Raw genomic sequence first — 144,179 nt, forward strand, 5'->3', positions numbered from 1 at the left:
AATACCAAGAAGCATTCCAAGAAGAAAAGAGTAGTAGAAGTCCTGTCACTTAATCTCAAAGAAACAGCCTTTAAGAACTAAATTGCTGGTATGAATGATTTAAAAGGAATCCCCAAACTAAACACACAAAGTAAAAATTTCCATCCAAACTCTATCAGTATTACTTTTAGCTTCTGCAGAACTAGTGGCTGATGCCATTTCTTTCACTTTCGTAGGATTTTAATCCATTACAACTCTGGAGTCTTTTTAATATAAAAATGTAAATGACATTCTCTGAGGGGAATCAGTTATTTATTGCATTTTTGGAGCTTTGCAATTATCTATTAATTATTACCTATTATCTAATAGATAATGGTTGCGATTTATATATAATTGTTGCTCGCGTTAGTAATGGAACACTATTACTTTACTGCCTGCGCTTTTCTGTTTCGTGTGCACAAAGGTACCTGCATTTCGCTGCTACTTTACTTCTGTCTTTCCAGGGCTCGCCCTCTACCGCACTGTCTACTGCACCAGTCATGATGGGTTTGTTGTGATTCTATAATGAGCCTAGCTTTTGAATACACTTTTTCTGGGCGTCACTTTGTGATAGCAAGTTAATTTGTGAGGGCTTATCACTTATGACCTGCTGCTCAGTAGGTACACGCTTGGCCTCTGTTAAGCAGAGAGTCAATCACAGCTTAAGATTTTGTCCAAGATGCCATTCACGAAACTGAGTTTAACCTTTAAACCTGAAGCTTCGTTAAAGAATAAAGCAGCACCCAAGCCAGGAAATAGAAGTTAATCGTCACTTTACCCTGAAATGCACGTAAAGCCAGTGAGCTATTCTGTGCTGGCAGGATCGCTGCTGGGATGGCCGACGAGGCGGTGGGCACGGGGGGCCACAGGTCCTGCTCCCCGGGGCCACAGGTCCTGTCACAGGGGGCTGCCAGGGGTCTCCAGGCGCCGGGAACATCGGCAACAGCGGGGACAGAGGGGACACCAGCGACAGCAGCCGCCACCTCAGCCGAGGCCGTCTCCACAACTGCCACGACGGCCTCGGAACGCCGCCCAACTCGGAGCTCCAGCGTGACGCCTTTTTAACCTGGCCGCGGTGCTCACGGCTACAAGCAGAGCGTTTCCTCCGGCGTGTCTTTACTGTCGGTGCCGGATCGGCCCTCACCCCGAGCTCTCCCTGCCGGGAGGGCTTTGCGGTTGCGGTTTCCCTCCCGCCGCCGCGGGCAGGCCCCGCGCGCAAGGTGTCCGCGCTGGGGAGCAGCACGTCGCCCGCGGCGAGAGCCCGAGGGCGCGACACGAAAAAGCCCCGAAACGAAAAAGCCCCGACGTGCGGGCGAGGCGGCGGGGAGACGGCTCTGAGGGAGCCGCCGCTTCGCCCCGCCGTCCTCCTCCCCTCCCGGGCCGCCCCGCCGAGCCCCGTGCGCCTCAGGTGCTGCCCTGAGAGGGCGCTCGGGCACTGGGACAGCTGCCCAGGGCAGTGGTCATGGCACCGAGCCTGACAGGGGTCAAGAAGTGTTTGAACGATGCTCTCAGACGTAGGGTCTGCTTTTGGGGTGGTCCTGTGTGGAGCCAGGAGTTGGACTCGGGGATTATTGTGAGTCCTTTCCACCTTGGGATGTTCTCTGATTCTAGGTCAGCAATCCATTATCTGATGAGAAGTGTGGAGTCATTCAAAGGGAAGAGAGAACAAAACACTTCTAGTTTTCAGAAGCGGGTATTTGGTAACCAAAACGATGATTCCTTTTCTTCTAGAGCAAGTAGCAGCAGGGATCCGCTTTACAATATGCTGGCAACAAGGAAACGAAGAATTGCAAACAAGACATAGGACTTGATCAGCAGCTTGTATACATTCATCGACTTATAAATGAGCACACAGCTGAGCGATAATGCAAAAATTGGACAAACTAAGTGAAGACGTTAACTGTAAATTTTATAGGTATACACTTTACTATGACGTAAGAACTTGGCAAGACCTTTCAGGGAAAAGAGTTGTTGGCATGTAATTTGAAGTAAGCTTCAAATCCCAGAGGATGACTTTGTTGAAACTTTATTCAGCTGAAAACGTGGAAGCCTTGCTTCTGCTTGTGTTAGTTACAGCTCCAGTTTACTTTGGTTGGGAGGGAAGGCATTCCAGGCTAATGTGCTGTACCTGTTCCTTCAGCTCATTGTCCATAAACGGAGGAGCAAATGAAATTATTTGAATCTCCATTAAATGCAGCACTACAAAGTGGAGTAGAGGGTGATCTAGCACTTGATTTTTCTGTAAGCAGGAAACCCAACAGAATCTCAACAACAGTTTTCAAATCTTGTCCTGCAGTAAATGACCAGCTGAGCGAAGCTTGCATTTAGAGTATGTGCTCCTACGTTAGATGGAAATAGCTTTTCCTCTTCAGAAGTGCAACTGAGTGGTGGACTGGCAGCTACGTAGGGAACTAGTTGTGCCAAAGGGTTTGAGTTGAATGCACAGAAAAATATGCAGGTCCCAACAGGAAAGGATTGTCTGTAGGCATCACACTGAGTACAGATGTTGTCCGCGGGTTCGTGCCCAGTGCACCGCGCCAATAAGCACCCCGAGTCGGAATGCACACGAAGGTCTTTTAATTACATAATTAATTACAGAACTCTGCAGAGTCAGGTACTTGGCTATCTTTCGCAAAGCAAGCACACCTCTGACTCGAATCACCGTCATTCATACACAGGAAACTTGTGAAAACTGTCTCTTTGGCTCCTTTTGATTGGTTATTACAGCTCACCTAACTTATCTCTACTGAGCTTGCGCATTACAGAGGAACACCGGGGGGGGGGGAGGGGGTACAGGAGGAGGGGGCACACACCGAATCCCACATTAGCATAGATTAGCATTTTGACAGGTGTGATTTCTAATGTGTTAATGACCCTTAATGAGCAAAAGGTTACTATAGGTCAGTCTGGAGCTGGTTTTCTCCTTCTTGTTTTTTCCCTTTTATCCCTTCTCTTCCTTGCTTCTGCTAGCTCAAGGCTACCTGTCTCTCTCCTTCCTTATTTTCTCAGCTAAAAGACTACACAAGCTACAGGCCTCCCCATTTTCTTCAAGGTTTCCTTGTTTTTCTCCCAGCTTTGGGACTACACAGGTGTGCTTTGATATTTGCCAGTATAGCTAAAACTCATGCCAGTCTGCTCACGCACAATAAGCAGTAAGATTTAAGGACTGGTTTCATCTGCTTTTTACATAGTAACATCCTTCTTATGTTTTAGATATGCTGTAGTTAAAGCTTAAAGTAGTTCCAGTAGTTAAGTTACAGGAGTAAGGTTACTCCTTGTGGAGTAATTGCCTTAAGTGACTAGGCATTATAAGCACACCTCCATCCCAAAAGCTACCCGCCTCCAAGGTGCAACCACCCCTCACTGAGCACATCCTCTGAATTTCTCGGAGCCTGTACCTTTAAACGCAAGCGAGATAATTTCTACCAATCACAACCAAGATATGCATGACTGGAGTCACTCAAGCTCCACCTAAAAGATAGAAAATAATGTAAATTGGCTTAAGAGAAAGGGAATGTTGGGGAAGATACTGTCACGAAGGATACCTCCTGACATCAGTCGACAGCCTGAGCGTCTCACCCCCCTACCCCCCCCACCCATTGGGATGCTGTGAGGTAAGATCTGAACGCTTGGTTATACCAGGCGTCTGCACGGAAACTTAGAAATCTCTAGTGTCTTTATGCTTTTTAACATCTTAATACCTAGGCTGTGTACCTGTGCATTTCATGCATGCTAGCTTGCTTTTGCAGACAGTGAATTTATCACTGGCAATCCAAAGGACCTGTGTATCTGTTGCCGTAATAAACTGCACTTAACTGCATTGTTCCTGGCCGTGATAGTTCTCCTTGAACGCGACTAGAGCGAGGGCGTGCTGCGTTGTTGGTGAATCCGTGGCCGTGATAGTTCAGTACCCTGAAGCCGACCGGACCCGTAACGGTCAATCAGCTACACCCCTTAATGCGACACTACTAAAGGAAGAAGATGACAGGGCTTGCATGCGTTGCATTAGGCTTTGCATGTGAAAACACCCCCAAATAATTTCACATGCATTTAACGTTTTTAAAGGGAAAAAAACAGGAAGGTGTAGTCTTTCTGTAAGCTACAGCCCTAGATAGTTAAGGCATCAGCATTCATTCCTTTGCTTGACAACAAACTATGACCATACAGAAGAGTTAAATATTTTCATTGCATTCTTAAAGGCGATTTTTCAGACTTGTGCTTCAGTTGTTGGAGTTGAAGAAATCAGTAGACGCCCTTACTTTTACGTTAAGACCAAAATCTTTATCTAAGATTGTGTTAGCTAACACAACTAAACTCCCACCCCCACATGTTTTTTTGGAACTTCTGAAAGATCTTTCTGCAGTCCCACTCTGATGGTCTTTCAGTAACATACAAACTGCCGTGGCAGATTCTGTTACAGTGCTTTTCTATTGACAGTGTGCATAACACTCAAGGTAAAGCCCCTCATTTTGCAGTGGGGACATAAAGTGTTTCTTTGGACGCTGCTGCTTCTGTTAGTACTCATTTTTTCACAAACTTGTTGAACCTGAGCTGTGCCTCCTGCGCCAACGAATGCTTTCATGACACAGTATTTTGTCAAAGCAGTTTTGCTTCTTGGAGCTACAGAAGCTACATGATAGGGAATGTAACAAACTTGAGCTCCTGATTGGCTTCATGCTGAACTCTGTGCTGTTCTTGTCATAATCTTGGTCACTCAGTAGATAATATGGTTTAATTACGAATAGAATCATGTGATGAAGAAGATCTCACACTGCAACAAATTCAACATCTCAAATGAAATTTTACATTTTCCGTGATTTTCTTTCTGAGCAGAAGTGTGTAGTATTAAATATATATATATATATATATATATATCTGTGAGGAAGCCACGGTCGCAGTTACTCAGATATTTTAATAAGCACTTGCAGTAAGATAAATTGCTGCATCTTTTAGCATTATTTAATTGTAGGGTTAGAGACATGTTGATTCAACAGAGCTGTAAAGTTTCTAAGAGGTCACTTTGAAAAATACCAGCTAAATTACAGGCAAGACTGCACCCGTTCTTAAAAACAAACAACCCCCCCAATCATCTATTTTCCTCTTACAGATAACTGAAGTAATCCCCGAAGAACACAGTTCACTATCCAAAGGCAAGTTTTATTTTTAAACATTTTCTACATTTTATACCTAGCTGCAACTTAACAACCAGTTAACAGTCGGTGACAATCCTGTTCAGTGTTGAAAATGTCATTCTGGCATAGGAAACAAAGGACTTCATCTTCTTGCTTTTCTTCTTGGATCTTCACGTTCCAGATACGTGAGAGAAAGAGCAGCGTTAAAGCAGTTAAATTCCTGCATTCCTAAGTGCTCTCTCTAGCCAGTTTCTGAACGCTTCTGTTCTGTGGCTAGGATTTGGTCAGCTTGACCACAAGATCACTAAAAAAGCAGGTAGCTTTGTCCTAATATTCTGTACAGTTGACCAATTTTAGCATAGAACTGAAATGCAGTCAGTTGAATGGGAGGGCTTTGGAAGCTGCCTTCTCCAGTCAGTCCAGCCCTGTAGTCAGAGAGCAGATCAAGCCGGGTGCAGGGTTGTGACTTCTCTCTTTAGAAAGAAAACCACTGAGCCAGACAGCTCCATGTTGAGTATCACAACAGGAAATGACATTTCTTCCCTTTGTCTTTCAGATGCAGAGCTTACTGATGGAAGCCTTCAATACTCAGACTAAACCTACCATCAAAACCGACGACCTTTTTACCATCCAAACCAACCATTTTTCCATCAAACCCAACAACTTGGATTTTGAAATGAAACTGGTAAGCCACAAGCCTTTATTGAATCTATTTTGCAGTGAAAGGGTTTTCTCTGTAACCTGATCATTTAAACTGTTGTGCTTAAAAGAAGGTCACTTGCAAGAGCAGTTATAATCCATGCTATAAAATTGAATCATCCTCTAGAAAGAAAAAAAAAAGGAGCAATTATCTTGCATGTACTCTTGATAAAGGAGGAGCTACACAATGGTATATAGTTTCACACTTTATTTTTGAGAATGTCCAGGCTTAAGCAACAGCTCTTGATGATAAATGAAAAGATTAACACGCAGTGGATTTACACAGAACATTACATTTGTAACAATGATCGATACAGAGTATTTGTCATGCAAATCACCTGTGTGCACCGAGGAATACTTATTTCAATATATATCTGTACAGTATTTACATTTTATATTTAAACTCTAACTCGAAACATTTTCCAAGAAAATACAGAAATGAAACTGGTAAGCCACAAGTCTTAATCTGCAGCATTTGGTCTACAACAGACCTGGCTTTTCCAGCAAGCATATCTACATAGATATGTAACAAATCTTAAAAAATAGGCATTGTTTTTATCTATGAAGCATTATAAATGCTGCTTGGTTTATAAAGCTTCAGTTTTGTACCCATTTAAAACTGTTCAAAATGTTAAGTGATTTAGAGCTTACTTTGTCAGAATATTTTAAAATTTAAGTCAGTCCAGGGGAGTTTAACTGTTATATACAGTTCTCTCCTAGATTGCACTGGCAACGGGGCAGCAATTTAATGCTAGAAATAATATACTTCCTGCTACAATCTCCTCAGTTACATGTTACTCTAAATAATTATTTCTGCAGGGTATAAGAACTTCAAATACAGCAAACGAACTCTCAAGGCATTTCCTTTGTGCTTACAGGTAGACACCGTCGCCTGGCTAGATAAACAGATTTTCTTGAAGGTGTTATTTCAGCATATAAGAATTGATTAAAAAAAAAAAAAAAGTGCTTCATGGCTTATTGGTTTTGTAATCTCACAGTTCTCCAGGAATACTTGATTTGCTGCATTTCACCATTACGCTCGTCAGTAGCACTGATTCTGGTTTATCACTATTTGCATTACAAATCTCCTTGTCCAAAGCCTAAACTGATGTATGCACTGCTTGAAAACAAAACGTGAAGTTGCAGAGCAGAAGACTCAAGTCATTAGGTTAGCAGCTGCGTAACCATACTGCTTTCCAAACATAAGATGTAGAGCTTACTGAGTTTCTATGAAGAGTTTAAATGGCTCCCATTAAGCAAAGATGTCCCCACACTGATACTTCCTCTTAAGCAAGGATTCTACCTCCTTTGGCTGAGGCTTGCTCCCTTACTCACATTCGAACATTCATCCAAGTAGCCTGCAATTCCACATTCGTGGGGGAAAGTCTGTAGAATAGAAAAGGTTCCTCCAGTCTCTTCCTCTCAGCCTTTTTTTGAAGCATGCAATAAAGCAAAACATTCACAGGCTGACCTTCCATGCAAAACAAGGCAACTTAGTAAGACAGGAACCGCAAAACTGATTGTTCTTTAAAGTTAAAATGAGATTTGAAATAGATCAAGTTAGCAAGTGTTGTTAAGTCCGTAAGTAAGTCTCTTTTTGCCAATGCAGCACAGTTCCCTATCATGTAGCCAGAGCTGCTTCTGTAGCTCCAAGAAGCAAAACTGCTTTGACAAAATACTGTGTCATGAAAGCATTTGTTGGCGCAGGAGGCACAGCTCAGGTTCAACAAGTTTGTGAAAAAATGAGTACTAACAGAAGCAGCAGCGTCCAAAGAAACACTTTATGTCCCCACTGCAAAATGAGGGGCTTTACCTTGAGTGTTATGCACGCTGTCAATAGAAAAGCACTGTAACAGAATCTGCCACGGCAGTTTGTATGTTACTGAAAGACCATCAGAGTGGGACTGCAGAAAGATCTTTCAGAAGTTCCAAAAAAACATGTGTGGGGTGGGAGTTTAGTTGTGTTAGATAACACAATCTTAGATAAAAAGCATCTTCATTTTCGCCCCCAAAACAAACTCATTTTAATGTCTCACGCATGCTTATGCAATTTGAATAATATTTACTTGCATAATATGTTTGTTTTTTTCTTTTCATAAACCCATGCACTGCATGTCACGTTTGTTAATACAGAGAAGAAGGTAAGTTTTCCCAACAACTCAGAGCATAGCGGGAACAGGAATCTCTCACGAAAGCGTATTACCAGGGAGTTATAAAATATAAAAAAATATATTAAAAATGAGTTATATATAAGACTAATAACAGTTATCAGCAATGGAAAAAGTACTGTGCATGTGCAAGGCCTTTCCTTTTAAACTCACAAAAAGACAGAAAATTCTGGCTTTATGTGTGACTGAACCAATCGCACCTCAAAGAGCACTTTAAGGAAGGACCATGCAATTCAGATGTGAGGTGCTATTACAGTTCTTTCTCTTCCTCAGACATCAGTTATGAGAATCCTGAATACACTGCATGTTGCTTTCTAGGATCCGCAGGCTAAGACGAACCTGGGATTAAATTGCTTTAATAACCTATTGGACGCTCTTGATTCAACACCCTAATTTCCTTAGTTTCCAACAACAAGAAGTGGATACTGCATTTTTCATTTAGAGGGGTCAGGCATGAATCCTACAGAACTGAGCCGGGCACTCTGTGCTTTTCTGAGGGGATGTTTGACTAACAACTTGTTTTGCCAAACCATCTTAGACAAATGTTCAATTGTTTCACACAAACGTAGAAACATCTTACATATTGATCAGCATAGAGAGCGCCTGAACTCAACAGGCTTTCCCTGTGCACGGGTTAGGCTTAAGGGAGCTCATTTCAGACATTAGTCCACATTGACAGGTTTCACAGTTCAAGAGCTGTGCAAGACGCTGCTTAGTGAGCCAGCACAGGCTGCTAACATTAATTACCACAGAGCCAGCTCACATTCTCAACTCACAGGAACCTGCTGCTGCCTTCCACTCCAAATCATTCTCCATAGCTCCTTGCTTCAGCTCACCACTACTACAAAATGAAGCAACAACAACAACAACAACAAAGCTGCGTCTCCTTATTTCTAAATGAAGTTAAAAGATAACTTATGCTCTAAGTCACGCAATACATAAAACTAATATCTAGTATTAAGACATAATTAGTAATAATCTTACTCGCTACATTTGTAGCAATTCTCTCCATCCGGCTCTTCAGGTTTCACAAATAGTTCTAGAGCTCTGGTAACAGATGAAACCGCCTAGAGGAGCGAGAGAGAAGAGCGTAAAGTCACTGTAAATTCAAAATTCCAGAGACGCACTAGGAGTTTATAAGAGAATCTGACTAATACATACGTAAGCGATCTACTATGAGCACTGTGAAGAAGGAGGCAGGAAGAGCATGCTCAGCATTTACCTCACCTGGAAGTCATTTTACTTTGAAACAAATCATTTTCCAGTAACGCAGACAGCATCTATAGTGTGCTTTGTCATCAATACTGGGAACAAATCCAGCAGTCTAACAATTAGATGTATATTGAGGTAGAACAACAAAGAAGTATGACAGTATCATAATTTGTGCAGACATAAAATTCTTTCAGCTTAAACCCAATGCAAATTTGGAGACTCTTTACATGGCTTCCATCAGCGCATTCATCTATATTCTTAAACCTATAATAGCAGGGAAAAAAAGAAAAAGACAAAAAAAAACCACCAAAAAGTAGAAAAAAAGCTGGATTTTTACATATTACATATTTTTACATATTACATATTTTACATATCCCTCCGCATGCTGTTCTGAATAATAGCCAAAATATTCATAGCCACTGTATTTGTTCTCCCCACATAGCTGAAAAATCAACACTTGAAACATATTTTTCAAAACATATTTTAATATCCAGCAGACTGTTCAGTCATCAAGCATTTAAAGACTGTTTTAAATAATCTCTAGATTAATCTAAAAGGAATCCCATAAACATGCTGCAGCCGCTTACCTTTAATATACTCGCTGGATGCGATGGAGCTGTATTTCTTGCTTTCACCTGCACTGGAAGGCTTCCCTTCCTTGTGAGGTTGTTTACTGCCCTCACTTCTGCATTGCTCTCATAAAGAGCCATCTGGAGGATGGGATTCTTCCTTCTTCTCCCGGGTTTTCTTCTGGAAACGAGGATCTAAGTATTCCAAGAAGCCTTTCACTTTCCTGATGTTTCTCCTTTTTCCTCTTTTTGTTACGCTTGCGACTGGCATTGTCAAAGTGGAGCGCAGAGAAATACAAATCATCAAGTCTGAAAGAAACATGCAAGTTAAAAAGAGAAAAAAAGATGTGGCACTTGTTGCATATAGGAAACTTTATTTATTTTACCACAGGGGATGATTTGCCGCATGTCAGCTATTTTGTGGTACTTTGTGCACATGTAACTTCCTTTAGATGCAGCAAACTTAAGCCCTCAGATTGAAGGACCATAGGTCCTGGTTGGTACACAGATCATTAACAATGGTTAGCTCTGGAATATGTGCAAGTAAAAAAAAAAAATGTTTTAACCTAATCCAGAATGGTGTGCAGATGTGATTCGAACTACGTGGTCCAAAGCTAGTGCTCTGACACAATTCAGCAATATCTTTCCTGTCTTCACTGATCAACCTAATGATCCCCAGTCATGATCCCCAGCCAGATTATGCTATCTAAATAACTTAGAAACTATGAAAAAAACCCAAAACAAAACATGAGAAGCACCCAGAAAAGAATTAGGAAAAAAACTGCTGCGTATGCTGGAATCCCTGCTTACTTGGATTCCTTCTCTCCCTGTTTATCTTCAGACTTCTTTTTCTTCTAGAACTTCTTATATTTTTTCATGTTTTCACCACCTAAAAGCTCCTTTTCTACCTTTCTGCGTTTCCTTTCTATTTCACTTTCACTACCTTCTGCATGAGCATATTGTCTTTTTCTGTTTCCTTCTTTTGCCTTTTTCTGGCGACAGTTCTCCAAATGAGCTGACACAGGTGGAAGTGCATGTCTCTCACGCGAATGTTTTCCAGAATGTTGCTGAGCTACTGAGCAACGATGTGAGTCTGCTCTGGGTGTGCTAAAGTGATGTACATCTTCCTCTCTCAAGAGGGAACCGTGAGGCCATCTGCTTTTGTAATGATAATGCTTATGTGACCTGCTGGAGTAAGTCTGAGTCAATTTGTCAAAGTCTTTATCACCGTGAGAGAACTTTCTCTCTCTACTGTCTCCTGCTGCATGAGGTGAATAGCAATCCTTGTAATATCTACATTTTTCCCATTTCCGTGGTTCATCTTGATAGTATCTTTCTCTGCTCCAACTTCTTTCCCCTTTGGAATGGTAATATCTAGTGCTATCTTGTTCTGATCTTCCTCTGCTTCGAGATCTGTACTTTGAATATTTTACTGGTCTTCTGCCATTATCAGGGCTGTTCCTTTCACTATGGAAAGATCTGTACCTGCTTCCCTCCCAATACTCCTGCTTGTGACGCTTTTGCTTAACAACTTCCGCACTCCGAGAGCACCTTCTCTTGCTGGAATGACCATCTTTTTGACTCTCCTTCTCTTCAGTAGGAGAATGTTCCCTCTTTCTCTGGTAATGCTCTTTGTCAGTTTTTTTAGTCTCGTCCTTTGTATCTTGGCATCTACCTGTAATAGCTAAGGAGGAAAGGTTTTTAGAACTACATTCAGTGTCAGACTTTAGAGAGGAAGTTTGCCGCAATTTCTCACCAGTCTCAGAAGACTCTTTGATGTAGAAAACGTTTTCTTTTGAAATCAGTTCATGTTCTTCTGATCTTCTTGGTTTCTCCTTGTCTCCACGGTCATCACATTGGTACTGTTCAAGGTATTCATCATTCTCAGTAGATTTCGGAGGTCCCGGGACACTGCACAAAATAAAAACACGTTTCCGTCTCCCTCCATCTGCTGCTCTGAGAAAAAAGGGGTGGGGGCGATGGGGGAACAGCCAATGTTTCTCCAGATAATGGAGAAAAATGGAAAAACATTCTATGAAGAAACACAAGTTCTCCGTGAGGCACCAACCTGCATCAGAGTGATATGCACAGTGCTGATCATTAGTTCTGTTCGTAACACTGGCCATACAGTACGGAATTCTACTGATTTAAATCCTTCCATTAAATAGTATTAGTAGACAGATAAAACCACAATGAACTTCCATAAAATCTTGTCTTAATCAGACTGTGCTCATTTTACCTTATTTCCTCTGACAAGCTGTTTAACTGGCTGGCTGTGAGGGATTCCATGATGACTTCTCGAGGGACTGGAGGCACAGCTCCAGGCATCTGCAATTAAAACGCACAAGTCAGCAGACAGAAAAAATTCTGTTTATACTGAGGACTAGTCTTGTCAGAATTTCTACATTAAATGCTAAGCAAGACCGCTTTGGGTTGTATGCATTATCTACACTTCAAAGATAACCCCAACTCACCTCCCAAAATCTACTTTATGAAACTTAAGAATTTTGATCTCAGCTCAGCTTAAGCTGACAAGTTCTAATGTCAGCTCAGCTCTGCAAATTCTAATGGGATAATATCACAAAGTGTTACGATCAAATTTGTGCTGTGTTTTCTCAGCATTTCACCTGAATTAGGAACATGATAAACACTCCCGAATACATCATAGGTGAGAAATTCTCGATGGAGCAAACTACTATGTTTCAAGCAATCCATTTGTTTTAGAAAAGAACATCTCAGAAGGTTTAACAGGTTCAACTTGGCAAGTGGAATCATCAAGTTTCAGTCCGTTTTCTTCAGATTCATTAACTAAACTAATAGCACCGTTCAGTGGAACAGTTTTTGGCAGCTCATGCTGGGATCTTCCTTCATCAGCATTCTGACAGGAAGAATGGGAATTCTGCAATGTACGGACTACCTTTCCAACCAAAATTCCACATTGCATTGCAATTCCTTTTAAATAAGCCCTTTGACTCCTCCTCAGATTTTCCTGAAGATTCTGCACCGTAAGGGACTGTGTTATCAGAGCTGAGTTTAGGATTTCCATTCACTGTTGGCTCCACAAAAATTTCAGCAGAAACTCTTTTTTTTTTTTTTTTTTTTTTTTGTATTTGCTCCATTTGCTTTACCGACTTTGTGATTGTGGATGAAGGAACAGCCTTGTAGAGATCTTCATCCTCCACAGCACTGCTAAGACAGTCAGGCTGTGACACAGTCTGACGAGCAGGCAATTCATTGTGAATACTGATGGTGATCTTCTGGTTTTTTGACGTATCAGTAATTGAAGGCCTGGTAATCGCCTGTTTTTGAACACAGGCCATTGGTGGTGCTGAAGATGGCCTTTTTAGGGTGACACCAGTGGTATTTGCATCCTCTTTTATGGATCCATTTCCATTTAAACGACTTGAATTCTGTATTTAAAAAGAAGAAATTGCAAGATGGATTAATGCAAACACTGCATTTAACATTTTTAAACATGTCATTCTCCTACTAAGTATTTCTACAAATGGTCTTAACACCTAAAAAGCAAAAAACACTGCCCTTTAAAGATAAATGCAAGTCCCATAAGTGTATTTAATTCCTGCTTTTGGTTTACTGCATATTGATATCAAATTAACATCATTTTTGAAAACCATCCAAACAACTTAACATTACCTAAAGCTATTCCCAAATATATTGCTTTTCCCCTTTAAACATACCCCAAAAAGCCTGGAATAATTGTTCTGGTGCTCAGGAATAAGACAATTTGGTTTCCCTGTCTTAGCTAAAGTGACGTCGATAGGAAAAACAAGTCCTCTTTTAAATGATTCGAGGATTACTACACTCTACTTAAATTGTCAAAGAGTGTAGCTCTCTGTGCTTTACAAAGCTGTCTAGGAGGTATAAATAATGGAGTCGCATGGCTGCGCAATTTAGCAGTAACCACTGTTTGAATGACTCTGGCTGTAGCATGAGGGCTGTGAAGGAAGCTGCAGCGTGGGAAGGAAAACAAAACGAAGATGCCAAAAACCAAACAAAAAACCCCACACCAAACCCCAAACCCACTATCTGTTTGGTGCCATTATCTGCCCTCCCGCTTCCCTAAATTACCTTAATCATATGAGGAGGAAGTCGTGGTCCCAGAAATCCAGCCTGCTTACTGTTAGCCCCCCGCTGACCAGGGGGGAAGGAACAGGGATAAGATGGTGCTGCTAAGTGAAAAGCACGTTCTCCGAGCGTCAAATCATAGCGCCTTCAGAAAAGAGCAGTGATCTCAGTTTTGTTTTTCTTTCAGCCTACTCTTGGATTAAATCCCATCCTATAATTTTATAGGAGCAGTTCATACGATATGGAAGCCTTCTCTACAGAAGACTTAGCCAAGACTACAAACTGAAAAGTAGGTAACAGTCTTCCTACTATGACTATCACTTTCAGAGCGATAATTCATTCTTACACCACAGATGACCTTCATTTCTCTCCTTCTCTAAATTAGCCAGCTACAGATAACACATATACAGCAATTTACACAAGTGCTGCAGTTTAAGGCCAAGCAACAAAAGATAATAAATGACAGAGAATTTCAGGTTAGACAGAACTGAATTAGATAAACAATAATCTTTTCCTGGGAGAGAAAGAAAAACACTTGCAAAAAGAAAAGTATCAATAACAGGAGAGTAAATCTCTTCTGAACACATTTTAATATTTATTTCATATTTACCTGATATAAAAAAGTAAGTAAGCTTGCTGACCAAGAACTCTTTTAATGTCAGTACGGACTACTTTTGCATCATTCATCTGATACCAAAGTCCATTACCAGCCTGCAAATAAAGACAACGATATCTTTAGATGAATTGCATGTTTTCCAAATGAAATCACAGATAGGAATAAAATACACACGTGTCAAATAAATATATAATGAAATCTTTTTCCCTAGAAACAGTACTACTAGTAACACTTTAACTGGTTTGCCAGCACAACCTTTACCCTGTTAGAAATGATGTTGACTTCTACCTTCATGTATCATACATAGTGTCCTGAGCGACAGTTGATACCATGATGCACCAGCACCGCTTATAAGGTGTAGAGGAGTGGTTCTCCACTTGATTGAGACATGTAGGCTCGGAGGTCCAAATACTCAGGATATTTTACCTCCTAAAGAGAGACCAAGAAGACAGAAAAATTATATCAGAGTACTTCGTGGACTAGGCAGAGAAAAACACTTCCAAAAAACAGAGACTGGAATTATATGAATATATCTCTTGATTCACTAAAAATAAGTCTTCCCATAAGCAACGTTTAATACTAGAAGTTGCAGAGAACTGTTTTCTGACGAATTAGCCTTCTCAGAGGAAAGTATATGCTTCTTGTCAAGCAGGAACTTTACTGATATTAAGAGAAAGAATAAGCCACAGTCGTTGGTCTACAATTATTGTCTGAAAATATTAACAACTTTCAGCATTGGGGGATGTCCCATTACATGATGACAAAGTTGCGTTACAGCGGTAAATATACCTTGTTGATCTTTCCACCTGTGAAATCTGCAAATTCTTTTCAGTGATATTGTGAGAACGTTGGAAGAACGGTGTATGGTAAATCTCTTGGATGCAGGAACCATCTTTTTACACCTTAAAAACAAGCAGAGACAAGTGTTTGAAAGCATCTTCTTTTTTGCCCCCAAAACAAACTCGTTTTAATGTCTCACGCATGCTTATGCTATTTGAATAGCATGCTCAGCGTTTACCTCACCTGGAAGTCATTTTTCTTTGAAACAAATCATTTTCCAGTAATGCAGACAGCATCTATAGTGTGCTTTGTCATCAATACTGGGAACAAGTCCAGGAGTCTAACAATTAGATGTATATTGAGGTAGAACAACAAAAAAGTATGACAGTATCATAATTTGTGCAGAAATAAAATTCTTTCCCCTTAAACCCAATGCAAACGTGGAGACTATTTACAGGGGTTCCACAGAAGGACAAAGTCCAATCCACTTTCTAACCACCACCAAGCTCTTATATTTTAACATTGTATGTGGTTTGGTTTTTTAAGTTAAACAAGTTTAATTTAGAAAGTTATACATGTACTTAAACATCATGAATTATATTTACAAAACATCCTACCTTTATATCCAAAGTGATATCAAGTAATGCCTCATACGTATCCGAAACTGCTTTGCAATTCAAGCACTTCACTGGAAGCAAAATATAAATGCTTAACAATACGTGGAGGAGACTAACTGTCCAAATTCAAGTTGTCGATAGATACTACTTTAGACAAGCTGCAGACTGCTTTAATACTGACAAAAGACACAGATCAGTTCTAAGGACAGGAATATTTTTTAAAGTACCTCTTGATCTTAGAAATCCTCCAAATATTTGATGAATGATGGTGGTAGCTTGAGAAGATCTGTCCAATCTGGAAATAAATTATAATCAGACCTCAGAAGATTTAAGGCACACAGTAAACTCTTCAAAGAGTTTTATGAAAACCAAGGATGACGTAGACTTTCAGTTTTGATAGTAAATAAAGGACTACAAGGTGCTAGAGAACGTATAAAAGTGAATTTGTTTATGCTGACTTGACAACTCGACAACTTGAATTTGGACAGTTAGTCTCCTCCACGTATTGTTAAGCATTTATATTTATAACCTCAATATACATCTAATTGTTAGACTGCTGGATTTGTTCCCAGTATTGATGACAAAGCACACTATAGATGCTGTCTGCGTTACTGGAAAATGATTTGTTTCAAAGTAAAATGACTTCCAGGTGAGGTAAACGCTGAGCATGCTCTTCCTGCCTCCTTCTTCACAGTGCTCATAGTAGATCGCTTACGTATGTATTAGTCAGATTCTCTTATAAACTCCTAGTGCGTCTCTGGAATTTTGAATTTACAGTGACTTTACGCTCTTCTCTCTCGCTCCTCTAGGCGGTTTCATCTGTTACCAGAGCTCTAGAACTATTTGTGAAACCTGAAGAGCCGGATGGAGAGAATTGCTACAAATGTAGCGAGTAAGATTATTACTAATTATGTCTTAATACTAGATATTAGTTTTATGTATTGCGTGACTTAGAGCATAAGTTATCTTTTAACTTCATTTAGAAATAAGGAGACGCAGCTTTGTTGTTGTTGTTGTTGTTGCTTCATTTTGTAGTAGTGGTGAGCTGAAGCAAGGAGCTATGGAGAATGATTTGGAGTGGAAGGCAGCAGCAGGTTCCTGTGAGTTGAGAATGTGAGCTGGCTCTGTGGTAATTAATGTTAGCAGCCTGTGCTGGCTCACTAAGCAGCGTCTTGCACAGCTCTTGAACTGTGAAACCTGTCAATGTGGACTAATGTCTGAAATGAGCTCCCTTAAGCCTAACCCGTGCACAGGGAAAGCCTGTTGAGTTCAGGCGCTCTCTATGCTGATCAATATGTAAGATGTTTCTACGTATGTGAGAAACAATTGAACTTTTGTCTAAGATGGTTTGGCAAAACAAGTTGTTAGTCAAACATCCCCTCAGAAAAGCACAGAGTGCCCGGCTCAGTTCTGTAGGATTCATGCCTGACCCCTCTAAATGAAAAATGCAGTATCCACTTCTTGTTGTTGGAAACTAAGGAAATTAGTGTGTTGAATCAAGAGCGTCCAATAGGTTATTAAAGCAATTTAATCCCAGGTTCGTCTTAGCCTGCGGATCCTAGAAAGCAACATGCAGTGTATTCAGGATTCTCATAACTGATGTCTGAGGAAGAGAAAGAACTGTAATAGCACCTCACATCTGAATTGCATGGTCCTTCCTTAATGTGCTCTTTGAGGTGTGATCGGTTCAGTCACACATAAAGCCAGAATTTTCCGCCTTTTTGTGAGTTTAAAAGGAAAGGCCTTGCACATGTACAGTACTTTTTCCATTGCTGATAACTGTTATTAGTCTTATATAAAACTCATTTTTAATATATTTTTTTATATTTTATAACTCCCTGGTAATAGGCTTTCGTGAGAGATTCCTGTTCCCGCTGTGCTCTGAGTTGTTGGGAAAACTTCCCTTCTTCTCTGTATTAACAAACGTGACATGCAGTGCATGGGTTTATGAAAAGAAAAAAACAAACATATTATGCAAGTAAATATTATTCAAATAGCATAAGCATGCGTGAGACATTGAAACGAGTTTGTTTTGGGGGTGAAAAAGATGCTTTCAAACACTTGTCTCTGCTTGTTTTTAAGGTGTAAAAAGATGGTTCCTGCATCCAAGAGATTTACCATACACCGTTCTTCCAACGTTCTCACAATATCACTGAAAAGATTTGCAGATTTCACAGGTGGAAAGATCAACAAGGTATATTTACCGCTGTAACGCAACTTTGTCATCATGCAATGGGACATCCCCCAATGCTGAAAGTTGTTAATATTTTCAGACAATAATTGTAGACTAACGACTGTGGCTTATTCTTTCTCTTAATATCAGTAAAGTTCCTGCTTGACAAGAAGCATATACTTTCCTCTGAGAAGGCTAATTCGTCAGAAAACAGTTCTCTGCAACTTCTAGTATTAAACGTTGCTTATGGGAAGACTTATTTTTAGTGAATCAAGAGATATATTCATATAATTCCAGTCTCTGTTTTTTGAAAGTGTTTTTCTCTGCCTAGTCCACGAAGTACTCTGATATAATTTTTCTGTCTTCTTGGTCTCTCTTTAGGAGGTAAAATATCCTGAGTATTTGGACCTCCGAGACTACATGTCTCAATCAAGTGGTGAACCACTCCTCTACACCTTATAAGCGGTGCTGGTGCATCATGGTATCAACTGTCGCTCAGGACACTATGTATGCTACATGAAGGTAGAAGTCAACACCATTTCTAACAGGGTAAAGGTTGTGCTGGCAAACCAGTTAAAGTGTTACTAGTAGTACTGTTTCTAGGAAAAAAGACTTTCTGAAATAATCCCAAACTTGAAAATGGGATCTTGTATAAAATCTTAAGCTGTGATTGATTCTGCTTAAGAGAGGCCACACGTGTACCTACTGACAAGCTAGGTGATAAGTGTTTTTTGTACACTTATAAGTGGTCATTTTGTAAAGAGACTGCTGGAAAATCTGAACAGTGCTGCTGCAGAACTCTGAATGGGGGGATAGCAACTATCTTAACTGATCTGGAATCTTGAGTTTACTTTTCAGTGGACAGGAGGAGAGTCTCTCAAGGCAAACAGAGAGAGAAATAACACCCGATACTCATGTCAACATAAATTTATGCTCAGAGTGTAGGTGTAGGAACAGCATCGGTATGTATATGGAACATCGGGAGAGGAAACTATATCGGTATTTACAGCTTTTCTACTTCCTTGTCAGAGAGACGTTATCTCCAAATTAGAAATTGATGTATTTTGAATAAGAGGTGGTGGATCGGATTTATTCTTACTAGTGTTAATATTTGCTCTTGTATAGTACCTAATATCTGATAATGCATCAATCAATCGTCAAAAATAAACTTAAAAATGTGTAAGGCTTATCTCGTTGGTCGATACAAAGACCAAGGTCTTTTCTCCTTTCTCTTTCAAGTCTAAGTCTGAAAGGTCTTGCCAAGTTCTTACGTCATAGTAAAGTGTATACCTATAAAATTTACAGTTAACGTCTTCACTTAGTTTGTCCAATTTTTGCATTATCGCTCAGCTGTGTGCTCATTTATAAGTCGATGCATGTATACAAGCTGCTGATCAAGTCCTATGTCTTGTTTGCAATTCTTCGTTTCCTTGTTGCCAGCATATTGTAAAGCGGATCCCTGCTGCTACTTGCTCTAGAAGAAAAGGAATCATCGTTTTGGTTACCAAATACCCGCTTCTGAAAACTAGAAGTGTTTTGTTCTCTCTTCCCTTTCAATGACTCCACACCTCTCATCAGATAATGGATTGCTGACCTAGAATCAGAGAACATCCCAAGGTGGAAAGGACTCACAATAATCCCCGAGTCCAACTCCTGGCTCCACACAGGACCACCCCAAAAGCAGACCCTACGTCTGAGAGCATCGTTCAAACACTTCTTGACCCCCGTCAGGCTCGGTGCCATGACCACTGCCCTGGGCAGCTGTCCCAGTGCCCGAGCGCCCTCTCAGGGCAGCACCTGAGGCGCACGGGGCTCGGCGGGGCGGCCCGGGAGGGGAGGAGGACGGCGGGGCGAAGCGGCGGCTCCCTCAGAGCCGTCTCCCCGCCGCCTCGCCCGCACGTCGGGGCTTTTTCGTTTCGGGGCTTTTTCGTGTCGCGCCCTCGGGCTCTCGCCGCGGGCGACGTGCTGCTCCCCAGCGCGGACGCCTTGCGCGCGGGGCCTGCCCGCGGCGGCGGCGGGAGGGAAACCCCAACCGCAAAGCCCTCCCGGCAGGGAGATCTCGGGGTGAGGGCCGATCCGGCACCGACAGTAAAGACACGCCGGAAGAAACGCTCTGCTTGTAGCCGTGAGCACCGCGGCCAGGTTAAAAAGGCGTCACGCTGGAGCTCCGAGTTGGGCGGCGTTCCGAGGCCGTCGTGGCAGTTGTGGAGACGGCCTCGGCTGAGGTGGCGGCTGCTGTCGCTGCTGTCCCCTCTGTCCCCGCTGTTGCCGCTGTTCCCGGCGCCTGGAGACCCCCGGCAGCCCCCTGTGACCTTTGGCCCCGGGGAGCAGGACCTGTGGCCCCCCGTGCCCACCGCCTCGTCGGCCATCCCGGCAGCAATCCTGCCAGCACAGAATAGCTCACTGGCGTTACGTGCGTTTCAGGGTAAAGTGACGATTAACTTCTATTTCCTGGCTTGGGTGCTGCTTTATTCTTTAACGAAGCTTCAGGTTTAAAGGTTAAACTCAGTTATGTCAAGGTTAAACTCAGTTTCGTGAATGGCATCTTGGACAAAATCTTAAGCTGTGATTGACTCTCTGCTTAACAGAGGCCAAGCGTGTACCTACTGAGCAGCAGGTCATAAGTGATAAGCCCTCACAAATTAACTTGCTATCACAAAGTGACGCCCAGAAAAAGTGTATTCAAAAGCTAGGCTCATTATAGAATCACAACAAACCCATCATGACTGGTGCAGTAGACAGTGCGGTAGAGGGCGAGCCCTGGAAAGACAGAAGTAAAGTAGCAGCGAAATGCAGGTACCTTTGTGCACACGAAACAGAAAAGCGCAGGCAGTAAAGTAATAGTGTTCCATTACTAACGCGAGCAACAATTATATATAAATCACAACCATTATCTATTAGATAATAGGTAATAATTAATAGATAATTGCAAAGCTCCAAAAATGCAATAAATAACTGATTCCCCTCAGAGAATGTCATTTACATTTTTATATTAAAAAGACTCCAGAGTTGTAATGGATTAAAATCCTACGAAAGTGAAAGAAATGGCATCAGCCACTAGTTCTGCAGAAGCTAAAAGTAATACTGATAGAGTTTGGATGGAAATTTTTACTTTGTGTGTTTAGTTTGGGGATTCCTTTTAAATCATTCATACCAGCAATTTAGTTCTTAAAGGCTGTTTCTTTGAGATTAAGTGACAGGACTTCTACTACTCAAGTACTACGCAAGTAAGCGTGCGCTTTATCCTGCCTCCGTTTTCTTCAAAACAAAAGTAGAAAATGCAGTTCTTACTTGTTGCACTGATAGAGAACGGGACTACTGTGAATAAAGACTTCCAAAGCGATTCCCCTAAGGCAACTGAAGTGACTGACGTTACAGAAATTAATTTTGATACATTTACAGTCGACAGAGAAATATGGGGAGCATTTTGTAATGCACAGATTCATCCGTGTCTTTTCTGTTTTGCAAAGAAAAGTGTTTGATTGTTGCTATTCACAGCTTCCATTATTCACAGGTTTTTGAATGCTAACATTGCTCAGGAAAAGATCTGATATTTGTAGGGGTACCGTCATTCCTAGTTATTTGTTTTTACATTGTCCTTGCATTTATTACCATATAATTTCAAGTCTAAGTTTGTGGTTTAAGTTATAATAAGGAAAAAAGCAGTAGTTGAGGTAATCAGGTTAAAGATTATAGATGGAGAGGAACTTGGCGTTAGATACTAAAAACAGGATGGCAGTTAGCCTTGCCTTAGAAAAATTAAAATGGTTGACTAAACTTTTTTTTCCCAAAACGTTGTGTTGACCAGCCAATTTGAATTTGGCGGTATTAAAGCTGTCTGCAATAAGTTTTTCTGTTTTGGATTGTAGCTAGTTCCTCTAGGTGCTCCCGCAGAATAGTATTTTTACTATACCTATATATACTTTATATATTTACCTATATATACCTAATGCCTTTCTTAGAAACAAACAAAAAAAATCTCTTTTTAAATACAACTTTCTTGCAGTTGTTAATGATGGAATTGCTCCGCCACAAAGGATTCTTTTTCCACCTGAGAAGATACGTATGGATTGGCAAGAAACACAAAGTGTTGGAGTTGGCCTGTACACTCTTGGCAACACATGTTTTCTTAATGCTACTCTACAGTGTTTGACCTACACCCCCCCCCCCACTTGCCAATTACATGCTTTCTCTTGAGCACAGCCAGTCATGTGAGTACTTTCTAACAGTATTTTAAATCTGTTGGATAGCTCTGAAGGTGAAAGAACAGCAGTGATTCTGTGGGACAAAGTTACTTGCCTGATTTTACCTGTAGAAGCTGGCTTTGAGCATTGTATTAGCAGTGGGCTCAGAATAGCATATGGAGTGCGTTTAATGCACCATGTGTGTTTTTTGTTTGTTTTTTTAAAAGGATCTTTTCTTGATTCATGGGAATAATGAAGTGCATTGGACAGTAATGCATTTAATGAACATTTGGCATTTGGGCTATTTGGGCTTCCTGCTGCTCGAAAGGCGATAAAATTTAGGATGTTGGCATCATAGGTCTTTAGTCTTCACAGCCTAGGTTCCATAATGCACTACAATAAATGGTCTGTTCGTTGTTGAACCAATTAAAAAAACAAACAAACAAAAAAAAAAAACCTAGAAAGCAATATGAGCTGTTATGAACATGACTAGATTTTTTTGTGGGACTGTATTAAAATCTAGACTGATTTTGTTCTAAATAAAATGTTGTACTATAAACTAAATGTTGTACTAAACGTGTATGCTTTTTAGGCTGGTATCTTTGTATCGATACCTAGAAATTTAACTGTTTTCTTCCTGTATATAGAAATTGTTTCAGTTAAGAGTCCTGTTGAAAAAAGGAGGGCAGAAGTACTATTACATACATTACTTTAGTTTTTCCTTTCTCCCAAAGGACTCGTAGCTCTGTATCATGAAGCTCACCTGACAGCACTGTGCTGAAAATAACCCACATTCTCTTAATGCTGTATCATCAATGTCAAATATTCTTTCCTCATATATTTTGCAGCCTGTGGAGTTCACATTCCTGTCAGCCTTCACAAACGTGACTTTGCAGTAGTCTTTTAGATTTCTCATCACAAAATGCACTTGAACACAGGCTTAATGGATATTTTTATTCTATAAAGTTGTGTGAAATGAAATGTTACGAGACTGTTGGGACAAGGAGAGTGGATACTGTATCTATAGTTTAAATGTTACTTATATGTTTGTTTGTTGTTATGTCTGTTTCGCTAGACTGGGATGCTTTCTTCTTTCACTCTTCAGGTCGTGAACAAGATTTTTGCATGATGTGCACGATGGAGACTCCCATTAACCAGGCCCTGCGTTGCACTGTTGATGCCATCGAGCCTACGCGTGTTATCAATAACCTCAGTCGTAAGTGGCTTCAGATGTGTTTCTTTTTCAGTATCTTGTAATCTTCAAATAATTATTTGATGTGTATAAATGGTTTTAACACTATAAAGAAGAGAGATTTTAGAAATACGAGAATTATTTCATTTTTAAATGAGGTAAATACTATCATCTTCTTATTTAGGAATAGGACAACATTTCCGTTTTGGCAGTCAAGGAGACGCACACAAGTTCTTGCGCTATACTGTCGATGCTATGCAGGAAGCGTGCTTGAATGGAAGCACCAAGTCAGCATAAACAAATTCACTTTTATACGTTCTCTAGCACCTTGTAGTCCTTTATTTACTATCAAAACTGAAAGTCTACGTCATCCTTGGTTTTCATAAAACTCTTTGAAGAGTTAACCGTGTGCCTTAAATCTTCTGAGGTCTGATTATAATTTATTTCCAGATTGGACAGATCTTCTCAAGCTACCACCATCATTCATCAAATATTTGGAGGATTTCTAAGATCAAGAGGTACTTTTAAAAATATTCCTGTCCTTAGAACTGATCTGTGTCTTTTGTCGGTAGTAAAGCAGTCTGCAGCTTGTCTAAAGTAGTATCTATCAACAACTTGAATTTGGACAGTTAGTCTCCTCCACGTATTGTTAAGCATTTATATTTTGCTTCCAGTGAAGTGCTTGAATTGCAAAGCAGTTTCGGATACGTATGAGGCATTTCTTGATATCACTTTGGATATAAAGGTAGGATGCTTTGTAAATATAATTCATGATGTTTAAGTACATGTATAACTTTCTAAATTAAACTTGTTTAACTTAAAAAACCAAACCACATACAGTGTTAAAATATAAGAGCTTGGTGGTGGTTAGAAAGTGGATTGGACTTTGTCCTTCTGTGGAACCCCTGTAAATAGTCTCCACGTAAGGAGACAGCTCCACGTAAGGACACAGTTCAAGAGCTGTGCAAGACGCTGCTTAGTGAGCCAGCACAGGCTGCTAACATTAATTACCACAGAGCCAGCTCACATTCTCAACTCACAGGAACCTGCTGCTGCCTTCCACTCCAAATCATTCTCCATAGCTCCTTGCTTCAGCTCACCACTACTACAAAATGAAGCAACAACAACAACAACAACAACAACAACAAAGCTGCGTCTCCTTATTTCTAAATGAAGTTAAAAGATAACTTATGCTCTAAGTCATGCAATACATAAAACTAATATCTAGTATTAAGACATAATTAGTAATAATCTTACTCGCTACATTTGTAGCAATTCTCTCCATCCAGCTCTTCAGGTTTCACAAATAGTTCTAGAGCTCTGGTAACAGATGAAACCGCCTAGAGGAGCGAGAGAGAAGAGCGTAAAGTCACTGTAAATTCAAAATTCCAGAGATGCACTAGGAGTTTATAAGAGAATCTGACTAATACATACTTAAGCGATCTACTATGAGCACTGTGAAGAAGGAGGCAGGAAGAGCATGCTCAGCGTTTACCTCACCTGGACGTCATTTTACTTTGAAACAAATCATTTTCCAGTAACGCAGACAGCATCTATAGTGTGCTTTGTCATCAATACTGGGAACAAATCCAGCAGTCTAACAATTAGATGTATATTGAGGTAGAACAACAAAGAAGTATGACAGTATCATAATTTGTGCAGACATAAAATTCTTTCAGCTTAAACCCAATGCAAATTTGGAGACTCTTTACATGGCTTCCATCAGCGCATTCCTCTATATTCTTAAACCTATAATAACAGGGAAGAAAAGAAAAAGACAAAAAAAAAAAAAAACAAAAAGTAAAAAAAAAGCTGGATTTTTTTTTTGTAGGTCAAACACTGTAGAGTAGCATTAAGAAAACGTGTGTTGCCAAGATTGTACAGGCCAACTCCAACACTTTGTGTTTCTTGCCAATCCATACGTATCTTCTCAGGTGGAAAAAGAATCCTTTGTGGCGGAGCAATTCCATCATTAACAACTGCAAGAAAGTTGTATTTAAAAAGAGATTTTGTTTGTTTGTTTCTAAGAAAGGCATTAGGTATATATAGGTATAGTAAATATATAAAGTATATATAGGTATAGTAAAAATACTATTCTGCGGGAGCACCTAGAGGAACTAGCTACAATCCAAAACAGGGAGAGAAGGAATCCAAGTAAGCAGGGATTCCAGCATAATCAGCATTTTTTTCCTAATTCTTTTCTGGGTGCTTCTCATGTGTTTTTTTTTTTTTCATAGTTTCTAAGTTATTTAGATAGCATAATCTGGCTGGGGATCGTGACTGGGGATCATTAGGTTGATCAGTGAAGACAGGAAAGAAATTGCTGAATTGTGTCAGAACACTAGCTTTGGACCACGTAGTTTGAATCACATCTGCACACCATCAAGGTGTACTAGAAATCTGAAAACACTTTATGCTTTGTTCTCTCAGTCATTTTGGTATAACAAACTAGCTTATGGTTTAAACCCTCCATTAGGTTAGTGGTTTCCCTAAACGTAACATGTCCCTGTGTGCTACAGTAAGACAGTAACAAAAAATTAAGTATAGAAATTCATCCTGTCGTTATTCAGCTTCTGCCTATGGACACACAATTATGCTTATTTAAAGCGGTATCATCTTGAAACCTAATCAGCATGTTAGAAAGCACTTAGTATCAGTTATCGGCTTTTGTCCTGGAGGGCTAAGGTTTGTTTTGTTTTGTTGTACATTCAGCATTTCCTTTTCTAGCTTCCATTCCCCTGTCGTTTTGCATGAGGAAAACATGCAGCTTTACAAAGTAGAACGGAAAGAGATGCTTTTCAGTCTAACTTTTCAGTTTTTTGTAGGAGTTTTAAATGTGGTAGGTGCAAAACAGCATAAGTACTGCTGCCAAAGTTATATTCAAACAAGTATTTCTTGGAGAAGCAGAAGAAGCCCAGGGAGAAATAAATTTACAAACATGCTCTTCATGCTCTCCTTTCCCAAGATTTCTCTGAGATATATCCCATAGTCTGTGGGTTTTGAGGTATGTGGTTCCCAGGAGTGAAAAGGAGGGCCAAACATCTCTCCTCTCGCATCTCAACGTGCCAGGGCTTTAGTGTACTGCCACTTATGGCTCCGCTTTTCACCTGGAAAAAGCGACCTCATGCTGTAAACTGAGGAGCCCTGCTATTGTTCTACTTGTTGTTTTTTTTTTTTTTTCCCCTGCTCATACAGGCTTAGAAATGTGCTGATGAAACAATAAAAAAGCCAGCTTGGTACATCTCCTTACAAAAAAAAATAAATACAAGCTTGAGCTCCTGATTGGCTTCATGCTGAACTCTGTGCTGTTCTTGTCATAATCTTGGTCTCTCAGTAGATAATATGGTTTAATTACGAATAGAATCATGTGATGAAGAAGATCTCACACTGCAACAAATCCAACATCTCAAATGAAATTTTACATTTTCCGTGATTTTCTTTCTGAGCAGAAGTGTGTAGTATTAAATATATATATATATATCTGTGATGAAGCCACGGTCGCAGTTACTCAGATATTTTAATAAGCACTTGCAGTAAGATAAATTGCTGCATCTTTTAGCATTATTTAATTGTAGGGTTAGAGACATGTTGATTCAACAGAGCTGTAAAGTTTCTAAGAGGTCACTTTGAAAAATACCAGCTAAATTACAGGCAAGACTGCACCCGTTCTTAAAAACAAACAACCCCCCCAATCATCTATTTTCCTCTTACAGATAACTGAAGTAATCCCCGAAGAACACAGTTCACTATCCAAAGGCAAGTTTTATTTTTAAACATTTTCTACATTTTATACCTAGCTGCAACTTAACAACCAGTTAACAGTCGGTGACAATCCTGTTCAGTGTTGAAAATGTCATTATGGCATAGGAAACAAAGGACTTCATCTTCTTGCTTTTCTTCTTGGATCTTCACGTTCCAGATACGTGAGAGAAAGAGCAGCGTTAAAGCAGTTAAATTCCTGCATTCCTAAGTGCTCTCTCTAGCCAGTTTCTGAACGCTTCTGTTCTGTGGCTAGGATTTGGTCAGCTTGACCACAAGATCACTAAAAAAGCAGGTAGCTTTGTCCTAATATTCTGTACAGTTGACCAATTTTATCATAGAACTGAAATGCAGTCAGTTGAATGGGAGGGCTTTGGAAGCTGCCTTCTCCAGTCAGTCCAGCCCTGTAGTCAGAGAGCAGATCAAGCCGGGTGCAGGGTTGTGACTTCTCTCTTTAGAAAGAAAACCACTGAGCCAGACAGCTCCATGTTGAGTATCACAACAGGAAATGACATTTCTTCCCTTTGTCTTTCAGATGCAGAGCTTACTGATGGAAGCCTTCAATACTCAGACTAAACCTACCATCAAAACCGACGACCTTTTTACCATCCAAACCAACCATTTTTCCATCAAACCCAACAACTTGGGTTTTGAAATGAAACTGGTAAGCCACAAGCCTTTATTGAATCTATTTTGCAGTGAAAGGGTTTTCTCTGTAACCTGATCATTTAAACTGTTGTGCTTAAAAGAAGGTCACTTGCAAGAGCAGTTATAATCCATGCTATAAAATTGAATCATCCTCTAGAAAGAAAAAAAAAAGGAGCAATTATCTTGCATGTACTCCTGATAAAGGAGGAGCTACACAATGGTATATAGTTTCACACTTAATTTTTGAGAATGTCCAGGCTTAAGTAACAGCTCTTGATGATAAATGAAAAGATTAACACGCAGTGGATTTACACAGAACATTACATTTGTAACAATGATCGATACAGAGTATTTGTCATGCAAATCACCTGTGTGCACCGAGGAATACTTATTTCAATATATATCTGTACAGTATTTACATTTTATATTTAAACTCTAACTCGAAACATTTTCCAAGAAAATACAGAAATGAAACTGGTAAGCCACAAGTCTTAATCTGCAGCATTTGGTCTACAACAGACCTGGCTTTTCCAGCAAGCATATCTACATAGATATGTAACAAATCTTAAAAAATAGGCATTGTTTTTATCTATGAAGCATTATAAATGCTGCTTGGTTTATAAAGCTTCAGTTTTGTACCCGTTTAAAACTGTTCAAAATGTTAAGTGATTTAGAGCTTACTTTGTCAGAATATTTTAAAATTTAAGTCAGTCCAGGGGAGTTTAACTGTTATATACAGTTCTCTCCTAGATTGCACTGGCAACGGGGCAGCAATTTAATGCTAGAAATAATATACTTCCTGCTACAATCTCCTCAGTTACATGTTACTCTAAATAATTATTTCTGCAGGGTATAAGAACTTCAAATACAGCAAACGAACTCTCAAGGCATTTCCTTTGTGCTTACCGGTAGACACCGTCGCCTGGCTAGATAAACAGATTTTCTTGAAGGTGTTATTTCAGCATATAAGAATTGATTAAAAAAAAAAAAAGTGCTTCATGGCTTATTGGTTTTGTAATCTCACAGTTCTCCAGGAATACTTGATTTGCTGCATTTAACCATTACGCTCGTCAGTAGCACTGATTCTGGTTTATCACTATTTGCATTACAAATCTCCTTGTCCAAAGCCTAAACTGATGTATGCACTGCTTGAAAACAAAACGTGAAGTTGCAGAGCAGAAGACTCAAGTCATTAGGTTAGCAGCTGCGTAACCATACTGCTTTCCAAACATAAGATGTAGAGCTTACTGAGTTTCTATGAAGAGTTTAAATGGCTCCCATTAAGCAAAGATGTCCCCACACTGATACTTCCTCTTAAGCAAGGATTCTACCTCCTTTGGCTGAGGCTTGCTCCCTTACTCACATTCGAACATTCATCCAAGTAGCCTGCAATTCCACATTCGTGGGGGAAAGTCTGTAGAATAGAAAAGGTTCCTCCAGTCTCTTCCTCTCAGCCTTTTTTTGAAGCATGCAATAAAGCAAAACTTTCACAGGCTGACCTTCCATGCAAAACAAGGCAACTTAGTAAGACAGGAACCGCAAAACTGATTGTTCTTTAAAGTTAAAATGAGATTTGAAATAGATCAAGTTAGCAAGTGTTGTTAAGTCCGTAAGTAAGTCTCTTTTTGCCAATGCAGCACAGTTCCCTATCATGTAGCCAGAGCTGCTTCTGTAGCTCCAAGAAGCAAAACTGCTTTGACAAAATACTGTGTCATGAAAGCATTCGTTGGCGCAGGAGGCACAGCTCAGGTTCAACAAGTTTGTGAAAAAATGAGTACTAACAGAAGCAGCAGCGTCCAAAGAAACACTTTATGTCCCCACTGCAAAATGAGGGGCTTTACCTTGAGTGTTATGCACGCTGTCAATAGAAAAGCACTGTAACAGAATCTGCCACGGCAGTTTGTATGTTACTGAAAGACCATCAGAGTGGGACTGCAGAAAGATCTTTCAGAAGTTCCAAAAAAACATGTGGGGGTGGGAGTTTAGTTGTGTTAGATAACACAATCTTAGATAAAGATTTTGGTCTTAATGTAAAAGTAAGGGCGTCTACTGATTTCTTCAACTCCAACAACTGAAGCACAAGTCTGAAAAATCGCCTTTAAGAATGCAATGAAAATATTTAACTCTTCTGTATGGTCATAGTTTGTTGTCAAGCAAAGGAATGAATGCTGATGCCTTAACTATCTAGGGCTGTAGCTTACAGAAAGACTACACCTTCCTGTTTTTTTCCCTTTAAAAACGTTAAATGCATGTGAAATTATTTGGGGGTGTTTTCACATGCAAAGCCTAATGCAACGCGTGCAAGCCCTGTCATCTTCTTCCTTTAGTAGTGTCGCATTAAGGGGTGTAGCTGATTGACCGTTACGGGTCCGGTCGGCTTCAGGGTACTGAACTATCACGGCCACGGATTCACCAACAACGCAGCACGCCCTCGCTCTAGTCGCGTTCAAGGAGAACTATCACGGCCAGGAACAATGCAGTTAAGTGCAGTTTATTACGGCAACAGATACACAGGTCCTTTGGATTGCCAGTGATAAATTCACTGTCTGCAAAAGCAAGCTAGCATGCATGAAATGCACAGGTACAAAGCCTAGGTATTAAGACGTTAAAAAGCATAAAGACACCAGAGATTTCTAAGTTTCCGTGGAGACGCCTGGTATAACCAAGCGTTCAGATCTTACCTCACAGCATCCCAATGGGCCATGGGGGGGGTGGGGGGGTGAGAGGCTCAGCCTGTCGACTGATGTCAGAAGGTATCCTTCGTGACAGTATCTTCCCCGACATTCCCTTTCTCTTAAGCCAATTTACATTATTTTCTATCTTTTAGGTGGAGCTTGAGTGACTCCAGTCATGCATATCTTGGTTGTGATTGGTAGAAATTATCTCGCTTGCGTTTAAAGGTACAGGCTCCGAGAAATTCAGAGGATGTGCTCAGTGAGGGGTGGTTGCACCTTGGAGGCGGGTAGCTTTTGGGATGGAGGTGTGCTTATAATGCCTAGTCACTTAAGGCAATTACTCCACAAGGAGTAACCTTACTCCTGTAACTTAACTACTGGAACTACTTTAAGCTTTAACTACAGCATATCTAAAACATAAGAAGGATGTTACTATGTAAAAAGCAGATGAAACCAGTCCTTAAATCTTACTGCTTATTGTGCGTGAGCAGACTGGCATGAGTTTTAGCTATACTGGCAAATATCAAAGCACACCCGTGTAGTCCCAAAGCTGGGAGAAAAACAAGGAAACCTTGAAGAAAATGGGGAGGCCTGTAGCTTGTGTAGTCTTTTAGCTGAGAAAATAAGGAAGGAGAGAGACAGGTAGCCTTGAGCTAGCAGAAGCAAGGAAGAGAAGGGATAAAAGGGAAAAAACAAGAAGGAGAAAACCAGCTCCAGACTGACCTATAGTAACCTTTTGCTCATTAAGGGTCATTAACACATTAGAAATCACACCTGTCAAAATGCTAATCTATGCTAATGTGGGATTCGGTGTGTGTCCCCCTCCTCCTGTACCCCCTCCCCCCCGGTGTTCCTCTGTAATGCGCAAGCTCAGTAGAGATAAGTTAGGTGAGCTGTAATAACCAGTCAAAAGGAGCCAAAGAGACAGTTTTCACAAGTTTCCTGTGTATGAATGACGGTGATTCGAGTCAGAGGTGTGCTTGCTTTGCGAAAGATAGCCAAGTACCTGACTCTGCAGAGTTCTGTAATTAATTATGTAATTAAAAGACCTTCGTGTGCATTCCGACTCGGGGTGCTTATTGGCGCGGTGCACTGGGCACGAACCCGCGGACAACATCTGTACTCAGTGTGATGCCTACAGACAATCCTTTCCTGTTGGGACCTGCATATTTTTCTGTGCATTCAACACAAACCCTTTGGCACAACTAGTTCCCTACGTAGCTGCCAGTCCACCACTCAGTTGCACTTCTGAAGAGGAAAAGCTATTTCCATCTAACGTAGGAGCACATACTCTAAATGCAAGCTTCACTCAGCTGGTCATTTACTGCAGGACAAGATTTGAAAACTGTTGTTGAGATTCTGTTGGGTTTTCTGCTTACAGAAAAATCAAGTGCTAGATCGCCCTCTACTCCACTTTGTAGTGCTGCATTTAATGGAGATTCAAATAATTTCATTTGCTCCTCCGTTTATGGACAATGAGCTGAAGGAACAGGTACAGCACATTAGTCTGGAATGCCTTCCCTCCCAACCAAAGTAAACTGGAGCTGTAACTAACACAAGCAGAAACAAGGCTTCCACGTTTTCAGCTGAATAAAGTTCCAACAAAGTCATCCTCTGGGATTTGAAGCTTACTTCAAACTATAAAATTTACAGTTAACGTCTTCACTTAGTTTGTCCAATTTTTGCATTATCGCTCAGCTGTGTGCTCATTTATAAGTCGATGAATGTATACAAGCTGCTGATCAAGTCCTATGTCTTGTTTGCAATTCTTCGTTTCCTTGTTGCCAGCATATTGTAAAGCGGATCCCTGCTGCTACTTGCTCTAGAAGAAAAGGATTCATCGTTTTGGTTACCAAATACCCGCTTCTGAAAACTAGAAGTGTTTTGTTCTCTCTTCCCTTTGAATGACTCCACACCTCTCATCAGATAATGGATTGCTGACCTAGAATCAGAGAACATCCCAAGGTGGAAAGGACTCACAATAATCCCCGAGTCCAACTCCTGGCTCCACACAGGACCACCCCAAAAGCAGACCCTACGTCTGAGAGCATCGTTCAAACACTTCTTGACCCCCGTCAGGCTCGGTGCCATGACCACTGCCCTGGGCAGCTGTCCCAGTGCCCGAGCGCCCTCTCAGGGCAGCACCTGAGGCGCACGGGGCTCGGCGGGGCGGCCCGGGAGGGGAGGAGGACGGCGGGGCGAAGCGGCGGCTCCCTCAGAGCCGTCTCCCCGCCGCCTCGTCCGCACGTCGGGGCTTTTTCGTGTCGCGCCCTCGGGCTCTCGCCGCGGGCGACGTGCTGCTCCCCAGCGCGGACACCTTGCGCGCGGGGCCTGCCCGCGGCGGCGGCGGGAGGGAAACCCCAACCGCAAAGCCCTCCCAGCAGGGAGAGCTCGGGGTGAGGGCCGATCCGGCACCGACAGTAAAGACACGCCGGAGGAAACGCTCTGCTTGTAGCCGTGAGCACCGCGGCCAGGTTAAAAAGGCGTCACGCTGGAGCTCCGAGTTGGGCGGCGTTCCGAGGCCGTCGTGGCAGTTGTGGAGACGGCCTCGGCTGAGGTGGCGGCTGCTGTCGCTGCTGTCCCCTCTGTCCCCGCTGTTGCCGCTGTTCCCGGCGCCGGGAGACCCCCGGCAGCCCCCTGTGACAGGACCTGTGGCCCCGGGGAGCAGGACCTGTGGCCCCCTGTGCCCACCGCCTCGTCGGCCATCCCGGCAGCAATCCTGCCAGCACAGAATAGCTCACTGGCGTTACGTGCGTTTCAGGGTAAAGTGACGATTAACTTCTATTTCCTGGCTTGGGTGCTGCTTTATTCTTTAACGAAGCTTCAGGTTTAAAGGTTAAACTCAGTTATGTCAAGGTTAAACTCAGTTTCGTGAATGGCATCTTGGACAAAATCTTAAGCTGTGATTGACTCTCTGCTTAACAGAGGCCAAGCGTGTACCTACTGAGCAGCAGGTCATAAGTGATAAGCCCTCACAAATTAACTTGCTATCACAAAGTGACGCCCAGAAAAAGTGTATTCAAAAGCTAGGCTCATTATAGAATCACAACAAACCCATCATGACTGGTGCAGTAGACAGTGCGGTAGAGGGCGAGCCCTGGAAAGACAGAAGTAAAGTAGCAGCGAAATGCAGGTACCTTTGTGCACACGAAACAGAAAAGCGCAGGCAGTAAAGTAATAGTGTTCCATTACTAACGCGAGCAACAATTATATATAAATCACAACCATTATCTATTAGATAATAGGTAATAATTAATAGATAATTGCAAAGCTCCAAAAATGCAATAAATAACTGATTCCCCTCAGAGAATGTCATTTACATTTTTATATTAAAAAGACTCCAGAGTTGTAATGGATTAAAATCCTACGAAAGTGAAAGAAATGGCATCAGCCACTAGTTCTGCAGAAGCTAAAAGTAATACTGATAGAGTTTGGATGGAAATTTTTACTTTGTGTGTTTAGTTTGGGGATTCCTTTTAAATCATTCATACCAGCAATTTAGTTCTTAAAGGCTGTTTCTTTGAGATTAAGTGACAGGACTTCTACTACTCAAGTACTACGCAAGTAAGCGTGCGCTTTATCCTGCCTCCATTTTCTTCAAAACAAAAGTAGAAAATGCAGTTCTTACTTGTTGCACTGATAGAGAACGGGACTACTGTGAATAAAGACTTCCAAAGCGATTCCCCTAAGGCAACTGAAGTGACTGACGTTACAGAAATTAATTTTGATACATTTACAGTCGACAGAGAAATATGGGGAGCATTTTGTAATGCACAGATTCATCCGTGTCTTTTCTGTTTTGCAAAGAAAAGTGTTTGATTGTTGCTATTCACAGCTTCCATTATTCACAGGTTTTTGAATGCTAACATTGCTCAGGAAAAGATCTGATATTTGTAGGGGTACCGTCATTCCTAGTTATTTGTTTTTACATTGTCCTTGCATTTATTACCATATAATTTCAAGTCTAAGTTTGTGGTTTAAGTTATAATAAGGAAAAAAGCAGTAGTTGAGGTAATCAGGTTAAAGATTATAGATGGAGAGGAACTTGGCGTTAGATACTAAAAACAGGATGGCAGTTAGCCTTGCCTTAGAAAAATTAAAATGGTTGACTAAACTTTTTTTTCCCAAAACGTTGTGTTGACCAGCCAATTTGAATTTGGCGGTATTAAAGCTGTCTGCAATAAGTTTTTCTGTTTTGGATTGTAGCTAGTTCCTCTAGGTGCTCCCGCAGAATAGTATTTTTACTATACCTATATATACTTTATATATTTACCTATATATACCTAATGCCTTTCTTAGAAACAAACAAACAAAATCTCTTTTTAAATATAACTTTCTTGCAGTTGTTAATGATGGAATTGCTCCGCCACAAAGGATTCTTTTTCCACCTGAGAAGATACGTATGGATTGGCAAGAAACACAAAGTGTTGGAGTTGGCCTGTACAATCTTGGCAACACACGTTTTCTTAATGCTACTCTACAGTGTTTGACCTACACCCCCCCCCCACTTGCCAATTACATGCTTTCTCTTGAGCACAGCCAGTCATGTGAGTACTTTCTAACAGTATTTTAAATCTGTTGGATAGCTCTGAAGGTGAAAGAACAGCAGTGATTCTGTGGGACAAAGTTACTTGCCTGATTTTACCTGTAGAAGCTGGCTTTGAGCATTGTATTAGCAGTGGGCTCAGAATAGCATATGGAGTGCGTTTAATGCACCATGTGTGTTTTTTGTTTGTTTTTTTAAAAGGACCTTTTCTTGCTTCATGGGAATAATGAAGTGCATTGGACAGTAATGCATTTAATGAACATTTGGCATTTGGGCTATTTGGGCTTCCTGCTGCTAGAAAGGCAATAAAATTTAGGATGTTGGCATCATAGGTCTTTAGTCTTCACAGCCTAGGTTCCATAATGCACTACAATAAATGGTCTGTTCGTTGTTGAACCAATTAAAAAAAAAAAAGAAGCAAACAAAACCAAAACCTAGAAAGCAATATGAGCTGTTATGAACATGACTAGATTTTTTTGTGGGACTGTATTAAAATCTAGACTGATTTTGTTCTAAATAAAATGTTGTACTATAAACTAAATGTTGTACTAAACGTGTATGCTTTTTAGGCTGGTATCTTTGTATCGATACCTAGAAATTTAACTGTTTTCTTCCTGTATATAGAAATTGTTTCAGTTAAGAATCCTGTTGAAAAAAGGAGGGCAGAAGTACTATTACATACATTACTTTAGTTTTTCCTTTCTCCCAAAGGACTCGTAGCTCTGTATCATGAAGCTCACCTGACAGCACTGTGCTGAAAATAACCCACATTCTCTTAATGCTGTATCATCAATGTCAAATATTCTTTCCTCATATATTTTGCAGCCTGTGGAGTTCACATTCCTGTCAGCCTTCACAAACGTGACTTTGCAGTAGTCTTTTAGATTTCTCATCACAAAATGCACTTGAACACAGGCTTAATGGATATTTTTTTTCTATAAAGTTGTGATTTTTGCATGATGTGCACGATGGAGACTCCCATTAACCAGGCCCTGCGTTGCACTGTTGATGCCATCGAGCCTACGCGTGTTATCAATAACCTCAGTCGTAAGTGGCTTCAGATGTGTTTCTTTTTCAGTATCTTGTAATCTTCAAATAATTATTTGATGTGTATAAATGGTTTTAACACTATAAAGAAGAGAGATTTTAGAAATACGAGAATTATTTCATTTTTAAATGAGGTAAATACTATCATCTTCTTATTTAGGAATAGGACAACATTTCCGTTTTGGCAGTCAAGGAGACGCACACGAGTTCTTGCGCTATACTGTTGATGCTATGCAGGAAGCGTGCTTGAATGGAAGCACCAAGTCAGCATAAACAAATTCACTTTTATACGTTCTCTAGCACCTTGTAGTCCTTTATTTACTATCAAAACTGAAAGTCTACGTCATCCTTGGTTTTCATAAAACTCTTTGAAGAGTTAGCTGTGTGCCTTAAATCTTCTGAGGTCTGATTATAATTTATTTCCAGATTGGACAGATCTTCTCAAGCTACCACCATCATTCATCAAATATTTGGAGGATTTCTAAGATCAAGAGGTACTTTTAAAAATATTCCTGTCCTTAGAACTGATCTGTGTCTTTTGTCGGTAGTAAAGCAGTCTGCAGTTTGTCTAAAGTAGTATCTATCGACAACTTGAATTTGGACAGTTAGTCTCCTCCACGTATTGTTCAGCATTTATATTTTGCTTCCAGTGAAGTGCTTGAATTGCAAAGCAGTTTCGGATACGTATGAGGCATTTCTTGATATCACTTTGGATATAAAGGTAGGATGTTTTGTAAATATAATTCATGATGTTTAAGTACATGTATAACTTTCTAAATTAAACTTGTTTAACTTAAAAAACCAAACCACACACAATGTTAAAATATAAGAGCTTGGTGGTGGTTAGAAAGTGGATTGGACTTTGTCCTTCTGTGGAACCCCTGTAAATAGTCTCCACGTTTACATTGGGTTTAAGGGGAAAGAATTTTATGTCTGCACAAATTATGATACTGTCATACTTCTTTGTTGTTCTACCTCAATATACATCTAATTGTTAGACTGCTGGATTTGTTCCCAGTATTGATGACAAAGCACACTATAGATGCTGTCTGTGTTACTGGAAAATGATTTGTTTCAAAGAAAAATGACTTCCAGGTGAGGTAAACGCTGAGCATGCTATTCAAATAGCATAAGCATGCGTGAGACATTGAAACGAGTTTGTTTTGGGGGCAAAAAAGAAGATGCTTTCAAACACTTGTCTCTGCTTGTTTTTAAGGTGTAAAAAGATGGTTCCTGCATCCAAGAGATTTACCATACACCGTTCTTCCAACGTTCTCACAATATCACTGAAAAGATTTGCAGATTTCACAGGTGGAAAGATCAACAAGGTATATTTACCGCTGTAATGCAACTTTGTCATCATGTAATGGGACATCCCCCAAAGCTGAAAGTTGTTAATATTTTCAGACAATAATTGTAGACTAACGACTGTGGCTTATTCTTTCTCTTAATATCAGTAAAGTTCCTGCTTGACAAGAAGCATATACTTTCCTCTGAGAAGGCTAATTCGTCAGAAAACAGTTCTCTGCAACTTCTAGTATTAAACGTTGCTTATGGGAAGACTTATTTTTAGTGAATCAAGAGATATATTCATATAATTCCAGTCTCTGTTTTTTGGAAGTGTTTTTCTCTGGCTAGTCCACGAAGTACTCTGATATAATTTTTCTGTCTTCTTGGTCTCTCTTTAGGAGGTAAAATATCCTGAGTATTTGGACCTCCGAGACTACATGTCTCAATCAAGTGGAGAACCACTCCTCTACACCTTATAAGCGGTGCTGGTGCATCATGGTATCAACTGTCGCTCAGGACACTATGTATGCTACATGAAGGTAGAAGTCAACATCATTTCTAACAGGGTAAAGGTTGTGCTGGCAAACCAGTTAAAGTGTTACTAGTAGTACTGTTTCTAGGGAAAAAGATTTCATTATATGTTTATTTGACACGTGTGTATTTTATTCCTATCTGTGATTTCATTTGGAAAACATGCAATTCATCTAAAGATATCGTTGTCTTTATTTGCAGGCTGGTAATGGACTTTGGTATCAGATGAATGATGCAAAAGTAGTCCGTACTGACATTAAAAGAGTTCTTGGTCAGCAAGCTTACTTACTTTTTTATATCAGGTAAATATGAAATAAATATTAAAATGTGTTCAGAAGAGATTTACTCTCCTGTTATTGATACTTTTCTTTTTGCAAGTGTTTTTCTTTCTCTCCCAGGAAAAGATTATTGTTTATCTAATTCAGTTCTGTCTAACCTGAGATTCTCTGTCATTTATTATCTTTTGTTGCTTGGCCTTAAACTGCAGCACTTGTGTAAATTGCTGTATATGTGTTATCTGTAGCTGGCTAATTTAGAGAAGGAGAGAAATGAAGGTCATCTGTGGTGTAAGAATGAATTATTGCTCTGAAAGTGATAGTCATAGTAGGAAGACTGTTACCTACTTTTCAGTTTGTAGTCTTGGCTAAGTCTTCTGTAGAGAAGGCTTCCATATCGTATGAACTGTTCCTATAAAATTATAGGATGGGATTTAATCCAAGAGTAGGCTGAAAGAAAAAGTAAACTGAGATCACTGCTCTTTTCTGAAGGCGCTATGATTTGACGCTCGGAGAACGTGCTTTTCACTTAGCAGCACCATCTTATTCCTGTTCCTTCCCCCCTGGTCAGCGGGGGGCTAACAGTAAGCAGGCTGGATTTCTGGGACCACGACTTCCTCCTCATATGATTAAGGTAATTTAGGGAAGCGGGAGGGCAGATAATGGCACCAAACAGATAGTGGGTTTGGGGTTTGGTGTGGGGTTTTTGTTTGGTTTTTGGCATCTTCGTTTTGTTTTCCTTCCCACGCTGCAGCTTCCTTCACAGCCCTCATGATACGGCCAGAGTCATTCAAACAGTGGTTACTGCTAAATTGCGCAGCCATGCGACTCCATTATTTATACCTCCTAGACAGCTTTGTAAAGCACAGAGAGCTACACTCTTTGACAATTTAAGTAGAGTGTAGTAATCCTCGAATCATTTAAAAGAGGACTTGTTTTTCCTATCGACGTCACTTTAGCTAAGACAGGGAAACCAAATTGTCTTATTCCTGAGCACCAGAACAATTATTCCAGGCTTTTTGGGGTATGTTTAAAGGGGAAAAGCAATATATTTGGGAATAGCTTTAGGTAATGTTAAGTTGTTTGGATGGTTTTCAAAAATGATGTTAATTTGATATCAATATGCAGTAAACCAAAAGCAGGAATTAAATACACTTATGGGACTTGCATTTATCTTTAAAGGGCAGTGTTTTTTGCTTTTTAGGTGTTAAGACCATTTGTAGAAATACTTAGTAGGAGAATGACATGTTTAAAAATGTTAAATGCAGTGTTTGCATTAATCCATCTTGCAATTTCTTCTTTTTAAATACAGAATTCAAGTCGTTTAAATGGAAATGGATCCATAAAAGAGGATGCAAATACCACTGGTGTCACCCTAAAAAGGCCATCTTCAGCACCACCAATGGCCTGTGTTCAAAAACAGGCGATTACCAGGCCTTCAATTACTGATACGTCAAAAAACCAGAAGATCACCATCAGTATTCACAATGAATTGCCTGCTCGTCAGACTGTGTCACAGCCTGACTGTCTTAGCAGTGCTGTGGAGGATGAAGATCTCTACAAGGCTGTTCCTTCATCCACAATCACAAAGTCGGTAAAGCAAATGAAGCAAATACAAAAAAAAAAAAAAAAAAGAGTTTCTGCTGAAATTTTTGTGGAGCCAACAGTGAATGGAAATCCTAAACTCAGCTCTGATAACACAGTCCCTTACGGTGCAGAATCTTCAGGAAAATCTGAGGAGGAGTCAAAGGGCTTATTTAAAAGGAATTGCAATGAAATGTGGAATTTTGGTTGGAAAGGTAGTCCGTACATTGCAGAATTCCCATTCTTCCTGTCAGAATGCTGATGAAGGAAGATCCCAGCATGAGCTGCCAAAAACTGTTCCACTGAACGGTGCTATTAGTTTAATTAATGAATCTGAAGAAAACGGACTGAAACTTGATGATTCCACTTGCCAAGTTGAACCTGTTAAACCTTCTGAGATGTTCTTTTCTAAAACAAATGGATTGCTTGAAACATAGTAGTTTGCTCCATCGAGAATTTCTCACCTATGATGTATTCGGGAGTGTTTATCATGTTCCTAATTCAGGTGAAATGCTGAGAAAACACAGCACAAATTTGATCGTAACACTTTGTGATATTATGCCATTAGAATTTGCAGAGCTGAGCTGACATTAGAACTTGTCAGCTTAAGCTGAGCTGAGATCAAAATTCTTAAGTTTCATAAAGTAGATTTTGGGAGGTGAGTTGGGGTTATCTTTGAAGTGTAGATAATGCATACAACCCAAAGCGGTCTTGCTTAGCATTTAATGTAGAAATTCTGACAAGACTAGTCCTCAGTACAAACAGTATTTTTTCTGTCTGCTGACTTGTGCGTTTTAATTGCAGATGCCTGGAGCTATGCCTCCAGTCCCTCGAGAAGTTATCATGGAATCCCTCACAGCCAGCCAGTTGAACAGCTTGTCAGAGGAAATAAGGTAAAATGATCACAGTCTGATTAAGACAAGATTTTATGGAAGTTCGTTGCAGTTCTATCTGTCTACTAATACTATTTAATGGAAGGATTTAAATCAGTAGAATTCCGTACTGTATGGCCAGTGTTACGAACAGAACTAATGATCAGCACTGTGCATATCACTCTGATGCAGGTTGGTGCCTCACGGAGAACTTGTGTTTCTTCATAGAATGTTTTTCCATTTTTCTCCGTTATCTGGAGAAACATTGGCTGTTCCCCCGTCGCCCCCACCCCTTTTTTCTCAGAGCAGCAGGTGGAGGGAGACGGAAACGTGTTTTTATTTTGTGCAGTGTCCCGGGACCTCCGAAATCTACTGAGAATGATGAATACCTTGAACAGTACCAATGTGATGACCGTGGAGACAAGGAGAAACCAAGAAGATCAAATGAACATGAACTGATTTCAAAAGAAAACGTTTTCTACATCAAAGAGTCTTCTGAGACTGGTGAGAAATTGCGGCAAACTTCCTCTCTAAAGTCTGACACTGAATGTAGTTCTAAAAACCTTTCCTCCTTAGCTATTACAGGTAGATGCCAAGATACAAAGGACGAGACTAAAAAAACTGACAAAGAGCATTACCCGAGAAAGAGGGAACATTCTCCTACTGAAGAGAAGGAGAGTCAAAAAGATGGTCATTCCAGCAAGAGAAGGTGCTCTCGGAGTGTGGAAGTTGTTAAGCAAAAGCGTCACAAGCAGGAGTATTGGGAGGGAAGCAGGTACAGATCTTTCCATAGTGAAAGGAACAGCCCTGATAATGGCAGAAGACCAGTAAAATATTCAAAGTACAGATCTCGAAGCAGAGGAAGATCAGAACAAGATAGCACTAGATATTACCATTCCAAAGGGGAAAGAAGTTGGAGCAGAGAAAGATACTATCAAGATGAACCACGGAAATGGGAAAAATGTAGATATTACAAGGATTGCTATTCACCTCATGCAGCAGGAGACAGTAGAGAGAGAAAGTTCTCTCACGGTGATAAAGACTTTGACAAATTGACTCAGACTTACTCCAGCAGGTCACATAAGCATTATCATTACAAAAGCAGATGGCCTCACGGTTCCCTCTTGAGAGAGGAAGATGTACATCACTTTAGCACACCCAGAGCAGACTCACATCGTTGCTCAGTAGCTCAGCAACATTCTGGAAAGCATTCGCGTGAGAGACATGCACTTCCACCTGTGTCAGCTCATTTGGAGAACTGTCGCCAGAAAAAGGCAAAAGAAGGAAACAGAAAAAGACAATATACTCATGCAGAAGGTAGTGAAAGTGAAATAGAAAGGAAACGCAGAAAGGTAGAAAAGGAGCTTTTAGGTGGTGAAAACATGAAAAAATATAAGAAGTTCTAGAAGAAAAAGAAGTCTGAAGATAAACAGGGAGAGAAGGAATCCAAGTAAGCAGGGATTCCAGCATACTCAGCAGTTTTTTTCCTAATTCTTTTCCGGGTGCTTCTCATGTTTCGTTTTGGGTTTTTTTCATAGTTTCTAAGTTATTTAGATAGCATAATCTGGCTGGGGATCATGACTGGGGATCATTAGGTTGATCAGTGAAGACAGGAAAGATATTGCTGAATTGTGTCAGAGCACTAGCTTTGGACCACGTAGTTCGAATCACATCTGCACACCATTCTGGATTAGGTTAAAACATTTTTTTTTTTTTTACTTGCATATATTCCAGAGCTAACCATTGTTAATGATCTGTGTACCAACCAGGACCTATGGTCCTTCAATCTGAGGGCTTAAGTTTGCTGCATCTAAAGGAAGTTACATGTGCACAAAGTACCACAAAATCGCTGACATGCGGCAAATCATCCCCTGTGGTAAAATAAATAAAGTCTCCTATATGCAACAAGTGCCACATCTTTTTTTCTCTTTTTAACTTGCATGTTTCTTTCAGACTATTTCTTTCAGCAATATCTTGCCACAATGCCCCAGCCCAGATGGGCTTGCCCCTGCGCTGCCAGTTGTTCTGCTTCCATTGCTGTAACCACCCCCACAGGGCATTTGCTACCATCCATGAATCAGTATAGAGATAGAGAACTGGCCACTTTTCTCGTTCAGCAATATCTAAAGCCAGCTGAATGGCTTTCACTTCTGCAAACTGACTCGATTCACCTTCTCCCTCAGCAGCTTCTGCAACTCGTCGTGTAGGACTCCATACAGCAGCTTTCCATCTCCGATGCTTTCCCACAATACGACAGGACCCGTCAGTGAACAAGGCATATTTCTTCTCATTTTCCGGTAGCTTGTTGTACAGTGGGGCTTCTTCAGCACGAACCACCTCCTCCTCTGATGATATCCCAAAGTATTTGCCTTCTGGCCAGTCCATAATCACCTCCAAGATTCCTGGGCGACTGGGGTTTCCTATTCGAGCCCGCTGAGTAATCAGTGCAACCCACTTGCTCCATGTAGCATCAGTTGCATGATGCGTAGAGGGGACCCTTCCTTTGAACATCCAGCCTAGTACCGGCAGTCGGGGTGCCAGGAGGAGCTGCGCTTCAGTACCGACCACTTCCGAAGCAGATCGAACTCCTTCATATGCTGCCAATATCTCCTTTTCGGTTGGAGTATAGCGGGCCTCAGATCCTCTGTATCCCCGACTCCAAAACCCCAGGGGTCGACCTCGAGTTTCCCCAGGTTCTTTCTGCCAGAGGCTCCAGGTGGGACCATTCTCCCCGGCTGCGGTGTAGAGCACATTCTTTACATCTGGTCCTGTTCGGACTGGCCCGAGGGCTACTGCATGAACTATTTCCTGCTTAATTTGTTCAAAGGCTTGTCGTTGCTCAGGGCCCCATTCAAAAGCATTCTTCTTACGGGTTACTTGGTAGAGCAGGTTTACAATCAGACTGTAATTTGGAATATGCATTCTCCAAAACCCCACGACACCTAGGAAAGTTTGTGTTTCTTTTTTGCTAGTTGGTGGAGACATAGCTGTTATTTTGTTGATCACATCCATTGGGATTTGACGACGTCCATCTTGCCATTTTATTCCTAAAAACTGGATCTCTCGTGCAGGTCCTTTAACTTTATTCTGTTTTATGGCAAAACCGGCCTTCAGAAGGATTTGGACTATTTTCTTCCCTTTCTCGAAAACTTCTTCTGCAGTGTCACCCCACACAATGATGTCATCGATGTACTGCAGGTGTTCAGGAGCTTCCCCCTGCTCCAGCGCAGACTGGATCAGTCCATGGCAAATGGTAGGGCTGTGTTTCCACCCCTGGGGCAGCCGATTCCAAGTATATTGGACTCCCCTCCAAGTGAAAGCAAACTGTGGCCTGCACTGTGCTGCTAGAGGGATGGAGAAAAATGCATTAGCGATATCAATTGTGGCATACCACTTGGCTGCCTTTGATTCCAGTTCATACTGGAGTTCTAGCATGTCTGGCACTGCAGCACTCAGTGGTGGCGTGACTTCGTTCAGGCCACGGTAGTCCACTGTTAGTCTCCACTCACCATTAGACTTTCGCACTGGCCATATGGGACTATTAAAAGGTGAATGAGTCTTGCTGATCACTCCTTGGCTCTCCAGTTGACGAATTAGCTTATGGATGGGACTCAGGGAGTCTCGGTTGGTGCGATATTGCCGCCGGTGCACAGTTGTGGTAGCGATCGGCACTTGCTGTTCTTCAACCCTCAGCAACCCCACAACAGAAGGGTCCTCTGAGAGACCAGGCAAGGTAGACAACTGTTTAATGTCCTCTGTCTCCAAGGCAGCTATGCCAAAAGCCCAGCGGAACCCTTTTGGGTCCTTGAAATATCCTCTTCTAAGATAGTCTATGCCAAGGATGCACGGAGCATCCGGGCCAGTCACAATACGGTGCTTTTGCCACTCATTGCCGGTTAGACTCACTTCAGCCTCCAATACAGTTAACTGCTGGGATCCCCCCGTCACGCCATAAATACAGATGGGCTCTGGCCCTGTATAGCTTGATGGCATTAGAGTACATTGTGCACCGGTGTCTACCAAAGCCTTATACTTCTGTGCGTCTGACGTGCCAGGCCATCGAATCCACACAGTCCAATAAACTCGATTGTCCCTTTCCTCCCCCTGGCTGGAGGCAGGGCCCCTCTAGTCCTGGTCAGAATCTTCGTTTCTGTGTCTGAAGGACTGCCTGCTGGAAGTTGGAGCAGCAAACTTTTCAGAGAATTCCTTTTTCCCAATTGTTTTCCTTTGCAATTCACGTACCCGTGCCTCTAGGGTCGCAGTAGATTTTCCATCCCATTTTCTCATGTCCTCTCCATGGTCACGTAGGTAAAACCACAGGGTGGCGCGGTGTGTGTGCCCACCATATTGTCTTCCTTGCATAGATGAACGTTTACCCCTAATAGCTGAGACACTGGTTTGTACAGGTGGGGAGGAAAATAATCTCTCTTCAAGTTGGTGGATCTTTTCGGAAAGTTTCTCCAAAGAATTCTCTTTAAGCTGGTAGACACTGGTTCGTTCAGGTGGAGGGGAAGATAAATTCTCTTTAAGTTGGTGGACCTCTTCAGAGAGTTTCTCCACAGCCGAGACACAGGCCTGTAGGGAAGAGGAGAGATTTCCTTCGTACTGCCGGAGTAATTTAGCCACTTCATTCACTGGGGGATTCTCCTCCGCTTTCCAGGCTATTATTGCCAATGAGCTGGCATATGATGATGGTGCACTCCGTACAAACTTCCACCACATAGGTGGTGTACACTGGACTGCATCTGGATCTGCAGATGTTTGTGCGTCGTCTAGGGCCTTATAAATTACTTCCCGTACGGCCAATTCCCTCAGGTACTGAATTCCCTTCTCCATGGTGGTCCATTTGCCTGGTAGACATACAAGTTCTTCCTTGAAGGGATACCTTTCCTGCACAGCTGACAGGAGACGCCTCCAGAGACTGCGAGATCGTGCTCCATCTCCAATTGCTTTGTCAATGCATGCGTCCCTAGCAAGGGATCCCAGCCGCCTGGCTTCCTTGCCCTCTAATTCCACATAATCGGCTCCAGTGTCCCAGCACCGGAGCAGCCAGGTGACAAGCTGCTCACCTATACAGAAACCAAAATCTTTTCGCACATCTCGTAGCTCACGCTGGTATAGAGTCCGGGTAGTTACTGTTGATTTTTCGACATCCCCATCCTCCTCTTCAGTCTCCTGCACCTTTGATGGCCCAGCCTCGTCTTCACTATGCCCAGACTTAGCAGAAGACTGTTTGCATTCTAAACGACCTGAGCCTCTATACCATTTCTTCACCTTGTCTACAGGGTCAACTTGCACTGCTACAGCTCGTTTCTCTGACCCAGACGCAGGGTCTGCCACAGGGGTTGGAATGCCCTCTGCGGGGTCAACTTGCACTGCTACAGCTCATTTCTCTGACCCAGACGCAGGGTCTGCCACAGGGGTTGGAATGCCCTCTGCGGGGTCAACTTGCACTGCTACAGCTCGTTTCTCTGACCCAGACGCAGTAGTGGGAGCGGCTGCCGCTGCTGGAGCAGTGCAGTGAGTCCAGAGAGTGCACTGGCACCACTGGGGATGCACTGCAGTGACTCCAGAGAGTGCACTGGCACCACTGGGGATGCACTGCAGTGAGTCCAGAGAGTGCACTGGCACCACTGGGGATGCACTACAGTGATTCCAGAGAGTGCACTGGCACCACTGGGGATGCACTGCAGTGACTCCAGAGAGTGCACTGGCACCACTGGCGATGCAGTGCAGTGAGTCCAGAGAGTGCACTGGCACCACTGGGGATGCACTGCATTGAGTCCAGAGAGTGCACTGGCACCACTGGGGATGCAGTGCAGTGACTCCAGAGAGTGCACTGGCACCACTGGGGATGCACTGCATTGAGTCCAGAGAGTGCACTGGCACCACTGGGGATGCACTGCAGTGAGTCCATAGAGTGCACTGGCACCACTAGGGATGCACTGCATTGAGTCCAGAGAGTGCACTGGCACCACTGGGGATGCACTGCAGTGAGTCCAGAGAGTGCACTGGCAACACTAGGGATGCAGTGCAGTGAGTCCAGAGAGTGCACTGGCACCACTGGGGATGCACTGCAGTGACTCCAGAGAGTGCACTGGCACCACTGGGGATGCAGTGCAGTGAGTCCAAAGAGTGCACTGGCACCACTGGGGATGCACTGCAGTGGCTCCATAGAGTGCACTGGCACCAATGGGGATTCAGTGCAGTGAGTCCAAAGAGTGCACTGGCACCACTGGGGATGCAGTGCAGTGAGTCCAGAGAGTGCACTGGGACCACTGGGGATGCAGTGCACTGAGTCCGGAGAAACATTGGCTGTTCCCCCGTCGCCCCCACCCCTTTTTTCTCAGAGCAGGAGGTGGAGGGAGGCAGAAACGTGTTTTTATTTTGTGCAGTGTCCCGGGACACCGGTGGCTATCCAAAAGGCAAAAGAAGGAAACAGAAAAAGACAATATACTCATGCAGAAGGTAGTGAAAGTGAAATAGAAAGGAAACGCAGAAAGGTAGAAAAGGAGCTTTTAGGTGGTGAAAACATGAAAAAATATAAGAAGTTCTAGAAGAAAAAGAAGTCTGAAGATAAACAGGGAGAGAAGGAATCCAAGTAAGCAGGGATTCCAGCATACGCAGCAGTTTTTTTCCTAATTCTTTTCTGGGTGCTTCTCATGTTTCGTTTTGGTTTTTTTTCATAGTTTCTAAGTTATTTAGATAGCATAATCTGGCTGGGGATCATGACTTGGGATCATTAGGTTGATCAGTGAAGACAGGAAAGATATTGCTGAATTGTGTCAGAACACTAGCTTTGGACCACGTAGTTCGAATCACATCTGCACACCATTCTGGAATAGGTTAAACCATTTTTTTTTTTTACTTGCACATATTCCAGAGCTAACCATTGTTAATGATCTGTGTACCAACCAGGACCTATGGTCCTTCAATCTGAGGGCTTAAGTTTGCTGCATCTAAAGGAAGTTACATGTGCACAAAGTACCACAAAATAGCTGACATGCGGCAAATCATCCCCTGTGGTAAAATAAATAAAGTTTCCTATATGCAACAAGTGCCACATCTTTTTTTCTCTTTTTAACTTGCATGTTTCTTTCAGACTTGATGATTTGTATTTCTCTGCGCTCCACTTTGACAATGCCAGTCGCAAGCGTAACAAAAAGAGGAAAAAGGAGAAACATCAGGAAAGTGAAAGGCTTCTTGGAATACTTAGATCCTCGTTTCCAGAAGAAAACCCGGGAGAAGAAGGAAGAATCCCATCCTCCAGATGGCTCTTTATGAGAGCAATGCAGAAGTGAGGGCAGTAAACAACCTCACAAGGAAGGGAAGCCTTCCAGTGCAGGTGAAAGCAAGAAATACAGCTCCATCGCATCCAGCGAGTATATTAAAGGTAAGCGGCTGCAGCATGTTTATGGGATTCCTTTTAGATTAATCTAGAGATTATTTAAAACAGTCTTTAAATGCTTGATGACTGAACAGTCTGCTGGATATTAAAATATGTTTTGAAAAATATGTTTCAAGTGTTGTTTTTTCAGCTATGTGGGGAGAACAAATACAGTGGCTATGAATATTTTGGCTATTATTCAGAACAGCATGTGGAGGGATATGTAAAATATGTAATATGTAAAAATATGTAACGTAAAAATCCAGCTTTTTTTCTACTTTTTGGTGGGTTTTTTTTTGGTCTTTTTCTTTTCCCTGCTATTATAGGTTTAAGAATATAGAGGAATGCGCTGATGGAAGCCATGTAAAGAGTCTCCAAATTTGCATTGGGTTTAAGCTGAAAGAATTTTATGTCTGCACAAATTATGATACTGTCATACTTCTTTGTTGTTCTACCTCAATATACATCTAATTGTTAGACTGCTGGATTTGTTCCCAGTATTGATGACAAAGCACACTATAGATGCTGTCTGCGTTACTGGAAAATGATTTGTTTCAAAGTAAAATGACTTCCAGGTGAGGTAAACGCTGAGCATGCTCTTCCTGCCTCCTTCTTCACAGTGCTCATAGTAGATCGCTTAAGTATGTATTAGTCAGATTCTCTTATAAACTCCTAGTGCGTCTCTGGAATTTTGAATTTACAGTGACTTTACGCTCTTCTCTCTCGCTCCTCTAGGCGGTTTCATCTGTTACCAGAGCTCTAGAACTATTTGTGAAACCTGAAGAGCCGGATGGAGAGAATTGCTACAAATGTAGCGAGTAAGATTATTACTAATTATGTCTTAATACTAGATATTAGTTTTATGTATTGCATGACTTAGAGCATGTTATCTTTTAACTTCATTTAGAAATAAGGAGACGCAGCTTTGTTGTTGTTGTTGTTGCTTCATTTTGTAGTAGTGGTGAGCTGAAGCAAGGAGCTATGGAGAATGATTTGGAGTGGAAGGCAGCAGCAGGTTCCTGTGAGTTGAGAATGTGAGCTGGCTCTGTGGTAATTAATGTTAGCAGCCTGTGCTGGCTCACTAAGCAGCGTCTTGCACAGCTCTTGAACTGTGTCCTTACGTGGAGCTGTCTCCTTACGTGGAGACTATTTACAGGGGTTCCACAGAAGGACAAAGTCCAATCCACTTTCTAACCACCACCAAGCTCTTATATTTTAACATTGTATGTGGTTTGGTTTTTTAAGTTAAACAAGTTTAATTTAGAAAGTTATACATGTACTTAAACATCATGAATTATATTTACAAAACATCCTACCTTTATATCCAAAGTGATATCAAGAAATGCCTCATACGTATCCGAAACTGCTTTGCAATTCAAGCACTTCACTGGAAGCAAAATATAAATGCTTAACAATACGTGGAGGAGACTAACTGTCCAAATTCAAGTTGTCGATAGATACTACTTTAGACAAGCTGCAGACTGCTTTACTACCGACAAAAGACACAGATCAATTCTAAGGACAGGAATATTTTTAAAAGTACCTCTTGATCTTAGAAATCCTCCAAATATTTGATGAATGATGGTGGTAGCTTGAGAAGATCTGTCCAATCTGGAAATAAATTATAATCAGACCTCAGAAGATTTAAGGCACACAGTTAACTCTTCAAAGAGTTTTATGAAAACCAAGGATGACGTAGACTTTCAGTTTTGATAGTAAATAAAGGTCTACAAGGTGCTAGAGAACGTATAAAAGTGAATTTGTTTATGCTGACTTGGTGCTTCCATTCAAGCACGCTTCCTGCATAGCATCAACAGTATAGCGCAAGAACTCGTGTGCGTCTTCTTGACTGCCAAAACGGAAATGTTGTCCTATTCCTAAATAAGAAGATGATAGTATTTACCTCATTTAAAAATGAAATAATTCTCGTATTTCTAAAATCTCTCTTCTTTATAGTGTTAAAACCATTTATACACATCAAATAATTATTTGAAGATTACAAGATACTGAAAAAGAAACACATCTGAAGCCACTTACGACTGAGGTTATTGATAACACGCGTAGGCTCGATGGCATCAACAGTGCAACGCAGGGCCTGGTTAATGGGAGTCTCCATCGTGCACATCATGCAAAAATCTTGTTCACGACCTGAAGAGTGAAAGAAGAAAGCATCCCAGTCTAGCGAAACAGACATAACTACAAACAAACATATAAGTAACATTTAAACTATATATACAGTATCCACTCTCCTTGTCCCAACAGTCTCGTAACATTTTATTTCACACAACTTTATAGAATAAAAATATCCATTAAGCCTGTGTTCAAGTGCATTTTGTGATGAGAAATCTAAAAGACTACTGCAAAGTCACGTTTGTGAAGGCTGACAGGAATGTGAACTCCACAGGCTGCAAAATATATGAGGAAAGAATATTTGACATTGATGATACAGCATTAAGAGAATGTGGGTTATTTTCAGCACAGTGCTGTCAGGTGAGCTTCATGATACAGAGCTACGAGTCCTTTGGGAGAAAGGAAAAACTAAAGTAATGTATGTAATAGTACTTCTGCCCTCCTTTTTTCAACAGGACTCTTAACTGAAACAATTTCTATATACAGGAAGAAAACAGTTAAATTTCTAGGTATCGATACAAAGATACCAGCCTAAAAAGCATGCACGTTTAGTACAACATTTAGTTTATAGTACAACATTTTATTTAGAACAAAATCAGTCTAGATTTTAATACAGTCCCACAAAAAAATCTAGTCATGTTCATAACAGCTCATATTGCTTTCTAGGTTTTGTTTTTTTTTTTGTTTTTTTTTTTTTAATTGGTACAACAACGAACAGACCATTTATTGTAGTGCATTATGGAACCTAGGCTGTGAAGACTAAAGACCTATGATGCCAACATCCTAAATTTTATTGCCTTTCTAGCAGCAGGAAGCCCAAATAGCCCAAATGCCAAATGTTCATTAAATGCATTACTGTCCAATGCACTTCATTATTCCCATGAAGCAAGAAAAGATCCTTTTAAAAAAACAAACAAAAAACACACATGGTGCATTAAACGCACTCCATATGCTATTCTGAGCCCACTGCTAATACAATGCTCAAAGCCAGCTTCTACAGGTAAAATCAGGCAAGTAACTTTGTCCCACAGAATCACTGCTGTTCTTTCACCTTCAGAGCTATCCAACAGATTTAAAATACTGTTAGAAAGTACTCACATGACTGGCTGTGCTCAAGAGAAAGCATGTAATTGGCAAGTGGGGGGGTGTAGGTCAAACACTGTAGAGTAGCATTAAGAAAACGTGCGTTGCCAAGATTGTACAGGCCAACTCCAACACTTTGTGTTTCTTGCCAATCCATACGTATCTTCTCAGGTGGAAAAAGAATCCTTTGTGGCGGAGCAATTCCATCATTAACAACTGCAAGAAAGTTATATTTAAAAAGAGATTTTGTTTGTTTGTTTCTAAGAAAGGCATTAGGTATATATAGGTATAGTAAATATATAAAGTATATATAGGTATAGTAAAAATACTATTCTGCGGGAGCACCTAGAGGAACTAGCTACAATCCAAAACAGAAAAACTTATTGCAGACAGCTTTAATACCGCCAAATTCAAATTGGCTGGTCAACACAACGTTTTGGGAAAAAAAGTATAGTCAACCATTTTAATTTTTCTAAGGCAAGGCTAACTGCCATCCTGTTTTTAGTATCTAACGCCAAGTTCCTCTCCATCTATAATCTTTAACCTGATTACCTCAACTACTGCTTTTTTCCTTATTATAACTTAAACCACAAACTTAGACTTGAAATTATATGGTAATAAATGCAAGGACAATGTAAAAACAAATAACTAGGAATGACGGTACCCCTACAAATATCAGATCTTTTCCTGAGCAATGTTAGCATTCAAAAACCTGTGAATAATGGAAGCTGTGAATAGCAACAATCAAACACTTTTCTTTGCAAAACAGAAAAGACATGGATGAATCTGTGCATTACAAAATGCTCCCCATATTTCTCTGTCGACTGTAAATATATCAAAATTAATTTCTGTAACGTCAGTCACTTCAGTTGCCTTAGGGGAATCGCTTTGGAAGTCTTTATTCACAGTAGTCCCGTTCTCTATCAGTGCAACAAGTAAGAACTGCATTTTCTACTTTTGTTTTGAAGAAAACGGAGGCAGGATAAAGCGCACGCTTACTTGCGTAGTACTTGAGTAGTAGAAGTCCTGTCACTTAATCTCAAAGAAACAGCCTTTAAGAACTAAATTGCTGGTATGAATGATTTAAAAGGAATCCCCAAACTAAACACACAAAGTAAAAATTTCCATCCAAACTCTATCAGTATTACTTTTAGCTTCTGCAGAACTAGTGGCTGATGCCATTTCTTTCACTTTCGTAGGATTTTAATCCATTACAACTCTGGAGTCTTTTTAATATAAAAATGTAAATGACATTCTCTGAGGGGAATCAGTTATTTATTGCATTTTTGGAGCTTTGCAATTATCTATTAATTATTACCTATTATCTAATAGATAATGGTTGTGATTTATATATAATTGTTGCTCGCGTTAGTAATGGAACACTATTACTTTACTGCCTGCGCTTTTCTGTTTCGTGTGCACAAAGGTACCTGCATTTCGCTGCTACTTTACTTCTGTCTTTCCAGGGCTCGCCCTCTACCGCACTGTCTACTGCACCAGTCATGATGGGTTTGTTGTGATTCTATAATGAGCCTAGCTTTTGAATACACTTTTTCTGGGCGTCACTTTGTGATAGCAAGTTAATTTGTGAGGGCTTATCACTTATGACCTGCTGCTCAGTAGGTACACGCTTGGCCTCTGTTAAGCAGAGAGTCAATCACAGCTTAAGATTTTGTCCAAGATGCCATTCACGAAACTGAGTTTAACCTTGACATAACTGAGTTTAACCTTTAAACCTGAAGCTTCGTTAAAGAATAAAGCAGCACCCAAGCCAGGAAATAGAAGTTAATCGTCACTTTACCCTGAAACGCACGTAACGCCAGTGAGCTATTCTGTGCTGGCAGGATTGCTGCCGGGATGGCCGACGAGGCGGTGGGCACAGGGGGCCACAGGTCCTGCTCCCCGGGGCCACAGGTCCTGTCACAGGGGGCTGCCGGGGGTCTCCAGGCGCCGGGAACAGCGGCAACAGCGGGGACAGAGGGGACAGCAGCGACAGCAGCCACCACCTCAGCCGAGGCCGTCTCCACAACTGCCACGACGGCCTCGGAACGCCGCCCAACTCGGAGCTCCAGCGTGACGCCTTTTTAACCTGGCCGCGGTGCTCACGGCTACAAGCAGAGCGTTTCTTCCGGCGTGTCTTTACTGTCGGTGCCGGATCGGCCCTCACCCCGAGCTCTCCCTGCCGGGAGGGCTTTGCGGTTGGGGTTTCCCTCCCGCCGCCGCCGCGGGCAGGCCCCGCGCGCAAGGCGTCCGCGCTGGGGAGCAGCACGTCGCCCGCGGCGAGAGCCCGAGGGCGCGACACGAAAAAGCCCCGACGTGCGGGCGAGGCGGCGGGGAGACGGCTCTGAGGGAGCCGCCGCTTCGCCCCGCCGTCCTCCTCCCCTCCCGGGCCGCCCCGCCGAGCCCCGTGCGCCTCAGGTGCTGCCCTGAGAGGGCGCTCGGGCACTGGGACAGCTGCCCAGGGCAGTGGTCATGGCACCGAGCCTGACGGGGGTCAAGAAGTGTTTGAACGATGCTCTCAGACTTAGGGTCTGCTTTTGGGGTGGTCCTGTGTGGAGCCAGGAGTTGGACTCGGGGATTATTGTGAGTCCTTTCCACCTTGGGACGTTCTCTGATTCTAGGTCAGCAATCCATTATCTGATGAGAGGTGTGGAGTCATTCAAAGGGAAGAGAGAACAAAACACTTCTAGTTTTCAGAAGCGGGTATTTGGTAACCAAAACGATGATTCCTTTTCTTCTAGAGCAAGTAGCAGCAGGGATCCGCTTTACAATATGCTGGCAACAAGGAAACGAAGAATTGCAAACAAGACATAGGACTTGATCAGCAGCTTGTATACATGCATCGACTTATAAATGAGCACACAGCTGAGCGATAATGCAAAAATTGGACAAACTAAGTGAAGACGTTAACTGTAAATTTTATAGGTATACACTTTACTATGACGTAAGAACTTGGCAAGACCTTTCAGGGAAAAGAGTTGTTGGCATGTAATTTGAAGTAAGCTTCAAATCCCAGAGGATGACTTTGTTGGAACTTTATTCAGCTGAAAACGTGGAAGCCTTGCTTCTGCTTGTGTTAGTTACAGCTCCAGTTTACTTTGGTTGGGAGGGAAGGCATTCCAGGCTAATGTGCTGTACCTGTTCCTTCAGCTCATTGTCCATAAACGGAGGAGCAAATGAAATTATTTGAATCTCCATTAAATGCAGCACTACAAAGTGGAGTAGAGGGCGATCTAGCACTTGATTTTTCTGTAAGCAGAAAACCCAACAGAATCTCAACAACAGTTTTCAAATCTTGTCCTGCAGTAAATGACCAGCTGAGCGAAGCTTGCATTTAGAGTATGTGCTCCTACGTTAGATGGAAATAGCTTTTCCTCTTCAGAAGTGCAACTGAGTGGTGGACTGGCAGCTACGTAGGGAACTAGTTGTGCCAAAGGGTTTGTGTTGAATGCACAGAAAAATATGCAGGTCCCAACAGGAAAGGATTGTCTGTAGGCATCACACTGAGTACAGATGTTGTCCGCGGGTTCGTGCCCAGTGCACCGCGCCAATAAGCACCCCGAGTCGGAATGCACACGAAGGTCTTTTAATTACATAATTAATTACAGAACTCTGCAGAGTCAGGTACTTGGCTATCTTTCGCAAAGCAAGCACACCTCTGACTCGAATCACCGTCATTCATACACAGGAAACTTGTGAAAACTCTCTCTTTGGCTCCTTTTGACTGGTTATTACAGCTCACCTAACTTATCTCTACTGAGCTTGCGCATTACAGAGGAACGCCGGGGGGGAGGGGGTACAGGAGGAGGGGGACACACACCGAATCCCACATTAGCATAGATTAGCATTTTGACAGGTGTGATTTCTAATGTGTTAATGACCCTTAATGAGCAAAAGGTTACTATAGGTCAGTCTGGAGCTGTTTTTCTCCTTCTTGTTTTTTCCCTTTTATCCCTTCTCTTCCTTGCTTCTGCTAGCTCAAGGCTACCTGTCTCTCTCCTTCCTTATTTTCTCAGCTAAAAGACTACACAAGCTACAGGCCTCCCCATTTTCTTCAAGGTTTCCTTGTTTTTCTCCCAGCTTTGGGACTACACGGGTGTGCTTTGATATTTGCCAGTATAGCTAAAACTCATGCCAGTCTGCTCACGCACAATAAGCAGTAAGATTTAAGGACTGGTTTCATCTGCTTTTTACATAGTAACATCCTTCTTATGTTTTAGATATGCTGTAGTTAAAGCTTAAAGTAGTTCCAGTAGTTAAGTTACAGGAGTAAGGTTACTCCTTGTGGAGTAATTGCCTTAAGTGACTAGGCATTATAAGCACACCTCCATCCCAAAAGCTACCCGCCTCCAAGGTGCAACCACCCCTCACTGAGCACATCCTCTGAATTTCTCGGAGCCTGTACCTTTAAACGCAAGCGAGATAATTTCTACCAATCACAACCAAGATATGCATGACTGGAGTCACTCAAGCTCCACCTAAAAGATAGAAAATAATGTAAATTGGCTTAAGAGAAAGGGAATGTCGGGGAAGATACTGTCACGAAGGATACCTTCTGACATCAGTCGACAGGCTGAGCCTCTCACCCCCCCACCCCCCCACCCCCCCCATGGCCCATTGGGATGCTGTGAGGTAAGATCTGAACGCTTGGTTATACCAGGCGTCTCCACGGAAACTTAGAAATCTCTGGTGTCTTTATGCTTTTTAACGTCTTAATACCTAGGCTTTGTACCTGTGCATTTCATGCATGCTAGCTTGCTTTTGCAGACAGTGAATTTATCACTGGCAATCCAAAGGACCTGTGTATCTGTTGCCGTAATAAACTGCACTTAACTGCATTGTTCCTGGCCGTGATAGTTCTCCTTGAACGCGACTAGAGCGAGGGCGTGCTGCGTTGTTGGTGAATCCGTGGCCGTGATAGTTCAGTACCCTGAAGCCGACCGGACCCGTAACGGTCAATCAGCTACACCCCTTAATGCGACACTACTAAAGGAAGAAGATGACAGGGCTTGCACGCGTTGCATTAGGCTTTGCATGTGAAAACACCCCCAAATAATTTCACATGCATTTAACGTTTTTAAAGGGAAAAAAACAGGAAGGTGTAGTCTTTCTGTAAGCTACAGCCCTAGATAGTTAAGGCATCAGCATTCATTCCTTTGCTTGACAACAAACTATGACCATACAGAAGAGTTAAATATTTTCATTGCATTCTTAAAGGCGATTTTTCAGACTTGTGCTTCAGTTGTTGGAGTTGAAGAAATCAGTAGACGCCCTTACTTTTACATTAAGACCAAAATCTTTATCTAAGATTGTGTTATCTAACACAACTAAACTCCCACCCCCACATGTTTTTTTGGAACTTCTGAAAGATCTTTCTGCAGTCCCACTCTGATGGTCTTTCAGTAACATACAAACTGCCGTGGCAGATTCTGTTACAGTGCTTTTCTATTGACAGCGTGCATAACACTCAAGGTAAAGCCCCTCATTTTGCAGTGGGGACATAAAGTGTTTCTTTGGACGCTGCTGCTTCTGTTAGTACTCATTTTTTCACAAACTTGTTGAACCTGAGCTGTGCCTCCTGCGCCAACGAATGCTTTCATGACACAGTATTTTGTCAAAGCAGTTTTGCTTCTTGGAGCTACAGAAGCAGCTCTGGCTACATGATAGGGAACTGTGCTGCATTGGCAAAAAGAGACTTACTTACGGACTTAACAACACTTGCTAACTTGATCTATTTCAAATCTCATTTTAACTTTAAAGAACAATCAGTTTTGCGGTTCCTGTCTTACTAAGTTGCCTTGTTTTGCATGGAAGGTCAGCCTGTGAAAGTTTTGCTTTATTGCATGCTTCAAAAAAAGGCTGAGAGGAAGAGACCGGAGGAACCTTTTCTATTCTACAGACTTTCCCCCACGAATGTGGAATTGCAGGCTACTTGGATGAATGTTCGAATGTGAGTAAGGGAGCAAGCCTCAGCCAAAGGAGGTAGAATCCTTGCTTAAGAGGAAGTATCAGTGTGGGGACATCTTTGCTTAATGGGAGCCATTTAAACTCTTCATAGAAACTCAGTAAGCTCTACATCTTATGTTTGGAAAGCAGTATGGTTAAGCAGCTGCTAACCTAATGACTTGAGTCTTCTGCTCTGCAACTTCACGTTTTGTTTTCAAGCAGTGCATACATCAGTTTAGGCTTTGGACAAGGAGATTTGTAATGCAAATAGTGATAAACCAGAATCAGTGCTACTGACGAGCGTAATGGTGAAATGCAGCAAATCAAGTATTCCTGGAGAACTGTGAGATTACAAAACCAATAAGCCATGAAGCACTTTTTTTTTTTTAATCAACTCTTATATGCTGAAATAACACCTTCAAGAAAATCTGTTTATCTAGCCAGGCGACGGTGTCTACCGGTAAGCACAAAGGAAATGCCTTGAGAGTTCGTTTGCTGTATTTGAAGTTCTTATACCCTGCAGAAATAATTATTTAGAGTAACATGTAACTGAGGAGATTGTAGCAGGAAGTATATTATTTCTAGCATTAAATTGCTGCCCCGTTGCCAGTGCAATCTAGGAGAGAACTGTATATAACAGTTAAACTCCCCTGGACTGACTTAAATTTTAAAATATTCTGACAAAGTAAGCTCTAAATCACTTAACATTTTGAACAGTTTTAAACGGGTACAAAACTGAAGCTTTATAAACCAAGCAGCATTTATAATGCTTCATAGATAAAAACAATGCCTATTTTTTAAGATTTGTTACATATCTATGTAGGTATGCTTGCTGGAAAAGCCAGGTCTGTTGTAGACCAAATGCTGCAGATTAAGACTTGTGGCTTACCAGTTTCATTTCTGTATTTTCTTGGAAAATGTTTCGAGTTAGAGTTTAAATATAAAATGTAAATACTGTACAGATATATATTGAAATAAGTATTCCTCGGTGCACACAGGTGATTTGCATGACAAATACTCTGTATCGATCATTGTTACAAATGTAATGTTCTGTGTAAATCCACTGCGTGTTAATCTTTTCATTTATCATCAAGAGCTGTTACTTAAGCCTGGACATTCTCAAAAATAAAGTGTGAAACTATATACCATTGTGTAGCTCCTCCTTTATCAAGAGTACATGCAAGATAATTGCTCCTTTTTTTTTTCTTTCTAGAGGATGATTCAATTTTATAGCATGGATTATAACTGCTCTTGCAAGTGACCTTCTTTTAAGCACAACAGTTTAAATGATCAGGTTACAGAGAAAACCCTTTCACTGCAAAATAGATTCAATAAAGGCTTGTGGCTTACCAGTTTCATTTCAAAACCCAAGTTGTTGGGTTTGATGGAAAAATGGTTGGTTTGGATGGTAAAAAGGTCGTCGGTTTTGATGGTAGGTTTAGTCTGAGTATTGAAGGCTTCCATCAGTAAGCTCTGCATCTGAAAGACAAAGGGAAGAAATGTCATTCCCTGTTGTGATACTCAACATGGAGCTGTCTGGCTCAGTGGTTTTCTTTCTAAAGAGAGAAGTCACAACCCTGCACCCGGCTTGATCTGCTCTCTGACTACAGGGCTGGACTGACTGGAGAAGGCAGCTTCCAAAGCCCTCCCATTCAACTGACTGCATTTCAGTTCTATGATAAAATTGGTCAACTGTACAGAATATTAGGACAAAGCTACCTGCTTTTTTAGTGATCTTGTGGTCAAGCTGACCAAATCCTAGCCACAGAACAGAAGCGTTCAGAAACTGGCTAGAGAGAGCACTTAGGAATGCAGGAATTTAACTGCTTTAACGCTGCTCTTTCTCTCACGTATCTGGAACGTGAAGATCCAAGAAGAAAAGCAAGAAGATGAAGTCCTTTGTTTCCTATGCCATAATGACATTTTCAACACTGAACAGGATTGTCACCGACTGTTAACTGGTTGTTAAGTTGCAGCTAGGTATAAAATGTAGAAAATGTTTAAAAATAAAACTTGCCTTTGGATAGTGAACTGTGTTCTTCGGGGATTACTTCAGTTATCTGTAAGAGGAAAATAGATGATTGGGGGGTTGTTTGTTTTTAAGAACGGGTGCAGTCTTGCCTGTAATTTAGCTGGTATTTTTCAAAGTGACCTCTTAGAAACTTTACAGCTCTGTTGAATCAACATGTCTCTAACCCTACAATTAAATAATGCTAAAAGATGCAGCAATTTATCTTACTGCAAGTGCTTATTAAAATATCTGAGTAACTGCGACCGTGGCTTCATCACAGATATATATATATATATTTAATACTACACACTTCTGCTCAGAAAGAAAATCACGGAAAATGTAAAATTTCATTTGAGATGTTGGATTTGTTGCAGTGTGAGATCTTCTTCATCACATGATTCTATTCGTAATTAAACCATATTATCTACTGAGAGACCAAGATTATGACAAGAACAGCACAGAGTTCAGCATGAAGCCAATCAGGAGCTCAAGTTTGTATTTATTTTTTTTTGTAAGGAGATGTACCAAGCTGGCTTTTTTATTGTTTCATCAGCACATTTCTAAGCCTGTATGAGCAGGGGAAAAAAAAAAAAAAACAACAAGTAGAACAATAGCAGGGCTCCTCAGTTTACAGCATGAGGTCGCTTTTTCCAGGTGAAAAGCGGAGCCATAAGTGGCAGTACACTAAAGCCCTGGCACGTTGAGATGCGAGAGGAGAGATGTTTGGCCCTCCTTTTCACTCCTGGGAACCACATACCTCAAAACCCACAGACTATGGGATATATCTCAGAGAAATCTTGGGAAAGGAGAGCATGAAGAGCATGTTTGTAAATTTATTTCTCCCTGGGCTTCTTCTGCTTCTCCAAGAAATACTTGTTTGAATATAACTTTGGCAGCAGTACTTATGCTGTTTTGCACCTACCACATTTAAAACTCCTACAAAAAACTGAAAAGTTAGACTGAAAAGCATCTCTTTCCGTTCTACTTTGTAAAGCTGCATGTTTTCCTCATGCAAAACGACAGGGGAATGGAAGCTAGAAAAGGAAATGCTGAATGTACAACAAAACAAAACAAACCTTAGCCCTCCAGGACAAAAGCCGATAACTGATACTAAGTGCTTTCTAACATGCTGATTAGGTTTCAAGATGATACCGCTTTAAATAAGCATAATTGTGTGTCCATAGGCAGAAGCTGAATAACGACAGGATGAATTTCTATACTTAATTTTTTGTTACTGTCTTACTGTAGCACACAGGGACTTGTTACGTTTAGGGAAACCGCTAACCTAATGGAGGGTTTAAACCATAAGCTAGTTTGTTATACCAAAATGACTGAGAGAACAAAGCATAAAGTGTTTTCAGATTTCTAGTACACCTTGATGGTGTGCAGATGTGATTCAAACTACGTGGTCCAAAGCTAGTGTTCTGACACAATTCAGCAATTTCTTTCCTGTCTTCACTGATCAACCTAATGATCCCCAGTCATGATCCCCAGCCAGATTATGCTATCTAAATAACTTAGAAACTATGAAAAAAAAAAAAAACACATGAGAAGCACCCAGAAAAGAATTAGGAAAAAAAATGCTGATTATGCTGGAATCCCTGCTTACTTGGATTCCTTCTCTCCCTGTTTTGGATTGTAGCTAGTTCCTCTAGGTGCTCCCGCAGAATAGCATTTTTACTATACCTATATATACTTTATATATTTACTATACCTATATATACCTAATGCCTTTCTTAGAAACAAACAAACAAAATCTCTTTTTAAATATAACTTTCTTGCAGTTGTTAATGATGGAATTGCTCCGCCACAAAGGATTCTTTTTCCACCTGAGAAGATACGTATGGATTGGCAAGAAACAAAAAGTGTTGGAGTTGGCCTGTACAATCTTGGCAACACAGGTTTTCTTAATGCTACTCTACAGTGTTTGACCTACAAAAAAAAAATCCAGCTTTTTTTTTACTTTTTGTTTTTTTTTTTTTGTCTTTTTCTTTTCTTCCCTGCTATTATAGGTTTAAGAATATAGAGGAATTACGCTGATGGAAGCCATGTAAAGAGTCTCCAAATTTGCATTGGGTTTAAGCTGAAAGAATTTTATGTCTGCACAAATTATGATACTGTCATACTTCTTTGTTGTTCTACCTCAATATACATCTAATTGTTAGACTGCTGGATTTGTTCCCAGTATTGATGACAAAGCACACTATAGATGCTGTCTGCGTTACTGGAAAATGATTTGTTTCAAAGTAAAATGACTTCCAGGTGAGGTAAACGCTGAGCATGCTCTTCCTGCCTCCTTCTTCACAGTGCTCATAGTAGATCGCTTAAGTATGTATTAGTCAGATTCTCTTATAAACTCCTAGTGCGTCTCTGGAATTTTGAATTTACAGTGACTTTACGCTCTTCTCTCTCGCTCCTCTAGGCGGTTTCATCTGTTACCAGAGCTCTAGAACTATTTGTGAAACCTGAAGAGCCGGATGGAGAGAATTGCTACAAATGTAGCGAGTAAGATTATTACTAATTATGTCTTAATACTAGATATTAGTTTTATGTATTGCATGACTTAGAGCATAAGTTATCTTTTAACTTCATTTAGAAATAAGGAGACGCAGCTTTGTTGTTGTTGTTGTTGCTTCATTTTGTAGTAGTGGTGAGCTGAAGCAAGGAGCTATGGAGAATGATTTGGAGTGGAAGGCAGCAGCAGGTTCCTGTGAGTTGAGAATGTGAGCTGGCTCTGTGGTAATTAATGTTAGCAGCCTGTGCTGGCTCACTAAGCAGCGTCTTGCACAGCTCTTGAACTGTGTCCTTACGTGGAGCTGTCTCCTTACGTGGAGACTATTTACAGGGGTTCCACAGAAGGACAAAGTCCAATCCACTTTCTAACCACCACCAAGCTCTTATATTTTAACATTGTATGTGGTTTGGTTTTTTAAGTTAAACAAGTTTAATTTAGAAAGTTATACATGTACTTAAACATCATGAATTATATTTACAAAACATCCTACCTTTATATCCAAAGTGATATCAAGAAATGCCTCATACGTATCCGAAACTGCTTTGCAATTCAAGCACTTCACTGGAAGCAAAATATAAATGCTTAACAATACGTGGAGGAGACTAACTGTCCAAATTCAAGTTGTCGATAGATACTACTTTAGACAAGCTGCAGACTGCTTTACTACCGACAAAATACACAGATCAGTTCTAAGGACAGGAATATTTTTAAAAGTACCTCTTGATCTTAGAAATCCTCCAAATATTTGATGAATGATGGTGGTAGCTTGAGAAGATCTGTCCAATCTGGAAATAAATTATAATCAGACCTCAGAAGATTTAAGGCACACAGTTAACTCTTCAAAGAGTTTTATGAAAACCAAGGATGACGTAGACTTTCAGTTTTGATAGTAAATAAAGGACTACAAGGTGCTAGAGAACGTATAAAAGTGAATTTGTTTATGCTGACTTGGTGCTTCCATTCAAGCACGCTTCCTGCATAGCATCGACAGTATAGCGCAAGAACTCGTGTGCGTCTCCTTGACTGCCAAAACGGAAATGTTGTCCTATTCCTAAATAAGAAGATGATAGTATTTACCTCATTTAAAAATGAAATAATTCTCGTATTTCTAAAATCTCTCTTCTTTATAGTGTTAAAACCATTTATACACATCAAATAATTATTTGAAGATTACAAGATACTGAAAAAGAAACACATCTGAAGCCACTTACGACTGAGGTTATTGATAACACGCGTAGGCTCGATGGCATCAACAGTGCAACGCAGGGCCTGGTTAATGGGAGTCTCCATCGTGCACATCATGCAAAAATCTTGTTCACGACCTGAAGAGTGAAAGAAGAAAGCATCCCAGTCTAGCGAAACAGACATAACTACAAACAAACATATAAGTAACATTTAAACTATAGATACAGTATCCACTCTCCTTGTCCCAACAGTCTCGTAACATTTCATTTCACACAACTTTATAGAAAAAAAATATCCATTAAGCCTGTGTTCAAGTGCATTTTGTGATGAGAAATCTAAAAGACTACTGCAAAGTCACGTTTGTGAAGGCTGACAGGAATGTGAACTCCACAGGCTGCAAAATATATGAGGAAAGAATATTTGACATTGATGATACAGCATTAAGAGAATGTGGGTTATTTTCAGCACAGTGCTGTCAGGTGAGCTTCATGATACAGAGCTACGAGTCCTTTGGGAGAAAGGAAAAACTAAAGTAATGTATGTAATAGTACTTCTGCCCTCCTTTTTTCAACAGGATTCTTAACTGAAACAATTTCTATATACAGGAAGAAAACAGTTAAATTTCTAGGTATCGATACAAAGATACCAGCCTAAAAAGCATACACGTTTAGTACAACATTTAGTTTATAGTACAACATTTTATTTAGAACAAAATCAGTCTAGATTTTAATACAGTCCCACAAAAAAATCTAGTCATGTTCATAACAGCTCATATTGCTTTCTAGGTTTTGGTTTTTTGTTTTGTTTTTTTTTTTGTTTTTTTTTTTTTTAATTGGTTCAACAACGAACAGACCATTTATTGTAGTGCATTATGGAACCTAGGCTGTGAAGACTAAAGACCTATGATGCCAACATCCTAAATTTTATTGCCTTTCTAGCAGCAGGAAGCCCAAATAGCCCAAATGCCAAATGTTCATTAAATGCATTACTGTCCAATGCACTTCATTATTCCCATGAAGCAAGAAAAGATCCTTTTAAAAAAACAAACAAAAAACACACATGGTGCATTAAACGCACTCCATATGCTATTCTGAGCCCACTGCTAATACAATGCTCAAAGCCAGCTTCTACAGGTAAAATCAGGCAAGTAAGTTTGTCCCACAGAATCACCGCTGTTCTTTCACCTTCAGAGCTATCCAACAGATTTAAAATACTGTTAGAAAGTACTCACATGGCTGGCTGTGCTCAAGAGAAAGCATGTAATTGGCAAGTGGGGGGGTGTAGGTCAAACACTGTAGAGTAGCATTAAGAAAACGTGTGTTGCCAAGATTGTACAGGCCAACTCCAACACTTTGTGTTTCTTGCCAATCCATACGTATCTTCTCAGGTGGAAAAAGAATCCTTTGTGGCGGAGCAATTCCATCATTAACAACTGCAAGAAAGTTATATTTAAAAAGAGATTTTGTTTGTTTCTAAGAAAGGCATTAGGTATATATAGGTATAGTAAATATGTAAAGTATATATAGGTATAGTAAAAATACTATTCTGCGGGAGCACCTAGAGGAACTAGCTACAATCCAAAACAGAAAAACTTATTGCAGACAGCTTTAATACCGCCAAATTCAAATTGGCTGGTCAACACAACGTTTTGGGAAAAAAAAGTTTAGTCAACCATTTTAATTTTTCTAAGGCAAGGCTAACTGCCATCCTGTTTTTAGTATCTAACGCCAAGTTCCTCTCCATCTATAATCTTTAACCTGATTACCTCAACTACTGCTTTTTTCCTTATTATAACTTAAACCACAAACTTAGACTTGAAATTATATGGTAATAAATGCAAGGACAATGTAAAAACAAATAACTAGGAATGACGGTACCCCTACAAATATCAGATCTTTTCCTGAGCAATGTTAGCATTCAAAAACCTGTGAATAATGGAAGCTGTGAATAGCAACAATCAAACACTTTTCTTTGCAAAACAGAAAAGACACGGATGAATCTGTGCATTACAAAATGCTCCCCATATTTCTCTGTCGACTGTAAATGTATCAAAATTAATTTCTGTAACGTCAGTCACTTCAGTTGCCTTAGGGGAATCGCTTTGGAAGTCTTTATTCACAGTAGTCCCGTTCTCTATCAGTGCAACAAGTAAGAACTGCATTTTCTACTTTTGTTTTGAAGAAAACGGAGGCAGGATAAAGCGCACGCTTACTTGCGTAGTACTTGAGTAGTAGAAGTCCTGTCACTTAATCTCAAAGAAACAGCCTTTAAGAACTAAATTGCTGGTATGAATGATTTAAAAGGAATCCCCAAACTAAACACACAAAGTAAAAATTTCCATCCAAACTCTATCAGTATTACTTTTAGCTTCTGCAGAACTAGTGGCTGATGCCATTTCTTTCACTTTCGTAGGATTTTAATCCATTACAACTCTGGAGTCTTTTTAATATAAAAATGTAAATGACATTCTCTGAGGGGAATCAGTTATTTATTGCATTTTTGGAGCTTTGCAATTATCTATTAATTATTACCTATTATCTAATAGATAATGGTTGTGATTTATATATAATTGTTGCTCGCGTTAGTAATGGAACACTATTACTTTACTGCCTGCGCTTTTCTGTTTCGTGTGCACAAAGGTACCTGCATTTCGCTGCTACTTTACTTCTGTCTTTCCAGGGCTCGCCCTCTACCGCACTGTCTACTGCACCAGTCATGATGGGTTTGTTGTGATTCTATAATGAGCCTAGCTTTTGAATACACTTTTTCTGGGCGTCACTTTGTGATAGCAAGTTAATTTGTGAGGGCTTATCACTTATGACCTGCTGCTCAGTAGGTACACGCTTGGCCTCTGTTAAGCAGAGAGTCAATCACAGCTTAAGATTTTGTCCAAGATGCCATTCACGAAACTGAGTTTAACCTTGACATAACTGAGTTTAACCTTTAAACCTGAAGCTTCGTTAAAGAATAAAGCAGCATCCAAGCCAGGAAATAGAAGTTAATCGTCACTTTACCCTGAAACGCACGTAACGCCAGTGAGCTATTCTGTGCTGGCAGGATTGCTGCCGGGATGGCCGACGAGGCGGCGGGCACGGGGGGCCACAGGTCCTGCTCCCCGGGGCCACAGGTCCTGTCACAGGGGGCTGCCGGGGGTCTCCAGGCGCCGGGAACAGCGGCAACAGCGGGGACAGAGGGGACAGCAGCGACAGCAGCCGCCACCTCAGCCGAGGCCGTCTCCACAACTGCCACGACGGCCTCGGAACGCTGCCCAACTCGGAGCTCCAGCGTGACGCCTTTTTAACCTGGCCGCGGTGCTCACGGCTACAAGCAGAGCGTTTCTTCCGGCGTGTCTTTACTGTCGGTGCCGGATCGGCCCTCACCCCGAGCTCTCCCTGCCGGGAGGGCTTTGCGGTTGGGGTTTCCCTCCCGCCGCCGCCGCGGGCAGGCCCCGCGCGCAAGGTGTCCGCGCTGGGGAGCAGCACGTCGCCCGCGGCGAGAGCCCGAGGGCGCGACACGAAAAAGCCCCGACGTGCGGGCGAGGCGGCGGGGAGACGGCTCTGAGGGAGCCGCCGCTTCGCCCCGCCGTCCTCCTCCCCTCCCGGGCCGCCCCGCCGAGCCCCGTGCGCCTCAGGTGCTGCCCTGAGAGGGCGCTCGGGCACTGGGACAGCTGCCCAGGGCAGTGGTCATGGCACCGAGCCTGACGGGGGTCAAGAAGTGTTTGAACGATGCTCTCAGACGTAGGGTCTGCTTTTGGGGTGGTCCTGTGTGGAGCCAGGAGTTGGACTCGGGGATTATTGTGAGTCCTTTCCACCTTGGGATGTTCTCTGATTCTAGGTCAGCAATCCATTATCTGATGAGAGGTGTGGAGTCATTCAAAGGGAAGAGAGAACAAAACACTTCTAGTTTTCAGAAGCGGGTATTTGGTAACCAAAACGATGATTCCTTTTCTTCTAGAGCAAGTAGCAGCAGGGATCCGCTTTACAATATGCTGGCAACAAGGAAACGAAGAATTGCAAACAAGACATAGGACTTGATCAGCAGCTTGTATACATGCATCGACTTATAAATGAGCACACAGCTGAGCGATAATGCAAAAATTGGACAAACTAAGTGAAGACGTTAACTGTAAATTTTATAGGTATACACTTTACTATGACGTAAGAACTTGGCAAGACCTTTCAGACTTAGACTTGAAAGAGAAAGGAGAAAAGACCTTGGTCTTTGTATCGACCAACGAGATAAGCCTTACACATTTTTAAGTTTATTTTTGACGATTGATTGATGCATTATCAGATATTAGGTACTATACAAGAGCAAATATTAACACTAGTAAGAATAAATCCGATCCACCACCTCTTATTCAAAATACATCAATTTCTAATTTGGAGATAACGTCTCTCTGACAAGGAAGTAGAAAAGCTGTAAATACCGATATAGTTTCCTCTCCCGATGTTCCATATACATACCGATGCTGTTCCTACACCTACACTCTGAGCATAAATTTATGTTGACATGAGTATCGGGTGTTATTTCTCTCTCTGTTTGCCTTGAGAGACTCTCCTCCTGTCCACTGAAAAGTAAACTCAAGATTCCAGATCAGTTAAGACAGTTGCTATCCCCCCATTCAGAGTTCTGCAGCAGCACTGTTCAGATTTTCCAGCAGTCTCTTTACAAAATGACCACTTATAAGTGTACAAAAAACACTTATCACCTAGCTTGTCAGTAGGTACACGTGTGGCCTCTCTTAAGCAGAATCAATCACAGCTTAAGATTTTATACAAGATCCCATTTTCAAGTTTGGGATTATTTCAGAAAGTCTTTTTTCCTAGAAACAGTACTACTAGTAACACTTTAACTGGTTTGCCAGCACAACCTTTACCCTGTTAGAAATGATGTTGACTTCTACCTTCATGTAGCATACATAGTGTCCTGAGCGACAGTTGATACCATGATGCACCAGCACCGCTTATAAGGTGTAGAGGAGTGGTTCTCCACTTGATTGAGACATGTAGTCTCGGAGGTCCAAATACTCAGGATATTTTACCTCCTAAAGAGAGACCAAGAAGACAGAAAAATTATATCAGAGTACTTCGTGGACTAGCCAGAGAAAAACACTTCCAAAAAACAGAGACTGGAATTATATGAATATATCTCTTGATTCACTAAAAATAAGTCTTCCCATAAGCAACGTTTAATACTAGAAGTTGCAGAGAACTGTTTTCTGACGAATTAGCCTTCTCAGAGGAAAGTATATGCTTCTTGTCAAGCAGGAACTTTACTGATATTAAGAGAAAGAATAAGCCACAGTCGTTAGTCTACAATTATTGTCTGAAAATATTAACAACTTTCAGCATTGGGGGATGTCCCATTACATGATGACAAAGTTGCGTTACAGCGGTAAATATACCTTGTTGATCTTTCCACCTGTGAAATCTGCAAATCTTTTCAGTGATATTGTGAGAACGTTGGAAGAACGGTGTATGGTAAATCTCTTGGATGCAGGAACCATCTTTTTACACCTTAAAAACAAGCAGAGACAAGTGTTTGAAAGCATCTTCTTTTTCGCCCCCAAAACAAACTCGTTTCAATGTCTCACGCATGCTTATGCTATTTGAATAATATTTACTTGCATAATATGTTTGTTTTTTTCTTTTCATAAACCCATGCACTGCATGTCACGTTTGTTAATACAGAGAAGAAGGTAAGTTTTCCCAACAACTCAGAGCATAGCGGGAACAGGAATCTCTCACGAAAGCCTATTACCAGGGAGTTATAAAATATAAAAAAATATATTAAAAGTGAGTTATATGTAAGACTAATAACAGTTATCAGCAATGGAAAAAGTACTGTACAAGTGCAAGGCCTTTCCTTTTAAACTCACAAAAAGGCAGAAAATTCTGGCTTTATGTGTGACTGAACCGATCACACCTCAAAGAGCACATTAAGGAAGGACCATGCAATTCAGATGTGAGGTGCTATTACAGTTCTTTCTCTTCCTCAGACATCAGTTATGAGAATCCTGAATACACTGCATGTTGCTTTCTAGGATCCGCAGGCTAAGACGAACCTGGGATTAAATTGCTTTAATAACCTATTGGACGCTCTTGATTCAACACCCTAATTTCCTTAGTTTCCAACAACAAGAAGTGGATACTGCATTTTTCATTTAGAGGGGTCAGGCATGAATCCTACAGAACTGAGCCGGGCACTCTGTGCTTTTCTGAGGGGATGTTTGACTAACAACTTGTTTTGCCAAACCATCTTATACAAAAGTTCAATTGTTTCTCACATACGTAGAAACATCTTACATATTGATCAGCATAGAGAGCGCCTGAACTCAACAGGCTTTCCCTGTGCACGGGTTAGGCTTAAGGGAGCTCATTTCAGACATTAGTCCACATCGACAGGTTTCACAGTTCAAGAGCTGTGCAAGACGCTGCTTAGTGTCTAACAAACTCGTTTTAATGTCTCACGCATGCTTATGCTATTTGAATAGCATGCTCAGCGTTTACCTCACCTGGAAGTCATTTTTCTTTGAAACAAATCATTTTCCAGTAACACAGACAGCATCTATAGTGTGCTTTGTCATCAATACTGGGAACAAGTCCAGGAGTCTAACAATTAGATGTATATTGAGGTAGAACAACAAAGAAGTATGACAGTATCATAATTTGTGCAGAAATAAAATTCTTTCCCCTTAAACCCAATGCAAACGTGGAGACTATTTACAGGGGTTCCACAGAAGGACAAAGTCCAATCCACTTTCTAACCACCACCAAGCTCTTATATTTTAACATTGTATGTGGTTTGGTTTTTTAAGTTAAACAAGTTTAATTTAGAAAGTTATACATGTACTTAAACATCATGAATTATATTTACAAAACATCCTACCTTTATATCCAAAGTGATATCAAGAAATGCCTCATACGTATCCGAAACTGCTTTGCAATTCAAGCACTTCACTGGAAGCAAAATATAAATGCTTAACAATACGTGGAGGAGACTAACTGTCCAAATTCAAGTTGTCGATAGATACTACATTAGACAAACTGCAGACTGCTTTACTACTGACAAAAGACACAGATCAGTTCTAAGGACAGGAATATTTTTTAAAGTACCTCTTGATCTTAGAAATCCTCCAAATATTTGATGAATGATGGTGGTAGCTTGAGAAGATCTGTCCAATCTGGAAATAAATTATAATCAGACCTCAGAAGATTTAAGGCACACGGTTAACTCTTCAAAGAGTTTTATGAAAACCAAGGATGACGTAGACTTTCAGTTTTGATAGTAAATAAAGGACTACAAGGTGCTAGAGAACGTATAAAAGTGAATTTGTTTATGCTGACTTGACAACTCGACAACTTGAATTTGGACAGTTAGTCTCCTCCACGTATTGTTAAGCATTTATATTTATAACCTCAATATACATCTAATTGTTAGACTGCTGGATTTGTTCCCAGTATTGATGACAAAGCACACTATAGATGCTGTCTGCGTTACTGGAAAATGATTTGTTTCAAAGTAAAATGACTTCCAGGTGAGGTAAACGCTGAGCATGCTCTTCCTGCCTCCTTCTTCACAGTGCTCATAGTAGATCGCTTACGTATGTATTAGTCAGATTCTCTTATAAACTCCTAGTGCGTCTCTGGAATTTTGAATTTACAGTGACTTTACGCTCTTCTCTCTTGCTCCTCTAGGCGGTTTCATCTGTTACCAGAGCTCTAGAACTATTTGTGAAACCTGAAGAGCTGGATGGAGAGAATTGCTACAAATGTAGCGAGTAAGATTATTACTAATTATGTCTTAATACTAGATATTAGTTTTATGTATTGCGTGACTTAGAGCATAAGTTATCTTTTAACTTCATTTAGAAATAAGGAGACGCAGCTTTGTTGTTGTTGTTGTTGTTGCTTCATTTTGTAGCAGTGGTGAGCTGAAGCAAGGAGCTATGGAGAATGATTTGGAGTGGAAGGCAGAAGCAGGTTCCTGTGAGTTGAGAATGTGAGCTGGCTCTGTGGTAATTAATGTTAGCAGCCTGTGCTGGCTCACTAAGCAGCGTCTTGCACAGCTCTTGAACTGTGAAACCTGTCAATGTGGACTAATGTCTGAAATGAGCTCCCTTAAGCCTAACCCGTGCACAGGGAAAGCCTGTTGAGTTCAGGCGCTCTCTATGCTGATCAATATGTAAGATGTTTCTACGTATGTGAGAAACAATTGAACTTTTGTATAAGATGGTTTGGCAAAACAAGTTGTTAGTCAAACATCCCCTCAGAAAAGCACAGAGTGCCCGGCTCAGTTCTGTAGGATTCATGCCTGACCCCTCTAAATGAAAAATGCAGTATCCACTTCTTGTTGTTGGAAACTAAGGAAATTAGGGTGTTGAATCAAGAGCGTCCAATAGGTTATTAAAGCAATTTAATCCCAGGTTCGTCTTAGCCTGCGGATCCTAGAAAGCAACATGCAGTGTATTCAGGATTCTCATAACTGATGTCTGAGGAAGAGAAAGAACTGTAATAGCACCTCACATCTGAATTGCATGGTCCTTCCTTAATGTGCTCTTTGAGGTGTGATCGGTTCAGTCACACATAAAGCCAGAATTTTCCGCCTTTTTGTGAGTTTAAAAGGAAAGGCCTTGCACATGTACAGTACTTTTTCCATTGCTGATAACTGTTATTAGTCTTATATATAACTCATTTTTAATATATTTTTTTATATTTTATAACTCCCTGGTAATACGCTTTCGTGAGAGATTCCTGTTCCCGCTATGCTCTGAGTTGTTGGGAAAACTTACCTTCTTCTCTGTATTAACAAACGTGACATGCAGTGCATGGGTTTATGAAAAGAAAAAAACAAACATATTATGCAAGTAAATATTATTCAAATAGCATAAGCATGCATGAGACATTGAAACGAGTTTGTTTTGGGGGCGAAAAAGAAGATGCTTTCAAACACTTGTCTCTGCTTGTTTTTAAGGTGTAAAAAGATGGTTCCTGCATCCAAGAGATTTACCATACACCGTTCTTCCAACGTTCTCACAATATCACTGAAAAGATTTGCAGATTTCACAGGTGGAAAGATCAACAAGGTATATTTACCGCTGTAACGCAACTTTGTCATCATGTAATGGGACATCCCCCAAAGCTGAAAGTTGTTAATATTTTCAGACAATAATTGTAGACTAACGACTGTGGCTTATTCTTTCTCTTAATATCAGTAAAGTTCCTGCTTGACAAGAAGCATATACTTTCCTCTGAGAAGGCTAATTCGTCAGAAAACAGTTCTCTGCAACTTCTAGTATTAAACGTTGCTTATGGGAAGACTTATTTTTAGTGAATCAAGAGATATATTCATATAATTCCAGTCTCTGTTTTTTGGAAGTGTTTTTCTCTGGCTAGTCCACGAAGTACTCTGATATAATTTTTCTGTCTTCTTGGTCTCTCTTTAGGAGGTAAAATATCCTGAGTATTTGGACCTCCGAGACTACATGTCTCAATCAAGTGGAGAACCACTCCTCTACACCTTATAAGCGGTGCTGGTGCATCATGGTATCAACTGTCGCTCAGGACACTATGTATGCTACATGAAGGTAGAAGTCAACATCATTTCTAACAGGGTAAAGGTTGTGCTGGCAAACCAGTTAAAGTGTTACTAGTAGTACTGTTTCTAGGAAAAAAGACTTTCTGAAATAATCCCAAACTTGAAAATGGGATCTTGTATAAAATCTTAAGCTGTGATTGATTCTGCTTAAGAGAGGCCACACGTGTACCTACTGACAAGCTAGGTGATAAGTGTTTTTTGTACACTTATAAGTGGTCATTTTGTAAAGAGACTGCTGGAAAATCTGAACAGTGCTGCTGCAGAACTCTGAATGGGGGGATAGCAACTGTCTTAACTGATCTGGAATCTTGAGTTTACTTTTCAGTGGACAGGAGGAGAGTCTCTCAAGGCAAACAGAGAGAGAAATAACACCCGATACTCATGTCAACATAAATTTATGCTCAGAGTGTAGGTGTAGGAACAGCATCGGTATGTATATGGAACATCGGGAGAGGAAACTATATCGGTATTTACAGCTTTTCTACTTCCTTGTCAGAGAGACGTTATCTCCAAATTAGAAATTGATGTATTTTGAATAAGAGGTGGTGGATCGGATTTATTCTTACTAGTGTTAATATTTGCTCTTGTATAGTACCTAATATCTGATAATGCATCAATCAATCGTCAAAAATAAACTTAAAAATGTGTAAGGCTTATCTCGTTGGTCGATACAAAGACCAAGGTCTTTTCTCCTTTCTCTTTCAAGTCTAAGTCTGAAAGGTCTTGCCAAGTTCTTACGTCATAGTAAAGTGTATACCTATAAAATTTACAGTTAACGTCTTCACTTAGTTTGTCCAATTTTTGCATTATCGCTCAGCTGTGTGCTCATTTATAAGTCGATGCATGTATACAAGCTGCTGATCAAGTCCTATGTCTTGTTTGCAATTCTTCGTTTCCTTGTTGCCAGCATATTGTAAAGCGGATCCCTGCTGCTACTTGCTCTAGAAGAAAAGGAATCATCGTTTTGGTTACCAAATACCCGCTTCTGAAAACTAGAAGTGTTTTGTTCTCTCTTCCCTTTGAATGACTCCACACCTCTCATCAGATAATGGATTGCTGACCTAGAATCAGAGAACATCCCAAGGTGGAAAGGACTCACAATAATCCCCGAGTCCAACTCCTGGCTCCACACAGGACCACCCCAAAAGCAGACCCTACGTCTGAGAGCATCGTTCAAATACTTCTTGACCCCCGTCAGGCTCGGTGCCATGACCACTGCCCTGGGCAGCTGTCCCAGTGCCCGAGCGCCCTCTCAGGGCAGCACCTGAGGCGCACGGGGCTCGGCGGGGCGGCCCGGGAGGGGAGGAGGACGGCGGGGCGAAGCGGCGGCTCCCTCAGAGCCGTCTCCCCGCCGCCTCGCCCGCACGTCGGGGCTTTTTCGTGTCGGGGCTTTTTCGTGTCGCGCCCTCGGGCTCTCGCCGCGGGCGACGTGCTGCTCCCCAGCGCGGACACCTTGCGCGCGGGGCCTGCCCGCGGCGGCGGCGGGAGGGAAACCCCAACCGCAAAGCCCTCCCGGCAGGGAGAGCTCGGGGTGAGGGCCGATCCGGCACCGACAGTAAAGACACGCCGGAAGAAACGCTCTGCTTGTAGCCGCCTCGTCGGCCATCCCGGCAGCAATCCTGCCAGCACAGAATAGCTCACTGGCGTTACGTGCGTTTCAGGGTAAAGTGACGATTAACTTCTATTTCCTGGCTTGGGTGCTGCTTTATTCTTTAACGAAGCTTCAGGTTTAAAGGTTAAACTCAGTTATGTCAAGGTTAAACTCAGTTTCGTGAATGGCATCTTGGACAAAATCTTAAGCTGTGATTGACTCTCTGCTTAACAGAGGCCGAGCGTGTACCTACTGAGCAGCAGGTCATAAGTGATAAGCCCTCACAAATTAACTTGCTATCACAAAGTGACGCCCAGAAAAAGTGTATTCAAAAGCTAGGCTCATTATAGAATCACAACAAACCCATCATGACTGGTGCAGTAGACAGTGCGGTAGAGGGCGAGCCCTGGAAAGACAGAAGTAAAGTAGCAGCGAAATGCAGGTACCTTTGTGCACACGAAACAGAAAAGCGCAGGCAGTAAAGTAATAGTGTTCCATTACTAACGCGAGCAACAATTATATATAAATCACAACCATTATCTATTAGATAATAGGTAATAATTAATAGATAATTGCAAAGCTCCAAAAATGCAATAAATAACTGATTCCCCTCAGAGAATGTCATTTACATTTTTATATTAAAAAGACTCCAGAGTTGTAATGGATTAAAATCCTACGAAAGTGAAAGAAATGGCATCAGCCACTAGTTCTGCAGAAGCTAAAAGTAATACTGATAGAGTTTGGATGGAAATTTTTACTTTGTGTGTTTAGTTTGGGGATTCCTTTTAAATCATTCATACCAGCAATTTAGTTCTTAAAGGCTGTTTCTTTGAGATTAAGTGACAGGACTTCTACTACTCAAGTACTACGCAAGTAAGCGTGCGCTTTATCCTGCCTCCATGTTCTTCAAAACAAAAGTAGAAAATGCAGTTCTTACTTGTTGCACTGATAGAGAACGGGACTACTGTGAATAAAGACTTCCAAAGCGATTCCCCTAAGGCAACTGAAGTGACTGACGTTACAGAAATTAATTTTGATATATTTACAGTCGACAGAGAAATATGGGGAGCATTTTGTAATGCACAGATTCATCCATGTCTTTTCTGTTTTGCAAAGAAAAGCGTTTGATTGTTGCTATTCACAGCTTCCATTATTCACAGGTTTTTGAATGCTAACATTGCTCAGGAAAAGATCTGATATTTGTAGGGGTACCGTCATTCCTAGTTATTTGTTTTTACATTGTCCTTGCATTTATTACCATATAATTTCAAGTCTAAGTTTGCGGTTTAAGTTATAATAAGGAAAAAAGCAGTAGTTGAGGTAATCAGGTTAAAGATTATAGATGGAGAGGAACTTGGCGTTAGATACTAAAAACAGGATGGCAGTTAGCCTTGCCTTAGAAAAATTAAAATGGTTGACTATACTTTTTTTCCCAAAACGTTGTGTTGACCAGCCAATTTGAATTTGGCGGTATTAAAGCTGTCTGCAATAAGTTTTTCTGTTTTGGATTGTAGCTAGTTCCTCTAGGTGCTCCCGCAGAATAGTATTTTTACTATACCTATATATACTTTATATATTTACTATACCTATATATACCTAATGCCTTTCTTAGAAACAAACAAAATCTCTTTTTAAATATAACTTTCTTGCAGTTGTTAATGATGGAATTGCTCCGCCACAAAGGATTCTTTTTCCACCTGAGAAGATACGTATGGATTGGCAAGAAACACAAAGTGTTGGAGTTGGCCTGTACAATCTTGGCAACACACGTTTTCTTAATGCTACTCTACAGTGTTTGACCTACACCCCCCCACTTGCCAATTACATGCTTTCTCTTGAGCACAGCCAGCCATGTGAGTACTTTCTAACAGTATTTTAAATCTGTTGGATAGCTCTGAAGGTGAAAGAACAGCGGTGATTCTGTGGGACAAAGTTACTTGCCTGATTTTACCTGTAGAAGCTGGCTTTGAGCATTGTATTAGCAGTGGGCTCAGAATAGCATATGGAGTGCTTTTAATGCACCATGTGTGTTTTTTGTTTGTTTTTTTAAAAGGATCTTTTCTTGCTTCATGGGAATAATGAAGTGCATTGGACAGTAATGCATTTAATGAACATTTGGCATTTGGGCTATTTGGGCTTCCTGCTGCTAGAAAGGCAATAAAATTTAGGATGTTGGCATCATAGGTCTTTAGTCTTCACAGCCTAGGTTCCATAATGCACTACAATAAATGGTCTGTTCGTTGTTGTACCAATTAAAAAAAAAAAAAAAAAAAAAACCAAAACCTAGAAAGCAATATGAGCTGTTATGAACATGACTAGATTTTTTTGTGGGACTGTATTAAAATCTAGACTGATTTTGTTCTAAATAAAATGTTGTACTATAAACTAAATGTTGTACTAAACGTGCATGCTTTTTAGGCTGGTATCTTTGTATCGATACCTAGAAATTTAACTGTTTTCTTCCTGTATATAGAAATTGTTTCAGTTAAGAGTCCTGTTGAAAAAAGGAGGGCAGAAGTACTATTACATACATTACTTTAGTTTTTCCTTTCTCCCAAAGGACTCGTAGCTCTGTATCATGAAGCTCACCTGACAGCACTGTGCTGAAAATAACCCACATTCTCTTAATGCTGTATCATCAATGTCAAATATTCTTTCCTCATATATTTTGCAGCCTGTGGAGTTCACATTCCTGTCAGCCTTCACAAACGTGACTTTGCAGTAGTCTTTTAGATTTCTCATCACAAAATGCACTTGAACACAGGCTTAATGGATATTTTTTTTCTATAAAGTTGTGTGAAATGAAATGTTACGAGACTGTTGGGACAAGGAGAGTGGATACTGTATCTATAGTTTAAATGTTACTTATATGTTTGTTTGTAGTTATGTCTGTTTCGCTGGACTGGGATGCTTTCTTCTTTCACTCTTCAGGTCGTGAACAAGATTTTTGCATGATGTGCACGATGGAGACTCCCATAAACCAGGCCCTGCGTTGCACTGTTGATGCCATCGAGCCTACGCGTGTTATCAATAACCTCAGTCGTAAGTGGCTTCAGATGTGTTTCTTTTTCAGTATCTTGTAATCTTCAAATAATTATTTGATGTGTATAAATGGTTTTAACACTATAAAGAAGAGAGATTTTAGAAATACGAGAATTATTTCATTTTTAAATGAGGTAAATACTATCATCTTCTTATTCTTAGGAATAGGACAACATTTCCGTTTTGGCAGTCAAGAAGACGCACACGAGTTCTTGCGCTATACTGTCGATGCTATGCAGGAAGCGTGCTTGAATGGAAGCACCAAGTCAGCATAAACAAATTCACTTTTATACGTTCTCTAGCACCTTGTAGTCCTTTATTTACTATCAAAACTGAAAGTCTACGTCATCCTTGGTTTTCATAAAACTCTTTGAAGAGTTAGCTGTGTGCCTTAAATCTTCTGAGGTCTGATTATAATTTATTTCCAGATTGGACAGATCTTCTCAAGCTACCACCATCATTCATCAAATATTTGGAGGATTTCTAAGATCAAGAGGTACTTTTAAAAATATTCCTGTCCTTAGAACTGATCTGTGTCTTTTGTCGGTAGTAAAGCAGTCTGCAGCTTGTCTAAAGTAGTATCTATCGACAACTTGAATTTGGACAGTTAGTCTCCTCCACGTATTGTTAAGCATTTATATTTTGCTTCCAGTGAAGTGCTTGAATTGCAAAGCAGTTTCGGATACGTATGAGGCATTTCTTGATATCACTTTGGATATAAAGGTAGGATGTTTTGTAAATATAATTCATGATGTTTAAGTACATGTATAACTTTCTAAATTAAACTTGTTTAACTTAAAAAACCAAACCACATACAATGTTAAAATATAAGAGCTTGGTGGTGGTTAGAAAGTGGATTGGACTTTGTCCTTCTGTGGAACCCCTGTAAATAGTCTCCACGTAAGGAGACAGCTCCACGTAAGGACACAGTTCAAGAGCTGTGCAAGACGCTGCTTAGTGAGCCAGCACAGGCTGCTAACATTAATTACCACAGAGCCAGCTCACATTCTCAACTCACAGGAACCTGCTGCTGCCTTCCACTCCAAATCATTCTCCATAGCTCCTTGCTTCAGCTCACCACTACTACAAAATGAAGCAACAACAACAACAACAAAGCTGCGTCTCCTTATTTCTAAATGAAGTTAAAAGATAACTTATGCTCTAAGTCATGCAATACATAAAACTAATATCTAGTATTAAGACATAATTAGTAATAATCTTACTCGCTACATTTGTAGCAATTCTCTCCATCCGGCTCTTCAGGTTTCACAAATAGTTCTAGAGCTCTGGTAACAGATGAAACCGCCTAGAGGAGCGAGAGAGAAGAGCGTAAAGTCACTGTAAATTCAAAATTCCAGAGACGCACTAGGAGTTTATAAGAGAATCTGACTAATACATACTTAAGCGATCTACTATGAGCACTGTGAAGAAGGAGGCAGGAAGAGCATGCTCAGCGTTTACCTCACCTGGAAGTCATTTTACTTTGAAACAAATCATTTTCCAGTAACGCAGACAGCATCTATAGTGTGCTTTGTCATCAATACTGGGAACAAATCCAGCAGTCTAACAATTAGATGTATATTGAGGTAGAACAACAAAGAAGTATGACAGTATCATAATTTGTGCAGACATAAAATTCTTTCAGCTTAAACCCAATGCAAATTTGGAGACTCTTTACATGGCTTCCATCAGCGCATTCCTCTATATTCTTAAACCTATAATAGCAGGGAAAAGAAAAAGACCAAAAAAAACCCACCAAAAAGTAGAAAAAAAGCTGGATTTTTACGTTACATATTTTTACATATTACATATTTTACATATCCCTCCACATGCTGTTCTGAATAATAGCCAAAATATTCATAGCCACTGTATTTGTTCTCCCCACATAGCTGAAAAAACAACACTTGAAACATATTTTTCAAAACATATTTTAATATCCAGCAGACTGTTCAGTCATCAAGCATTTAAAGACTGTTTTAAATAATCTCTAGATTAATCTAAAAGGAATCCCATAAACATGCTGCAGCCGCTTACCTTTAATATACTCGCTGGATGCGATGGAGCTGTATTTCTTGCTTTCACCTGCACTGGAAGGCTTCCCTTCCTTGTGAGGTTGTTTACTGCCCTCACTTCTGCATTGCTCTCATAAAGAGCCATCTGGAGGATGGGATTCTTCCTTCTTCTCCCGGGTTTTCTTCTGGAAACGAGGATCTAAGTATTCCAAGAAGCCTTTCACTTTCCTGATGTTTCTCCTTTTTCCTCTTTTTGTTACGCTTGCGACTGGCATTGTCAAAGTGGAGCGCAGAGAAATACAAATCATCAAGTCTGAAAGAAACATGCAAGTTAAAAAGAGAAAAAAAGATGTGGCACTTGTTGCATATAGGAAACTTTATTTATTTTACCACAGGGGATGATTTGCCGCATGTCAGCTATTTTGTGGTACTTTGTGCACATGTAACTTCCTTTAGATGCAGCAAACTTAAGCCCTCAGATTGAAGGACCATAGGTCCTGGTTGGTACACAGATCATTAACAATGGTTAGCTCTGGAATATGTGCAAGTAAAAAAAAAAAATGTTTTAACCTATTCCAGAATGGTGTGCAGATGTGATTCGAACTACGTGGTCCAAAGCTAGTGTTCTGACACAATTCAGCAATATCTTTCCTGTCTTCACTGATCAACCTAATGATCCCCAGTCATGATCCCCAGCCAGATTATGCTATCTAAATAACTTAGAAACTATGAAAAAAAACCAAAACGAAACATGAGAAGCACCCAGAAAAGAATTAGGAAAAAAACTGCTGCGTATGCTGGAATCCCTGCTTACTTGGATTCCTTCTCTCCCTGTTTATCTTCAGACTTCTTTTTCTTCTAGAACTTCTTATATTTTTTCATGTTTTCACCACCTAAAAGCTCCTTTTCTACCTTTCTGCATTTCCTTTCTATTTCACTTTCACTACCTTCTGCATGAGTATATTGTCTTTTTCTGTTTCCTTCTTTTGCCTTTTGGATAGCCACCGGTGTCCCGGGACACTGCACAAAATAAAAACACGTTTCTGCCTCCCTCCACCTCCTGCTCTGAGAAAAAAGGGGTGGGGGCCACGGGGGAACAGCCAATGTTTCTCCGGACTCACTGCACTGCATCCCCAGTGGTGCCAGTGCACTCTCTGGACTCACTGCAGTGCATCCCCAGTGGTGCCAGTGCACTCTCTGGACTCACTGCACTGCATCCCCAGTGGTGCCAGTGCACTCTCTGGAATCACTGTAGTGCATCCCCAGTGGTGCCAGTGCACTCTCTGGACTCACTGCAGTGCATCCCCAGTGGTGCCAGTGCACTCTCTGGAGTCACTGCAGTGCATCCCCAGTGGTGCCAGTGCACTCTTTGGACTCACTGCACTGCATCCCCAGTGGTGCCAGTGCACTCTCTGGAGTCACTACAGTGCATCCCCAGTGGTGCCAGTGCACTCTCTGGACTCACTGCACTGCATCCCTAGTGGTGCCAGTGCACTCTCTGGACTCACTGCAGTGCATCCCCAGTGGTGCCAGTGCACTCTCTGGACTCACTGCACTGCATCCCCAGTGGTGCCAGTGCACTCTCTGGACTCAATGCAGTGCATCCCCAGTGGTGCCAGTGCACTCTCTGGACTCACTGCACTGCATCGCCAGTGGTGCCAGTGCACTCTCTGGAGTCACTGCAGTGCATCCCCAGTGGTGCCAGTGCACTCTCTGGAATCACTGTAGTGCATCCCCAGTGGTGCCAGTGCACTCTCTGGACTCACTGCAGTGCATCCCCAGTGGTGCCAGTGCACTCTCTGGAGTCACTGCAGTGCATCCCCAGTGGTGCCAGTGCACTCTCTGGAATCACTGCACTGCTCCAGCAGCGGCAGCCGCTCCCACTACTGCGTCTGGGTCAGAGAAACGAGCTGTAGCAGTGCAAGTTGACCCCGCAGAGGGCATTCCAACCCCTGTGGCAGACCCTGCGTCTGGGTCAGAGAAATGAGCTGTAGCAGTGCAAGTTGACCCCGCAGAGGGCATTCCAACCCCTGTGGCAGACCCTGCGTCTGGGTCAGAGAAATGAGCTGTAGCAGTGCAAGTTGACCCCGCAGAGGGCATTCCAACCCCTGTGGCAGACCCTGCGTCTGGGTCAGAGAAATGAGCTGTAGCAGTGCAAGTTGACCCCGCAGAGGGTATTCCAACCCCTGTGGCAGACCCTGCGTCTGGGTCAGAGAAATGAGCTGTAGCAGTGCAAGTTGACCCCGCAGAGGGCATTCCAACCCCTGTGGCAGACCCTGCGTCTGGGTCAGAGAAACGAGCTGTAGCAGTGCAAGTTGACCCTGTAGACAAGGTGAAGAAATGGTATAGAGGCTCAGGTCGTTTAGAATGCAGTCTTCTGCTAAGTCTGGGCATAGTGAAGACGAGGCTGGGCCATCAAAGGTGCAGGAGACTGAAGAGGAGGATGGGGATGTCGAAAAATCAACAGTAACTACCCGGACTCTATACCAGCGTGAGCTACGAGATGTGCGAAAAGATTTTGGTTTCTGTATAGGTGAGCAGCTTGTCACCTGGCTGCTCCGGTGCTGGGACACTGGAGCCGATTATGTGGAATTAGAGGGCAAGGAAGCCAGGCGGCTGGGATCCCTTGCTAGGGACGCATGCATTGACAAAGCAATTGGAGATGGAGCACGATCTCGCAGTCTCTGGAGGCGTCTCCTGTCAGCTGTGCAGGAAAGGTATCCCTTCAAGGAAGAACTTGTATGTCTACCAGGCAAATGGACCACCATGGAGAAGGGAATTCAGTACCTGAGGGAATTGGCCGTACGGGAAGTAATTTATAAGGCCCTAGACGACGCACAAACATCTGCAGATCCAGATGCAGTCCAGTGTACACCACCTATGTGGTGGAAGTTTGTACGGAGTGCACCATCATCATATGCCAGCTCATTGGCAATAATAGCCTGGAAAGCGGAGGAGAATCCCCCAGTGAATGAAGTGGCTAAATTACTCCGGCAGTACGAAGGAAATCTCTCCTCTTCCCTACAGGCCTGTGTCTCGGCTGTGGAGAAACTCTCTGGAGAGGTCCACCAACTTAAAGAGAATTTATCTTCCCCTCCACCTGAACGAACCAGTGTCCACCAGCTTAAAGAGAATTCTTTGGAGAAACTTTCCGAAAAGATCCACCAACTTGAAGAGAGATTATTTTCCTCCCCACCTGTACAAACCAGTGTCTCAGCTATTAGGGGTAAACGTTCATCTATGCAAGGAAGACAATATGGTGGGCACACACACCGCGCCACCCTGTGGTTTTACCTACGTGACCATGGAGAGGACATGAGAAAATGGGATGGAAAATCTACTGCGACCCTAGAGGCACGGGTACGTGAATTGCAAAGGAAAACAATTGGGAAAAAGGAATTCTCTGAAAAGTTTGCTGCTCCAACTTCCAGCAGGCAGTCCTTTAGACACAGAAACGAAGATTCTGACCAGGACTAGAGGGGCCCTGCCTCCAGCCAGGGGGAGGAAAGGGACAATCGAGTTTATTGGACTGTGTGGATTCGATGGCCTGGCACGTCAGATGCACAGAAGTATAAGGCTTTGGTAGACACCGGTGCACAATGTACTCTAATGCCATCAAGCTATACAGGGCCAGAGCCCATCTGTATTTATGGCGTGACGGGGGGATCCCAGCAGTTAACTGTATTGGAGGCTGAAGTGAGTCTAACCGGCAATGAGTGGCAAAAGCACCGTATTGTGACTGGCCCGGATGCTCCGTGCATCCTTGGCATAGACTATCTTAGAAGAGGATATTTCAAGGACCCAAAAGGGTTCCGCTGGGCTTTTGGCATAGCTGCCTTGGAGACAGAGGACATTAAACAGTTGTCTACCTTGCCTGGTCTCTCAGAGGACCCTTCTGTTGTGGGGTTGCTGAGGGTTGAAGAACAGCAAGTGCCGATCGCTACCACAACTGTGCACCGGCGGCAATATCGCACCAACTGAGACTCCCTGAGTCCCATCCATAAGCTAATTCGTCAACTGGAGAGCCAAGGAGTGATCAGCAAGACTCATTCACCTTTTAATAGTCCCATATGGCCAGTGCGAAAGTCTAACGGTGAGTGGAGACTAACAGTGGACTACCGTGGCCTGAACGAAGTCACGCCACCGCTGAGTGCTGCAGTGCCAGACATGCTAGAACTCCAGTATGAACTGGAATCAAAGGCAGCCAAGTGGTATGCCACAATTGATATCGCTAATGCATTTTTCTCCATCCCTCTAGCAGCACAGTGCAGGCCACAGTTTGCTTTCACTTGGAGGGGAGTCCAATATACTTGGAATCGGCTGCCCCAGGGGTGGAAACACAGCCCTACCATTTGCCATGGACTGATCCAGTCTGCGCTGGAGCAGGGGGAAGCTCCTGAACACCTGCAGTACATCGATGACATCATTGTGTGGGGTGACACTGCAGAAGAAGTTTTCGAGAAAGGGAAGAAAATAGTCCAAATCCTTCTGAAGGCCGGTTTTGCCATAAAACAGAATAAAGTTAAAGGACCTGCACGAGAGATCCAGTTTTTAGGAATAAAATGGCAAGATGGACGTCGTCAAATCCCAATGGATGTGATCAACAAGATAACAGCTATGTCTCCACCAACTAGCAAAAAAGAAACACAAACTTTCCTAGGTGTCGTGGGGTTTTGGAGAATGCATATTCCAAATTACAGTCTGATTGTAAACCTGCTCTACCAAGTAACCCGTAAGAAGAATGCTTTTGAATGGGGCCCTGAGCAACGACAAGCCTTTGAACAAATTAAGCAGGAAATAGTTCATGCAGTAGCCCTCGGGCCAGTCCGAACAGGACCAGATGTAAAGAATGTGCTCTACACCGCAGCCGGGGAGAATGGTCCCACCTGGAGCCTCTGGCAGAAAGAACCTGGGGAAACTCGAGGTCGACCCCTGGGGTTTTGGAGTCGGGGATACAGAGGATCTGAGGCCCGCTATACTCCAACCGAAAAGGAGATATTGGCAGCATATGAAGGAGTTCGATCTGCTTCGGAAGTGGTCGGTACTGAAGCGCAGCTCCTCCTGGCACCCCGACTGCCGGTACTAGGCTGGATGTTCAAAGGAAGGGTCCCCTCTACACATCATGCAACTGATGCTACATGGAGCAAGTGGGTTGCACTGATTACTCAGCGGGCTCGAATAGGAAACCCCAGTCGCCCAGGAATCTTGGAGGTGATTATGGACTGGCCAGAAGGCAAATACTTTGGGATATCATCAGAGGAGGAGGTGGTCCGTGCTGAAGAAGCCCCACTGTACAACAAGCTACCGGAAAATGAGAAGAAATATGCCTTGTTCACTGACGGGTCCTGTCGTATTGTGGGAAAGCATCGGAGATGGAAAGCTGTTGTATGGAGTCCTACACGACGAGTTGCAGAAGCTGCTGAGGGAGAAGGTGAATCGAGTCAGTTTGCAGAAGTGAAAGCCATTCAGCTGGCTTTAGATATTGCTGAACGAGAAAAGTGGCCAGTTCTCTATCTCTATACTGATTCATGGATGGTAGCAAATGCCCTGTGGGGGTGGTTACAGCAATGGAAGCAGAACAACTGGCAGCGCAGGGGCAAGCCCATCTGGGCTGGGGCATTGTGGCAAGATATTGCTGAAAGAAATAGTCTGAAAGAAACATGCAAGTTAAAAAGAGAAAAAAAGATGTGGCACTTGTTGCATATAGGAGACTTTATTTATTTTACCACAGGGGATGATTTGCCGCATGTCAGCTATTTTGTGGTACTTTGTGCACATGTAACTTCCTTTAGATGCAGCAAACTTAAGCCCTCAGATTGAAGGACCATAGGTCCTGGTTGGTACACAGATCATTAACAATGGTTAGCTCTGGAATATATGCAAGTAAAAAAAAAAAAAATGTTTTAACCTAATCCAGAATGGTGTGCAGATGTGATTCGAACTACGTGGTCCAAAGCTAGTGCTCTGACACAATTCAGCAATATCTTTCCTGTCTTCACTGATCAACCTAATGATCCCCAGTCATGATCCCCAGCCAGATTATGCTATCTAAATAACTTAGAAACTATGAAAAAAACCCAAAACGAAACATGAGAAGCACCCGGAAAAGAATTAGGAAAAAAACTGCTGAGTATGCTGGAATCCCTGCTTACTTGGATTCCTTCTCTCCCTGTTTATCTTCAGACTTCTTTTTCTTCTAGAACTTCTTATATTTTTTCATGTTTTCACCACCTAAAAGCTCCTTTTCTACCTTTCTGCGTTTCCTTTCTATTTCACTTTCACTACCTTCTGCATGAGTATATTGTCTTTTTCTGTTTCCTTCTTTTGCCTTTTTCTGGCGACAGTTCTCCAAATGAGCTGACACAGGTGGAAGTGCATGTCTCTCACGCGAATGTTTTCCAGAATGTTGCTGAGCTACTGAGCAACGATGTGAGTCTGCTCTGGGTGTGCTAAAGTGATGTACATCTTCCTCTCTCAAGAGGGAACCGTGAGGCCATCTGCTTTTGTAATGATAATGCTTATGTGACCTGCTGGAGTAAGTCTGAGTCAATTTGTCAAAGTCTTTATCACCGTGAGAGAACTTTCTCTCTCTACTGTCTCCTGCTGCATGAGGTGAATAGCAATCCTTGTAATATCTACATTTTTCCCATTTCCGTGGTTCATCTTGATAGTATCTTTCTCTGCTCCAACTTCTTTCCCCTTTGGAATGGTAATATCTAGTGCTATCTTGTTCTGATCTTCCTCTGCTTCGAGATCTGTACTTTGAATATTTTACTGGTCTTCTGCCATTATCAGGGCTGTTCCTTTCACTATGGAAAGATCTGTACCTGCTTCCCTCCCAATACTCCTGCTTGTGACGCTTTTGCTTAACAACTTCCACACTCCGAGAGCACCTTCTCTTGCTGGAATGACCATCTTTTTGACTCTCCTTCTCTTCAGTAGGAGAATGTTCCCTCTTTCTCGGGTAATGCTCTTTGTCAGTTTTTTTAGTCTCGTCCTTTGTATCTTGGCATCTACCTGTAATAGCTAAGGAGGAAAGGTTTTTAGAACTACATTCAGTGTCAGACTTTAGAGAGGAAGTTTGCCGCAATTTCTCACCAGTCTCAGAAGACTCTTTGATGTAGAAAACGTTTTCTTTTGAAATCAGTTCATGTTCATTTGATCTTCTTGGTTTCTCCTTGTCTCCACGGTCATCACATTGGTACTGTTCAAGGTATTCATCATTCTCAGTAGATTTCGGAGGTCCCGGGACACTGCACAAAATAAAAACACGTTTCCGTCTCCCTCCACCTGCTGCTCTGAGAAAAAAGGGGTGGGGGCGACGGGGGAACAGCCAATGTTTCTCCAGATAACGGAGAAAAATGGAAAAACATTCTATGAAGAAACACAAGTTCTCCGTGAGGCACCAACCTGCATCAGCGTGATATGCACAGTGCTGATCATTAGTTCTGTTCGTAACACTGGCCATACAGTACGGAATTCTACTGATTTAAATCCTTCCATTAAATAGTATTAGTAGACAGATAGAACTGCAACGAACTTCCATAAAATCTTGTCGTAATCAGACTGTGCTCATTTTACCTTATTTCCTCTGACAAGCTGTTCAACTGGCTGGCTGTGAGGGATTCCATGATGACTTCTCGAGGGACTGGAGGCATAGCTCCAGGCATCTGCAATTAAAACGCACAAGTCAGCAGACAGAAAAAATACTATTTGTACTGAGGACTAGTCTTGTCAGAATTTCTACATTAAATGCTAAGCAAGACCGCTTTGGGTTGTATGCATTATCTACACTTCAAAGATAACCCCAACTCACCTCCCAAAATCTACTTTATGAAACTTAAGAATTTTGATCTCAGCTCAGCTTAAGCTGACAAGTTCTAATGTCAGCTCAGCTCTGCAAATTCTAATGGCATAATATCACAAAGTGTTACGATCAAATTTGTGCTGTGTTTTCTCAGCATTTCACCTGAATTAGGAACATGATAAACACTCCCGAATACATCATAGGTGAGAAATTCTCGATGGAGCAAACTACTATGTTTCAAGCAATCCATTTGTTTTAGAAAAGAACATCTCAGAAGGTTTAACAGGTTCAACTTGGCAAGTGGAATCATCAAGTTTCAGTCCGTTTTCTTCAGATTCATTAATTAAACTAATAGCACCGTTCAGTGGAACAGTTTTTGGCAGCTCATGCTGGGATCTTCCTTCATCAGCATTCTGACAGGAAGAATGGGAATTCTGCAATGTACGGACTACCTTTCCAACCAAAATTCCACATTGCATTGCAATTCCTTTTAAATAAGCCCTTTGACTCCTCCTCAGATTTTCCTGAAGATTCTGCACCGTAAGGGACTGTGTTATCAGAGCTGAGTTTAGGATTTCCATTCACTGTTGGCTCCACAAAAATTTCAGCAGAAACTCTTTTTTTTTTTTTTTTTTTGTATTTGCTTCATTTGCTTTACCGACTTTGTGATTGTGGATGAAGGAACAGCCTTGTAGAGATCTTCATCCTCCACAGCACTGCTAAGACAGTCAGGCTGTGACACAGTCTGACGAGCAGGCAATTCATTGTGAATACTGATGGTGATCTTCTGGTTTTTTGACGTATCAGTAATTGAAGGCCTGGTAATCGCCTGTTTTTGAACACAGGCCATTGGTGGTGCTGAAGATGGCCTTTTTAGGGTGACACCAGTGGTATTTGCATCCTCTTTTATGGATCCATTTCCATTTAAACGACTTGAATTCTGTATTTAAAAAGAAGAAATTGCAAGATGGATTAATGCAGACACTGCATTTAACATTTTTAAACATGTCATTCTCCTACTAAGTATTTCTACAAATGGTCTTAACACCTAAAAAGCAAAACACACTGCCCTTTAAAGATAAATGCAAGTCCCATAAGTGTATTTAATTCCTGCTTTTGGTTTACTGCATATTGATATCAAATTAACATCATTTTTGAAAACCATCCAAACAACTTAACATTACCTAAAGCTATTCCCAAATATATTGATTTTCCCCTTTAAACATACCCCAAAAAGCCTGGAATAATTGTTCTGGTGCTCAGGAATAAGACAATTTGGTTTCCCTGTCTTAGCTAAAATGACGTCGATAGGAAAAACAAGTCCTCTTTTAAATGATTCGAGGCTTAGTACACTCTACTTAAATTGTCAAAGAGCGTAGCTCTCTGTGCTTTACAAAGCTGTCTAGGAGGTATAAATAATGGAGTCGCATGGCTGCGCAATTTAGCAGTAACCACTGTTTGAATGACTCTGGCCGTATCATGAGGGCTGTGAAGGAAGCTGCAGCGTGGGAAGGAAAACAAAACGAAGATGCCAAAAACCAAACAAAAAACCCCACACCAAATCCCAAACCCACTATCTGTTTGGTGCCATTATCTGCCCTCCCGCTTCCCTAAATTACCTTAATCATATGAGGAGGAAGTCGTGGTCCCAGAAATCCAGCCTGCTTACTGTTAGCCCCCCGCTGACCAGGGGGGAATGAACAGGGATAAGATGGTGCTGCTAAGTGAAAAGCACGTTCTCCGAGCGTCAAATCATAGCGCCTTCAGAAAAGAGCAGTGATCTCAGTTTAGTTTTTCTTTCAGCCTACTCTTGGATTAAATCCCATCCTATAATTTTATAGGAGCAGTTCATACGATATGGAAGCCTTTTCTACAGAAGACTTAGCCAAGACTACAAACTGAAAAGTAGGTAACAGTCTTCCTACTATGACTATCACTTTCAGAGCAATAATTCATTCTTACACCACAGATGACCTTCATTTCTCTCCTTCTCTAAATTAGTCAGCTACAGATAACACATATACAGCAATTTACACAAGTGCTGCAGTTTAAGGCCAAGCAACAAAAGATAATAAATGACAGAGAATCTCAGGTTAGACAGAACTGAATTAGATAAACAATAATCTTTTCCTGGGAGAGAAAGAAAAACACTTGCAAAAAGAAAAGTATCAATAACAGGAGAGTAAATCTCTTCTGAACACATTTTAATATTTATTTCATATTTACCTGATATAAAAAAGTAAGTAAGCTTGCTGACCAAGAACTCTTTTAATGTCAGTACGGACTACTTTTGCATCATTCATCTGATACCAAAGTCCATTACCAGCCTGCAAATAAAGACAACGATATCTTTAGATGAATTGCATGTTTTCCAAATGAAATCACAGATAGGAATAAAATACACACGTGTCAAATAAACATATAATGAAATCTTTTTCCCTAGAAACAGTACTACTAGTAACACTTTAACTGGTTTGCCAGCACAACCTTTACCCTGTTAGAAATGATGTTGACTTCTACCTTCATGTAGCATACATAGTGTCCTGAGCGACAGTTGATACCATGATGCACCAGCACCGCTTATAAGGTGTAGAGGAGTGGTTCTCCACTTGATTGAGACATGTAGTCTCGGAGGTCCAAATACTCAGGATATTTTACCTCCTAAAGAGAGACCAAGAAGACAGAAAAATTATATCAGAGTACTTCGTGGACTAGCCAGAGAAAAACACTTCCAAAAAACAGAGACTGGAATTATATGAATATATCTCTTGATTCACTAAAAATAAGTCTTCCCATAAGCAACGTTTAATACTAGAAGTTGCAGAGAACTGTTTTCTGACGAATTAGCCTTCTCAGAGGAAAGTATATGCTTCTTGTCAAGCAGGAACTTTACTGATATTAAGAGAAAGAATAAGCCACAGTCGTTAGTCTACAATTATTGTCTGAAAATATTAACAACTTTCAGCTTTGGGGGATGTCCCATTACATGATGACAAAGTTGCATTACAGCGGTAAATATACCTTGTTGATCTTTCCACCTGTGAAATCTGCAAATCTTTTCAGTGATATTGTGAGAACGTTGGAAGAACGGTGTATGGTAAATCTCTTGGATGCAGGAACCATCTTTTTACACCTTAAAAACAAGCAGAGACAAGTGTTTGAAAGCATCTTCTTTTTCGCCCCCAAAACAAACTCGTTTCAATGTCTCATGCATGCTTATGCTATTTGAATAGCATGCTCAGCGTTTACCTCACCTGGAAGTCATTTTTCTTTGAAACAAATCATTTTCCAGTAACACAGACAGCATCTATAGTGTGCTTTGTCATCAATACTGGGAACAAATCCAGCAGTCTAACAATTAGATGTATATTGAGGTAGAACAACAAAGAAGTATGACAGTATCATAATTTGTGCAGACATAAAATTCTTTCCCCTTAAACCCAATGTAAACGTGGAGACTATTTACAGGGGTTCCACAAAAGGACAAAGTCCAATCCACTTTCTAACCACCACCAAGCTCTTATATTTTAACATTGTGTGTGGTTTGGTTTTTTAAGTTAAACAAGTTTAATTTAGAAAGTTATACATGTACTTAAACATCATGAATTATATTTACAAAACATCCTACCTTTATATCCAAAGTGATATCAAGAAATGCCTCATACGTATCCGAAACTGCTTTGCAATTCAAGCACTTCACTGGAAGCAAAATATAAATGCTGAACAATATGTGGAGGAGACTAACTGTCCAAATTCAAGTTGTCGGTAGATACTACATTAGACAAACTGCAGACTGCTTTACTACCGACAAAAGACACAGATCAGTTCTAAGGACAGGAATATTTTTAAAAGTACCTCTTGATCTTAGAAATCCTCCAAATATTTGATGAATGATGGTGGTAGCTTGAGAAGATCTGTCCAATCTGGAAATAAATTATAATCAGACCTCAGAAGATTTAAGGCACACAGTTAACTCTTCAAAGAGTTTTATGAAAACCAAGGATGACGTAGACTTTCAGTTTTGATAGTAAATAAAGGACTACAAGGTGCTAGAGAACGTATAAAAGTGAATTTGTTTATGCTGACTTGGTGCTTCCATTCAAGCACGCTTCCTGCATAGCATCGACAGTATAGCGCAAGAACTCGTGTGCATCTCCTTGACTGCCAAAACGGAAATGTTGTCCTATTCCTAAATAAGAAGATGATAGTATTTACCTCATTTAAAAATGAAATAATTCTCGTATTTCTAAAATCTCTCTTCTTTATAGTGTTAAAACCATTTATACACATCAAATAATTATTTGAAGATTACAAGATACTGAAAAAGAAACACATCTGAAGCCACTTACGACTGAGGTTATTGATAACACGCGTAGGCTCGATGGCATCAACAGTGCAACGCAGGGCCTGGTTAATGGGAGTCTCCATCGTGCACATCATGCAAAAATCTTGTTCACGACCTGAAGAGTGAAAGAAGAAAGCATCCCAGTCCAGCGAAACAGACATAACTACAAACAAACATATAAGTAACATTTAAACTATAGATACAGTATCCACTCTCCTTGTCCCAACAGTCTCGTAACATTTCATTTCACACAACTTTATAGAAAAAAAATATCCATTAAGCCTGTGTTCAAGTGCATTTTGTGATGAGAAATCTAAAAGACTACTGCAAAGTCACGTTTGTGAAGGCTGACAGGAATGTGAACTCCACAGGCTGCAAAATATATGAGGAAAGAATATTTGACATTGATGATACAGCATTAAGAGAATGTGGGTTATTTTCAGCACAGTGCTGTCAGGTGAGCTTCATGATACAGAGCTACGAGTCCTTTGGGAGAAAGGAAAAACTAAAGTAATGTATGTAATAGTACTTCTGCCCTCCTTTTTTCAACAGGATTCTTAACTGAAACAATTTCTATATACAGGAAGAAAACAGTTAAATTTCTAGGTATCGATACAAAGATACCAGCCTAAAAAGCATACACGTTTAGTACAACATTTAGTTTATAGTACAACATTTTATTTAGAACAAAATCAGTCTAGATTTTAATACAGTCCCACAAAAAAATCTAGTCATGTTCATAACAGCTCATATTGCTTTCTAGGTTTTGTTTTTTTTTGTTGTTTTTTTTTTTTTTAAATTGGTTCAACAACGAACAGACCATTTATTGTAGTGCATTATGGAACCCAGGCTGTGAAGACTAAAGACCTATGATGCCAACATCCTAAATTTTATTGCCTTTCTAGCAGCAGGAAGCCCAAATAGCCCAAATGCCAAATGTTCATTAAATGCATTACTGTCCAATGCACTTCATTATTCCCATGAAGCAAGAAAAGATCCTTTTAAAAAAACAAACAAAAAACACACATGGTGCATTAAACGCACTCCATATGCTATTCTGAGCCCACTGCTAATACAATGCTCAAAGCCAGCTTCTACAGGTAAAATCAGGCAAGTAACTTTGTCCCACAGAATCACTGCTGTTCTTTCACCTTCAGAGCTATCCAACAGATTTAAAATACTGTTAGAAAGTACTCACATGACTGGCTGTGCTCAAGAGAAAGCATGTAATTGGCAAGTGGGGGGGGGGGGTAGGTCAAACACTGTAGAGTAGCATTAAGAAAACGTGTGTTGCCAAGATTGTACAGGCCAACTCCAACACTTTGTGTTTCTTGCCAATCCATACGTATCTTCTCAGGTGGAAAAAGAATCCTTTGTGGCGGAGCAATTCCATCATTAACAACTGCAAGAAAGTTATATTTAAAAAGAGATTTTGTTTGTTTGTTTCTAAGAAAGGCATTAGGTATATATAGGTATAGTAAATATGTAAAGTATATATAGGTATAGTAAAAATACTATTCTGCGGGAGCACCTAGAGGAACTAGCTACAATCCAAAACAGAAAAACTTATTGCAGACAGCTTTAATACCGCCAAATTCAAATTGGCTGGTCAACACAACGTTTTGGGAAAAAAAAGTTTAGTCAACCATTTTAATTTTTCTAAGGCAAGGCTAACTGCCATCCTGTTTTTAGTATCTAACGCCAAGTTCCTCTCCATCTATAATCTTTAACCTGATTACCTCAACTACTGCTTTTTTCCTTATTATAACTTAAACCACAAATTTAGACTTGAAATTATATGGTAATAAATGCAAGGACAATGTAAAAACAAATAACTAGGAATGACGGTACCCCTACAAATATCAGATCTTTTCCTGAGCAATGTTAGCATTCAAAAACCTGTGAATAATGGAAGCTGTGAATAGCAACAATCAAACGCTTTTCTTTGCAAAACAGAAAAGACACGGATGAATCTGTGCATTACAAAATGCTCCCCATATTTCTCTGTCGACTGTAAATATATCAAAATTAATTTCTGTAACGTCAGTCACTTCAGTTGCCTTAGGGGAATCGCTTTGGAAGTCTTTATTCACAGTAGTCCCGTTCTCTATCAGTGCAACAAGTAAGAACTGCATTTTCTACTTTTGTTTTGAAGAAAACGGAGGCAGGATAAAGCGCACGCTTACTTGCGTAGTACTTGAGTAGTAGAAGTCCTGTCACTTAATCTCAAAGAAACAGCCTTTAAGAACTAAATTGCTGGTATGAATGATTTAAAAGGAATCCCCAAACTAAACACACAAAGTAAAAATTTCCATCCAAACTCTATCAGTATTACTTTTAGCTTCTGCAGAACTAGTGGCTGATGCCATTTCTTTCACTTTCGTAGGATTTTAATCCATTACAACTCTGGAGTCTTTTTAATATAAAAATGTAAATGACATTCTCTGAGGGGAATCAGTTATTTATTGCATTTTTGGAGCTTTGCAATTATCTATTAATTATTACCTATTATCTAATAGATAATGGTTGTGATTTATATATAATTGTTGCTCGCGTTAGCAATGGAACACTATTACTTTACTGCCTGCGCTTTTCTGTTTCGTGTGCACAAAGGTACCTGCATTTCGCTGCTACTTTACTTCTGTCTTTCCAGGGCTCGCCCTCTACCGCACTGTCTACTGCACCAGTCATGATGGGTTTGTTGTGATTCTATAATGAGCCTAGCTTTTGAACACACTTTTTCTGGGCGTCACTTTGTGATAGCAAGTTAATTTGTGAGGGCTTATCACTTATGACCTGCTGCTCAGTAGGTACACGCTTGGCCTCTGTTAAGCAGAGAGTCAATCACAGCTTAAGATTTTGTCCAAGATGCCATTCACGAAACTGAGTTTAACCTTGACATAACTGAGTTTAACCTTTAAACCTGAAGCTTCGTTAAAGAATAAAGCAGCACCCAAGCCAGGAAATAGAAGTTAATCGTCACTTTACCCTGAAACGCACGTAACGCCAGTGAGCTATTCTGTGCTGGCAGGATTGCTGCCGGGATGGCCGACGAGGCGGTGGGCACAGGGGGCCACAGGTCCTGCTCCCCGGGGCCACAGGTCCTGTCACAGGGGGCTGCCAGGGGTCTCCAGGCGCCGGGAACAGCGGCAACAGCGGGGACAGAGGGGACAGCAGCGACAGCAGCCGCCACCTCAGCCGAGGCCGTCTCCACAACTGCCATAACGGCCTCGGAACGCCGCCCAACTCGGAGCTCCAGCGTGACGCCTTTTTAACCTGGCCGCGGTGCTCACGGCTACAAGCAGAGCGTTTCCTCCGGCGTGTCTTTACTGTCGGTGCCGGATCGGCCCTCACCCCGAGCTCTCCCTGCCGGGAGGGCTTTGCGGTTGGGGTTTCCCTCCCGCCGCCGCCGCGGGCAGGCGCCGCGCGCAAGGCGTCCGCGCTGGGGAGCAGCACGTCGCCCGCGGCGAGAGCCCGAGGGCGCGACACGAAAAAGCCCCGACGTGCGGACGAGGCGGCGGGGAGACGGCTCTGAGGGAGCCGCCGCTTCGCCCCGCCGTCCTCCTCCCCTCCCGGGCCGCCCCGCCGAGCCCCGTGCGCCTCAGGTGCTGCCCTGAGAGGGCGCTCGGGCACTGGGACAGCTGCCCAGGGCAGTGGTCATGGCACCGAGCCTGACGGGGGTCAAGAAGTGTTTGAACGATGCTCTCAGACGTAGGGTCTGCTTTTGGGGTGGTCCTGTGTGGAGCCAGGAGTTGGACTCGGGGATTATTGTGAGTCCTTTCCACCTTGGGATGTTCTCTGATTCTAGGTCAGCAATCCATTATCTGATGAGAGGTGTGGAGTCATTCAAAGGGAAGAGAGAACAAAACACTTCTAGTTTTCAGAAGCGGGTATTTGGTAACCAAAACGATGATTCCTTTTCTTCTAGAGCAAGTAGCAGCAGGGATCCGCTTTACAATATGCTGGCAACAAGGAAACGAAGAATTGCAAACAAGACATAGGACTTGATCAGCAGCTTGTATACATTCATCGACTTATAAATGAGCACACAGCTGAGCGATAATGCAAAAATTGGACAAACTAAGTGAAGACGTTAACTGTAAATTTTATAGTTTGAAGTAAGCTTCAAATCCCAGAGGATGACTTTGTTGGAACTTTATTCAGCTGAAAACGTGGAAGCCTTGCTTCTGCTTGTGTTAGTTACAGCTCCAGTTTACTTTGGTTGGGAGGGAAGGCATTCCAGGCTAATGTGCTGTACCTGTTCCTTCAGCTCATTGTCCATAAACGGAGGAGCAAATGAAATTATTTGAATCTCCATTAAATGCAGCACTACAAAGTGGAGTAGAGGGCGATCTAGCACTTAATTTTTCTGTAAGCAGAAAACCCAACAGAATCTCAACAACAGTTTTCAAATCTTGTCCTGCAGTAAATGACCAGCTGAGCGAAGCTTGCATTTAGAGTATGTGCTCCTACGTTAGATGGAAATAGCTTTTCCTCTTCAGAAGTGCAACTGAGTGGTGGACTGGCAGCTACGTAGGGAACTAGTTGTGCCAAAGGGTTTGTGTTGAATGCACAGAAAAATATGCAGGTCCCAACAGGAAAGGATTGTCTGTAGGCATCACACTGAGTACAGATGTTGTCCGCGGGTTCGTGCCCAGTGCACCGCGCCAATAAGCACCCCGAGTCGGAATGCACACGAAGGTCTTTTAATTACATAATTAATTACAGAACTCTGCAGAGTCAGGTACTTGGCTATCTTTCGCAAAGCAAGCACACCTCTGACTCGAATCACCGTCATTCATACACAGGAAACTTGTGAAAACTCTCTCTTTGGCTCCTTTTGACTGGTTATTACAGCTCACCTAACTTATCTCTACTGAGCTTGCGCATTACAGAGGAACGCCGGGGGGGAGGGGGTACAGGAGGAGGGGGACACACACCGAATCCCACATTAGCATAGATTAGCATTTTGACAGGTGTGATTTCTAATGTGTTAATGACCCTTAATGAGCAAAAGGTTACTATAGGTCAGTCTGGAGCTGTTTTTCTCCTTCTTGTTTTTTCCCTTTTATCCCTTCTCTTCCTTGCTTCTGCTAGCTCAAGGCTACCTGTCTCTCTCCTTCCTTATTTTCTCAGCTAAAAGACTACACAAGCTACAGGCCTCCCCATTTTCTTCAAGGTTTCCTTGTTTTTCTCCCAGCTTTGGGACTACACAGGTGTGCTTTGATATTTGCCAGTATAGCTAAAACTCATGCCAGTCTGCTCACGCACAATAAGCAGTAAGATTTAAGGACTGGTTTCATCTGCTTTTTACATAGTAACATCCTTCTTATGTTTTAGATATGCTGTAGTTAAAGCTTAAAGTAGTTCCAGTAGTTAAGTTACAGGAGTAAGGTTACTCCTTGTGGAGTAATTGCCTTAAGTGACTAGGCATTATAAGCACACCTCCATCCCAAAAGCTACCCGCCTCCAAGGTGCAACCACCCCTCACTGAGCACATCCTCTGAATTTCTCGGAGCCTGTACCTTTAAACGCAAGCGAGATAATTTCTACCAATCACAACCAAGATATGCATGACTGGAGTCACTCAAGCTCCACCTAAAAGATAGAAAATAATGTAAATTGGCTTAAGAGAAAGGGAATGTCGGGGAAGATACTGTCACGAAGGATACCTTCTGACATCAGTCGACAGGCTGAGCCTCTCACCCCCCCACCCCCCCACCCCCCCCATGGCCCATTGGGATGCTGTGAGGTAAGATCTGAACGCTTGGTTATACCAGGCGTCTCCACGGAAACTTAGAAATCTCTGGTGTCTTTATGCTTTTTAACGTCTTAATACCTAGGCTTTGTACCTGTGCATTTCATGCATGCTAGCTTGCTTTTGCAGACAGTGAATTTATCACTGGCAATCCAAAGGACCTGTGTATCTGTTGCCGTAATAAACTGCACTTAACTGCATTGTTCCTGGCCGTGATAGTTCTCCTTGAACGCGACTAGAGCGAGGGCGTGCTGCGTTGTTGGTGAATCCGTGGCCGTGATAGTTCAGTACCCTGAAGCCGACCGGACCCGTAACGGTCAATCAGCTACACCCCTTAATGCGACACTACTAAAGGAAGAAGATGACAGGGCTTGCACGCGTTGCATTAGGCTTTGCATGTGAAAACACCCCCAAATAATTTCACATGCATTTAACGTTTTTAAAGGGAAAAAAACAGGAAGGTGTAGTCTTTCTGTAAGCTACAGCCCTAGATAGTTAAGGCATCAGCATTCATTCCTTTGCTTGACAACAAACTATGACCATACAGAAGAGTTAAATATTTTCATTGCATTCTTAAAGGCGATTTTTCAGACTTGTGCTTCAGTTGTTGGAGTTGAAGAAATCAGTAGACGCCCTTACTTTTACGTTAAGACCAAAATCTTTATCTAAGATTGTGTTATCTAACACAACTAAACTCCCACCCCCACATGTTTTTTTGGAACTTCTGAAAGATCTTTCTGCAGTCCCACTCTGATGGTCTTTCAGTAACATACAAACTGCCGTGGCAGATTCTGTTACAGTGCTTTTCTATTGACAGCGTGCATAACACTCAAGGTAAAGCCCCTCATTTTGCAGTGGGGACATAAAGTGTTTCTTTGGACGCTGCTGCTTCTGTTAGTACTCATTTTTTCACAAACTTGTTGAACCTGAGCTGTGCCTCCTGCGCCAACGAATGCTTTCATGACACAGTATTTTGTCAAAGCAGTTTTGCTTCTTGGAGCTACAGAAGCAGCTCTGGCTACATGATAGGGAACTGTGCTGCATTGGCAAAAAGAGACTTACTTACGGACTTAACAACACTTGCTAACTTGATCTATTTCAAATCTCATTTTAACTTTAAAGAACAATCAGTTTTGCGGTTCCTGTCTTACTAAGTTGCCTTGTTTTGCATGGAAGGTCAGCCTGTGAAAGTTTTGCTTTATTGCATGCTTCAAAAAAAGGCTGAGAGGAAGAGACTGGAGGAACCTTTTCTATTCTACAGACTTTCCCCCACGAACGTGGAATTGCAGGCTACTTGGATGAATGTTCGAATGTGAGTAAGGGAGCAAGCCTCAGCCAAAGGAGGTAGAATCCTTGCTTAAGAGGAAGTATCAGTGTGGGGACATCTTTGCTTAATGGGAGCCATTTAAACTCTTCATAGAAACTCAGTAAGCTCTACATCTTATGTTTGGAAAGCAGTATGGTTACGCAGCTGCTAACCTAATGACTTGAGTCTTCTGCTCTGCAACTTCACGTTTTGTTTTCAAGCAGTGCATACATCAGTTTAGGCTTTGGACAAGGAGATTTGTACTGCAAATAGTGATAAACCAGAATCAGTGCTACTGACGAGCGTAATGGTGAAATGCAGCAAATCAAGTATTCCTGGAGAACTGTGAGATTACAAAACCAATAAGCCATGAAGCACTTTTTTTTTTTTAATCAACTCTTATATGCTGAAATAACACCTTCAAGAAAATCTGTTTATCTAGCCAGGCGACGGTGTCTACCGGTAAGCACAAAGGAAATGCCTTGAGAGTTCGTTTGCTGTATTTGAAGTTCTTATACCCTGCAGAAATAATTATTTAGAGTAACATGTAACTGAGGAGATTGTAGCAGGAAGTATATTATTTCTAGCATTAAATTGCTGCCCCGTTGCCAGTGCAATCTAGGAGAGAACTGTATATAACAGTTAAACTCCCCTGGACTGACTTAAATTTTAAAATATTCTGACAAAGTAAGCTCTAAATCACTTAACATTTTGAACAGTTTTAAACGGGTACAAAACTGAAGCTTTATAAACCAAGCAGCATTTATAATGCTTCATAGATAAAAACAATGCCTATTTTTTAAGATTTGTTACATATCTATGTAGATATGCTTGCTGGAAAAGCCAGGTCTGTTCTAGACCAAATGCTGCAGATTAAGACTTGTGGCTTACCAGTTTCATTTCTGTATTTTCTTGGAAAATGTTTCGAGTTAGAGTTTAAATATAAAATGTAAATACTGTACAGATATATATTGAAATAAGTATTCCTCGGTGCACACAGGTGATTTGCATGACAAATACTCTGTATCGATCATTGTTACAAATGTAATGTTCTGTGTAAATCCACTGCGTGTTAATCTTTTCATTTATCATCAAGAGCTGTTACTTAAGCCTGGACATTCTCAAAAATTAAGTGTGAAACTATATACCATTGTGTAGCTCCTCCTTTATCAGGAGTACATGCAAGATAATTGCTCCTTTTTTTTTTCTTTCTAGAGGATGATTCAATTTTATAGCATGGATTATAACTGCTCTTGCAAGTGACCTTCTTTTAAGCACAACAGTTTAAATGATCAGGTTACAGAGAAAACCCTTTCACTGCAAAATAGATTCAATAAAGGCTTGTGGCTTACCAGTTTCATTTCAAAACCCAAGTTGTTGGGTTTGATGGAAAAATGGTTGGTTTGGATGGTAAAAAGGTCGTCGGTTTTGATGGTAGGTTTAGTCTGAGTATTGAAGGCTTCCATCAGTAAGCTCTGCATCTGAAAGACAAAGGGAAGAAATGTCATTCCCTGTTGTGATACTCAACATGGAGCTGTCTGGCTCAGTGGTTTTCTTTCTAAAGAGAGAAGTCACAACCCTGCACCCGGCTTGATCTGCTCTCTGACTACAGGGCTGGACTGACTGGAGAAGGCAGCTTCCAAAGCCCTCCCATTCAACTGACTGCATTTCAGTTCTATGCTAAAATTGGTCAACTGTACAGAATATTAGGACAAAGCTACCTGCTTTTTTAGTGATCTCGTGGTCAAGCTGACCAAATCCTAGCCACAGAACAGAAGCGTTCAGAAACTGGCTAGAGAGAGCACTTAGGAATGCAGGAATTTAACTGCTTTAACGCTGCTCTTTCTCTCACGTATCTGGAACGTGAAGATCCAAGAAGAAAAGCAAGAAGATGAAGTCCTTTGTTTCCTATGCCAGAATGACATTTTCAACACTGAACAGGATTGTCACCGACTGTTAACTGGTTGTTAAGTTGCAGCTAGGTATAAAATGTAGAAAATGTTTAAAAATAAAACTTGCCTTTGGATAGTGAACTGTGTTCTTCGGGGATTACTTCAGTTATCTGTAAGAGGAAAATAGATGATTGGGGGGGTTGTTTGTTTTTAAGAACGGGTGCAGTCTTGCCTGTAATTTAGCTGGTATTTTTCAAAGTGACCTCTTAGAAACTTTACAGCTCTGTTGAATCAACATGTCTCTAACCCTACAATTAAATAATGCTAAAAGATGCAGCAATTTATCTTACTGCAAGTGCTTATTAAAATATCTGAGTAACTGCGACCGTGGCTTCCTCACAGATATATATATATATATATATTTAATACTACACACTTCTGCTCAGAAAGAAAATCACGGAAAATGTAAAATTTCATTTGAGATGTTGGATTTGTTGCAGTGTGAGATCTTCTTCATCACATGATTCTATTCGTAATTAAACCATATTATCTACTGAGAGACCAAGATTATGACAAGAACAGCACAGAGTTCAGCATGAAGCCAATCAGGAGCTCAAGTTTGTATTTATTTTTTTTTGTAAGGAGATGTACCAAGCTGGCTTTTTTATTGTTTCATCAGCACATTTCTAAGCCTGTATGAGCAGGGAAAAAAAAAAAAAAAAACAACAAGTAGAACAATAGCAGGGCTCCTCAGTTTACAGCATGAGGTCGCTTTTTCCAGGTGAAAAGCGGAGCCATAAGTGGCAGTACACTAAAGCCCTGGCACGTTGAGATGCGCGAGGAGAGATGTTTGGCCCTCCTTTTCACTCCTGGGAACCACATACCTCAAAACCCACAGACTATGGGATATATCTCAGAGAAATCTTGGGAAAGGAGAGCATGAAGAGCATGTTTGTAAATTTATTTCTCCCTGGGCTTCTTCTGCTTCTCCAAGAAATACTTGTTTGAATATAACTTTGGCAGCAGTACTTATGCTGTTTTGCACCTACCACATTTAAAACTCCTACAAAAAACTGAAAAGTTAGACTGAAAAGCATCTCTTTCCGTTCTACTTTGTAAAGCTGCATGTTTTCCTCATGCAAAACAACAGGGGAATGGAAGCTAGAAAAGGAAATGCTGAATGTAAAACAAAACAAAACAAACCTCAGCCCTCCAGGACAAAAGCCGATAACTGATACTAAGTGCTTTCTAACATGCTGATTAGGTTTCAATATGATACCGCTTTAAATAAGCATAATTGTGTGTCCATAGGCAGAAGCTGAATAACGACAGGATGAATTTCTATACTTAATTTTTTGTTACTGTCTTACTGTAGCACACAGGGACTTGTTACGTTTAGGGAAACCGCTAACCTAATGGAGGGTTTAAACCATAAGCTAGTTTGTTATACCAAAATGACTGAGAGAACAAAGCATAAAGTGTTTTCAGATTTCTAGTACACCTTGATTGCTATCCATTAAACTTAAGACAGGTTAAACAAAGCACAGGAAGTAAGAGAACTCCTAGTCCCACAACTGGCAAATTGTGCGCACACTTTCCATTCCTGAGAAAATAATACACAAACCTGAAAAATGCATTTAACTGAGAAATGAAGACATCCTTGTCCTATTGGAAGAGTAAGGTGACAGCTCTTGGGCTCAGTGATTTTCAGATAAGCTCCAGTCTTCAACTTGCAGACACCAGTGACAGCTCCTTTTTTCGGATTGAAAGGGAAAATGTTTCAACAACACATTGAAAACATACTTAAGGGACAAGAAACAAAATCAAGACTGCAGTGAGAAGGAAAACAGAAAAACAATACTGGGAAGAAAAAAAAGAGAAAAGAGAAAAGCCCTTGGTCTTTGTATCGACCAACGAGATAAGCCTTACACATTTTTAAGTTTATTTTTGACGCTTGATTGATGCATTACCAGATATTAAGCACTATTCAAGAGCAAATATTAACACTAGTAAGAATAAATCCGATCCACCACCCCTTATTCAAAATACATCAATTTCTAATTTGGAGATAACGTCTCTCTGACAAGGAAGTAGAAAAGCTGTAAATACCGATACAGTTTCCTCTCCCGATGTTCCATATACATACCAATGCTGATATGAGACATTGGCACAGTCTGATTAAGACAAGATTTTATGGAAGTTCATTGCGGTTCTATCTGTCAACTAATACTATTTAATGGAAGGATTTAAATCAGTAGAATTCCGTACTGTATGGCCAGTGTTACGAACAGAACTAATGATCAGCACTGTGCATATCACTCTGATGCAGGTTGGTGCCTCACGGAGAACTTGTGTTTCTTCATAGAATGTTTTTCCATTTTTCTCCATTATCTGGAGAAACATTGGCTGTTCCCCCGTCGCCCCCACCCCTTTTTTCTCAGAGCAGGAGGTGGAGGGAGGCAGAAACGTGTTTTTATTTTGAGCAGTGTCCCGGGACACCGGTGGCTATCCAAAAGGCAAAAGAAGGAAACAGAAAAAGACAATATACTCATGCAGAAGGTAGTGAAAGTGAAATAGAAAGGAAACGCAGAAAGGTAGAAAAGGAGCTTTTAGGTGGTGAAAACATGAAAAAATATAAGAAGTTCTAGAAGAAAAAGAAGTCTGAAGATAAACAGGGAGAGAAGGAATCCAAGTAAGCAGGGATTCCAGCATAATCAGCAGTTTTTTTCCTAATTCTTTTCCGGGTGCTTCTCATGTTTCGTTTTAGGTTTTTTTCATAGTTTCTAAGTTATTTAGATAGCATAATCTGGCTGGGGATCATGACTGGGGATCATTAGGTTGATCAGTGAAGACAGGAAAGATATTGCTGAATTGTGTCAGAGCACTAGCTTTGGACCACGTAGTTTGAATCACATCTGCACACCATTCTGGATTAGGTTAAAACATTTTTTTTTTTACTTGCACATATTCCAGAGCTAACCATTGTTAATGATCTGTGTACCAACCAGGACCTATGGTCCTTCAATCTGAGGGCTTAAGTTTGCTGCATCTAAAGGAAGTTACATGTGCACAAAGTACCACAAAATAGCTGACATGCGGCAAATCATCCCCTGTGGTAAAATAAATAAAGTTTCCTATATGCAACAAGTGCCACATCTTTTTTTCTCTTTTTAACTTGCATGTTTCTTTCAGACTTGATGATTTGTATTTCTCTGCGCTCCACTTTGACAATGCCAGTCGCAAGCGTAACAAAAAGAGGAAAAAGGAGAAACATCAGGAAAGTGAAAGGCTTCTTGGAATACTTAGATCCTCGTTTCCAGAAGAAAACCCGGGAGAAGAAGGAAGAATCCCATCCTCCAGATGGCTCTTTATGAGAGCAATGCAGAAGTGAGGGCAGTAAACAACCTCACAAGGAAGGGAAGCCTTCCAGTGCAGGTGAAAGCAAGAAATACAGCTCCATCGCATCCAGCGAGTATATTAAAGGTAAGCGGCTGCAGCATGTTTATGGGATTCCTTTTAGATTAATCTAGAGATTATTTAAAACAGTCTTTAAATGCTTGATGACTGAACAGTCTGCTGGATATTAAAATATGTTTTGAAAAATATGTTTCAAGTGTTGTTTTTTCAGCTATGTGGGGAGAACAAATACAGTGGCTATGAATATTTTGGCTATTATTCAGAACAGCATGTGGAGGGATATGTAAAATATGTAATATGTAAAAATCCAGCTTTTTTTCTACTTTTTGGGTTTTTTTTTTGTCTTTTTTTTTCTTCCCTGCTATTATAGGTTTAAGAATATAGAGGAATGCACTGATGGAAGCCATGTAAAGAGTCCCCAACTTGAGCTCCTGATTGGCTTCATGCTGAACTCTGTGCTGTTCTTGTCTTAATCTTGGTCTCTCAGTAGATAATATGGTTTAATTACGAATAGAATCATGTGATGAAGAAGATCTCACACTGCAACAAATCCAACATCTCAAATGAAATTTTACATTTTCCGTGATTTTCTTTCTGAGCAGAAGTGTGTAGTATTAAATATATATATATATATATATCTGTGAGGAAGCCACGGTCGCAGTTACTCAGATATTTTAATAAGCACTTGCAGTAAGATAAATTGCTGCATCTTTTAGCATTATTTAATTGTAGGGTTAGAGACATGTTGATTCAACAGAGCTGTAAAGTTTCTAAGAGGTCACTTTGAAAAATACCAGCTAAATTACAGGCAAGACTGCACCCGTTCTTAAAAACAAACAACCCCCCCAATCATCTATTTTCCTCTTACAGATAACTGAAGTAATCCCCGAAGAACACAGTTCACTATCCAAAGGCAAGTTTTATTTTTAAACATTTTCTACATTTTATACCTAGCTGCAACTTAACAACCAGTTAACAGTCGGTGACAATCCTGTTCAGTGTTGAAAATGTCATTCTGGCATAGGAAACAAAGGACTTCATCTTCTTGCTTTTCTTCTTGGATCTTCACGTTCCAGATACGTGAGAGAAAGAGCAGCGTTAAAGCAGTTAAATTCCTGCATTCCTAAGTGCTCTCTCTAGCCAGTTTCTGAACGCTTCTGTTCTGTGGCTAGGATTTGGTCAGCTTGACCACAAGATCACTAAAAAAGCAGGTAGCTTTGTCCTAATATTCTGTACAGTTGACCAATTTTAGCATAGAACTGAAATGCAGTCAGTTGAATGGGAGGGCTTTGGAAGCTGCCTTCTCCAGTCAGTCCAGCCCTGTAGTCAGAGAGCAGATCAAGCCGGGTGCAGGGTTGTGACTTCTCTCTTTAGAAAGAAAACCACTGAGCCAGACAGCTCCATGTTGAGTATCACAACAGGGAATGACATTTCTTCCCTTTGTCTTTCAGATGCAGAGCTTACTGATGGAAGCCTTCAATACTCAGACTAAACCTACCATCAAAACCGACGACCTTTTTACCATCCAAACCAACCATTTTTCCATCAAACCCAACAACTTGGGTTTTGAAATGAAACTGGTAAGCCACAAGCCTTTATTGAATCTATTTTGCAGTGAAAGGGTTTTCTCTGTAACCTGATCATTTAAACTGTTGTGCTTAAAAGAAGGTCACTTGCAAGAGCAGTTATAATCCATGCTATAAAATTGAATCATCCTCTAGAAAGAAAAAAAAAAGGAGCAATTATCTTGCATGTACTCCTGATAAAGGAGGAGCTACACAATGGTATATAGTTTCACACTTAATTTTTGAGAATGTCCAGGCTTAAGTAACAGCTCTTGATGATAAATGAAAAGATTAACACGCAGTGGATTTACACAGAACATTACATTTGTAACAATGATCGATACAGAGTATTTGTCATGCAAATCACCTGTGTGCACCGAGGAATACTTATTTCAATATATATCTGTACAGTATTTACATTTTATATTTAAACTCTAACTCGAAACATTTTCCAAGAAAATACAGAAATGAAACTGGTAAGCCACAAGTCTTAATCTGCAGCATTTGGTCTAGAACAGACCTGGCTTTTCCAGCAAGCATATCTACATAGATATGTAACAAATCTTAAAAAATAGGCATTGTTTTTATCTATGAAGCATTATAAATGCTGCTTGGTTTATAAAGCTTCAGTTTTGTACCCGTTTAAAACTGTTCAAAATGTTAAGTGATTTAGAGCTTACTTTGTCAGAATATTTTAAAATTTAAGTCAGTCCAGGGGAGTTTAACTGTTATATACAGTTCTCTCCTAGATTGCACTGGCAACGGGGCAGCAATTTAATGCTAGAAATAATATACTTCCTGCTACAATCTCCTCAGTTACATGTTACTCTAAATAATTATTTCTGCAGGGTATAAGAACTTCAAATACAGCAAACGAACTCTCAAGGCATTTCCTTTGTGCTTACCGGTAGACACCGTCGCCTGGCTAGATAAACAGATTTTCTTGAAGGTGTTATTTCAGCATATAAGAGTTGATTAAAAAAAAAAAAGTGCTTCATGGCTTATTGGTTTTGTAATCTCACAGTTCTCCAGGAATACTTGATTTGCTGCATTTCACCATTACGCTCGTCAGTAGCACTGATTCTGGTTTATCACTATTTGCAGTACAAATCTCCTTGTCCAAAGCCTAAACTGATGTATGCACTGCTTGAAAACAAAACGTGAAGTTGCAGAGCAGAAGACTCAAGTCATTAGGTTAGCAGCTGCGTAACCATACTGCTTTCCAAACATAAGATGTAGAGCTTACTGAGTTTCTATGAAGAGTTTAAATGGCTCCCATTAAGCAAAGATGTCCCCACACTGATACTTCCTCTTAAGCAAGGATTCTACCTCCTTTGGCTGAGGCTTGCTCCCTTACTCACATTCGAACATTCATCCAAGTAGCCTGCAATTCCACGTTCGTGGGGGAAAGTCTGTAGAATAGAAAAGGTTCCTCCAGTCTCTTCCTCTCAGCCTTTTTTTGAAGCATGCAATAAAGCAAAACTTTCACAGGCTGACCTTCCATGCAAAACAAGGCAACTTAGTAAGACAGGAACCGCAAAACTGATTGTTCTTTAAAGTTAAAATGAGATTTGAAATAGATCAAGTTAGCAAGTGTTGTTACGTCCGTAAGTAAGTCTCTTTTTGCCAATGCAGCACAGTTCCCTATCATGTAGCCAGAGCTGCTTCTGTAGCTCCAAGAAGCAAAACTGCTTTGACAAAATACTGTGTCATGAAAGCATTCGTTGGCGCAGGAGGCACAGCTCAGGTTCAACAAGTTTGTGAAAAAATGAGTACTAACAGAAGCAGCAGCGTCCAAAGAAACACTTTATGTCCCCACTGCAAAATGAGGGGCTTTACCTTGAGTGTTATGCACGCTGTCAATAGAAAAGCACTGTAACAGAATCTGCCACGGCAGTTTGTATGTTACTGAAAGACCATCAGAGTGGGACTGCAGAAAGATCTTTCAGAAGTTCCAAAAAAACATGTGGGGGTGGGAGTTTAGTTGTGTTAGATAACACAATCTTAGATAAAGATTTTGGTCTTAACGTAAAAGTAAGGGCGTCTACTGATTTCTTCAACTCCAACAACTGAAGCACAAGTCTGAAAAATCGCCTTTAAGAATGCAATGAAAATATTTAACTCTTCTGTATGGTCATAGTTTGTTGTCAAGCAAAGGAATGAATGCTGATGCCTTAACTATCTAGGGCTGTAGCTTACAGAAAGACTACACCTTCCTGTTTTTTTCCCTTTAAAAACGTTAAATGCATGTGAAATTATTTGGGGGTGTTTTCACATGCAAAGCCTAATGCAACGCGTGCAAGCCCTGTCATCTTCTTCCTTTAGTAGTGTCGCATTAAGGGGTGTAGCTGATTGACCGTTACGGGTCCGGTCGGCTTCAGGGTACTGAACTATCACGGCCACGGATTCACCAACAACGCAGCACGCCCTCGCTCTAGTCGCGTTCAAGGAGAACTATCACGGCCAGGAACAATGCAGTTAAGTGCAGTTTATTACGGCAACAGATACACAGGTCCTTTGGATTGCCAGTGATAAATTCACTGTCTGCAAAAGCAAGCTAGCATGCATGAAATGCACAGGTACAAAGCCTAGGTATTAAGACGTTAAAAAGCATAAAGACACCAGAGATTTCTAAGTTTCCGTGGAGACGCCTGGTATAACCAAGCGTTCAGATCTTACCTCACAGCATCCCAATGGGCCATGGGGGGGGTGGGGGGGTGGGGGGGTGAGAGGCTCAGCCTGTCGACTGATGTCAGAAGGTATCCTTCATGACAGTATCTTCCCCAACATTCCCTTTCTCTTAAGCCAATTTACATTATTTTCTATCTTTTAGGTGGAGCTTGAGTGACTCCAGTCATGCATATCTTGGTTGTGATTGGTAGAAATTATCTCGCTTGCGTTTAAAGGTACAGGCTCCGAGAAATTCAGAGGATGTGCTCAGTGAGGGGTGGTTGCACCTCGGAGGCGGGTAGCTTTTGGGATGGAGGTGTGCTTATAATGCCTAGTCACTTAAGGCAATTACTCCACAAGGAGTAACCTTACTCCTGTAACTTAACTACTGGAACTACTTTAAGCTTTAACTACAGCATATCTAAAACATAAGAAGGATGTTACTATGTAAAAAGCAGATGAAACCAGTCCTTAAATCTTACTGCTTATTGTGCGTGAGCAGACTGGCATGAGTTTTAGCTATACTGGCAAATATCAAAGCACACCTGTGTAGTCCCAAAGCTGGGAGAAAAACAAGGAAACCTTGAAGAAAATGGGGAGGCCTGTAGCTTGTGTAGTCTTTTAGCTGAGAAAATAAGGAAGGAGAGAGACAGGTAGCCTTGAGCTAGCAGAAGCAAGGAAGAGAAGGGATAAAAGGGAAAAAACAAGAAGGAGAAAAACAGCTCCAGACTGACCTATAGTAACCTTTTGCTCATTAAGGGTCATTAACACATTAGAAATCACACCTGTCAAAATGCTAATCTATGCTAATGTGGGATTCGGTGTGTGTCCCCCTCCTCCTGTACCCCCTCCCCCCCGGCGTTCCTCTGTAATGCGCAAGCTCAGTAGAGATAAGTTAGGTGAGCTGTAATAACCAGTCAAAAGGAGCCAAAGAGAGAGTTTTCACAAGTTTCCTGTGTATGAATGACGGTGATTCGAGTCAGAGGTGTGCTTGCTTTGCGAAAGATAGCCAAGTACCTGACTCTGCAGAGTTCTGTAATTAATTATGTAATTAAAAGACCTTCGTGTGCATTCCGACTCGGGGTGCTTATTGGCGCGGTGCACTGGGCACGAACCCGCGGACAACATCTGTACTCAGTGTGATGCCTACAGACAATCCTTTCCTGTTGGGACCTGCATATTTTTCTGTGCATTCAACACAAACCCTTTGGCACAACTAGTTCCCTACGTAGCTGCCAGTCCACCACTCAGTTGCACTTCTGAAGAGGAAAAGCTATTTCCATCTAACGTAGGAGCACATACTCTAAATGCAAGCTTCGCTCAGCTGGTCATTTACTGCAGGACAAGATTTGAAAACTGTTGTTGAGATTCTGTTGGGTTTTCTGCTTACAGAAAAATCAAGTGCTAGATCGCCCTCTACTCCACTTTGTAGTGCTGCATTTAATGGAGATTCAAATAATTTCATTTGCTCCTCCGTTTATGGACAATGAGCTGAAGGAACAGGTACAGCACATTAGTCTGGAATGCCTTCCCTCCCAACCAAAGTAAACTGGAGCTGTAACTAACACAAGCAGAAGCAAGGCTTCCACGTTTTCAGCTGAATAAAGTTCCAACAAAGTCATCCTCTGGGATTTGAAGCTTACTTCAAACTATAAAATTTACAGTTAACGTCTTCACTTAGTTTGTCCAATTTTTGCATTATCGCTCAGCTGTGTGCTCATTTATAAGTCGATGAATGTATACAAGCTGCTGATCAAGTCCTATGTCTTGTTTGCAATTCTTCGTTTCCTTGTTGCCAGCATATTGTAAAGCGGATCCCTGCTGCTACTTGCTCTAGAAGAAAAGGAATCATCGTTTTGGTTACCAAATACCCGCTTCTGAAAACTAGAAGTGTTTTGTTCTCTCTTCCCTTTGAATGACTCCACACCTCTCATCAGATAATGGATTGCTGACCTAGAATCAGAGAACATCCCAAGGTGGAAAGGACTCACAATAATCCCCGAGTCCAACTCCTGGCTCCACACAGGACCACCCCAAAAGCAGACCCTACGTCTGAGAGCATCGTTCAAACACTTCTTGACCCCCGTCAGGCTCGGTGCCATGACCACTGCCCTGGGCAGCTGTCCCAGTGCCCGAGCGCCCTCTCAGGGCAGCACCTGAGGCGCACGGGGCTCGGCGGGGCGGCCCGGGAGGGGAGGAGGACGGCGGGGCGAAGCGGCGGCTCCCTCAGAGCCGTCTCCCCGCCGCCTCGTCCGCACGTCGGGGCTTTTTCGTGTCGCGCCCTCGGGCTCTCGCCGCGGGCGACGTGCTGCTCCCCAGCGCGGACGCCTTGCGCGCGGCGCCTGCCCGCGGCGGCGGCGGGAGGGAAACCCCAACCGCAAAGCCCTCCCGGCAGGGAGAGCTCGGGGTGAGGGCCGATCCGGCACCGACAGTAAAGACACGCCGGAGGAAACGCTCTGCTTGTAGCCGTGAGCACCGCGGCCAGGTTAAAAAGGCGTCACGCTGGAGCTCCGAGTTGGGCGGCGTTCCGAGGCCGTTATGGCAGTTGTGGAGACGGCCTCGGCTGAGGTGGCGGCTGCTGTCGCTGCTGTCCCCTCTGTCCCCGCTGTTGCCGCTGTTCCCGGCGCCTGGAGACCCCTGGCAGCCCCCTGTGACAGGACCTGTGGCCCCGGGGAGCAGGACCTGTGGCCCCCTGTGCCCACCGCCTCGTCGGCCATCCCGGCAGCAATCCTGCCAGCACAGAATAGCTCACTGGCGTTACGTGCGTTTCAGGGTAAAGTGACGATTAACTTCTATTTCCTGGCTTGGGTGCTGCTTTATTCTTTAACGAAGCTTCAGGTTTAAAGGTTAAACTCAGTTATGTCAAGGTTAAACTCAGTTTCGTGAATGGCATCTTGGACAAAATCTTAAGCTGTGATTGACTCTCTGCTTAACAGAGGCCAAGCGTGTACCTACTGAGCAGCAGGTCATAAGTGATAAGCCCTCACAAATTAACTTGCTATCACAAAGTGACGCCCAGAAAAAGTGTATTCAAAAGCTAGGCTCATTATAGAATCACAACAAACCCATCATGACTGGTGCAGTAGACAGTGCGGTAGAGGGCGAGCCCTGGAAAGACAGAAGTAAAGTAGCAGCGAAATGCAGGTACCTTTGTGCACACGAAACAGAAAAGCGCAGGCAGTAAAGTAATAGTGTTCCATTACTAACGCGAGCAACAATTATATATAAATCGCAACCATTATCTATTAGATAATAGGTAATAATTAATAGATAATTGCAAAGCTCCAAAAATGCAATAAATAACTGATTCCCCTCAGAGAATGTCATTTACATTTTTATATTAAAAAGACTCCAGAGTTGTAATGGATTAAAATCCTACGAAAGTGAAAGAAATGGCATCAGCCACTAGTTCTGCAGAAGCTAAAAGTAATACTGATAGAGTTTGGATGGAAATTTTTACTTTGTGTGTTTAGTTTGGGGATTCCTTTTAAATCATTCATACCAGCAATTTAGTTCTTAAAGGCTGTTTCTTTGAGATTAAGTGACAGGACTTCTACTACTCAAGTACTACGCAAGTAAGCGTGCGCTTTATCCTGCCTCCGTTTTCTTCAAAACAAAAGTAGAAAATGCAGTTCTTACTTGTTGCACTGATAGAGAACGGGACTACTGTGAATAAAGACTTCCAAAGCGATTCCCCTAAGGCAACTGAAGTGACTGACGTTACAGAAATTAATTTTGATATATTTACAGTCGACAGAGAAATATGGGGAGCATTTTGTAATGCACAGATTCATCCGTGTCTTTTCTGTTTTGCAAAGAAAAGCGTTTGATTGTTGCTATTCACAGCTTCCATTATTCACAGGTTTTTGAATGCTAACATTGCTCAGGAAAAGATCTGATATTTGTAGGGGTACCGTCATTCCTAGTTATTTGTTTTTACATTGTCCTTGCATTTATTACCATATAATTTCAAGTCTAAATTTGTGGTTTAAGTTATAATAAGGAAAAAAGCAGTAGTTGAGGTAATCAGGTTAAAGATTATAGATGGAGAGGAACTTGGCGTTAGATACTAAAAACAGGATGGCAGTTAGCCTTGCCTTAGAAAAATTAAAATGGTTGACTAAACTTTTTTTTCCCAAAACGTTGTGTTGACCAGCCAATTTGAATTTGGCGGTATTAAAGCTGTCTGCAATAAGTTTTTCTGTTTTGGATTGTAGCTAGTTCCTCTAGGTGCTCCCACAGAATAGTATTTTTACTATACCTATATATACTTTACATATTTACTATACCTATATATACCTAATGCCTTTCTTAGAAACAAACAAACAAAATCTCTTTTTAAATATAACTTTCTTGCAGTTGTTAATGATGGAATTGCTCCGCCACAAAGGATTCTTTTTCCACCTGAGAAGATACGTATGGATTGGCAAGAAACACAAAGTGTTGGAGTTGGCCTGTACAATCTTGGCAACACACGTTTTCTTAATGCTACTCTACAGTGTTTGACCTACACCCCCCCCCACTTGCCAATTACATGCTTTCTCTTGAGCACAGCCAGTCATGTGAGTACTTTCTAACAGTATTTTAAATCTGTTGGATAGCTCTGAAGGTGAAAGAACAGCAGTGATTCTGTGGGACAAAGTTACTTGCCTGATTTTACCTGTAGAAGCTGGCTTTGAGCATTGTATTAGCAGTGGGCTCAGAATAGCATATGGAGTGCGTTTAATGCACCATGTGTGTTTTTTGTTTGTTTTTTTAAAAGGACCTTTTCTTGCTTCATGGGAATAATGAAGTGCATTGGACAGTAATGCATTTAATGAACATTTGGCATTTGGGCTATTTGGGCTTCCTGCTGCTAGAAAGGCAATAAAATTTAGGATGTTGGCGTCATAGGTCTTTAGTCTTCACAGCCTAGGTTCCATAATGCACTACAATAAATGGTCTGTTCGTTGTTGAACCAATTAAAAAAAAAAAGAAGCAAACAAAACCAAAACCTAGAAAGCAATATGAGCTGTTATGAACATGACTAGATTTTTTTGTGGGACTGTATTAAAATCTAGACTGATTTTGTTCTAAATAAAATGTTGTACTATAAACTAAATGTTGTACTAAACGTGTATGCTTTTTAGGCTGGTATCTTTGTATCGATACCTAGAAATTTAACTGTTTTCTTCCTGTATATAGAAATTGTTTCAGTTAAGAATCCTGTTGAAAAAAGGAGGGCAGAAGTACTATTACATACATTACTTTAGTTTTTCCTTTCTCCCAAAGGACTCGTAGCTCTGTATCATGAAGCTCACCTGACAGCACTGTGCTGAAAATAACCCACATTCTCTTAATGCTGTATCATCAATGTCAAATATTCTTTCCTCATATATTTTGCAGCCTGTGGAGTTCACATTCCTGTCAGCCTTCACAAACGTGACTTTGCAGTAGTCTTTTAGATTTCTCATCACAAAATGCACTTGAACACAGGCTTAATGGATATTTTTTTTCTATAAAGTTGTGTGAAATGAAATGTTACGAGACTGTTGGGACAAGGAGAGTGGATACTGTATCTATAGTTTAAATGTTACTTATATGTTTGTTTGTAGTTATGTCTGTTTCGCTGGACTGGGATGCTTTCTTCTTTCACTCTTCAGGTCGTGAACAAGATTTTTGCATGATGTGCACGATGGAGACTCCCATTAACCAGGCCCTGCGTTGCACTGTTGATGCCATCGAGCCTACGCGTGTTATCAATAACCTCAGTCGTAAGTGGCTTCAGATGTGTTTCTTTTTCAGTATCTTGTAATCTTCAAATAATTATTTGATGTGTATAAATGGTTTTAACACTATAAAGAAGAGAGATTTTAGAAATACGAGAATTATTTCATTTTTAAATGAGGTAAATACTATCATCTTCTTATTTAGGAATAGGACAACATTTCCGTTTTGGCAGTCAAGGAGACGCACACGAGTTCTTGCGCTATACTGTCGATGCTATGCAGGAAGCGTGCTTGAATGGAAGCACCAAGTCAGCATAAACAAATTCACTTTTATACGTTCTCTAGCACCTTGTAGTCCTTTATTTACTATCAAAACTGAAAGTCTACGTCATCCTTGGTTTTCATAAAACTCTTTGAAGAGTTAACTGTGTGCCTTAAATCTTCTGAGGTCTGATTATAATTTATTTCCAGATTGGACAGATCTTCTCAAGCTACCACCATCATTCATCAAATATTTGGAGGATTTCTAAGATCAAGAGGTACTTTTAAAAATATTCCTGTCCTTAGAACTGATCTGTGTATTTTGTCGGTAGTAAAGCAGTCTGCAGCTTGTCTAAAGTAGTATCTATCGACAACTTGAATTTGGACAGTTAGTCTCCTCCACGTATTGTTCAGCATTTATATTTTGCTTCCAGTGAAGTGCTTGAATTGCAAAGCAGTTTCGGATACGTATGAGGCATTTCTTGATATCACTTTGGATATAAAGGTAGGATGTTTTGTAAATATAATTCATGATGTTTAAGTACATGTATAACTTTCTAAATTAAACTTGTTTAACTTAAAAAACCAAACCACACACAATGTTAAAATATAAGAGCTTGGTGGTAGTTAGAAAGTGGATTGGACTTTGTCCTTCTGTGGAACCCCTGTAAATAGTCTCCACGTTTACATTGGGTTTAAGGGGAAAGAATTTTATGTCTGCACAAATTATGATACTGTCATACTTCTTTGTTGTTCTACCTCAATATACATCTAATTGTTAGACTGCTGGATTTGTTCCCAGTATTGATGACAAAGCACACTATAGATGCTGTCTGTGTTACTGGAAAATGATTTGTTTCAAAGAAAAATGACTTCCAGGTGAGGTAAACGCTGAGCATGCTATTCAAATAGCATAAGCATGCATGAGACATTGAAACGAGTTTGTTTTGGGGGCGAAAAAGAAGATGCTTTCAAACACTTGTCTCTGCTTGTTTTTAAGGTGTAAAAAGATGGTTCCTGCATCCAAGAGATTTACCATACACCGTTCTTCCAACGTTCTCACAATATCACTGAAAAGATTTGCAGATTTCACAGGTGGAAAGATCAACAAGGTATATTTACCGCTGTAATGCAACTTTGTCATCATGTAATGGGACATCCCCCAAAGCTGAAAGTTGTTAATATTTTCAGACAATAATTGTAGACTAACGACTGTGGCTTATTCTTTCTCTTAATATCAGTAAAGTTCCTGCTTGACAAGAAGCATATACTTTCCTCTGAGAAGGCTAATTCGTCAGAAAACAGTTCTCTGCAACTTCTAGTATTAAACGTTGCTTATGGGAAGACTTATTTTTAGTGAATCAAGAGATATATTCATATAATTCCAGTCTCTGTTTTTTGGAAGTGTTTTTCTCTGGCTAGTCCACGAAGTACTCTGATATAATTTTTCTGTCTTCTTGGTCTCTCTTTAGGAGGTAAAATATCCTGAGTATTTGGACCTCCGAGACTACATGTCTCAATCAAGTGGAGAACCACTCCTCTACACCTTATAAGCGGTGCTGGTGCATCATGGTATCAACTGTCGCTCAGGACACTATGTATGCTACATGAAGGTAGAAGTCAACATCATTTCTAACAGGGTAAAGGTTGTGCTGGCAAACCAGTTAAAGTGTTACTAGTAGTACTGTTTCTAGGGAAAAAGATTTCATTATATGTTTATTTGACACGTGTGTATTTTATTCCTATCTGTGATTTCATTTGGAAAACATGCAATTCATCTAAAGATATCGTTGTCTTTATTTGCAGGCTGGTAATGGACTTTGGTATCAGACGAATGATGCAAAAGTAGTCCGTACTGACATTAAAAGAGTTCTTGGTCAGCAAGCTTACTTACTTTTTTATATCAGGTAAATATGAAATAAATATTAAAATGTGTTCAGAAGAGATTTACTCTCCTGTTATTGATACTTTTCTTTTTGCAAGTGTTTTTCTTTCTCTCCCAGGAAAAGATTATTGTTTATCTAATTCAGTTCTGTCTAACCTGAGATTCTCTGTCATTTATTATCTTTTGTTGCTTGGCCTTAAACTGCAGCACTTGTGTAAATTGCTGTATATGTGTTATCTGTAGCTGGCTAATTTAGAGAAGGAGAGAAATGAAGGTCATCTGTGGTGTAAGAATGAATTATTGCTCTGAAAGTGATAGTCATAGTAGGAAGACTGTTACCTACTTTTCAGTTTGTAGTCTTGGCTAAGTCTTCTGTAGAGAAGGCTTCCATATCGTATGAACTGCTCCTATAAAATTATAGGATGGGATTTAATCCAAGAGTAGGCTGAAAGAAAAACTAAACTGAGATCACTGCTCTTTTCTGAAGGCGCTATGATTTGACGCTCGGAGAACGTGCTTTTTACTTAGCAGCACCATCTTATCCCTGTTCATTCCCCCCTGGTCAGCGGGGGGCTAACAGTAAGCAGGCTGGATTTCTGGGACCACGACTTCCTCCTCATATGATTAAGGTAATTTAGGGAAGCGGGAGGGCAGATAATGGCACCAAACAGATAGTGGGTTTGGGGTTTGGTGTGGGGTTTTTTGTTTGGTTTTTGGCATCTTCGTTTTGTTTTCCTTCCCACGCTGCAGCTTCCTTCACAGCCCTCATGATACGGCCAGAGTCATTCAAACAGTGGTTACTGCTAAATTGCGCAGCCATGCGACTCCATTATTTATACCTCCTAGACAGCTTTGTAAAGCACAGAGAGCTACGCTCTTTGACAATTTAAGTAGAGTGTACTAAGCCTCGAATCGTTTAAAAGAGGACTTGTTTTTCCTATCGACGTCATTTTAGCTAAGACAGGGAAACCAAATTGTCTTATTCCTGAGCACCAGAACAATTATTCCAGGCTTTTTGGGGTATGTTTAAAGAGGAAAAGCAATATATTTGGGAATAGCTTTAGGTAATGTTAAGTTGTTTGGATGGTTTTCAAAAATGATGTTAATTTGATATCAATATGCAGTAAACCAAAAGCAGGAATTAAATACACTTATGGGACTTGCATTTATCTTTAAAGGGCAGTGTTTTTTGCTTTTTAGGTGTTAAGACCATTTGTAGAAATACTTAGTAGGAGAATGACATGTTTAAAAATGTTAAATGCAGTGTCTGCATTAATCCATCTTGCAATTTCTTCTTTTTAAATACAGAATTCAAGTCGTTTAAATGGAAATGGATCCATAAAAGAGGATGCAAATACCACTGGTGTCACCCTAAAAAGGCCATCTTCAGCACCACCAATGGCCTGTGTTCAAAAACAGGCGATTACCAGGCCTTCAATTACTGATACGTCAAAAAACCAGAAGATCACCATCAGTATTCACAATGAATTGCCTGCTCGTCAGACTGTGTCACAGCCTGACTGTCTTAGCAGTGCTGTGGAGGATGAAGATCTCTACAAGGCTGTTCCTTCATCCACAATCACAAAGTCGGTAAAGCAAATGAAGCAAATACAAAAAAAAAAAAAAAAAAAAGAGTTTCTGCTGAAATTTTTGTGGAGCCAACAGTGAATGGAAATCCTAAACTCAGCTCTGATAACACAGTCCCTTACGGTGCAGAATCTTCAGGAAAATCTGAGGAGGAGTCAAAGGGCTTATTTAAAAGGAATTGCAATGCAATGTGGAATTTTGGTTGGAAAGGTAGTCCGTACATTGCAGAATTCCCATTCTTCCTGTCAGAATGCTGATGAAGGAAGATCCCAGCATGAGCTGCCAAAAACTGTTCCACTGAACGGTGCTATTAGTTTAATTAATGAATCTGAAGAAAACGGACTGAAACTTGATGATTCCACTTGCCAAGTTGAACCTGTTAAACCTTCTGAGATGTTCTTTTCTAAAACAAATGGATTGCTTGAAACATAGTAGTTTGCTCCATCGAGAATTTCTCACCTATGATGTATTCGGGAGTGTTTATCATGTTCCTAATTCAGGTGAAATGCTGAGAAAACACAGCACAAATTTGATCGTAACACTTTGTGATATTATGCCATTAGAATTTGCAGAGCTGAGCTGACATTAGAACTTGTCAGCTTAAGCTGAGCTGAGATCAAAATTCTTAAGTTTCATAAAGTAGATTTTGGGAGGTGAGTTGGGGTTATCTTTGAAGTGTAGATAATGCATACAACCCAAAGCGGTCTTGCTTAGCATTTAATGTAGAAATTCTGACAAGACTAGTCCTCAGTACAAATAGTATTTTTTCTGTCTGCTGACTTGTGCGTTTTAATTGCAGATGCCTGGAGCTATGCCTCCAGTCCCTCGAGAAGTCATCATGGAATCCCTCACAGCCAGCCAGTTGAACAGCTTGTCAGAGGAAATAAGGTAAAATGAGCACAGTCTGATTACGACAAGATTTTATGGAAGTTCGTTGCAGTTCTATCTGTCTACTAATACTATTTAATGGAAGGATTTAAATCAGTAGAATTCCGTACTGTATGGCCAGTGTTACGAACAGAACTAATGATCAGCACTGTGCATATCACGCTGATGCAGGTTGGTGCCTCACGGAGAACTTGTGTTTCTTCATAGAATGTTTTTCCATTTTTCTCCGTTATCTGGAGAAACATTGGCTGTTCCCCCGTCGCCCCCACCCCTTTTTTCTCAGAGCAGCAGGTGGAGGGAGACGGAAACGTGTTTTTATTTTGTGCAGTGTCCCGGGACCTCCGAAATCTACTGAGAATGATGAATACCTTGAACAGTACCAATGTGATGACCGTGGAGACAAGGAGAAACCAAGAAGATCAAATGAACATGAACTGATTTCAAAAGAAAACGTTTTCTACATCAAAGAGTCTTCTGAGACTGGTGAGAAATTGCGGCAAACTTCCTCTCTAAAGTCTGACACTGAATGTAGTTCTAAAAACCTTTCCTCCTTAGCTATTACAGGTAGATGCCAAGATACAAAGGACGAGACTAAAAAAACTGACAAAGAGCATTACCCGAGAAAGAGGGAACATTCTCCTACTGAAGAGAAGGAGAGTCAAAAAGATGGTCATTCCAGCAAGAGAAGGTGCTCTCGGAGTGTGGAAGTTGTTAAGCAAAAGCGTCACAAGCAGGAGTATTGGGAGGGAAGCAGGTACAGATCTTTCCATAGTGAAAGGAACAGCCCTGATAATGGCAGAAGACCAGTAAAATATTCAAAGTACAGATCTCGAAGCAGAGGAAGATCAGAACAAGATAGCACTAGATATTACCATTCCAAAGGGGAAAGAAGTTGGAGCAGAGAAAGATACTATCAAGATGAACCACGGAAATGGGAAAAATGTAGATATTACAAGGATTGCTATTCACCTCATGCAGCAGGAGACAGCAGAGAGAGAAAGTTCTCTCACGGTGATAAAGACTTTGACAAATTGACTCAGACTTACTCCAGCAGGTCACATAAGCATTATCATTACAAAAGCAGATGGCCTCACGGTTCCCTCTTGAGAGAGGAAGATGTACATCACTTTAGCACACCCAGAGCAGACTCACATCGTTGCTCAGTAGCTCAGCAACATTCTGGAAAACATTCGCGTGAGAGACATGCACTTCCACCTGTGTCAGCTCATTTGGAGAACTGTCGCCAAAAAATGGCAAAAGAAGGAAACAGAAAAAGACAATATACTCATGCAGAAGGTAGTGAAAGTGAAATAGAAAGGAAACGCAGAAAGGTAGAAAAGGAGCTTTTAGGTGGTGAAAACATGAAAAAATATAAGAAGTTCTAGAAGAAAAAGAAGTCTGAAGATAAACAGGGAGAGAAGGAATCCAAGTAAGCAGGGATTCCAGCATACTCAGCAGTTTTTTTCCTAATTCTTTTCCGGGTGCTTCTCATGTTTCGTTTTGGGTTTTTTTCATAGTTTCTAAGTTATTTAGATAGCATAATCTGGCTGGGGATCATGACTGGGGATCATTAGGTTGATCAGTGAAGACAGGAAAGATATTGCTGAATTGTGTCAGAGCACTAGCTTTGGACCACGTAGTTCGAATCACATCTGCACACCATTCTGGAATAGGTTAAAACATTTTTTTTTTTTTTTACTTGCATATATTCCAGAGCTAACCATTGTTAATGATCTGTGTACCAACCAGGACCTATGGTCCTTCAATCTGAGGGCTTAAGTTTGCTGCATCTAAAGGAAGTTACATGTGCACAAAGTACCACAAAATAGCTGACATGCGGCAAATCATCCCCTGTGGTAAAATAAATAAAGTTTCCTATATGCAACAAGTGCCACATCTTTTTTTCTCTTTTTAACTTGCATGTTTCTTTCAGACTTGATGATTTGTATTTCTCTGCGCTCCACTTTGACAATGCCAGTCGCAAGCGTAACAAAAAGAGGAAAAAGGAGAAACATCAGGAAAGTGAAAGGCTTCTTGGAATACTTAGATCCTCGTTTCCAGAAGAAAACCCGGGAGAAGAAGGAAGAATCCCATCCTCCAGATGGCTCTTTATGAGAGCAATGCAGAAGTGAGGGCAGTAAACAACCTCACAAGGAAGGGAAGCCTTCCAGTGCAGGTGAAAGCAGGAAATACAGCTCCATCGCATCCAGCGAGTATATTAAAGGTAAGCGGCTGCAGCATGTTTATGGGATTCCTTTTAGATTAATCTAGAGATTATTGAAAACAGTCTTTAAATGCTTGATGACTGAACAGTCTGCTGGATATTAAAATATGTTTTGAAAAATATGTTTCAAGTGTTGTTTTTTCAGCTATGTGGGGAGAACAAATACAGTGGCTATGAATATTTTGGCTATTATTCAGAACAGCATGTGGAGGGATATGTAAAATATGTAATATGTAAAAATATGTAACGTAAAAATCCAGCTTTTTTTCTACTTTTTGGTGGTTTTTTTTGTCTTTTTCTTTTCCCTGCTATTATAGGTTTAAGAATATAGAGGAATGCGCTGATGGAAGCCATGTAAAGAGTCTCCAAATTTGCATTGGGTTTAAGCTGAAAGAATTTTATGTCTGCACAAATTATGATACTGTCATACTTCTTTGTTGTTCTACCTCAATATACATCTAATTGTTAGACTGCTGGATTTGTTCCCAGTATTGATGACAAAGCACACTATAGATGCTGTCTGCGTTACTGGAAAATGATTTGTTTCAAAGTAAAATGACTTCCAGGTGAGGTAAACGCTGAGCATGCTCTTCCTGCCTCCTTCTTCACAGTGCTCATAGTAGATCGCTTACGTATGTATTAGTCAGATTCTCTTATAAACTCCTAGTGCGTCTCTGGAATTTTGAATTTACAGTGACTTTACGCTCTTCTCTCTCGCTCCTCTAGGCGGTTTCATCTGTTACCAGAGCTCTAGAACTCTGACCCAGACGCAGGGTCTGCCACAGGGGTTGGAATGCCCTCTGCGGGGTCAACTTGCACTGCTACAGCTCGTTTCTCTGACCCAGACACAGTAGTGGGAGCGGCATCCGCGGCTGGAGCGGCTGCCGCGGCTGGAGCGGCTGGATCGGCTGCCGCGGCTGGAGCGGCTGCCGCGGCTGGAGCGGCTGCCGCGGCTGGAGCAGTGCAGTGAGTCCAGAGAGTGCACTGGCACCTTGGGGATGCAGTGCAGTGACTCTAGAGAGTGCACTGGCACCACTGGGGATGCAGTGCAGTGAGTCCAGAGAGTGCACTGGCACCACTGGGGATGCACTGCAGTGACTCCAGAGAGTGCACTGGCACCACTGGGGATGCAGTGCAGTGGCTCCAGAGAGTGCACTGGCACCACTGGCGATGCAGTGCAGTGACTCCAGAGAGTGCACTGGCACCACTGGGGATGCACTGCATTGAGTCCAGAGAGTGCACTGGCACCACTGGGGATGCAGTGCAGTGAGTCCGGAGAAACATTGGCTGTTCCCCCGTCGCCCCCACCCCTTTTTTCTCAGAGCAGGAGGTGGAGGGAGGCAGAAACGTGTTTTTATTTTGTGCAGCGTCCCGGGACACTGGTGGCTATCAAAAAGGCAAAAGAAGGAAACAGAAAAAGACAATATACTCATGCAGAAGGTAGTGAAAGTGAAATAGAAAGGAAACGCAGAAAGGTAGAAAAGGAGCTTTTAGGTGGTGAAAACATGAAAAAATATAAGAAGTTCTAGAAGAAAAAGAAGTCTGAAGATAAACAGGGAGAGAAGGAATCCAAGTAAGCAGGGATTCCAGCATACTCAGCAGTTTTTTTCCTAATTCTTTTCTGGGTGCTTCTCATGTTTCGTTTTGGGTTTTTTTCATAGTTTCTAAGTTATTTAGATAGCATAATCTGGCTGGGGATCATGACTGGGGATCATTAGGTTGATCAGTGAAGACAGGAAAGATATTGCTGAATTGTGTCAGAGCACTAGCTTTGGACCACGTAGTTCGAATCACATCTGCACACCATTCTGGATTAGGTTAAAACATTTTTTTTTTTTTACTTGCATATATTCCAGAGCTAACCATTGCTAATGATCTGTGTACCAACCAGGACCTATTGTCCTTCAATCTGTATGTTTTATGTATTGCATGACTTAGAGCATAAGTTATCTTTTAACTTCATTTAGAAATAAGGAGACGCAGCTTTGTTGTTGTTGTTGTTGTTGCTTCATTTTGTAGTAGTGGTGAGCTGAAGGAAGGAGCTATGGAGAATGATTTGGAGTGGAAGGCAGCAGCAGGTTCCTGTGAGTTGAGAATGTGAGCTTGCTCTGTGGTAATTAATGTTAGCAGCCTGTGCTGGCTCACTAAGCAGCGTCTTGCACAGCTCTTGAACTGTGTCCTTACGTGGAGCTGTCTCCTTACGTGGAGACTATTTACAGGGGTTCCACAGAAGGACAAAGTCCAATCCACTTTCTAACCACCACCAAGCTCTTATATTTTAACATTGTATGTGGTTTGGTTTTTTAAGTTAAACAAGTTTAATTTAGAAAGTTATACATGTACTTAAACATCATGAATTATATTTACAAAACATCCTACCTTTATATCCAAAGTGATATCAAGAAATGCCTCATACGTATCCGAAACTGCTTTGCAATTCAAGCACTTCACTGGAAGCAAAATATAAATGCTGAACAATACGTGGAGGAGACTAACTGTCCAAATTCAAGTTGTCGATAGATACTACTTTAGACAAGCTGCAGACTGCTTTACTACCGACAAAAGACACAGATCAGTTCTAAGGACAGGAATATTTTTAAAAGTACCTCTTGATCTTAGAAATCCTCCAAATATTTGATGAATGATGGTGGTAGCTTGAGAAGATCTGTCCAATCTGGAAATAAATTATAATCAGACCTCAGAAGATTTAAGGCACACGGTTAACTCTTCAAAGAGTTTTATGAAAACCAAGGATGACGTAGACTTTCAGTTTTGATAGTAAATAAAGGACTACAAGGTGCTAGAGAACGTATAAAAGTGAATTTGTTTATGCTGACTTGGTGCTTCCATTCAAGCACGCTTCCTGCATAGCATCGACAGTATAGCGCAAGAACTCGTGTGCGTCTCCTTGACTGCCAAAACGGAAATGTTGTCCTATTCCTAAATAAGAAGATGATAGTATTTACCTCATTTAAAAATGAAATAATTCTCGTATTTCTAAAATCTCTTTTCTTTATAGTGTTAAAACCATTTATACACATCAAATAATTATTTGAAGATTACAAGATACTGAAAAAGAAACACATCTGAAGCCACTTACGACTGAGGTTATTGATAACACGCGTAGGCTCGATGGCATCAACAGTGCAACGCAGGGCCTGGTTAATGGGAGTCTCCATCGTGCACATCATGCAAAAATCTTGTTCACGACCTGAAGAGTGAAAGAAGAAAGCATCCCAGTCCAGCGAAACAGACATAACTACAAACAAACATATAAGTAACATTTAAACTATAGATACAGTATCCACTCTCCTTGTCCCAACAGTCTCGTAACATTTCATTTCACACAACTTTATAGAAAAAAAATATCCATTAAGCCTGTGTTCAAGTGCATTTTGTGATGAGAAATCTAAAAGACTACTGCAAAGTCACGTTTGTGAAGGCTGACAGGAATGTGAACTCCACAGGCTGCAAAATATATGAGGAAAGAATATTTGACATTGATGATACAGCATTAAGAGAATGTGGGTTATTTTCAGCACAGTGCTGTCAGGTGAGCTTCATGATACAGAGCTACGAGTCCTTTGGGAGAAAGGAAAAACTAAAGTAATGTATGTAATAGTACTTCTGCCCTCCTTTTTTCAACAGGACTCTTAACTGAAACAATTTCTATATACAGGAAGAAAACAGTTAAATTTCTAGGTATCGATACAAAGATACCAGCCTAAAAAGCATACACGTTTAGTACAACATTTAGTTTATAGTACAACATTTTATTTAGAACAAAATCAGTCTAGATTTTAATACAGTCCCACAAAAAAATCTAGTCATGTTCATAACAGCTCATATTGCTTTCTAGGTTTTGGTTTTTTTTTTTTTTTTTTTTTTTAATTGGTTCAACAACGAACAGACCATTTATTGTAGTGCATTATGGAACCTAGGCTGTGAAGACTAAAGACCTATGATGCCAACATCCTAAATTTTATTGCCTTTCTAGCAGCAGGAAGCCCAAATAGCCCAAATGCCAAATGTTCATTAAATGCATTACTGTCCAATGCACTTCATTATTCCCATGAAGCAAGAAAAGATCCTTTTAAAAAAACAAACAAAAAACACACATGGTGCATTAAACGCACTCCATATGCTATTCTGAGCCCACTGCTAATACAATGCTCAAAGCCAGCTTCTACAGGTAAAATCAGGCAAGTAACTTTGTCCCACAGAATCACTGCTGTTCTTTCACCTTCAGAGCTATCCAACAGATTTAAAATACTGTTAGAAAGTACTCACATGGCTGGCTGTGCTCAAGAGAAAGCATGTAATTGGCAAGTGGGGGGGGTGTAGGTCAAACACTGTAGAGTAGCATTAAGAAAACGTGTGTTGCCAAGATTGTACAGGCCAACTCCAACACTTTGTGTTTCTTGCCAATCCATACGTATCTTCTCAGGTGGAAAAAGAATCCTTTGTGGCGGAGCAATTCCATCATTAACAACTGCAAGAAAGTTATATTTAAAAAGAGATTTTGTTTGTTTGTTTCTAAGAAAGGCATTAGGTATATATAGGTATAGTAAATATGTAAAGTATATATAGGTATAGTAAAAATACTATTCTGCGGGAGCACCTAGAGGAACTAGCTACAATCCAAAACAGAAAAACTTATTGCAGACAGCTTTAATACCGCCAAATTCAAATTGGCTGGTCAACACAGCGTTTTGGGAAAAAAAAGTTTAGTCAACCATTTTAATTTTTCTAAGGCAAGGCTAACTGCCATCCTGTTTTTAGTATCTAACGCCAAGTTCCTCTCCATCTATAATCTTTAACCTGATTACCTCAACTACTGCTTTTTTCCTTATTATAACTTAAACCACAAACTTAGACTTGAAATTATATGGTAATAAATGCAAGGACAATGTAAAAACAAATAACTAGGAATGACGGTACCCCTACAAATATCAGATCTTTTCCTGAGCAATGTTAGCATTCAAAAACCTGTGAATAATGGAAGCTGTGAATAGCAACAATCAAACACTTTTCTTTGCAAAACAGAAAAGACACGGATGAATCTGTGCATTACAAAATGCTCCCCATATTCCTCTGTCGACTGTAAATATATCAAAATTAATTTCTGTAACGTCAGTCACTTCAGTTGCCTTAGGGGAATCGCTTTGGAAGTCTTTATTCACAGTAGTCCCGTTCTCTATCAGTGCAACAAGTAAGAACTGCATTTTCTACTTTTGTTTTGAAGAAAACGGAGGCAGGATAAAACGCACGCTTACTTGCGTAGTACTTGAGTAGTAGAAGTCCTGTCACTTAATCTCAAAGAAACAGCCTTTAAGAACTAAATTGCTGGTATGAATGATTTAAAAGGAATCCCCAAACTAAACACACAAAGTAAAAATTTCCATCCAAACTCTATCAGTATTACTTTTAGCTTCTGCAGAACTAGTGGCTGATGCCATTTCTTTCACTTTCGTAGGATTTTAATCCATTACAACTCTGGAGTCTTTTTAATATAAAAATGTAAATGACATTCTCTGAGGGGAATCAGTTATTTATTGCATTTTTGGAGCTTTGCAATTATCTATTAATTATTACCTATTATCTAATAGATAATGGTTGCGATTTATATATAATTGTTGCTCGCGTTAGTAATGGAACACTATTACTTTACTGCCTGCGCTTTTCTGTTTCGTGTGCACAAAGGTACCTGCATTTCGCTGCTACTTTACTTCTGTCTTTCCAGGGCTCGCCTTCTACCGCACTGTCTACTGCACCAGTCATGATGGGTTTGTTGTGATTCTATAATGAGCCTAGCTTTTGAATACACTTTTTCTGGGCGTCACTTTGTGATAGCAAGTTAATTTGTGAGGGCTTATCACTTATGACCTGCTGCTCAGTAGGTACACGCTTGGCCTCTGTTAAGCAGAGAGTCAATCACAGCTTAAGATTTTGTCCAAGATGCCATTCACGAAACTGAGTTTAACCTTGACATAACTGAGTTTAACCTTTAAACCTGAAGCTTCGTTAAAGAATAAAGCAGCACCCAAGCCAGGAAATAGAAGTTAATCGTCACTTTACCCTGAAACGCACGTAAAGCCAGTGAGCTATTCTGTGCTGGCAGGATCGCTGCCGGGATGGCCGACGAGGCGGCGGGCACGGGGGGCCACAGGTCCTGCTCCCCGGGGCCACAGGTCCTGTCACAGGGGGCTGCCGGGGGTCTCCAGGCGCCGGGAACAGCGGCAACAGCGGGGACAGAGGGGACAGCAGCGACAGCAGCCGCCACCTCAGCCGAGGCCGTCTCCACAACTGCCACGACGGCCTCGGAACGCCGCCCAACTCGGAGCTCCAGCGTGACGCCTTTTTAACCTGGCCGCGGTGCTCACGGCTACAAGCAGAGCGTTTCCTCCGGCGTGTCTTTACTGTCGGTGCCGGATCGGCCCTCACCCCGAGCTCTCCCTGCCGGGAGGGCTTTGCGGTTGGGGTTTCCCTCCCGCCGCCGCCGCGGGCAGGCCCCGCGCGCAAGGTGTCCGCGCTGGGGAGCAGCACGTCGCCCGCGGCGAGAGCCCGAGGGCGCGACACGAAAAAGCCCCGACGTGCGGGCGAGGCGGCGGGGAGACGGCTCTGAGGGAGCCGCCGCTTCGCCCCGCCGTCCTCCTCCCCTCCCGGGCCGCCCCGCCGAGCCCCGTGCGCCTCAGGTGCTGCCCTGAGAGGGCGCTCGGGCACTGGGACAGCTGCCCAGGGCAGTGGTCATGGCACCGAGCCTGACGGGGGTCAAGAAGTGTTTGAACGATGCTCTCAGACGTAGGGTCTGCTTTTGGGGTGGTCCTGTGTGGAGCCAGGAGTTGGACTCGGGGATTATTGTGAGTCCTTTCCACCTTGGGATGTTCTCTGATTCTAGGTCAGCAATCCATTATCTGATGAGAGGTGTGGAGTCATTCAAAGGGAAGAGAGAACAAAACACTTCTGGTTTTCAGAAGCGGGTATTTGGTAACCAAAACGATGATTCCTTTTCTTCTAGAGCAAGTAGCAGCAGGGATCCGCTTTACAATATGCTGGCAACAAGGAAACGAAGAATTGCAAACAAGACATAGGACTTGATCAGCAGCTTGTATACATGCATCGACTTATAAATGAGCACACAGCTGAGCGATAATGCAAAAATTGGACAAACTAAGTGAAGACGTTAACTGTAAATTTTATAGTTTGAAGTAAGCTTCAAATCCCAGAGGATGACTTTGTTGGAACTTTATTCAGCTGAAAACGTGGAAGCCTTGCTTCTGCTTGTGTTAGTTACAGCTCCAGTTTACTTTGGTTGGGAGGGAAGGCATTCCAGGCTAATGTGCTGTACCTGTTCCTTCAGCTCATTGTCCATAAACGGAGGAGCAAATGAAATTATTTGAATCTCCATTAAATGCAGCACTACAAAGTGGAGTAGAGGGCGATCTAGCACTTGATTTTTCTGTAAGCAGAAAACCCAACAGAATCTCAACAACAGTTTTCAAATCTTGTCCTGCAGTAAATGACCAGCTGAGCGAAGCTTGCATTTAGAGTATGTGCTCCTACGTTAGATGGAAATAGCTTTTCCTCTTCAGAAGTGCAACTGAGTGGTGGACTGGCAGCTACGTAGGGAACTAGTTGTGCCAAAGGGTTTGTGTTGAATGCACAGAAAAATATGCAGGTCCCAACAGGAAAGGATTGTCTGTAGGCATCACACTGAGTACAGATGTTGTCCGCGGGTTCGTGCCCAGTGCACCGCGCCAATAAGCACCCCGAGTCGGAATGCACACGAAGGTCTTTTAATTACATAATTAATTACAGAACTCTGCAGAGTCAGGTACTTGGCTATCTTTCGCAAAGCAAGCACACCTCTGACTCGAATCACCGTCATTCATACACAGGAAACTTGTGAAAACTCTCTCTTTGGCTCCTTTTGACTGGTTATTACAGCTCACCTAACTTATCTCTACTGAGCTTGCGCATTACAGAGGAACGCCGGGGGGGAGGGGGTACAGGAGGAGGGGGACACACACCGAATCCCACATTAGCATAGATTAGCATTTTGACAGGTGTGATTTCTAATGTGTTAATGACCCTTAATGAGCAAAAGGTTACTATAGGTCAGTCTGGAGCTGTTTTTCTCCTTCTTGTTTTTTCCCTTTTATCCCTTCTCTTCCTTGCTTCTGCTAGCTCAAGGCTACCTGTCTCTCTCCTTCCTTATTTTCTCAGCTAAAAGACTACACAAGCTACAGGCCTCCCCATTTTCTTCAAGGTTTCCTTGTTTTTCTCCCAGCTTTGGGACTACACGGGTGTGCTTTGATATTTGCCAGTATAGCTAAAACTCATGCCAGTCTGCTCACGCACAATAAGCAGTAAGATTTAAGGACTGGTTTCATCTGCTTTTTACATAGTAACATCCTTCTTATGTTTTAGATATGCTGTAGTTAAAGCTTAAAGTAGTTCCAGTAGTTAAGTTACAGGAGTAAGGTTACTCCTTGTGGAGTAATTGCCTTAAGTGACTAGGCATTATAAGCACACCTCCATCCCAAAAGCTACCCGCCTCCAAGGTGCAACCACCCCTCACTGAGCACATCCTCTGAATTTCTCGGAGCCTGTACCTTTAAACGCAAGCGAGATAATTTCTACCAATCACAACCAAGATATGCATGACTGGAGTCACTCAAGCTCCACCTAAAAGATAGAAAATAATGTAAATTGGCTTAAGAGAAAGGGAATGTCGGGGAAGATACTGTCACGAAGGATACCTTCTGACATCAGTCGACAGGCTGAGCCTCTCACCCCCCCACCCCCCCACCCCCCCCATGGCCCATTGGGATGCTGTGAGGTAAGATCTGAACGCTTGGTTATACCAGGCGTCTCCACGGAAACTTAGAAATCTCTGGTGTCTTTATGCTTTTTAACGTCTTAATACCTAGGCTTTGTACCTGTGCATTTCATGCATGCTAGCTTGCTTTTGCAGACAGTGAATTTATCACTGGCAATCCAAAGGACCTGTGTATCTGTTGCCGTAATAAACTGCACTTAACTGCATTGTTCCTGGCCGTGATAGTTCTCCTTGAACGCGACTAGAGCGAGGGCGTGCTGCGTTGTTGGTGAATCCGTGGCCGTGATAGTTCAGTACCCTGAAGCCGACCGGACCCGTAACGGTCAATCAGCTACACCCCTTAATGCGACACTACTAAAGGAAGAAGATGACAGGGCTTGCATGCGTTGCATTAGGCTTTGCATGCGAAAACACCCCCAAATAATTTCACATGCATTTAACGTTTTTAAAGGGAAAAAAACAGGAAGGTGTAGTCTTTCTGTAAGCTACAGCCCTAGATAGTTAAGGCATCAGCATTCATTCCTTTGCTTGACAACAAACTATGACCATACAGAAGAGTTAAATATTTTCATTGCATTCTTAAAGGCGATTTTTCAGACTTGTGCTTCAGTTGTTGGAGTTGAAGAAATCAGTAGACGCCCTTACTTTTACGTTAAGACCAAAATCTTTATCTAAGATTGTGTTATCTAACACAACTAAACTCCCACCCCCACATGTTTTTTTGGAACTTCTGAAAGATCTTTCTGCAGTCCCACTCTGATGGTCTTTCAGTAACATACAAACTGCCGTGGCAGATTCTGTTACAGTGCTTTTCTATTGACAGCGTGCATAACACTCAAGGTAAAGCCCCTCATTTTGCAGTGGGGACATAAAGTGTTTCTTTGGACGCTGCTGCTTCTGTTAGTACTCATTTTTTCACAAACTTGTTGAACCTGAGCTGTGCCTCCTGCGCCAACGAATGCTTTCATGACACAGTATTTTGTCAAAGCAGTTTTGCTTCTTGGAGCTACAGAAGCAGCTCTGGCTACATGATAGGGAACTGTGCTGCATTGGCAAAAAGAGACTTACTTACGGACTTAACAACACTTGCTAACTTGATCTATTTCAAATCTCATTTTAACTTTAAAGAACAATCAGTTTTGCGGTTCCTGTCTTACTAAGTTGCCTTGTTTTGCATGGAAGGTCAGCCTGTGAAAGTTTTGCTTTATTGCATGCTTCAAAAAAAGGCTGAGAGGAAGAGACTGGAGGAACCTTTTCTATTCTACAGACTTTCCCCCACGAACGTGGAATTGCAGGCTACTTGGATGAATGTTCGAATGTGAGTAAGGGAGCAAGCCTCAGCCAAAGGAGGTAGAATCCTTGCTTAAGAGGAAGTATCAGTGTGGGGACATCTTTGCTTAATGGGAGCCATTTAAACTCTTCATAGAAACTCAGTAAGCTCTACATCTTATGTTTGGAAAGCAGTATGGTTACGCAGCTGCTAACCTAATGACTTGAGTCTTCTGCTCTGCAACTTCACGTTTTGTTTTCAAGCAGTGCATACATCAGTTTAGGCTTTGGACAAGGAGATTTGTAATGCAAATAGTGATAAACCAGAATCAGTGCTACTGACGAGCGTAATGGTGAAATGCAGCAAATCAAGTATTCCTGGAGAACTGTGAGATTACAAAACCAATAAGCCATGAAGCACTTTTTTTTTTTTTAATCAACTCTTATATGCTGAAATAACACCTTCAAGAAAATCTGTTTATCTAGCCAGGCGACGGTGTCTACCGGTAAGCACAAAGGAAATGCCTTGAGAGTTCGTTTGCTGTATTTGAAGTTCTTATACCCTGCAGAAATAATTATTTAGAGTAACATGTAACTGAGGAGATTGTAGCAGGAAGTATATTATTTCTAGCATTAAATTGCTGCCCCGTTGCCAGTGCAATCTAGGAGAGAACTGTATATAACAGTTAAACTCCCCTGGACTGACTTAAATTTTAAAATATTCTGACAAAGTAAGCTCTAAATCACTTAACATTTTGAACAGTTTTAAACGGGTACAAAACTGAAGCTTTATAAACCAAGCAGCATTTATAATGCTTCATAGATAAAAACAATGCCTATTTTTTAAGATTTGTTACATATCTATGTAGATATGCTTGCTGGAAAAGCCAGGTCTGTTGTAGACCAAATGCTGCAGATTAAGACTTGTGGCTTACCAGTTTCATTTCTGTATTTTCTTGGAAAATGTTTCGAGTTAGAGTTTAAATATAAAATGTAAATACTGTACAGATATATATTGAAATAAGTATTCCTCGGTGCACACAGGTGATTTGCATGACAAATACTCTGTATCGATCATTGTTACAAATGTAATGTTCTGTGTAAATCCACTGCGTGTTAATCTTTTCATTTATCATCAAGAGCTGTTACTTAAGCCTGGACATTCTCAAAAATTAAGTGTGAAACTATATACCATTGTGTAGCTCCTCCTTTATCAGGAGTACATGCAAGATAATTGCTCCTTTTTTTTTTCTTTCTAGAGGATGATTCAATTTTATAGCATGGATTATAACTGCTCTTGCAAGTGACCTTCTTTTAAGCACAACAGTTTAAATGATCAGGTTACAGAGAAAACCCTTTCACTGCAAAATAGATTCAATAAAGGCTTGTGGCTTACCAGTTTCATTTCAAAACCCAAGTTGTTGGGTTTGATGGAAAAATGGTTGGTTTGGATGGTAAAAAGGTCGTCGGTTTTGATGGTAGGTTTAGTCTGAGTATTGAAGGCTTCCATCAGTAAGCTCTGCATCTGAAAGACAAAGGGAAGAAATGTCATTCCCTGTTGTGATACTCAACATGGAGCTGTCTGGCTCAGTGGTTTTCTTTCTAAAGAGAGAAGTCACAACCCTGCACCCGGCTTGATCTGCTCTCTGACTACAGGGCTGGACTGACTGGAGAAGGCAGCTTCCAAAGCCCTCCCATTCAACTGACTGCATTTCAGTTCTATGCTAAAATTGGTCAACTGTACAGAATATTAGGACAAAGCTACCTGCTTTTTTAGTGATCTCGTGGTCAAGCTGACCAAATCCTAGCCACAGAACAGAAGCGTTCAGAAACTGGCTAGAGAGAGCACTTAGGAATGCAGGAATTTAACTGCTTTAACGCTGCTCTTTCTCTCACGTATCTGGAACGTGAAGATCCAAGAAGAAAAGCAAGAAGATGAAGTCCTTTGTTTCCTATGCCAGAATGACATTTTCAACACTGAACAGGATTGTCACCGACTGTTAACTGGTTGTTAAGTTGCAGCTAGGTATAAAATGTAGAAAATGTTTAAAAATAAAACTTGCCTTTGGATAGTGAACTGTGTTCTTCGGGGATTACTTCAGTTATCTGTAAGAGGAAAATAGATGATTGGGGGGGTTGTTTGTTTTTAAGAACGGGTGCAGTCTTGCCTGTAATTTAGCTGGTATTTTTCAAAGTGACCTCTTAGAAACTTTACAGCTCTGTTGAATCAACATGTCTCTAACCCTACAATTAAATAATGCTAAAAGATGCAGCAATTTATCTTACTGCAAGTGCTTATTAAAATATCTGAGTAACTGCGACCGTGGCTTCCTCACAGATATATATATATATATATTTAATACTACACACTTCTGCTCAGAAAGAAAATCACGGAAAATGTAAAATTTCATTTGAGATGTTGGATTTGTTGCAGTGTGAGATCTTCTTCATCACATGATTCTATTCGTAATTAAACCATATTATCTACTGAGAGACCAAGATTATGACAAGAACAGCACAGAGTTCAGCATGAAGCCAATCAGGAGCTCAAGTTTGTATTTATTTTTTTTTGTAAGGAGATGTACCAAGCTGGCTTTTTTATTGTTTCATCAGCACATTTCTAAGCCTGTATGAGCAGGGAAAAAAAAAAAAACAAAAAACAACAAGTAGAACAATAGCAGGGCTCCTCAGTTTACAGCATGAGGTCGCTTTTTCCAGGTGAAAAGCGGAGCCATAAGTGGCAGTACACTAAAGCCCTGGCACGTTGAGATGCGCGAGGAGAGATGTTTGGCCCTCCTTTTCACTCCTGGGAACCACATACCTCAAAACCCACAGACTATGGGATATATCTCAGAGAAATCTTGGGAAAGGAGAGCATGAAGAGCATGTTTGTAAATTTATTTCTCCCTGGGCTTCTTCTGCTTCTCCAAGAAATACTTGTTTGAATATAACTTTGGCAGCAGTACTTATGCTGTTTTGCACCTACCACATTTAAAACTCCTACAAAAAACTGAAAAGTTAGACTGAAAAGCATCTCTTTCCGTTCTACTTTGTAAAGCTGCATGTTTTCCTCATGCAAAACAACAGGGGAATGGAAGCTAGAAAAGGAAATGCTGAATGTAAAACAAAACAAAACAAACCTCAGCCCTCCAGGACAAAAGCCGATAACTGATACTAAGTGCTTTCTAACATGCTGATTAGGTTTCAATATGATACCGCTTTAAATAAGCATAATTGTGTGTCCATAGGCAGAAGCTGAATAACGACAGGATGAATTTCTATACTTAATTTTTTGTTACTGTCTTACTGTAGCACACAGGGACTTGTTACGTTTAGGGAAACCGCTAACCTAATGGAGGGTTTAAACCATAAGCTAGTTTGTTATACCAAAATGACTGAGAGAACAAAGCATAAAGTGTTTTCAGATTTCTAGTACACCTTGATTGCTATCCATTAAACTTAAGACAGGTTAAACAAAGCACAGGAAGTAAGAGAACTCCTAGTCCCACAACTGGCAAATTGTGCGCACACTTTCCATTCCTGAGAAAATAATACACAAACCTGAAAAATGCATTTAACTGAGAAATGAAGACATCCTTGTCCTATTGGAAGAGTAAGGTGACAGCTCTTGGGCTCAGTGATTTTCAGATAAGCTCCAGTCTTCAACTTGCAGACACCAGTGACAGCTCCTTTTTTCGGATTGAAAGGGAAAATGTTTCAACAACACATTGAAAACATACTTAAGGGACAAGAAACAAAATCAAGACTGCAGTGAGAAGGAAAACAGAAAAACAATACTGGGAAGAAAAAAAAGAGAAAAGAGAAAAGCCCTTGGTCTTTGTATCGACCAACGAGATAAGCCTTACACATTTTTAAGTTTATTTTTGACGCTTGATTGATGCATTACCAGATATTAAGCACTATTCAAGAGCAAATATTAACACTAGTAAGAATAAATCCGATCCACCACCCCTTATTCAAAATACATCAATTTCTAATTTGGAGATAACGTCTCTCTGACAAGGAAGTAGAAAAGCTGTAAATACCGATACAGTTTCCTCTCCCGATGTTCCATATACATACCAATGCTGATATGAGACATTGGCACAGTCTGATTAAGACAAGATTTTATGGAAGTTCATTGCGGTTCTATCTGTCAACTAATACTATTTAATGGAAGGATTTAAATCAGTAGAATTCCGTACTGTATGGCCAGTGTTACGAACAGAACTAATGATCAGCACTGTGCATATCACTCTGATGCAGGTTGGTGCCTCACGGAGAACTTGTGTTTCTTCATAGAATGTTTTTCCATTTTTCTCCATTATCTGGAGAAACATTGGCTGTTCCCCCGTCGCCCCCACCCCTTTTTTCTCAGAGCAGGAGGTGGAGGGAGGCAGAAACGTGTTTTTATTTTGAGCAGTGTCCCGGGACACCGGTGGCTATCCAAAAGGCAAAAGAAGGAAACAGAAAAAGACAATATACTCATGCAGAAGGTAGTGAAAGTGAAATAGAAAGGAAACGCAGAAAGGTAGAAAAGGAGCTTTTAGGTGGTGAAAACATGAAAAAATATAAGAAGTTCTAGAAGAAAAAGAAGTCTGAAGATAAACAGGGAGAGAAGGAATCCAAGTAAGCAGGGATTCCAGCATAATCAGCAGTTTTTTTCCTAATTCTTTTCCGGGTGCTTCTCATGTTTCGTTTTAGGTTTTTTTCATAGTTTCTAAGTTATTTAGATAGCATAATCTGGCTGGGGATCATGACTGGGGATCATTAGGTTGATCAGTGAAGACAGGAAAGATATTGCTGAATTGTGTCAGAGCACTAGCTTTGGACCACGTAGTTTGAATCACATCTGCACACCATTCTGGAATAGGTTAAAACATTTTTTTTTTTACTTGCACATATTCCAGAGCTAACCATTGTTAATGATCTGTGTACCAACCAGGACCTATGGTCCTTCAATCTGAGGGCTTAAGTTTGCTGCATCTAAAGGAAGTTACATGTGCACAAAGTACCACAAAATAGCTGACATGCGGCAAATCATCCCCTGTGGTAAAATAAATAAAGTTTCCTATATGCAACAAGTGCCACATCTTTTTTTCTCTTTTTAACTTGCATGTTTCTTTCAGACTTGATGATTTGTATTTCTCTGCGCTCCACTTTGACAATGCCAGTCGCAAGCGTAACAAAAAGAGGAAAAAGGAGAAACATCAGGAAAGTGAAAGGCTTCTTGGAATACTTAGATCCTCGTTTCCAGAAGAAAACCCGGGAGAAGAAGGAAGAATCCCATCCTCCAGATGGCTCTTTATGAGAGCAATGCAGAAGTGAGGGCAGTAAACAACCTCACAAGGAAGGGAAGCCTTCCAGTGCAGGTGAAAGCAAGAAATACAGCTCCATCGCATCCAGCGAGTATATTAAAGGTAAGCGGCTGCAGCATGTTTATGGGATTCCTTTTAGATTAATCTAGAGATTATTTAAAACAGTCTTTAAATGCTTGATGACTGAACAGTCTGCTGGATATTAAAATATGTTTTGAAAAATATGTTTCAAGTGTTGTTTTTTCAGCTATGTGGGGAGAACAAATACAGTGGCTATGAATATTTGAAAATATTTGAAAGCTCCTTTTCTACCTTTCTGCGTTTCCTTTCTATTTCACTTTCACTACCTTCTGCATGAGTATATTGTCTTTTTCTGTTTCCTTCTTTTGCCTTTTGGATAGCCACCGGTGTCCCGGGACACTGCTCAAAATAAAAACACGTTTCTGCCTCCCTCCACCTCCTGCTCTGAGAAAAAAGGGGTGGGGGCGACGGGGGAACAGCCAATGTTTCTCCAGATAATGGAGAAAAATGGAAAAACATTCTATGAAGAAACACAAGTTCTCCGTGAGGCACCAACCTGCATCAGAGTGATATGCACAGTGCTGATCATTAGTTCTGTTCGTAACACTGGCCATACAGTACGGAATTCTACTGATTTAAATCCTTCCATTAAATAGTATTAGTTGACAGATAGAACCGCAATGAACTTCCATAAAATCTTGTCTTAATCAGACTGTGCCAATGTCTCATATCAGCATTGGTATGTATATGGAACATCGGGAGAGGAAACTGTATCGGTATTTACAGCTTTTCTACTTCCTTGTCAGAGAGACGTTATCTCCAAATTAGAAATTGATGTATTTTGAATAAGGGGTGGTGGATCGGATTTATTCTTACTAGTGTTAATATTTGCTCTTGAATAGTGCTTAATATCTGGTAATGCATCAATCAAGCGTCAAAAATAAACTTAAAAATGTGTAAGGCTTATCTCGTTGGTCGATACAAAGACCAAGGGCTTTTCTCTTTTCTCTTTTTTTTCTTCCCAGTATTGTTTTTCTGTTTTCCTTCTCACTGCAGTCTTGATTTTGTTTCTTGTCCCTTAAGTATGTTTTCAATGTGTTGTTGAAACATTTTCCCTTTCAATCCGAAAAAAGGAGCTGTCACTGGTGTCTGCAAGTTGAAGACTGGAGCTTATCTGAAAATCACTGAGCCCAAGAGCTGTCACCTTACTCTTCCAATAGGACAAGGATGTCTTCATTTCTCAGTTAAATGCATTTTTCAGGTTTGTGTATTATTTTCTCAGGAATGGAAAGTGTGCGCACAATTTGCCAGTTGTGGGACTAGGAGTTCTCTTACTTCCTGTGCTTTGTTTAACCTGTCTTAAGTTTAATGGATAGCAATCAAGGTGTACTAGAAATCTGAAAACACTTTATGCTTTGTTCTCTCAGTCATTTTGGTATAACAAACTAGCTTATGGTTTAAACCCTCCATTAGGTTAGCGGTTTCCCTAAACGTAACAAGTCCCTGTGTGCTACAGTAAGACAGTAACAAAAAATTAAGTATAGAAATTCATCCTGTCGTTATTCAGCTTCTGCCTATGGACACACAATTATGCTTATTTAAAGCGGTATCATATTGAAACCTAATCAGCATGTTAGAAAGCACTTAGTATCAGTTATTGGCTTTTGTCCTGGAGGGCTGAGGTTTGTTTTGTTTTGTTTTACATTCAGCATTTCCTTTTCTAGCTTCCATTCCCCTGTTGTTTTGCATGAGGAAAACATGCAGCTTTACAAAGTAGAACGGAAAGAGATGCTTTTCAGTCTAACTTTTCAGTTTTTTGTAGGAGTTTTAAATGTGGTAGGTGCAAAACAGCATAAGTACTGCTGCCAAAGTTATATTCAAACAAGTATTTCTTGGAGAAGCAGAAGAAGCCCAGGGAGAAATAAATTTACAAACATGCTCTTCATGCTCTCCTTTCCCAAGATTTCTCTGAGATATATCCCATAGTCTGTGGGTTTTGAGGTATGTGGTTCCCAGGAGTGAAAAGGAGGGCCAAACATCTCTCCTCGCGCATCTCAACGTGCCAGGGCTTTAGTGTACTGCCACTTATGGCTCCGCTTTTCACCTGGAAAAAGCGACCTCATGCTGTAAACTGAGGAGCCCTGCTATTGTTCTACTTGTTGTTTTTTTTTTTTTTTTTTCCCTGCTCATACAGGCTTAGAAATGTGCTGATGAAACAATAAAAAAGCCAGCTTGGTACATCTCCTTACAAAAAAAAATAAATACAAACTTGAGCTCCTGATTGGCTTCATGCTGAACTCTGTGCTGTTCTTGTCATAATCTTGGTCTCTCAGTAGATAATATGGTTTAATTACGAATAGAATCATGTGATGAAGAAGATCTCACACTGCAACAAATCCAACATCTCAAATGAAATTTTACATTTTCCGTGATTTTCTTTCTGAGCAGAAGTGTGTAGTATTAAATATATATATATATATATCTGTGAGGAAGCCACGGTCGCAGTTACTCAGATATTTTAATAAGCACTTGCAGTAAGATAAATTGCTGCATCTTTTAGCATTATTTAATTGTAGGGTTAGAGACATGTTGATTCAACAGAGCTGTAAAGTTTCTAAGAGGTCACTTTGAAAAATACCAGCTAAATTACAGGCAAGACTGCACCCGTTCTTAAAAACAAACAACCCCCCCAATCATCTATTTTCCTCTTACAGATAACTGAAGTAATCCCCGAAGAACACAGTTCACTATCCAAAGGCAAGTTTTATTTTTAAACATTTTCTACATTTTATACCTAGCTGCAACTTAACAACCAGTTAACAGTCGGTGACAATCCTGTTCAGTGTTGAAAATGTCATTCTGGCATAGGAAACAAAGGACTTCATCTTCTTGCTTTTCTTCTTGGATCTTCACGTTCCAGATACGTGAGAGAAAGAGCAGCGTTAAAGCAGTTAAATTCCTGCATTCCTAAGTGCTCTCTCTAGCCAGTTTCTGAACGCTTCTGTTCTGTGGCTAGGATTTGGTCAGCTTGACCACAAGATCACTAAAAAAGCAGGTAGCTTTGTCCTAATATTCTGTACAGTTGACCAATTTTAGCATAGAACTGAAATGCAGTCAGTTGAATGGGAGGGCTTTGGAAGCTGCCTTCTCCAGTCAGTCCAGCCCTGTAGTCAGAGAGCAGATCAAGCCGGGTGCAGGGTTGTGACTTCTCTCTTTAGAAAGAAAACCACTGAGCCAGACAGCTCCATGTTGAGTATCACAACAGGGAATGACATTTCTTCCCTTTGTCTTTCAGATGCAGAGCTTACTGATGGAAGCCTTCAATACTCAGACTAAACCTACCATCAAAACCGACGACCTTTTTACCATCCAAACCAACCATTTTTCCATCAAACCCAACAACTTGGGTTTTGAAATGAAACTGGTAAGCCACAAGCCTTTATTGAATCTATTTTGCAGTGAAAGGGTTTTCTCTGTAGCCTGATCATTTAAACTGTTGTGCTTAAAAGAAGGTCACTTGCAAGAGCAGTTATAATCCATGCTATAAAATTGAATCATCCTCTAGAAAGAAAAAAAAAGGAGCAATTATCTTGCATGTACTCCTGATAAAGGAGGAGCTACACAATGGTATATAGTTTCACACTTTATTTTTGAGAATGTCCAGGCTTAAGTAACAGCTCTTGATGATAAATGAAAAGATTAACACGCAGTGGATTTACACAGAACATTACATTTGTAACAATGATCGATACAGAGTATTTGTCATGCAAATCACCTGTGTGCACCGAGGAATACTTATTTCAATATATATCTGTACAGTATTTACATTTTATATTTAAACTCTAACTCGAAACATTTTCCAAGAAAATACAGAAATGAAACTGGTAAGCCACAAGTCTTAATCTGCAGCATTTGGTCTACAACAGAATTGGCTTTTCCAGCAAGCATATCTACATAGATATGTAACAAATCTTAAAAAATAGGCATTGTTTTTATCTATGAAGCATTATAAATGCTGCTTGGTTTATAAAGCTTCAGTTTTGTACCCGTTTAAAACTGTTCAAAATGTTAAGTGATTTAGAGCTTACTTTGTCAGAATATTTTAAAATTTAAGTCAGTCCAGGGGAGTTTAACTGTTATATACAGTTCTCTCCTAGATTGCACTGGCAACGGGGCAGCAATTTAATGCTAGAAATAATATGCTTCCTGCTACAATCTCCTCAGTTACATGTTACTCTAAATAATTATTTCTGCAGGGTATAAGAACTTCAAATACAGCAAACGAACTCTCAAGGCATTTCCTTTGTGCTTACCGGTAGACACCGTCGCCTGGCTAGATAAACAGATTTTCTTGAAGGTGTTATTTCAGCATATAAGAATTGATTAAAAAAAAAAAAAGTGCTTCATGGCTTATTGTTTTTGTAATCTCACAGTTCTCCAGGAATACTTGATTTGCTGCATTTCACCATTACGCTCGTCAGTAGCACTGATTCTGGTTTATCACTATTTGCATTACAAATCTCCTTGTCCAAAGCCTAAACTGATGTATGCACTGCTTGAAAACAAAACGTGAAGTTGCAGAGCAGAAGACTCAAGTCATTAGGTTAGCAGCTGCGTAACCATACTGCTTTCCAAACATAAGATGTAGAGCTTACTGAGTTTCTATGAAGAGTTTAAATGGCTCCCATTAAGCAAAGATGTCCCCACACTGATACTTCCTCTTAAGCAAGGATTCTACCTCCTTTGGCTGAGGCTTGCTCCCTTACTCACATTCGAACATTCATCCAAGTAGCCTGCAATTCCACGTTCGTGGGGGAAAGTCTGTAGAATAGAAAAGGTTCCTCCAGTCTCTTCCTCTCAGCCTTTTTTTGAAGCATGCAATAAAGCAAAACTTTCACAGGCTGACCTTCCATGCAAAACAAGGCAACTTAGTAAGACAGGAACCGCAAAACTGATTGTTCTTTAAAGTTAAAATGAGATTTGAAATAGATCAAGTTAGCAAGTGTTGTTAAGTCCGTAAGTAAGTCTCTTTTTGCCAATGCAGCACAGTTCCCTATCATGTAGCCAGAGCTGCTTCTGTAGCTCCAAGAAGCAAAACTGCTTTGACAAAATACTGTGTCATGAAAGCATTCGTTGGCGCAGGAGGCACAGCTCAGGTTCAACAAGTTTGTGAAAAAATGAGTACTAACAGAAGCAGCAGCGTCCAAAGAAACACTTTATGTCCCCACTGCAAAATGAGGGGCTTTACCTTGAGTGTTATGCACGCTGTCAATAGAAAAGCACTGTAACAGAATCTGCCACGGCAGTTTGTATGTTACTGAAAGACCATCAGAGTGGGACTGCAGAAAGATCTTTCAGAAGTTCCAAAAAAACATGTGGGGGTGGGAGTTTAGTTGTGTTAGATAACACAATCTTAGATAAAGATTTTGGTCTTAACGTAAAAGTAAGGGCGTCTACTGATTTCTTCAACTCCAACAACTGAAGCACAAGTCTGAAAAATCGCCTTTAAGAATGCAATGAAAATATTTAACTCTTCTGTATGGTCATAGTTTGTTGTCAAGCAAAGGAATGAATGCTGATGCCTTAACTATCTAGGGCTGTAGCTTACAGAAAGACTACACCTTCCTGTTTTTTTCCCTTTAAAAACGTTAAATGCATGTGAAATTATTTGGGGGTGTTTTCGCATGCAAAGCCTAATGCAACGCGTGCAAGCCCTGTCATCTTCTTCCTTTAGTAGTGTCGCATTAAGGGGTGTAGCTGATTGACCGTTACGGGTCCGGTCGGCTTCAGGGTACTGAACTATCACGGCCACGGATTCACCAACAACGCAGCACGCCCTCGCTCTAGTCGCGTTCAAGGAGAACTATCACGGCCAGGAACAATGCAGTTAAGTGCAGTTTATTACGGCAACAGATACACAGGTCCTTTGGATTGCCAGTGATAAATTCACTGTCTGCAAAAGCAAGCTAGCATGCATGAAATGCACAGGTACAAAGCCTAGGTATTAAGACGTTAAAAAGCATAAAGACACCAGAGATTTCTAAGTTTCCGTGGAGACGCCTGGTATAACCAAGCGTTCAGATCTTACCTCACAGCATCCCAATGGGCCATGGGGGGGGTGGGGGGGTGGGGGGGTGAGAGGCTCAGCCTGTCGACTGATGTCAGAAGGTATCCTTCGTGACAGTATCTTCCCCGACATTCCCTTTCTCTTAAGCCAATTTACATTATTTTCTATCTTTTAGGTGGAGCTTGAGTGACTCCAGTCATGCATATCTTGGTTGTGATTGGTAGAAATTATCTCGCTTGCGTTTAAAGGTACAGGCTCCGAGAAATTCAGAGGATGTGCTCAGTGAGGGGTGGTTGCACCTTGGAGGCGGGTAGCTTTTGGGATGGAGGTGTGCTTATAATGCCTAGTCACTTAAGGCAATTACTCCACAAGGAGTAACCTTACTCCTGTAACTTAACTACTGGAACTACTTTAAGCTTTAACTACAGCATATCTAAAACATAAGAAGGATGTTACTATGTAAAAAGCAGATGAAACCAGTCCTTAAATCTTACTGCTTATTGTGCGTGAGCAGACTGGCATGAGTTTTAGCTATACTGGCAAATATCAAAGCACACCCGTGTAGTCCCAAAGCTGGGAGAAAAACAAGGAAACCTTGAAGAAAATGGGGAGGCCTGTAGCTTGTGTAGTCTTTTAGCTGAGAAAATAAGGAAGGAGAGAGACAGGTAGCCTTGAGCTAGCAGAAGCAAGGAAGAGAAGGGATAAAAGGGAAAAAACAAGAAGGAGAAAAACAGCTCCAGACTGACCTATAGTAACCTTTTGCTCATTAAGGGTCATTAACACATTAGAAATCACACCTGTCAAAATGCTAATCTATGCTAATGTGGGATTCGGTGTGTGTCCCCCTCCTCCTGTACCCCCTCCCCCCCGGCGTTCCTCTGTAATGCGCAAGCTCAGTAGAGATAAGTTAGGTGAGCTGTAATAACCAGTCAAAAGGAGCCAAAGAGAGAGTTTTCACAAGTTTCCTGTGTATGAATGACGGTGATTCGAGTCAGAGGTGTGCTTGCTTTGCGAAAGATAGCCAAGTACCTGACTCTGCAGAGTTCTGTAATTAATTATGTAATTAAAAGACCTTCGTGTGCATTCCGACTCGGGGTGCTTATTGGCGCGGTGCACTGGGCACGAACCCGCGGACAACATCTGTACTCAGTGTGATGCCTACAGACAATCCTTTCCTGTTGGGACCTGCATATTTTTCTGTGCATTCAACACAAACCCTTTGGCACAACTAGTTCCCTACGTAGCTGCCAGTCCACCACTCAGTTGCACTTCTGAAGAGGAAAAGCTATTTCCATCTAACGTAGGAGCACATACTCTAAATGCAAGCTTCGCTCAGCTGGTCATTTACTGCAGGACAAGATTTGAAAACTGTTGTTGAGATTCTGTTGGGTTTTCTGCTTACAGAAAAATCAAGTGCTAGATCGCCCTCTACTCCACTTTGTAGTGCTGCATTTAATGGAGATTCAAATAATTTCATTTGCTCCTCCGTTTATGGACAATGAGCTGAAGGAACAGGTACAGCACATTAGCCTGGAATGCCTTCCCTCCCAACCAAAGTAAACTGGAGCTGTAACTAACACAAGCAGAAGCAAGGCTTCCACGTTTTCAGCTGAATAAAGTTCCAACAAAGTCATCCTCTGGGATTTGAAGCTTACTTCAAACTATAAAATTTACAGTTAACGTCTTCACTTAGTTTGTCCAATTTTTGCATTATCGCTCAGCTGTGTGCTCATTTATAAGTCGATGCATGTATACAAGCTGCTGATCAAGTCCTATGTCTTGTTTGCAATTCTTCGTTTCCTTGTTGCCAGCATATTGTAAAGCGGATCCCTGCTGCTACTTGCTCTAGAAGAAAAGGAATCATCGTTTTGGTTACCAAATACCCGCTTCTGAAAACTAGAAGTGTTTTGTTCTCTCTTCCCTTTGAATGACTCCACACCTCTCATCAGATAATGGATTGCTGACCTAGAATCAGAGAACATCCCAAGGTGGAAAGGACTCACAATAATCCCCGAGTCCAACTCCTGGCTCCACACAGGACCACCCCAAAAGCAGACCCTACGTCTGAGAGCATCGTTCAAACACTTCTTGACCCCCGTCAGGCTCGGTGCCATGACCACTGCCCTGGGCAGCTGTCCCAGTGCCCGAGCGCCCTCTCAGGGCAGCACCTGAGG

The 144,179-nt window shown here is 41.2% G+C and overlaps 4 protein-coding genes and 3 pseudogenes across 6 annotated transcripts; 4 read left to right on the top strand and 3 right to left on the bottom strand.

Moving 5' to 3' along the window:
- Positions 1-10,604: 10,604 nt before the first annotated feature.
- Positions 10,605-63,035, bottom strand: LOC136788612 (ubiquitin carboxyl-terminal hydrolase 42-like; annotated as a pseudogene).
- Positions 33,588-47,974, top strand: LOC136788537 (ubiquitin carboxyl-terminal hydrolase 42-like; annotated as a pseudogene).
- Positions 63,036-85,324: 22,289 nt separating the features above from the next.
- LOC136788834 (ubiquitin carboxyl-terminal hydrolase 42-like) lies at positions 85,325-86,857 on the bottom strand. 2 transcript variants are annotated; one of them, XM_066987548.1, is made up of 3 exons: positions 86,757-86,856; positions 86,274-86,428; positions 85,326-86,201 (listed from the first exon to the last, which is right to left on the bottom strand). In XM_066987548.1, exons 1-3 carry the CDS (start codon positions 86,843-86,845, stop codon positions 85,372-85,374), a joined length of 1,074 nt encoding a protein of 357 aa, XP_066843649.1. In that variant the 5' UTR covers positions 86,846-86,856; the 3' UTR covers positions 85,326-85,371. The 2 variants fall into 2 exon arrangements, with proteins under 2 accessions (XP_066843648.1, XP_066843649.1); XM_066987547.1 differs by having other exon boundaries at positions 85,325-86,428; positions 86,757-86,857.
- A 729-nt stretch (positions 86,858-87,586) lies between these two features.
- LOC136788613 (ubiquitin carboxyl-terminal hydrolase 42-like) lies at positions 87,587-94,550 on the bottom strand (annotated as a pseudogene).
- A 15,923-nt stretch (positions 94,551-110,473) lies between these two features.
- On the top strand, positions 110,474-115,457 carry LOC136788538 (ubiquitin carboxyl-terminal hydrolase 42-like). Its single transcript, XM_066987097.1, is given in 8 exon segments — positions 110,474-110,708; positions 112,295-112,449; positions 112,452-112,497; positions 113,578-113,688; positions 113,849-113,951; positions 114,115-114,182; positions 114,339-114,403; positions 115,377-115,457. Coding segments are annotated over 8 exon segments (864 nt in total).
- Positions 115,458-115,511: 54 nt separating this feature from the next.
- On the top strand, positions 115,512-117,823 carry LOC136788539 (ubiquitin carboxyl-terminal hydrolase 42-like). Its single transcript, XM_066987098.1, is given in 6 exon segments — positions 115,512-115,544; positions 115,711-115,811; positions 116,277-116,418; positions 117,098-117,377; positions 117,380-117,566; positions 117,568-117,823. Coding segments are annotated over 6 exon segments (984 nt in total). The 3' UTR covers positions 117,809-117,823.
- A 267-nt stretch (positions 117,824-118,090) lies between these two features.
- On the top strand, positions 118,091-119,711 carry LOC136788821 (ubiquitin carboxyl-terminal hydrolase 42-like). 2 transcript variants are annotated; one of them, XM_066987503.1, is made up of 3 exons: positions 118,099-118,264; positions 118,593-118,747; positions 118,820-119,710. In XM_066987503.1, the coding sequence occupies exons 1-3, from the start codon at positions 118,176-118,178 to the stop codon at positions 119,647-119,649; spliced, it is 1,074 nt and encodes a 357-aa protein (XP_066843604.1). In that variant the 5' UTR covers positions 118,099-118,175; the 3' UTR covers positions 119,650-119,710. The 2 variants fall into 2 exon arrangements, with proteins under 2 accessions (XP_066843603.1, XP_066843604.1); XM_066987502.1 differs by having other exon boundaries at positions 118,091-118,264; positions 118,593-119,711.
- Positions 119,712-144,179: the final 24,468 nt, after the last annotated feature.

The sequence above is a fragment of the Anser cygnoides genome, chromosome W (genome assembly GCF_040182565.1).
Source record: "Anser cygnoides isolate HZ-2024a breed goose chromosome W, Taihu_goose_T2T_genome, whole genome shotgun sequence".
NCBI lineage: Eukaryota > Metazoa > Chordata > Aves > Anseriformes > Anatidae > Anser > Anser cygnoides.

What these genes read in the sequence shown, in the direction of transcription:
- LOC136788821 (XM_066987502.1), top strand. Translation starts at nt 118,176, where the DNA reads ATGCCTGGAGCTATGCCTCCAGTCCCTCGAGAAGTCATCATGGAATCC. An exon ending in AGCTTGTCAGAGGAAATAAG is followed by an intron (nt 118,265 to 118,592) that starts GTAAAATGAGCA and finishes TATTTTGTGCAG; the next exon opens with TGTCCCGGGACCTCCGAAAT.
- LOC136788834 (XM_066987547.1), bottom strand. Translation starts at nt 86,845, where the DNA reads ATGCCTGGAGCTATGCCTCCAGTCCCTCGAGAAGTCATCATGGAATCC. An exon ending in AGCTTGTCAGAGGAAATAAG is followed by an intron (nt 86,429 to 86,756) that starts GTAAAATGAGCA and finishes TATTTTGTGCAG; the next exon opens with TGTCCCGGGACCTCCGAAAT.